Source organism: Vidua chalybeata, chromosome 8 (genome assembly GCF_026979565.1).
Source record: "Vidua chalybeata isolate OUT-0048 chromosome 8, bVidCha1 merged haplotype, whole genome shotgun sequence".
NCBI lineage: Eukaryota > Metazoa > Chordata > Aves > Passeriformes > Viduidae > Vidua > Vidua chalybeata.
This window is the reverse complement of record NC_071537.1, coordinates 15,248,599-15,378,035: the sequence shown is the minus strand read 5'-3', so window position 1 is coordinate 15,378,035 and position 129,437 is coordinate 15,248,599. Positions and strand designations below refer to the sequence as shown.

General features: G+C 35.8%; 1 protein-coding gene across 1 annotated transcript; it reads left to right on the top strand.

The window, feature by feature from the left end:
- The first annotated feature begins 11,371 nt into the window (after positions 1-11,371).
- Positions 11,372-94,246, top strand: DNTT (DNA nucleotidylexotransferase). Its single transcript, XM_053949502.1, has 11 exons — positions 11,372-11,571; positions 14,848-15,022; positions 21,547-21,672; positions 31,625-31,795; positions 33,083-33,154; positions 35,919-36,042; positions 37,152-37,284; positions 64,717-64,819; positions 71,429-71,692; positions 73,140-73,223; positions 94,160-94,246. Exons 1-11 carry the CDS (start codon positions 11,372-11,374, stop codon positions 94,244-94,246), a joined length of 1,539 nt encoding a protein of 512 aa, XP_053805477.1.
- Positions 94,247-129,437: the final 35,191 nt, after the last annotated feature.

Here is a 129,437-nt window from a genome sequence, read left to right as displayed (position 1 = left end):
TATTGCTAGATGTAACACTGGAATCTGGCTTTAAAAGTGATTAATTTCCATTTTATGGACAGTATTATCCGCTTACAAGTTTCAATTAAATTTATGAGATTAGGCTAGAAGAATTTATATTTAGAACAATCACATGAAGAAAGAAATTAAACCTCGATGGATAGAACTAAAGTTTATGTGAGGGGTCATAACGGTCATATGTGCAGTGAGACTGGATTTGTCATGTCTTAAAAAGGCATGTATCATATTCAGCCATTAAGCAAAATATTATGGTGTAATGTGCTCTCATGGATGGTACAGTAATAAGCAGTTGAATAGCAAGAAAATGTGCCTCTGGTTAGTCACTGTCCTGAATCTTTGTTGATATATGACTGCTGTCTCCAATAAAGTCTTATCAACTGAATGATAAATGTTTTCAACTTTGAGCATTTGACCTACCCAACACAGACAAAATGTTTTTAACATTCACAGAAGTGAAAAGTGTGTATGTGTGAATGCACCAGTATGCAAGTTAAAAGCACATTTCTTCTGCACCAGTTGTAAAGGGCACCACTCTTCCCCAGATCCTACTGAACACTTGTTTACTTATTTAGGCTTCTGAAAACCTTAGAAGAGTCTCTTATTGAAACACAAGTTTTTCCTTGCCATCTATTCAGGTTTCAGTCATACTAGCTGAAGCAGAAATAATCCAGAAGCTGGCTTTAAACCAGGAATAAAAATGAAATTATTTCTACTCAGTGTAGAAATCACAGCACTCATCTTGGTCCTCTTTTTCATGAAGTCTTCAAATAGATTTGTAAATTCATAGGTGTTAAGGTTGGAAATTACTAACAGTCATTATAGGGTGTGACCTTTTGCTTAACAGAAATTGATTTATGTAAGAAAACCTGCCTGGTTTATATCCTGTGACTGTGATTGAACTAAAGAATTTTTATTTTTCATAAAAATATTCAGTTTTGATAAGCAGTTTCTGATGTTTGAAAATTTGCCATCATCTGCATAGAAATTGATGAAGGTGAATGGATCACATTTGCTATGTGCTTCTGGTGAGAACTTGAATACATCAAGATAGCTGCATATTGCATCACATCAATCTAAAAATATCCAAGTCTGAGTATATCTCATTAGGGCTTGTCCTGATGTGTCAAAATATGACTATTAAAAACCAAGATCATCGTTAAAGGAATGCCTGCAACTTATTTAAACGAGAGCATATATTTAAAAAAAACCCAAACCATAGTCAACCCCCACCCCAAACACTGTTCAGTGCTGTTACCAAAATCTAAAAAAAAGCCAGAGATCCAACATATAAGATATTAAACAGATTGCTCTGGGTTTCATTTTGCTTTTGCTCATATAGGACTCAGTGTTTTCAGAACTTAGATAAACCAGTAAATGTCACTAGTGGAATAAGGTGACCTTTTTTTTTTTTTTTGTCTTTTTACTTCTCATTCAAAAATTATATTTTAAAATAAAAATAGCCCTAAATTTAAAAATAAAATAAGTAATTAGGACAATAACTATTTTGAAATTGTTTTATGTTTCCTGGCTTCACATCAAGTAAAACACATTATTCAAACAAAGCTGGATATGGGTTATTTTTGGATAATTGATACAAAGAGTTTGATTTTTGGTTGAATGAACACTTTTAATCATAGAGAAACATTTTGGTTTCATTTTATGGTTAGTCTCCTGCCTTTTCCAATCAAACAAGTATTCCTTTCAACAATTGTTCAGCAAATGAACCAAACCCACTTTGTTTACCTGCTCACACTCCTACTCCATTTGCTTCTCTGCATTCAGTATAAAGCACTTGTCCACATGAATTCACTAATTTGCCCAAGAACTATATTCACTTAGGGTCCTTGTATGATCACTTTACAGGATAAAGAGAAGACAAGAGATTAAATAGAAAATAAGGTGCAAAAACTGGGCTTAGAGTTCTGCAGAGGGAAATTATTTCTTGTATGACCACAAAACCAAGGCAGGTGGCTTCTTCTGAATCAGGTCTGACTCCAGTCTTTTGAACACTGTCAGCCCAAACACAGCTGTTGCCTCCCCACACCTAACACCCTTCTATGAGCAGGGAAGTTTCTTTACTTGTGCAGGAATCAATTGATCATAAACCCACTGGGTAATGTGGATTTACAATCCAAGCAATCCTGACCCCTGCTACTCTGACGTTGTCCATTTGCCTGGAATTGCTGGCCCTGTAGTACTTTTAGGCCATAGGATCCTATTGAATTCAATGCTTAGCACTAGTGAACTCAGAGCTCTAAAGATTTATCTTGTTAATTAATGTTCAAAAATGATTCCTTTTAGCTAAAATCTTAGCACAGTTTTCAGACCCTTGCTCACATCTGCGCTCAATCAATTTTCTCATTCCTAGGCTTAGTCTAAAAGAAGGCAAATGAGCTTTGTTACCTTTGAACCTAATGATTATCCTAGCCTAATTGTAAATATGGATATCTGTGTCACACAGTAGAAGAAGATTGAAAAGCAGTGATCTAAATGGAAGGTGGGTAAGTTTGGAGCTTCTAGTCACTTATAAAAATAAAAAGCCTGAAGAGCGCCAAGTGTGCTGCTTAAGCTTACACATGTGCCTATTTTGAAATGTGAGGAGGGAGTATTTACTACTTTTCAGGCATATTCAGCATGAATTGGGGTGCAAAATGACATATAGATGTTCAGGCGTGTCTGGTTTATTTGAGGTACTGAAGCAATCTTAACAAGGTTGAGTGTTTTTAATGTATCTGTTTAAATAGATGTCAATTAAATATGGTTTCTTGGGAAATACAGCAACAGGACAGAAATTCAGTCATTGTAAGGAAAAATAGTCTCAACATTGACAAGAAAAGAACCTGAGTCATTGTTTTGGTGCATTGCTAAAATCTTTCTTGCTTGCTCTGGAGATTATTGAGGAGGCTCTACAGCCTTTTTAAAAAATGAATAATAAAGTGATTTGCTCTACTATATATGAAATGCCCTCTGAACTGGATCTTCTAGCCTCAGTTTGCTCAGGCTTTGCAAGGGCAAAGTTTTTCAAATTTTTCTGGATGGTTTATGGAGTCAAGTGCAGCAGTCGACTTCTTTTGGCTCAGACATTTTGGAGAGAGGCTGAGTTGTAAGTTTTGATGTCAAATGTATGGCACTGTGACTGACAAGGTAGTAATAAATTGTAACTCCACCTGTTGTGTACTGTGTATTTAGTAGTTTCATTTTACAAGTTTCTTTTCCATTATTTTCCTAATGATTTTACCCAATGAATGTGCTGTATTCCTGTGCCAAGCTGTTTAACATGGCTTTGAGAACACATTATGGATGCAAATACATAAAGTAGAACTGGTCTGAAGAAGTTCTGCCAATCGTCTACTGCTTAGTCCTTTGAAAGAGTTTTCCTTAATTTCTGCCCCTCACCTTTACCCTTTGGTGTTGTGCTGCTGCTTGTTTACACTGGAATTTGTGCTGTAACCTGCTTGTGGGTAGTGCAGCTGTGGAGGTGACATGAGGTGATCCTGTTGTGGTTTGCTGTGAAGCAGAGGGAGCATGTGTGATGGCTTCCTATCATACCACAAAGGTTGCTGGGTTTGTGTTTTGTTGTCTCATGATTTTGACCAATAAACAGTGATGAGAATATGTCTAAATGGTTGCTAGAAGTGAAGAATATTACTTCCTCTAATACCTTCTCCATGAAATGCAAGTTCATTCCCTCTCAGAAATATCCACTCTTACAGTCTTATTTAGGTAGTTTCTTTAACCTCTCTTTGCCATTATTAATCAAAAAATATTTTTGCTTGGTTCCTTTCACCACTCTGTTTACAACCAAACAGTAACATCTCCTGAAAAGTTGATCTGCGCCTTTTTTTTCCCAGCCATCTAAGCTAAGCATAATTAACCACAATTGTGTGCCTTCTCTGTCCCCAGTCACCTGGTTGTCCCCCGTTCAACCATCTCTCCTTGTTTTTAACAGTTGTACAATGTATAGGATCAAGAAGACATTTTAACTACACAACCTGTATACAAGTGAAATAAGTAGCCAGGCATTCATTGAGTCTGTATAAAAAGAAAGGTATAGCATACATATAATTACTTGTGACATAGAACTTTCTGGATTTACTGAAGTATGAAAATATACATGGATTTTTCCCTCTGCAGGTTGTGCAATATGGCACATTTTGTACTTTATTAGATGCCTACACAAGATAATGGAATGTGAGATTTCCTGTAGATACAAACCCATACTCTTAGCAAAATAAAATTTTATCAATGTTAACTGCATGGTTCAGTGATTATGATACTTACATACATAACCCCCCCGCTTACAGTTCTTTAATTAAACTTGTGTGTAGTTTCTATATCATGTCCCATTTTGTTTATATAAAATGTAATTACTCAGAAGAGACATCTTAGATTACTTTCCCATACATTAAAAAGCATGACTACATCTTATATCATTCTTCTAGTAGTTCAGTAGAATTTAGTATCTTTCTCCAGACTTCTTGACATGATTTTGATATACATTCACTCACAGCTGTCAAAGCTGCAGTCTGGCTACATTGTTGTGGCTTCCTTGTTCTTTGAAGGTCATTGTACAGTAGCTGTGCATGTTATGTTGAGACATTCAGGTGTTCTGCGTGATGAGTCTGTAGAGCACAGACTGTTGGGTAAGGCCATAAGAGAGAAAAAGCGCTATTTTCCTCAGTGCCTCATGTAAGAAACTTGGTGGTTTGGCCTAAATATATACAGGAGATTATCTCCAAATTCTCCTCTTTTAGTCATTTGCTTTGGAGAGTGAAAGCTTGAGTGGTATGTTGGTGTGACTTCTCTGGTATTTGACACAAGCTTGCAGAAGAGCAGCCCAGAGTACCAGGAAATGAGCTGGCTGGTTTTTGAAAACATGTATGTACTTAATTTGTCAAAATATTATTTCTTCGCTATATAATAATTTTGGGATCTACTGGTACCCGCTGTCTATAACCACAGCACAGTCTTGGGATTTAGGCCTTTCTTTCCTCTAACTAGTCCTGATTTACATCTTTGTAAAATAACACAGTTGCACAAACAAATTTAGCCCCTATTTTGTTTTTCATGTTTGTATGGATGACATTTTGAATTCTAGTGCACTGCAAACCTCATAATGATCTGCCAACAGCAAAAGAAAGCTATGATATTGAATTGTGTCCTTAATAATGTCACAAAGTGCAAAGTGACTAAAAATAGCACGTGTTTTTAGTAAAATTTGAGTAAATTGCAACAGAGCAGCATTTTCAAATTGTTTACCTGCTTTATATCCTTCCTATTGTCGTGCTTCATAATACATAATAATAATCAGTTTAGCACAGGAGCAGAAAAAGCAGAACGATATAGGAAACCTTATGGGAAGAAAAACATTGAAGTTTTCCGTGAAATTCTTATTATGTTGTGTTCTTTTGATTTGTAACTTAAAAATTGAATTGCCAGCTTGATTAATAGTTATGCAATAGTATATTGAGTCTGACTTTTTACATAGAAGAAAATTAACTTCTGTTTCTTAAAACTGAATCCTCTCTGCAGCAGAAAACACAGGAAAGAGGGGTGAAGCTCATAACGTAACTACCTCAGTTAGGTGCAATTGTACTGTGTGTCTTTGAAAAGTATGAGAAATGTGTCAAAGCTTGTGATGGAATTTTCTAATAAGCAGGTGTGCAAGATAAAATAATGGCATGAGACTTGTACTGTCATCTAAAGAGTCAGATGACTCTAAGAGCTGCCTTTTCAAAAATGTTCTATGGACAGTGTTTGGTTTTTTTTTTATAGAGATTGACCAACACATGTTCACTGCTAAGTAAACATGCAGTGCTACACTGGGGGACAGTTTCTAGGGGTTAATGCAACTTTGAATTGATTTAGTAATATTGAGTTTTCTGCAGGATGAAACAATGGAAGCAAACCTTGAGATAGTCTGGAAAAAGAATGGCTCATAGCTTGGAGAAATATTTTTTTATGCAGTTGGAAATAAATTAGCCTTCTTTGTAGTTAAAGGTAGAGCCATCAAATCCACACTGCAAAATAAAAACTCTATTTTGTGATACTCGAGGCAGCTGCCAAATTATTAGGTGAAGTCAGTAAGAAATGGAAAGTATGCTTTTTGTGGAAACTGTGTCAAAAGCTGTTTTGTGTTAAAAAATTCCTGCTGCCTGATTCTAAATTTTTTTGCTATGAATTAATTACCCAGCTAGGTTACTTCTGCTGTAATTAGTTCTGCATTAGTGGAACATTGCACCTAAATAAATTAAAAAGGTGAGAATTCTGCTCCATCCCACTCTGCTTTTCAGCTTCCTTCAGTTCAAATTTCTAGCATTAAAAATAGGCTTCTAATTGATTTTTCCTTCACCTGCAAAATTCACAACACATCACTTGGATGAACATCTGTTTGGTTTTCTCTCTGTACATAACACAAAGATGTGTCTAATCCTCATCAGCAATTCCTTCAGCTTCTCTGATGCTGGCTCTGACTTTTTCCTGCAGCTTATTTCAGTGGAGGGTGCAGAAGGAGCTCTGTCAGGATTCACTGTGCTGTTAGGTATTAACCTGTTGCTTTTCCTCAATAGCCAGAACTGATAAAATTTATCTTGGTTTGACTTGCATAAGCTCTTAAGAAGGGGGCATTTTGTATAATATTCATAAGTTTTTCTTCCCTTTGCAACAACATTATCTATGGTACTTATTCTTACTTACTTCTCTCTTTTATATTAATTGGTCAGATTATCTCCTCAGCTTGATGGTGTGGGAACTTTCCTGTACTACTAAAAATTGAATGTATAGTTGAAAGCTTTCTGTGAATCATGGCAGTAGCCTTTTCCTAGTTTTCATTATTTTGGTTTAGGTAGATTTATCTTTATTAAATGCATCATGCTTTACTACCTGTAAATGTAGAAGGCATAAATCTCACACATGTTGTTTGTATGTTCTGTAATGTAAGGAGGTCTGGAAATGCTGCAGTGTCACTGCCAAGTGCATAAATTCTACCACCTAGTAACTATTACAACAACTAAATAAAAGAAGATAAATGAACAATTTAGATGTTTTATATGCAATGTCCTACTAGAGGAGTAGAAGAGGACATAAATATTCTTTATAGACAAAGAATTACAGGAGTTGTTATTAGAACAGTATTTTAATTTTATTATAATTTAATAGTGTTTATTTCTAGTCTTATATAATTATATAAGAAGTTTCTGAAATGTCCACAGAAACAATATTGAGTCATTGCTGAGATAAGTAATATTTACAGCTGCCTAAATTTAGACTGTACAACCTGGTTTGTGTAGCTCCTCATCTCTGGATGGTTGCTTGGTATTTCTTAGTTAATGGAAATGTCTTTAATACTATCAGTGAGATAAATGGGACCAGATAAGTAAATGCTGCTCAAAATCCAGGCAGATTTACCATTGTAAACTATGCTTGGAAGAGATGTGTAACTGTCAAAGGAGCTGCCTGGCCATGAATAGTGATGGGATTATGCAGATATGTCTCTGCTTGTTGCTAAAGGTTCACAAGGCTCTCATGAGACTAAGGAAAACCATTGATGTACCAGCACAAAAATCAAAGAATAGTCCAATAACAATCACAACAAGGAGAAGCAGCTACCATAGGCAGAGTAACTAAAAAGAACAATTGTAAACCTTGTTACTGAAGAGAGAGACTGAAGGATGAGTGAAAATAATAGTTTCCAGGGAATATAGGCATATTGATGTGAGTAGGAAACAGCTCCTGCAGGATTTGTCACCAATTACTTTTCCCCTATGCTGTAAGGGAGAACCCTATTGCTCTATTTAATTATTCAGAACTATAATATTGCTCTTCCCTAGTTTCTTCAGAAAGGGCACAGGAAAAAACCTAACCTTTCCAGAATACCTGTGTATGCAGTAAATTAAACAAGCTGTTAGCTCTTGGTATGATTTGAGAGATGTTGCCAAATAAATTCTTTTTATTCAGATTTTAATTTTTAATTAAGTACCCCCTCCCCCAAAAATACAACCAGCACTTTTGACCATATACATCAGAAATATTGTTCATTTGATGACAACAGCTGCAGAATTTTGTGTCCTCTCTAAGTAAACCTTATATGCCAAATAGCATCATACAGCCAAGTGAGCACATTCAAATCATACCATCATTTATTTAAGTTTTTTTAAATTCTTGGTCATATGGCTCCTTATGGATTTTATCACCTTTGATGGGAATAATTCAAGCACCTATAGCTCAGAACTGCCCCCTAAAAATATTCTAGTGGTTCAAAGAATAAAAATATCACAGAATCAATAAGGCTGGAAAATACCTCTAACACTGAGTCCCACCTTTGACTGAGCACCACCTTGTCAACCAGACATGGCACCAAGTGCCACATTCAGTCTTTCCTTGAACACCTCCAGGGATGGTGACTCCACCAGTTCCCCGTGCACTCATTCCTATGACTAATCACTCTTTCGGTGAAGAAATTCCTTCTAATGTCTAACCTGAATCTCCCCAGCTGCAGCTTGAGACTATAAAAAGGGATTTGGTGAATTCATTTTTAAATCAGGACAAACACCTGCTGTATGATTTTTAGACACCGAAAGATTGGTATAACAGGTATAAATGACAAAGGAAATGCTTAGCAGCCAAGAAAGCCAGAATTGAAGCAGAAGAGTAGTAATGGAACATCTAGACAAAAACAAATGTGAGAAGCATTAAAAAAATTCCATGAATTGTTTTATTGGAAAATACTGAATTACTGAAGAAAAATTACTAAATGAAAAAGCTAGGGAAAATTAATCACTGTGAAACAATACTGCATGAGATGCTGTTAAGCCTATGTGAAATATGAAAACATCCAATCACTTCTCTGATTTTTATTTTTGGTATTTGAGAGATGCTTTCTCTGAAGGTTAGCAGATTGTAGCTATGTATTAAAGGCAAATTTCACAATTCTCCTCATGTAAGCTACATGAATGGACAAGTACTATTTTAGAAAATATTTACAATGCAGCTCACATGACATCAGGGCACTGAAAGACTGACAATAATCAAAAATGTGCAGTGAAAACATGTGAATACTGAAATTCAGAGGGGCTGTACTTTGCAGCACTTTTCCTCTCAAAGAACCTCCCTTTGAAGTTGATCAGCACTCTGCTCCTCAGAGGAGTTTGGGATGCTGTTGCTGGCGCCCACATCACAAGTGATGAAAAATGTTTACTTAAATGGCCATCAGTATTTGTGTCGAATTCTTAATCTTTGCCTTTGATAGTGTTCAATAGTGATCCATAGTAAGAAAATAAAAATTTGTTCAGATTTCCCTCAAGGAATGTGAAATACTCTGAACTCCATGAGGCTGTGATGAGATGGAAAATTTCTGCAAGTTTCAGTGGTTTTAGGCCACAAATCATATATGGTGTCATGACTCAGGTAAAAAGTATACTTTTCCTCTGTCATGAATAAGAGACATGCTTTTTCTCTGTTGTATTTGCTTTCTCTCTAATGCATGTTCTACTTTCTGTAGTACTGTCAAAAATATTATGATATAATACTGTAGGAGAGTAAGTAATTCACTCATCTGGGATATGGAAATTCTGTTAATTTTAGAAGGTACATTTAATAAAATTGCATCATTGGCAAAGACTTTTTCACATTATACTGTGTTTATTAGAGAAAATCTCTTTGCATTAGGTTCAAAGCCAGAAATTGATTTCCAAAGGAGCCAAGTGCCTAGGTTGCTTAGATATTTTGAAAATCCCACTAGGTCTCTGTTTGCAGCTTTTTTGCACATAAATACCCTTGAAAATCTGGCTTAAGAGTTATAACAGTAACACAAAGGAATAAAAACTTGTTATTCAAGCCAGAAGGATTTTACTGGCACTGAGCATATTGATGTTACACTGGGGAAAATTGTATTTACATGTTTTAGAGCACTGAATTAATTATAACATAAAATAAAACTTTGTTTAACATGTGTAAAGAACCTGTTCTCCAATACATTATTCCACGTAGGGATTGAGATAAAGTATTTCACCAAGCCTAGGAAAGCTGTAAGCTATAAGGGAAGTGACCAGTGTTCAATGGTTGATTAGTAGTCTGGAAAAAAGACATGGAACAACCAAAACAGATTACTCAGCCTTAATGCCAGATCCATTTCTATTTTTTTATTTTTTGCTTCCTTGCTGCTTGCTTCTTTTGAATAAGCCTCTTAAAGTCAACTTGTCAATTTTCCAGTTCCTATGAAAATATTTCATATAATTTCAAAATAACCTTGAAATGATTTATTTTGACAATTTTAATGTTATAAATCCACAAGAGGAATAGATATTTTGGCTTCTGGGTTATCCCTAGGCAAGGGAAGAAATGGATCCAGTATAATCTATATACTGCACTATGTATATATTTTTTCATGGCCTCAGGAAGACTCCAGAGCTGAAAGCTCTGTATTAATTTTGGATGGTTAGTTTCTATTCTGATGAGAAGTATTTCTTTATATCTGCAATAATACAGTTGAAACAGCAAGAGCCATAGGGCTTAGAAAATGTCTGCAATACTTTTACAATTTAATCTTAAACTCAGGGCCATAATTGCAGGAAACAGGTTTTGATTAATTTTCCTGAAACTCAGCTGTATATCCATCTGTGATAAAATAACTGAAATTATAATTGATAGACCTGATTTAGGAATTTTTCCACCTTGCTTCCGCTCCTAAACATGAGCCATGAGAACTGTAACATATAACATTTCTAGTGTGTTGTGACGGACTGGTAGAATCCAAATTCTCTGCTGTGTTAAAAAAAAAAAATCCATCTTGATATGGGAATAGAGGTATTTACCACTGAAGTAGATTTGTGCTGAAGTAGATGCAGAGGCTGTAGGCCTGTTTTATTGTGCTCACCTTGCTCTAATAGAAATTCAGGGAGATCCAGAACTGGCTGGAACGTGACACTGACAAAAACGTTGGTGCAGTTCTGCGATGAGCAGTACCCCCTCGTCCAGATGAGGAACGTAAATGGCCTCCATAATCTGCTCTGCAGCTGTTTGGAGGTCACTGGGTGCAAAAAGGTGGAACTGAGCCATTCAATCAGCTGAAGGCCTGGTTGAAATTTTGAGATGATTTGACTGATCAATATTATTTGGATAGTCTTTGCAGGCAATGGCTGTTTTAAGGAATTAAATAATCTTCGCACCTGCCTGGAGTATTTCTGTTACAGAAGTCCCAGCTGGTAGAGAATGCTTGTGTAGCACCTGCTTTTGATTTCAGAGGGGAAACAAGAAAATTACTTCAATGGGTGGTGACATCAAATACAGTTGTTCCCTGGCAGAAAGCATGTTACCTCTATTTTACTAAGTGAAAGCACGTCTCCCTTGCATCATGGACAGGTTCAAAGCTCCAGCTGCTTCCCAGAGGAAGAGACAGAAAGGGTTGCATTCCCCAAAACCTTCCTGCAGTTATGAAATAAAGTTCAGTAACTTTGTCATTTTTATTATGCAGAGGAAGATGGGGATGACCAGAAGGATGTTTTTGATGGAACTGGGAAGAAGAAAAGGTTTCAGAGTAGAAAGTGAGCTAAGGTAGGAAAATATTTATATGTTTTGAAGTAACGTGTAGTAATGTTGTTTGAAACATTTAAATTCAATAAATACAGTCATACAAGTGACTGTGATTGAAGCATTTGCCTAGGTTTTTGGTGGATATACTTGGATCTTTCCATTCTGAATATGTTTCAGGAGTTCAGTGGATGTTCCTAGCATGTGGTTTATTTCTATTGTCTTCTGGACAGAGAGCAAGGAAAGCACAAAACTTAGCAAAATATCTATTTTTTCACTTTTAAAATGTCCATTTCTAATTTATCTTAAATCTGTCAATTTTCATGTGTCTGCATATAAATTGTGTCTTTAGCTTATCTGAATCACTCATTGTTTATTTCCCCTTTGAAGTCAGGTTAAGATTAATCTAAATTTAGTGGCCAATTTTGAAAATGAATGAAAGTTAGATGTACAGGAATGGAAACTGTGATGGGTTAAGGGGGGCATTTGTCTACATCATCTCTGGTATTATAGTATTTAACTTTTTTACCCTAATGTGAGTCTCAAAGTTATGGCTTATGCTTTGGTATAATCTGGAAGAGCACTGGAGAAAAATCTTAGGAGTAAAAATTCCATGGATGTGACATTTCAGTGTGAAAACACATTCCAGATTCAGGTTTGTCTGGTTTCAGCAAATCAACTCATTCTGAAGGAAGCCTTCCTCCAAACAGTTCTTTACAACAGTGCTGGTTATGTCATTATGCAGTTTTCCAAAAGCTCCATCATTCTATAGGTTCTCTGAAAAGCTGGAGGAAAACCAAGTATTGATCACGTCTCTGGATCTGCACTAAGAGAGACTGCAGCTGAGTCCTCCTATAAAGGTGGATTTCCACAGACTTCTTTTCAATCCCATCAACTTTGAAAGTCTGAGGAAGAAGTGAGGGTAAAATAATTTATAAAGCAAGATTGAAGCAGGTATTGAACAGAAGGAGGCAATTAGCATCTGATGCAAAACTAATTGAATTCTTGGGGAAAAAAAGAAATGAAGAGTTCCGTTCTGGATCCTACATTAATAATCTGTAGAGGACTGTGTAAATGCTTTATCTGAGCTGCTTTGACACATAGGTATTTATTGCCAGCATTTTAGACTTTCTGTAAATTTTATGAGGCAGCTGTTATGTTTAATTTCAGCTTAGCTGCTACTGGATAAAACAAAACTATTTAACTGTTGATTTTTGCTTTTGAAAATGCCACAGGAAATGCTAAATTTGTTATGTTCCGTGCCAAGAAAATAGCACAGCTGTACAGGTATGAGAGAAAACTGGAGCACAGCAGCTAAACTGCTGCTGTGAGCATAGTTATGGCAAAGTTCCCAGCTCTGCAGCTTGGTACAAATACATAACATATGAATATTTTATATGAAGTGAAATAAACCAGAGGAAGCAGAAGTTCTCTGTCTCTGTTTTTTTTTTTTTTTTAACTCAAGTATAAAGATGTGACAGTTTAATTAAGATAGGACCTAGCAGGGTTAAATAATAATAAACCCAACATTATTTCATGGAGATTCACTTAATCTGTGTTTGTAATCTTTTAGAAAAAAATAAATTGGGATTTATTCTTTTTCAATGGACTCTGCTCTACAAGTTCCACTACATATCATGACACACATTTCTGAAGTACATTTCTTTCAGTACCTTTAGTATAGTTCCAAAATACAATACGTTTATTGCATTGGAGAATTATTTGGTAACAGTTTTCTATGGAGCAATTCCAGTATTTGTCATTGTGATTTCACGACTTAATGAAATTGGTGATCACTCATTTGAATAAGGATCACAGAGATAGGCCAAAGGATTTTTTTTGGTTTTCTGGAAGGTAATTTGCTTTGAAGGGTTGTGCAGTCTGCCTTTAACAGCACACATCATGCTTTGAAGTCCATGCTAACCAGTAATTGCCACCAGTGGTGTCCTCTCTGCTTTGACAGGCTGATGGCTCCACTTCTCCAGGTGTTACAGAGGGCTGCAGAGCAATCTGTAAGGGCCTCCATTGGAAATTTACTGCATGTATGCAGAAGGCTCTCACCATCATGGGCACAGACTTTCAAATAGATGTGGCTGCCATTAAGAAAATTTATGTTCCAACTCCAGCTTTCCTTTTGTAAAAATAGTGTCAGATAGTGACACTGCCTGTTTGTGCCTTTCCTGCAAGGAGTTTAGGAATCTGTTGCCTGATAGAAATTAATGTTGGAATATATCTTCTAGATTCTTCATTTCCATCAACTTGTAGAACTTAAGTATGTTCTCCTTTCTCTCTTTTTTTTTTTTTTTTTTTTGTGTGAGTGACAGCACCCTCGTGGGATGCATAGGGAGCAGGAGTACTCAGAATCATTCAAAATTTCCTACCAAATCTGTGTTTTTCTAAACTTATTGAGAAACACCAGCAGGACAGATAGAAACTTACAGATCATCCTAAGTAAGCATGTAATCTTTTTTTGAAACACAGCTTTGTCCCTGTCCATTATTTTCCTGTGACGGGTACAGAAGTGTCTATTTTTAGTCTTTAAAAGGATCACCTTTTAATTAGGTGATCCTTTCCACTGTTGTTCTAGTACAACAACTGAAGTTTACTGCAATAACATTTGTGCTATTGTATTTTTAGGCAATGTACACCATTTAATGTATTGAATAAAAATTCAAGCTGTAAATTTTGTATTCACCAAACCATCAGTTTTGTTATACTGGCTTAGCAGCAAGGAAATGGTGTTTATATGGAGCATGTAGGTAATAAGATTTAATTAATGAACCATTGGCAATGCCATATGTAATGAACAGCTTCATACAAGTAAAGAAAACTTAAGTATACAGAAAGATATTACTAGCTGTAAAGTTTTAAATAATTATTATTAACTGACTTTAATGTTGCAAAGCTTTCACTCATTGATGAGGAATATTGGGAAGAGTCTGTCATGTATTGTCAAGTAACCTTTTAATTATGGTACTACTTGTGTAAGCTAAATATTTTCAGAATTGCAAAGAATGTGTATTAGGTTAGTGTCTATGGAAGGTAAATGATCCTTCAAGAAAGAAAATGCTGCACTTACAGGAGCTGTCAGACTATAGTCTTTCCTCAAGGCACAGTCAGTGACTAGAATAAATATATGATGATATGAAAACGTCAGTGCTTCCCACATCCTAAAGTACAGTATATACTACAATTGTCAGGAAGTGGATGGTAAGTAAATACAAAAATAACAGCTCTGTATTTATGTACTGTTGGATTCAGTGAAAAAGAAAAGAAATTTTTTTGTGTACTTCTTGACAGTGATTCCGTCACTCATATTGTGGCTGAGAACAACTCTTACCTGGAGGTGCTGGACTGGCTGAAAGGACAGGCTGTGGGTGACAGCTCTAGGTTTGAACTACTGGACATCTCCTGGTTTACAGCCTGCATGGAAGCAGGAAGACCTGTTGGTTCAGAAATGAAGTACCGTCTCATGGTAAGCCAGACCCTGCAGTGTGAGTACAGTGACATCCAAAATGAATGGCTGTGGTTTTATTGATTTTTTAACCTAGTATATATACCTGTGTTGTGTTATGATTTTTTTTTTCCCTGTGGAATTTGCATGAGTAATTCACACAGATTTAATGCAGTAGAAACACCTTCCATGCCTTCTTTATCAGTGTCTGGTAATGCTGAGTTACTGTGTCGTCACAGGGTACAAAGTGGTAAATACAGAATCACAGAATGGTTTGGGCTGGAAGGGACCTTAGAGATCATCCAGCTTCCACTGCCCTGCCATGGGCAGGGATACCTTCCACTAGATATCCACTAGGTTGCTCAAAGTCCATTCAGCCTGGCCTTGAACACTTCCAGGAATGGGGCAGCCACAGCTTCCCTGGATAACCTGTTCCAGTGCCGCAACACCCTCACAGAAAAGAATTTCTTCTATATAGCTGATTCAAATTTCCCCTCTGTCAGTGTAAAGCCATTACACCCTGTCTTATCACTGTGCCCTTGTAACAAGTTCTCTCTCCAGCTCTCTAGCAGCCCCTTAAATTACTGGAAGGCTGCTGTTAGGTCTTCCTGGAGCTTCAAGAGGCTTCAGTTCCTCTGCAATATCTATCAGTGTTCTGGTACTTGTGGTATTTGCTCAAATACATCAATACCATGGTAAATATCCCAGGGAGAGCAGTTCAATTGGCTGTTGATGGCATTCTTGGCCTCCTCAAAACAACGCAAAAATATTACAACTTTTGCTGTTGTAAGGTGATCAGCTAACAGCTGGGCCCTTGAAGGACCTGTGAAAAGAAGACTGATGTAGTCTGTGGACGTCTGTTTACAGACTTGGCACCATCAAGTAAAATTGTGCTGAGAAAAAAAAGTTTTATTATATTCTATTATCTCTCAATAGAAGCTGTAAGTCAGAGGATATTGAAAATGGCAGGCTGATGATTTGATGCATGGTGCTTGACCTTGAAGAAATGGATGATGATTTTTTCCTCTGATCTATATCTGACAAATTACCTACTAATTTCTCAGATTGGAGCATAGTGAGGAGCAGTGGTACTCAATACCTCAGCACAGCCTGTGAGTGATGGGGGTTGGGTGAGGATGCCAGGCATGCTGTGCCCAGCTTGTGCCACTGAGCCATGAAATAGGCCCAGCACTGCAGCTGGATGAAGCTGTCCCCTCGTTCTGCACCGCCCCAGCCTCGCAGTGATGGCTTTCATGTGCACCAGCAAAGAAATTCATTTTACATGTCAGGAGAACGACAAGTCTGATCTAAAGCTCTCTGAAGTAAAGTGAGGAGGGATTCCTGCTGATTCCTGAGGGTCTGGATTAGGCTCTGTGTGACCACACTGGGACCAGGGCATGATGTGCAGCATGTGCCCTCCTCTGAGGCACAGAATACCTGAATATTTAACAGCCACATTGCACTGTTTGCTGCTTCTTCATTTTGGTATTTAGATTATGAAGAATGATTCATAAATACCATCCTTTCCCAAGAAAAACTGTAACTCCTGATTATTTTTTTCCAGTCATATTGCATTTTCATTGCCAGAAAATGTTTTCCAGATTTTTACATACAAGAATCACTGTTTAATAACATTTTGGGCTGGGGGGGAGGGGGAAGTGAATACACCAGATGGAGCTGTCGCTCTCAGACTCAGCATGATTCCATGACAGAATGTGTGTTTATATTTGAAATCCCTCCAAGGATATATTTTTGCAATAAATTTATAATATTTTTCAATGAAAATGCTGCAGAGAGAATAGATGAAAGAAATTAGTACAAAAAGAAAAAATACAAAAGGAAGCCTTGTAACTACTGCTTTATTTTATCTTACAGGCCATAAAAATATAAATACAGGGAATGCAAAGAAGTTCTCTAAACAAGTAATGCATCAAAACGATGAACAAAATCCTGTGAACCTTCCTGAGAATTTCACATCAGCATTAAAAATAAAACAAACTACGTTTTATGTACATTTTTAATTTCAGCAATATGAGCAGACCTATAGATTCAGATAGCTCAGAAAATGTGCTTTCATAATTTTTTTTTCTTTTCAAAGCTAGAAACATCTTTGTCTTTCTCCAAAATTCTTCCAATTTTTTAAGGTCAATGAGAAGTTTTTTAAGTCAATGAAACTGCCTTGGTTTTATATAAAACTCCTTTTGGAATATTGGTGTAGCATAAATGTCTGAAAAATGTATAAGCACTGTCAGGAGATCATAATTATACTGTGAGACTGACTCTGCAAGTAAAAGCTTATGTTTTTATTGAAACATAAAGATTTCATGCTAATAAATATAGAGTACAATAAGGAAGCTAGTGACAGCCATGCTTGTATTTTTAAAGTTTATAAAACCAATCTTAATTATATAGTTGCTCTGAGGTAATAAACATTTTGTAAAGCAAACAAGGAGAAAAGAATTCTAGGCGTGTAGTGAATTTTAGAAAATTTTCTTGTAGTGTCACCATGCTAATTTTTTATCTGCCTTGAAAAATGAGGAAAGATTGAAGTAAAGGTTAATTTTCTTTTTAAGTACTAGACCGAACTCATACATAATGTAATTTAATTGGAATTTCGCTGAAGACAAATTTGGTTCGTTATGTCAGACTTGTAAAATGTGAAATGAAAGTGAATTAACAAACCTTGAACTCAAGCTAAGCTAGATCATTAGGGTTTTGAAGTAAAAGGAATGGATTGCAGTGGGGGAATGTTTTGGGTGAAATCTTGTCCCCATGTAGTTTTGTGGTCAAATTCCCATTAATATCAATAGCAGTAAGATTTCATCTTTCACATCCTACAGTAGGCTACTTGGAAGGTTAGTCTTCATTCAGGACATTTGCTTTATTGCACTAGTAAAAAGAAATGCCCTTCTTCATGCAAAACAAGGGGAATAAAGTCAGAGTTACAGATAATTAGCTAACATCCTAATTACAATTGCCAGTAAAGTACATCTTTCTGTGGTAGTGAATGATCCAAGAGATGCTCTGATGTCAGTGATTTATAGAAAATAAAAGGTTGGTTGACCAGATTTAAGATGGACAGAATTATTATTGATTTATTCAGTCACAGTTGATTTTTAGGGTTAGTAGCCATCATTTAGTTTAATAAGCTTTGGAAATATGGTAGCCAAATATCTGCTTTGAAAGGGAAGCAAAATATTTCTGTGGCAAAGGTCAGCCCTTGTGCAGAGACACTTTTCCTAGCACAAGCAGATGGGTATCATTGACAATAGCAGGACATGGACATTAATAGTTACACAAGGGCATTGCTAGAAAGTGCTGATATTTCCTGGGTTATGGAAGAGAAAGAGGCAGAGGGGAGGCGTTTGGAGGGGTAAAAAGAGAGGAAGAGATCCATAAGGGCTGCTGCACACTCAGCAGCCTTAAGAACTGTACTGTGACTGCATCTCTTCTGCCTTTTCCTCAGTCAGAACCCAGAAGTTGCTAGCTAATTAGGTTTGTTTGTTTGTTTGTTTTTTCCTAGACAGGAAAAGAGGTTTATTTATTTGAAGAAAGGATTTTTCTCCACATTAGGGAAAGAAAGTACCATCTTTTGATCCTTTGTCTTATCATGTGTCAGGAAACATATTTAACATTTTCTGGAGCATCTCACTCTGTTTCATTGCAAAAGAGAGAGGCTGTAAGTAATGGAAGAAATCCTTCATACTGACAGCCTGAGCTTCTCAGGAAATAAAAATGAAACTTATAAACTGTCTGCCTTCTCTTCATAAAATGCTGGCTATCAGAGGACTTTATTATTTGGTCAATGCTGCCTGGGCTTTACAGAGCTGCTGGCTGCTTGTCTCTGTGCACTTCATTCTCTGCTGCTTCATTTTCTCCCTGTTATTTCCCTATGTCATTTTACTTCTTGTGTGTTACAAAATAATTTGACAAAGAGCAAAGTAGTCACCCACAATATTAATTCTGCAACCAAGTCTGTCTGCTTTACAAATTGATGCTAGTGGGAAAGGCTGTTTCTCCTGCTTATGCCATGTGGAAAATGTCACTGTGAAAGAGTAGCAAGTGACATTCACTGCAGCCTGGATGTGGGGTAGAAACTCTGACTAGCTCTAGTGATTAAGTAGCCTACACATGGGGATATTTTTCTGTGGTTGCCCCTGTGCAGTGTACTGCAAATTAATTTTAATGTAGAGTTATCTAAAAAAAAAGCAAACAAGGAAATGTTAATGCTTATATTTTTCCATTTTTCTCTTGTCTTTAGTTCTTTCTTCCCAATAGTAGAAATTATTTTTGGTCTATTGAGTTTCCAGGATTCCTTGTTCTACACTGTAATTGCTATTGGTGGAAATTTAGGTTTGTCCTGTAATCTGTACAAACAATTTTTTCCCATCTAGTTTTCCCACCAAATATCAGTTTGAGCAGCATCAATTCTGCTCAAGTTCTGCTGCTGATAGATCATTTCTATAGTTCACATGCAGGCATCATAATATTCCCTGCAAATCAGACTGTAGTAATTATTGTTTGCCAGATGTTTTTGCTGTTAATTTCTATCCAAAATTTCTTCTTGTTGTTATATATAATCAAGTCCAGTTGACTAAATGCATAACACTTATTGATTAAGGAAAATTTTCAAATATCTCTTCTAAGGCAGGAATAAGTTGTTTATGTCCAGTCTATCACACTCTTAAATGCATAGATTTTCTGCATTAGTTTTGCCCTCTTCCACAGTACCAGCTGATGCTGCATGTAGGGCTCTTGTTCTCTGTGAGTCTGTGTCCTAGAGAAGGTAAAAGCTTATTATATATTCTATTCAGTAACATTCTGTTTGTTCACAGTCTTTGCAGCTGGCACTATAATTTCAAGCAGTATAGTAGCACTAATCAATCATAGTTTATATGATTTAAAATAAATTTTAAAATATAATTCATGAATGTCTGCAGAAGTGAACGAGTTGTGTTGCTGTCCTGACTGAAACCCATTTTGGTTATTCCCAAGACTGGTCTTACACATAAAATTGCTTTCTTCCTTTCAGGGTATGCTATGAAAACCACCACATAGTTCACTGCTCCCTCAGTTGTGCAAGCTAATACCTTTTGTGTGTGTGTGAATACTGTTATTCAACTATTTTGTATCAAATACAAAGGCAATTTAACATGAAATTATAATTGGGGTTGTGGTTATGAAGATATGCACATGCTTATAGGTTTGCTAGCCTTTGTGTCATTGGATACAGGGGAAAAAGGGCTCATCATTCCATTTTTGGTATGAAAATTTCTTTTATGTATTTTCATGACATTTTTTATTGTAATTGTTGAACCCTTTCCCTATGGCTTTTGGATATTGCAATGCAATAGGTTTTTGACACATCTGCCAGAAGTTTTCAAGCAAAAGGACCAAGACCAAGAAATATAGGAAAATGCTGATGGTACTTCATGTTTCTGAAGTATTTCAGATTTGGCACATCAAAGAAAGTGAAAGAATTGAAGGACTGGATATATAAAGCAGCAGAAAACCAGTGTGAGTTTGCCTTTTTCTAGGCGCTTCCTAGTCAGGTTATTCACAGGTTGAGGACTTGTGCTCAGGACTCTGTTGCCAATGGGGATATGGGTCCTGTCAATGGGCAGGACTCTGAATCCTGCCTTTTAAGAGAATTCCCATCTTTCAGGGGTGGGCTGCCCACAGACCTGTATGACCTTGGTCTATTTTGCATGGCGCAAAATTAGGTGAAAAGTGAATGAGCATGGAGGCAGCCTGGAGATTGGGAAATGCCCATTCAGGTCTTGGCATCTGGCTCCTTTTCCTTGCTTTGGTGAATGTGTAAAAATGATGTCTGGATTGGATCAGCATCTATGGGAATTGGCTAAGGGAGAAACCACATCACCAACTGGCTGTTGGGTGAATAAAGGACGGTGATTACTCTTCTGTAGCTGTTTATAAATGTTTCCTTCACTCTAAAATGACTCCAGAATAAAACATTTAGCTGAATGAATTAAATCCAAAATAAAAAGTTTTCTATCATTTTACCTGCAAGTGGGGAGAAAACTCGATTTCCAATTCATACAAAAATTTTTCCTCCACTACTGAATTAACTACAGACTGAAAAAGTCAATTGAACATTTGCCTTTGGTCTAATATCCCTAATCTTATATTGAATAATCTAGTGTTTTCTGGGAAAACTCTGTGTTTTAGAGCTTATCTGCTCTTAAAGTTTTGTAGTTTTTCAAAATTACTGCAGTAGTGGGAGTAGTAGAGACACACATCATTTAGAAAGACCTTTATTTTTTCTTAAATGGCAGTGCCATTGAAATCTCCCTGTAAGAACTTACTGCAGAAAATAAAGAATCCCAGTAATCACCAGATAAACTGTACTGTCAGTCCAGCCAATGTGAAATCACCTGTTTTTCATAGGAGGATGACAGGATCATTATTATTTTCTTGCCTGCTCTTCAAAGGTTTGTATTTTGGGCTCATGAAATGTACTTTTTTGTATTTTTAGGCTATTTGCCATGTGTGTCACTAACTCTTCTTTTTTTTACCCTTGTTAGGAGCAATCCCAGTCTCCTCCTCTGAATACACCTGAATTGGAAATGCCAGCATTTATTGCAACAAAAGTATCTCAGTATTCATGCCAGAGGAAGACAACTTTAAATAACTACAACAAGAAATTCACGGTAATATTTATTCTATCTATAAAATAAAAACTAGTATAATTAGAATAGTTACTATAATACTGCCTCAGTACTTGCTTTCTGTGGCATCCTCAGCAAATTCATGAGTAAACAGGCAGCATAACAACAATTTAAAAAGTTGTAAATCTGCCATACTTAAATTAAAATTGAGTGCAGGCTTAATTGCATCCTCTAAGTATTGCTGAAAGCTTAACACAGTGGATCTTTAAATACATTAATAGCTTGTAAACACATGAATTTTTAAAACAAATGATAGAATAACATTCCAAAAATGTTTTTTAGCCTTTCATCATAGTCTTAGTTGATGACCTGGAAGTATGATAAACAAAAGTTTGGTTTAGGTGAGTCTAAGGTTCTTCACAGTTGCTCTGCTGCCCAAGTTCAGTTCTTCAAAGTATGGTACTAAACTTCAGATTTTCACAACTGAGCAATTATGAAAACAGACTGCATGTTAATTACTTTAACATCACAAAACCCCCTTTGAATTATCTAGTTAAATAGAAATCTTGGAGACTGTTATATATCCTAGTTAATGACCAAATTGCACATTTCAGAGGGTATGAAGGGTCTGAGTCCTCTGGTCTAAATTCCTCTGGAGTTATTGTGCCTAATGGCTCTAAATACTCAGTGACCACTATTCAAAAGGAAACATTTCTCAGAGACTCTAACATAGTGCAGTCTAAATATATCTGGCATAGTTACATGCATATGTTTCAACTATAACACCAAACACTTCCTCATTTTTCTAAAGCTTTATTATGCATTTTGTTATTATATATAATTTTATGATTCTACTTTGTGTGTTCCTGTAAATACATACAAATATTTCAAGAAAATATTATTTGTAAGTTTCATATAAAAAGAATAGCAACAGATATCAGTTGTCAGTGAATATAAACCCTTTACAAGGTAAATACTAAAACCCCTGGGTATTCAGAACTAAAGATAAACCTACAAGGAACTCAAAAATGTCTTGATCTGGGAATGCACAGTTAAAAATTAAACAGCCTAAAATTTGGTTTGTAGTTATGCTTTGAAATAATCAGCAAGTACATCAAATATATGTTACTATTTGTGGTAGTCAAGTAGGTTAAACTGTTTGCTTATTTACAAAAAGTCCCTTTTTTGAGCAACATGATGGGAACTGAAGTTTGACCTTGAGGTTGAACTAGAGACCTCCTGAGATCCCTTCCAACCCCAATGTTACCAGCATTCCCAAAACTGCTTCTTTTGAAATGGCTGCATTTCCCTACCTCCTGCTAGAAAAACAAGGCTTTGACTGTAACCATTTAACCTCTTGAAAGCAGCAGTTCTTTTTCACTGTTTATAAATATCAAATACAAGCTGCTGCAGGGGAAAATGTCAGACCAAACACAGTATGACTGAAACATTATGTAAAATACCAAACTTCTTGGAGAAATGGGAAGTAAGTGTCTTAGTCCTTCCTGAAAACAGTAGAATGTGGGACCTGGTTCTTTGATGAATTTTCTATATTACAACATTTTGTCAGACATTCTAAAGGTAAAAAATTAAAAGCAATGTGATGGATAATGGCAAAGGAAAATGGTTGCTCGCAGAAGGCACAAAGTTGTTGATTTAATTGTCATTAGCATTTAGACCACATTTTTTGAGTGGTTTCTGTTATACCTGTGTTTCACAGAGGCAGTCCCTAAATTACTTCCAGGTTTATCAATGCAGTAGTCTTAATGTCAAAGTACAGCTTGTATTTGTTAAGTGAATTTAGCTGAACACATTAGAAGTGGGGCAGTTTGATGATGGGAGTACTGAGATTCCCTTCTGTTACCCTATGTATCAAACATTTCTGGGGAGGCACTGGGTTTTGTGGTAACAAAGGTGTCAGTTTTTCATCTTCAACGTGTTTTGGGAGTAACTTCTCAGAGTTGATGCTGTGTTTTGTTTCTGGAGCTGGAACTGGGCAAGTTTATATTACATGAGTCTGTCTAGAATCAGCATCTTGACAGTTGTAATGGAACTCCTCAGGGCTGCTGCTCTTACTCCTCACAGCCAAAGCTGGCAACGACAGCTGAAGGGTTGGGTGTTTATGGGCTGCCAGAACTGGCCCATGCCTTGGAGAACTGCCAGTTAGTCTGCCTAATGTCACAGGAGCCTGATTTTTAGATTTGCTGTTCTTTTGTTGGCCTTGTATTAATCCTCTAATTCATGTTCTCAAATGAAAGCATTCCAACAGATTTCTCAGTGCAAGCACTTAGCAAATGCACTGAAGCATTGGTGTAATTCACTTGTGCATGCTGTGGGCAGCCAACCATTAAATGACAGATTTTCCTTGGGTCAATACCATACATCCTGAAAACTGGGTCCAAACCATCTTGAGTTATATGTTGATGGTAGCATTTTGTTATAACAACCTCATTCTGTGAGTCAGGCTTGCAGATTTTCCGTTTTCTTTAGTTAGCTTGTCTTCTGATTGTGCCCATAACAGGGGTACAAACCTATTTGTTAATGCATTCTTTGAGAATTCTTGGATTCTTCCTTTTACTGGACTTTGCCAGTAAAAGGAAGAATCCAGTTGTATCCAGTTCCCGTTTCAAATAAGTAGGAGTTGTGTTTGAGGAAGTGTAGTAATTACATTGGAACGGTCACTAATAGGCAGCAATGTGGGCGCAGCACACACACATCCTGGTTTCTTGGGAGAGGCACTTTAGGGGACTTTTTTCCTGAAGAAATGGATAATTGGTGGTCCTTTTTAATCTTGAGTCCTGTTCTGCATATATTTCATCATGAAAGACTATTTTAAAAAAAGTAGCAGAGATCTTTGATGGCAGCTCATGAGGAAAAATGGTGATTTAATCTACTAGGTGCAATTTCTATGTTCAAATGTCTCATGTTTCCTGTCTGTTGTAATAACCAGAAAATAACTTGCAGAAAGTTACAACAAACCAGTTTTACACATGGAAGAAGCTACAGAAGGGTTGACATAAATTGCAGAAGTCAAGGTTTTGTTATTGCATTCAGTATGGGGCTAGTCCCAGTTAAATAATTTATGAGCTGTTGTGTAGTAAGGCTTGTGGTGTGAAGAATACACTAAGAATGTCAGATGCCAAGGAGTAGACAGCGGAACCATGGTTCAGTTGATGGGGTAGAGATGCAGCTGCTTCAGACTCAGTCTCTGTGCAGTCTTTGGGTCCCAGTGTCCCCTGGCCTTGGGGCAGGCAGTCTGGGAACCCCTCCCCTGGGCTTTGCTGACCTGGCTGGTCCAGGAATGCACCTGAACACATCACCCTACTCACAGGTGAGCTGTGGCTGCTCAGATGGGCAAAGCTACAAAACAAAAGAGCAGGTCCTTTGAGTAGAGTCTGTACCTTAGTAAGTTTCCTTTATGTTTGTCTTAAATATTAATGTTATTATGGAATATAATATTCCAATATTGTTCTCTGGCTTATTTGTAACTATCTTCCCTCTCCCACTAAAAATATGCACTTGGAGGCTGCATTGTATTCTCTTATGCTAAAATAAAAGGAGTCATTCTGCTGTGCCCAGGAGGGGTTGTTGGATTTGAATACTAATATCAGACTGCAATAAAATTCAGAAAGACATTCTTCTGTGAGGAACATACAATTTAGTTCTTACAGAAGAAACTAATTAAGTCAGAGGCAAATGGTTCTGTGATTCTGAGCCTTTTTGCTAATGCTACTGGATGTTACTTTTCTTTGGCTGTTACTCATGGTAATGAGAATGTGGATGTTTAGCACGGGAAAGATGCCTGGTTTCCTTTCCACTATGTTAGAGAAAAATAAAAAAGAAATATTTCTTTCTTCTTCTGTATCTACAGAAGAATGTATCAGTTATGCCAATGGCTCAGGCAGTTATTATTATTATTATTATTTCATTTTAAAATATACCTCAGAAGATCCTCAATTTTAGTTTTATAATGGACTTGGGAGCTGTGTAGTAGCAAACCACTAACTGGATGGATACTCTTAATAACATGTAGTGTCCCACTGACACAGCTTCCTTCAGTAAAAATTCTGCAGACTGCACCTCTGAATTATGATGTGAATGTGTGCAAAGTGTATACCTATTCAAAAGTAATTAATTGTTTAGTCTAAGGGGTAAATATGTATTCAAAATTTTAAGATAAATGGGAAGGTAAAATACAAAGTATAAATGCATCTTCACTCTTCAGCAGTTTAAATTTGTATGCTATAGCAAGTCTATGTTGCTTTCTTTGACCATATTTATGTATGTAATATATATTTTGTATTTTATATTTCTCATTACACAGTGTGTCTATTATGTAGGTCACTGTTATGTGATTAACACTCTAACTGCATTTCTGTGCTGTATCAGCAGACCTTTTTTCACATTTGTATTGTTTTGTTTTACATAATGTGGAATAATATGAAAGCTTCTCATGAATTCCTCTGTTTCAAGAAATGAACTTGTTATTGTTTGTTATTATGAGGAGCAACTGGAACTAATATATTTATTTCTTGTAATAGTGTTTATGCAGGGACCCTGAGATCATGCACATTATGCTTTTATTGTTACATTCTCAGCTCCTTTGTTTTTCTAGCTGATGTAAAATAACACGATAGAATCTTTAGATCTAGGAAAATGTTGGGCTTTTCAGTCCAGATACAAAACCAAAAAAATCAGACTGAACAAAAAGGGGTAATTTCATTTATTTGGAAGTCACTTTAGTCAATATTGCAGGTTGGCCTCAATTGTTTAATTCTTTTTGAAATAAGCACCTGGAGGTATTTATTTTCTCTCTTAACCTATACAAAGGTCATTCACATGTCAGTTATCTCCTCCTACCAAAATCCAAAACTGACATTTACAGTGGTGGAAGAGAGAGGAAAATTATTTGAATGAAAGCTGCATTATAAAACTTTGGTTGCTTTTGAATGGTCATCAAACACTGATGATGCTGATGTGATGAGAAGTAGGACCCGTCCTTTGGATTTTCAACCTACTAAATAAACAAGTGGAAAAGAGTGATTGAGAGGGAAAGCAAATTAACTCAAATTGTTGTTCTGAGTATAACAGTTTCTCAAACACATACCATGTAAGATTTTTGGGTTTTTTAGTCACAATTTGCTATATAGTTCTTTGGCAGATTGAATTTATTTGTACAACAGCATGTTACTATTTTTTAAATTTGTGCTGCAGTAGTGTTTGCAGACTCAAGTAATGCAGGGGCCTTTTTTATGAGAGATGCTGTACAAGCACATTGTGAAAACATTCAAGCCCTGACCTGTTCACAGTCCTAATAGAGAGTGAATGGGAGATGCCAAGAGAAACAATGGTAGGAGGTGTGGAGCAGCTTTCCAAGGTCTGGCAGCAAAGTTGAGAGTGTAGGCATGGCTGCAAGACAAGTGCCCTCTCCATGAAGCTGTAATAAATTCTTTACAAAGCAGAATAGATTTAAAGTATAGGGGTTTCTTTTGTGAACTATTTATGATTTCTGTTCCAGCAGAGTCTTAAACTGAGTTTATTAAAGACTGTTTTGCAAGTAGCAGTGGACCAGCTCTGGCGTTGTTGAGCAGGATAGTATGAAATAGCTCATGGGACCATTAATTTGATTTGCTTTTCTGCATGACTTGTACTCTGAGAATCATGCTGAATGTTATTGGGTCAGCTGTTCAGCAGACAGAAACTAGCATGGTCTTACTGATTATTATTTTATTTCTGAGAATCATTCTCATATATCAGTTGAGAATCTTGCACTTTTTGTTGGTTTCACATGAGTGATTTTGAGCATTCATAGCATTTTAGTCTGTGTTTTTAGCATATGTAAAGTGATTACTGGTAACTTTGTGTTGTTAACAATATTTTATCTTATTGGCTCTTAAATACCAGATATTAAATGAGAGTCAGAATTCTTCTCTACATCTGTCACCATTCTTATTTTTAACACAATTCAGCAAAATCTTAATGTTCTTTTGGATCTGACCCACTGGAATCTGGAAGTACATTTAAACCCGCATTTTTGCATACTCCAAGTCTCACCAACAAACATTCCACAATTTCAGAGACAGAAGTAAAATTTTCAATAACTGAAGAACTGAAATGTAGCCCAGCTCTGTTGCATATTTAATTAGAGCAGACCCTGCAGACTACTCTGAAGATAATGAAATTCTCATGTGCTGGAAATCTCTGGAAATTTAGTTTCCTTTTAAACTGGTACTTTTTAAACAGGTAATCTGAATATTCATCTGATTGATAAAGTGAAGGTGAGGTGCTTCAAGTAAGACATATAATAGTTTAGAATAAATGGTCAATAACTTTCCTTTTTGCATCATCATAAGCTGACTTCACCAGTGATCTATTAGATTGTAGATTTTTATTAAATAGTATTAGAGTTTTATACACTTTTCCCTCTAGAATATTACTCAATATGAACTATACTATTTGATAGACAGCAATTCCAGTTTCTGTCTTTTTTTAAAATAAAGAAATGTTTTATTGAAAAGAATGTTAAAAGTAGTTTTATGTTAAAAGACATCTGTAATTAGTTGCAGCATTTGCAGGCAATGTGGGGTTTTTTTTGCACAGAGAATAATGAATATTCAATACTCTTTAATTGTTTATTTTAAACAGCTTAATGAGCTTCACAAAGGCAGGAAAACACTGAAAAATGTAAACTAGAATCATAAAAATGCTTTGATTATATTTTCTCACTGACTATCAACAGCCTCTGAGTGAAATGCTTCACGTGTCTGTATTTTTCAATAGTGATGGTGGCACAGCTTTTCTGAGAACTGCCCTCCTGGCAGTGGGAAGGGACTGACACCTCTCTGCAGCAGGGCTGGTGCTGGGATATGCAGGCACAATTATCACAATGGCTGATTATTCAGTGTAGAACACTTCAGATGTGCATGTGAGAGGCTGCCTTTTGGGAGTGAGAAAAAACATCCCAGGACTTTTTGAGCACTCTAAAGAAGATGGCTTTGCCAGTCTCTGCCATTATTAACACATGCTGCTGAGCAGCTGCTTTTGGGAACCACTTTTCTGGCTATGTTTATCAGTATAGACTATTTAAACAAGAATGTATCAATTATATCTTTTTAGCTCTGCCTCTGATTAATGTTTTTAGTATTAACTGGAGTAAGAAATTTCTTGGCAAACACTGCTTTCTTGAATACTTATGTGTACAAATTATAAAGAAAGAAGAGGAAATCAAAAGTAATCTTAATTTTGTGACTTGAACTGTTAATCTCGCTTGAAGGAACAATTAGCATATTCTATTCCATAGTAAGAAAGAACCTTTGAAGCCAATAAAGAATAAAACGTGTAAGAACCTGGGAGAGCATCCAGAAAGCCCCACAGCTGAGGAAACATCTGAGTCCTGTTATCCCACTTGTAAAATATATTTCCCCAGTTGCTTTGCAGTACTGTCTGTGTTGTGTCTTTTCTTCCATATACAAACTGGGATGAATCCATGTTGCTCGTGACCTCAAACCGGTAGTTTCACCTTTTTCTGCATTAGTTCTCTTTCTAAATGGAAGCTATAATGTGCCTGTTATTCCAAAAAGTGTATAATTACTTACAACATAATCTATCAACTAAATAAAGATCTTAAATGTGGAAAAAAAAAAAAAAGGCAGTTGAATAAATCCAACAATTAGCTACTGCAAGAGGTTTAGAGACAGATGTTAGGAAGCTAAGGCTTGGGCATTATTTTTCTAATAGATTGGGGTTTGGTGTTTTTTTTTGTTTTTTTTTTTGGTTTTTTTTGTTGGTTTTTTTTTTTTTTTTTTTTTTTTTTTTTTTTTTGTTTGTTTGTTTGTTTTTTTCCCAAAGGAGCACTCTCTCTCCTCTTTTTGATTCCTTATACCCAAGGGGTAGTTGAATGTAAATGATAGTTGAAACTTCCAGATCAGGCTTATTGCTAAACAGCTGTCCTTCTCATGAGCTCTTCCATGAAATGTTATGAAAATGGAATTTCACAGCCCTTACTATTGCGTGTAGCTGGTAAATAAATATGCAGCTAAGGGAAGGATTCTTAGAGTGAGACAGACAACAGGTGACTGATTCTTAGGGAGACCAAGAAGTGAAGTTATACTGGTGATACAGAATAAAGAAAATTTTAGCAAGCCCTATTTTTATACACTTTAACATATTAGTGCAGCTAAAAAAAAAAAAAAAGGGAAATGAAGTGGTTTTTTTCATCTATGGTACTATTTTCTCCTAAGGAAATACTGTCAAAACAAGTGAGATCTCGTATTTTTGTTTTGTTAAGAGCAATGTTTTGCGAATTGTAGGGTAACAAAAGACAATGTTTTCTTGAAGATTTAAAGTAAAACCTTCAATTTGTTTCAATGAGACTATAATGTTTATTATCTAAACAAACGCACCGTGTCAGTCTAGTTTTATAGAACTGACCCAACAATGAAATGCAATATGTAAATAATCCACATTCATTGTGAATGGTTTGTTTAGTTTTAAGGAAATGTTCCATTTTAGTGATCTAAATGATGGTAGCTCAAGTAAAATCTCGTTGTTGTTTAAATGAGGCTGTATTCACTCAATGTAGGGTGATAGATGCTGTTTTCTATTCCATAGATATAATAAAGAGCTGGCTTCACTGGATTTGCTGTCATGTCAGTTAGTGGGGTTGGGACAGATTCACCTGGAGATATTACACACGTAGCATTTAGGATCTACAAGGCCTGCTGGTTTTTACTGGCCTTCATCTTCCAATATAAAGCACACAAAGGAAAATCTAAAATTATTTTTCTTTAAACTATATAAACTGTGTATTCATTACAAATGAAATTATATTTGAGACTAAACATGAACAGTGAGGGCAGGAAAGGGACACTTAATCTCTTTCCTTCCTACTTTCCACTGCAGTCATTGCTCTGGTAAGCCATTTGTTGTCTCTTGATTTTACTCACATCTATTCCAGAAACATTTCTGAGCAGGCACTTGGCCTACAGCTCTGGGAAGTGGTAATTGCAGGCAGATGCACACTGACAGCCACTTCTCTGGCTTCTAGGTAAATATTCTGAACAGTGGAATTCTCTTCTACTAGAAGAGAATTTCTGAAGAAAATCACTTAATTTTGCATTCTTGAAATTTTTTGAGGTTTGGGCAAGATTTCACTCAGAACTTGTTTTTCCAGCTGCTAATCAAATAAAAACCTTCCTAAGTTCTTAGGTTATTCACAAAATAATTTTGCAGCATTGGTTCCCTCTCAAAAGCTGATGCTCTACAGTGGCTAACAGCAACAAAATTCCTCTACATTGCTGTGTGGTCTGTTCCCTGCATTTAATTTCTAAAATTCTCTGCTATTAATAGAAATATTTTTTATATATTCTGGGAGAGAAACAGACCTCATGTGGATCATTTAGGAAAAAACCAACTACAGACATTCTTCAGGTATTTTTGAGTGCAATGTTAAATAAACCAAACCATGGATAGCTAAAGAGCCATAAAGAAAATGTGTTTCTATTTGTAAGGTTATACATCTGAAAAATGAAGAAAAGGAGAATTTGTTCCCTAAATTACCAAGTAGAAGTGTAGCTACATGTTCAAAAAGATGAAGATAGTTTCCAGGATTGCCACAGATTTCTATTTGGTTGTGTCTGAAAATGCAGACGGTACATGCTGATCTGCTGGATTAATTATGGTTGGGCATAATTCTAAAAATTATGGCACTATTTGACACTGATTTATAAGATCCACACAGAATACAGAAGACAAATCTCACGAAAAGTTTTCAAGCTTGGCTCTAAAATACCATTTTTATGATATCTGGAAAACTTCAAGTTGCTAGAAAATTGGTCTGCTTTTTTTTTTTAATGAACTCTATCTTTTCAATGTAATGTAAAGAATTCTTGAATTAGCATATAAAGTAACCTTTCTAAGGAGCATGCTGAATATTTTAAGCTATTATTAAATTTTAACTTTTTTTTTTTTTTTTCTCTACCTTCCCCTGTCCCAGGATGCCTTTGAGGTAATGGCTGAAAATTATGAGTTCAAAGAAAATGAAATATTCTGCCTGGAATTTTTAAGGGCAGCTTCTTTGCTGAAATCTCTTCCATTTTCAGTAACCAGTATGAAAGATATACAAGGGTTGCCCTGTGTGGGAGAACAAGTCAGAGATATCATTGAGGTAATGTACTTGTGAATTATCTGCCAATTGATTCTTTTACAGATCAGCATTTACAGGTCACAGAGAGGAGCACTGGTACCTCTATGTGTGTGTACAAACCTTCTGCATTTCCTGTAATAGCAATGTGTCATCTATGCCTCTAACACAGAAACAGGGAATGAAATTATTTTTGGAAACCTTTTGTCATAATACAAGGCTCTGCCATGGAACCCCCACTCTTAGGAATGAGGTGAACAAATACAAGGGAATAAATAAAACAGTATCAGCTTTGCATGTAATTTCTAAGGGCTCACGCTGATTTGGATGAAACAGATTAACTGTTAATAGTTTTGTTCATGTGACTTCTGCCCTTGGCAACATCACTTTACTCACCTGAATGCTTTATTAGAAATACTCTTTTTTGTGGAAGTGGTAAATATTTTAGTACTTTAATGTTAAATTTTACCTTGCTATGTTATAGAAAGTTATATATAGTTATAGCAGAGCCTTTTATCCAGGTGATGGATGAACTCTGCATTCTTACTGGAGCTTGGAGTATTCCCTGCCTTTTTCTTTAGTTCTTAGCCTTTTCAGGACCCACATCTCCGAGTGCTGCTGTTCCAGCAGGCAGCTGCTCAGGGGTCACTGCTGAGTGTTGTGCTTTGCTCTGATTCCTCATTTGCCCCAGTCCACCAGTTAAGAATGCAGCCTCTGGAGTGCTTTTAGTACCTTCTGTGTGGAGGCTGGGATTGCAATCATGATCCCAGAGAAAACAGGATGGTTTGTTGGGGTGATTTTCTTTGTTAGTTTTGTTTTTAATTTTTATCAGAAAGACTAAAACAAATGTACACTCCAGAAAAAAAATCGTATTTGTTCTTACAATAGTCTTACTTTTGAGAGTAGAAAACGCAACCAAATAATGAAATCTAATTTTCAGGACAAGTCGTTGATAGCTTGTAATAAATAACTGCTTTCTGGCTGTGACTTTATGAGTAAATAAGTACTGTGAAATATATTCCATGGTCCCAGTTTCTACTTCATCCTTGAGTAAATTTATGAGTAAGTAAGGACTGTGAAATTTATTCTGTGGTTCCAGTTTCTCCTTCATCCTTCAGTAATTTTCTTTCTTTAAAAGGGTTGCAGAATTTGATCCTAAGGGAATAAAACTACATGCTTGCTGGGGTTCTTTTATTGATTAATAAAGATTGATAAAACTTGATTTTAGATTATTTCACTAAACCTTATAATTGTAGTAAGATCTTAAAAATTATTTTTACTTTTTTATAAGTAATATTTTTCTTTGTTTAGGAGATTATTGAAGAAGGAGAGAGTTCTAGAGTTAAAGAAGTGTTAAATGATGAGCGATACAAGGCATTTAAGGTAATTCCTTTGAGTTTTGCTGCAGCTGTTTCAAATTTCCCTCCCTTTAGTAGAACTTGGACAAAGCCATCCATTTTATTATAAAAGGACCACCAATATCAAGTAAAAATAAAGATAGGTCTTGAAAAAAAGAAAGGTAAATCGAGAAACAGTAACAAGGAATAATGTGAAATATCTTTCTATTTTTAATTAATGTGATGTATACATAGTTGCTCTTAAGTAATGTAATGCAACTTACTCTTTGCTGTAGGTTTAATGTGATGTTGGTTTCATTTCTGCCTCTGCTGTTTATAATTTTAAAATGACTTCATTTTATTCTGGAATTAAGAAAATACCAGGTGAAGAAGATGACTCAGATCTATTGTAATTCTCTTTTGTGTGAGGCAGGAGGACTGGAGCTGTTTCTTCCCTAAATACATTGTAGATTCTTAGTCACACAACTTCATAGTTGCAGGGAATAAAAACCACATAAATATTGCAGTTCCCATTACTGAAATATTTATTGAATTCTCCATTGGAAACATGTAAGCTGAACAAACATTTTTAAAAATTTTATCTGCATTTTTGATCTCTATAAATACCTTCTGTCTTCAGAAAAATTAAAACAGAGTAAAACAAATGGGACTGTTTAATTCTCCCTGGCACCACTCACTTTTGCTTCAGCTATCCAAAGGCTCTTCCATTCTCTGACCTACAATACAGGTATGGAAAGGTATTCAGAGACAGCTGTGGATGCCATCTGTAGCAATATTCAAAAAGAGCTGTAGATTCACATGTATAGCAGGATTCAAGAAACAGACTTGCTTATTAATGCATGATTGCATTACAGCATGATTGAGGAACAGCTATTAAATCTTACACTTCAGGGTTTAAGAAAATCTCTTGGAGATTAGAATAAAACCTATCAGGACACAAATTATCTCAAATACACTTTATGCCTTGTTTCACATGCAAAATTAAAACAAACTTAGGTGGCTCTCTTCTTAGCTGAGCATGCATCTCAACATTTTGTCTAAATTAGTTGTAACCAGTTGTTCTCACCAATTTTTTATGAGATTCTAAGAAGAATCTCGTATTAGTGAATTCCTACATTTTACTGTTTAGCATAATCCTGGTACCTGCTGCTTCACTTATCATGACTTAAAAGATCACTGCTGGCCCCAGGACCGTGGTTATCAAATGACTGAATTAAATTATAGTCAATGTTTTAGGTGTAGGGACATGAACTGACAGGGTCAGTTTGCTTTCTTACAGAAGTGGGTGCTGCAGAGATTGAGTTTATGCAATTGGTTTCACCAGCTGAAAAGAAATGTGCTCCCTGTTACTTGTGCTGCACTGCTGGCAGCATCTCTAGCATCTAAAAGCATGTTAAATAACAATGATTCTAAGTATGGAGAGAAAACCCCACAATTTTGGTTTTTTCCCCCCTAAAAATTTGGGTGCATAGAATCCTTTTTCTTTAGTTCTTTGTCTCAGTGTTAATTAAGTCTCCTAGAATCATTTAAAACCCAGTAATAGACCCTTTTGAAAATATTTCAGCACTAGCAAAAACATTAAAAGATAACAATCTAAGTATTTAAAAAATCATATCCTTTTATAAGCACCTGTGATTTAGACAAGAATAGGTAATTTCACTTATTATATACAAAATGTACGGCAATTAATATTCAATATTAGCCATTATTTTAATTTTTCTCTTTTTTAATCTTAATTATTTCCAAGGAATTAATATCCACAAAAACACAAAATAAAGCAGGCTTGCTTTGGAATGCATGGAATTCAGAGGTTGTAGATTCAATGGAAAAGAGCAGTTACTCATGTCTTACACAACTACTCACTGAATTCCACAAAATTGCAAAGCAAGGTGGAGAGCTACAGTATTGACAAACTGAACATAAAGAACATGTTTTTGGGCAAGCATGAAAGTTTTCCCTCTTGCTTTCATACCAGAGCTCATCTGAGATAGTCATCCAGTGAATAATGCTTACAGTTTCTGCTTTACATCCTCTCATGGATATTAACTTAGTGAACAACATTATTTTGTCATAGATATGATATGACCACTCAAAAATTTATGGTGGACTGGTAGATTTTGGATTGTTTTAGGTTGTTTTTTTTGTGTGTCAGTTTTTTGGTTTGTTTGGGGATATGTGTGTGGGGTTTTGGTTTTTATTTTGAGCCTTTTCTTGATTGTTTGAGGTTTTTTTGTTGTTTTGGTTTTTTTGTTTGTTTTTGTTTGGTTTTGGGGATTTGTTTGTTTGCTTGGGTTTTTTTTTTTTCCTTTTTTTTTGTTTTGAGAGCTGGTAGTACATACAGCACAAAGCCATAATGTCAGTCAAATTATGGAGATAATCTTGTGACATCTCTTATTCCATCTGGTCAGTGTCAGGGAATTGATCTACCTAATGTTGCTGTTTGCATTTCTATTAAGAAACAGAGTAAAAATAGATTTTATACCGTTATTTCAAACCATAGTTAGAAGTGTAGATTTTAGTAAATTCCATAAAGGGGCAGGGACTACTGCTGTATTTTTGTTTAGAGTTCACGTTATTGAGAACTGTCCATGTATAAAAGCAGTTCTCTGTTCAATGTAGTCATGCAAACAAGGGAAGCTGAATTTTTATGTTTGTATCCCACTATTTATCTTCAGTGTAGGATTAACTCTGCCCATTGCTTTCCTTGAGAAACCTTATGGTTGCCTACTTATTATTAATTCAGTGCTCCTTTAGAAAACAGCACTGAAATGTTTTTCTATTGACCTTAGCAATTTACTTCAGTCTTTGGAGTGGGAGTGAAGACATCTGAGAAATGGTACAGAATGGGTTTGCGAACTGTGGAAGAGGTAAAAGCTGACAAGACCCTGAAGCTGTCAAAAATGCAGAAAGCAGGTAAGGTGAGGTGTCATAAAAACTTGTATCTCAGTGCTCTAAGAACTTGATAACAGAATCACAGGGGAAGGCAAAACTCATTTATACATCTGTTCTCTTGCTGCAGTCTTGTGAATACTGAATTATTAGGTGAAAATATTTGGACCAGCTGAGCTTCTATTTAAAAATGGTGTCATTCAAAACAAAGGAATATGCATATTTTTAAATTGCTTGCACAGGTACCAAATGAAATCTTCTATACACAAAACTATTAATGGTTCATTATTGCACAGGTTGTGAAAAAATTATGAAATTGGGAAAGCCCAGAACTACTTTTCAGAGGAGATCTGTCTCCCTCAAGGCAGCCCTACTTTACTGATAAATCTAGACTTGTAATAAAGTACTTATAATTTTTTTTCTACAATCCTAGGACATCTTAGCTTTAAAATGTTAAATATGGTCACATGAATAATGTTCCTTCTCCACAGATTTTGTGTGTATGCACTGTTTCCCTAAATGAATGAACTAATTTAAACAAAGAAATTAGTTACATTAAGGAAAACATATCCCATGATATGACATTAAAATAATATCCCTTTATTTTTGCATTAAATTTGTCACCTCAGACTCCTTTGGATCAGATTTCTTGTATTTGTACTCCTTTGTCCCTTTTTCTTTTACATGTCGTATTCAAATGTGAAGCAAGCTGCCATACTGGGTTCTTTCAACACAAGCTCTGTGATCAGAAATGAGATAGCTGGGATATTTCACCTACTTCTGAGCTGTGTACTTGTGCAGAACACCATAATTTTGGGAAGACTGCCTTTTGAAACAGTACATCCAAAAATGCCATTGATGGGAGCTAGTAGGGAAGTCAGAGTAATTTAGAAATAATCAAGTCCTAAGAAAGTGGAGCAATTATTGTAATTGCTGCGTTGACAGATCACATGACAAATTGTAATGACAAAAATATATATAAACTTCTAAGGACAAAGATGAAGGATGAAAGAGGCTGTCTCTGGCCTGTGATCCCTTGTACCCACACCACCTGTGATTTGGGCCTTGAATAATGCTGTGCATATTTTAATGTTTCTGTGGAGTGATCAACACTTTCCCCCTTTGATTTCCAGGGTTTCTCTACTATGAGGACCTTGTTAGCTGTGTGTCTAAGGCAGAAGCAGATGCAGTGAGCTTGATTGTCAAGAATACTGTGTGTACATTTCTACCAGATGCTTTAGTTACCATAACTGGTGGTTTCAGGAGGTGAGTGAAAAAAAATGAGGTCACTTGGCTGTTTTATGCAGGTGCATAAAAAAAAGATGTTTGTGTCTTGGAAAAAAATCAAAGAAGCTTTGTGGGAAAGTATCAGAGTTTGTTTTCAACATTGTTTTGTGGGTTTGTTTGTTGGTTTGTTTGTTTTTTTCAAACAGGCGAGCAGTTCTATGCCAGTCCCAGGTTCCTGTTTTTTGTTGCTGTAGATGGTTAATTTTACTGGATCTGAATTCCCTAGACTGAGATTATTGTAAGGTCATGCTTGAAGGAAAGATGCAACAGGCTTAAGGCGGTCTGGGTTTGTTTTTTTGGGGGGGCATGATTTAACAAGATCTTAGTCACATGAGTTTGAAATGTGCTGAGGCAGAGTTTGCACTGTTAGAAATATACTTAGAGTTAACAGCTACTAAAATGACTATAAAGCACTGACTAAATTAAATATATACTAACATCCTGTACAGATGGGATGATCTCAGAATTCCTTTCCTGGTTGATTTTTATTACAAATAATTTGGGTCTTCCCCTGAAAAACCAAACCCAAAGCTGCTGTTCAGAAAAATACATTTTTCAGCACTTACTTGAGAGCTTTCTTACAGCCACACAACACAGTACTGAGGCTGGGAATGGTCTTCAGGAGCTCTGCTTTCCCTGCTCTATTCTCAGTCTCCCATTATGTCCTCCTTGTTCTATACATTATGATCTTAAACCAAAAAATGTAGTCAGTGCTAGCTCTTGCTGCTGAATTTGATACTTTGTAAAAATTTGACTATATTTTAAATTCAAAAGTATCTTTCAAAGATATTTCTCGTAGAACTCAAAATACACAATTCTGTGACTCTCATGCACCTAAAACTGATATGAGAACAAAAGACAGAAGAATATTAATAAGTAATGTATCACCTGTGTGTTTTAATATTGTAAGCCTAGACTCAGTCCAGTACTAAATTAACATCTTATATAATTTATAATTTCTACAGTACAGTGATTGTGTTGAATATTTTTATCATCTTTGTCCCTTTTAATGATATTTATAATTATTCCTTGTATATCCCATATTTATTGTAGGAATATTAGTGGCCTCCAGCTACGTAATTTCTATAAATCTGTGTGGTCAATAAGAAGCATTAGGCTTAAATGGGAACCCTGACCAGAGGTTTAAGAGCAAGATGAAATTTTATGATCAAGACCTCAAGTGTCATCATTCTGCGAGTCTTTGTTTAAGAGACATGTGGTGTATCTCAAGAGAGTCTCTGTTTAAGGGAATCTTTCTTTAAGAGATTTTCCCCAATCAGTCAGAGATCTTGTGTTATTGGTAACTTGGATGTAACTGATTAACACATCTAGATGGGTCAGAGCCTTACAGGTTATTTACTGAAAAGTCCCAGTTTCTTCTAATATAATGTATTTGTGAGCTTTGTTGGTAGCATAGTTTGCAAAGTTTGAATCTCACAAATCAAATATAAGCCTTTTGTCTTGCTTATTATTGTGGGGAGATATGATAGTCATTCTCTTTTTTATTAAGAATAAACTTTGTATCTCTAAATGGGTGTATCAAGGCAGAAGAGAAATGATTTAAATATATATTGATGCCTACTAATGGGTAATTCTGTATATTAATTACATGCCTTTAACTGTACAAGAATATATTGAACTATAGGTTTCAATATATAGTCCTAAATGATATTTTACCAGCCCATGGAAAATAAATGCTGCATTGTAGGATTTGCAGATAGCTTGATGGATTGAGATACCTCTTTCAGGCACCTGTATTTTAATTGCTGAGTTGCAATAGGGTTGACTACATCTGTTGTTTTTTTGCCTGTTTCCTCTAGTGGAAATGCTCTTCAGCAAGAAGTTTGTGTAAGCTTAGTAGCTCACAGTTTTCAATTACCAAATTATTTTTGTTCCTTTCATCATTATATAACTATTTTAATAAAATAGGCGAGTTATATAATTTAAACAATTCCCTCATTTTACACCCTGTACACTGCTAATATAAGAGGGAAAATAGCTCACGATTGCTCTAAATGATATACTGATTCCCCAGGACCCAGATCTGCCTTGCTTTGTATTCCTGTTTCATAACTTGGAAAAAAATTAACAGCTGATTGTTCCAAATTTTTGATTGGAGAGTTGGAAGTCATGAGTCACATAACCCTTACTATGCAGGAGAAGGGGATGAATCAAAACAAGCAGAACTTCCATAGTGACCTGCAGCTATGGAGGTTAATTAGAGATGAAAGTGGAGATATGTTACATTCTTTTCCCCAAAGCTATTACGTACACACATGGATGGATATATTTATTGTATTACTAGATTTTTTTCCTTTAAATTCCTGAAATGTCAAGAAATCAGATGATGTAGAAATTCTTTAAATCAAAATTAAGAAGCATAGTATAAAGGTAAAGTAAGTAATAGGTTTTGTTCTGTTTTATTTCAAATCTCAGCAAACTTGTTAGCGGACTTTTCTTTGGATTGATTCATCTTTCACCTCTAGTCTTTTGTATGGCCTCTTTTTCTAGTCTTATAAAAAAAAATGAATCATGATGGCAACCCTTCATATCTTTCTAATTTGAAATAATTCAGGAGCAGAAATTAATAAATTAGTGAAATCTAGATAAATTTATCCCTCGTTGATTTCCTATAGGAACACTTGGCTAACTGCTCTAAAATATTCCTTGAGTTTCAGTGAGTATAGTTTCAATTGAGATGTTGGGAGAGTTTTCTTTTTCTTTTTGTTTGTCTTTCAACCTTTTCTAACACTTATCTGGGTCATTATGAAACAGAAATTGCAACACTGTAATGCATGGAAATACAGAAATAGAGCAATTGTAGTTATAAAATAAATCACGTCCACATGGTGTAGATTGTATTTCATTTTCTGTTCAGGTAAGGTGCCAGGGAGGGTGACTATAGAGAAGGAAGAATCAAAGATGCTGATAGTGCAATATAAATTATGCCATGGACAACATTATTAGAAAGCCAGAATTTGCCATGCAAAGTCTGTTTGAATTGGTGTAGTATTATTTTCAGTGCTCAGCCTTTCTTATTTTGAGATTTAAGCTAATGAGACAAATTCTGAGGTGGGGAATAGCACCTCATAAATTACACAAGACCCAGAGGGTGAAGTATCCCTTCTTACATTAACAGAGGCCCTGGGATGGCGAGAAGAAACCATTTATTCTAATAAGCAACATCCCTGATAAATAATGCACTTGTCCCAGCTATATCCAAGTCAGGAGTGTCGTTTAGGCTAATGTGTGTTATCACTTTTAAATGAGTTAAACTGTGGACATGACAACTTTTTTCCCATGGATATCAAAAGAGTAATTTTATTCCATGAACAGAATTAAGGACATTTCTGTAGTAATGCCATTATCTCATTTTGTGGATATCACTGCATGTTACAGAATATTTTATTCCTGTTAGCAGTATGTTAATGCCATTAATAGTAATATTAGCATTGTTGTAGGGTCATTAGTAATGACAAGTAGAAAAATAACTTCACGGTAAGTTTCATGGCAGTGAAACTGGAGGGGTTTTCCCTTTTTTCCTGTAGATCCATATTAATATATGGCTTCAGAGCAATTTCAAGAAAAGGTTGCCATGCACTGGACCGTTATAATATTCTATAAGATCCTGGGTTTTAGCTAACTTGATTTAGCTGCTGATACTTGGTTTTGCCCCATGATGTGATCTAAATTGAAGGTTTCATAAGAGCAGAAATACTTGGAGGAAACACTCCTAGGAAATACATATAGGAAATACATCCTATATGTAGTTTATGGTTTCAGTCTCTTTACTGGATGTTCATATGTCAATACATATACCCACAGCCTCCAAATTTGCCTGGAGAAGTTCAGAAGAGGATCTGGAATAAGAATTACATACAGTAATAAGAATATTTTATATATATATATATATATAAGAACTGCATTTTCAGAATGGTTTCCTGTGTGCCTTGTCCATATGGTTCACAAATTATTTACAAATTAGAGTTCAGTTTTATTGTGCTGCATGTAACACAATTGTGGTTAGCTCTGCAGCAGTAGAGCTGTTTCTTTATGATGTGAGAATGTGGTTGCCGTATCATCCACAGGCACTTATTTTTTTTGAAAATTATTTAGAGATCCTCTTAGTATTATGATTTCACTTCTCACTTTCTCAAATATTTACTTAGACACACTTGGCTTCTCCTACCTTAGCCTTTAGAGAAAGTGAAGTAGATTAAGGAGAAGCTTTGTTTTGGGTAATTTTTCATATTGCAGTTCTTAAGAAGCTGTTCAAGTGTCTTGGGCATTGCACCATGAAGAATAACTAGTGTATCTTGTCTTTTTTTTTTCTTTGTGGGAGGTTAATTTTTGCATGCTGTATCAGTCTTCAGGGAAGTTTTATTCCCAGTCTCTCTTATTGTTAATTCTGTCCTAACATGAACCTGAGTGTAGATCACTATCTCTTTGCTTGAATTTTATATTATCTTTTAGAAATGAGGATTTCATACTCTGTAACATTTGTAGATAAGAATTATTAATAGAAAAGCAATGAAGAGAGCAAAGGACAGGGTGACTGTGTTTGTCAGGCACCACTGCCATACTTTTGTATATTACAATGCAAAAAATTCTTTCCTGTGTGCAGTGACATTTCCTACAAGGTAAAGGAATGCATAAAGTAATGACATGGGATAGGATTCTGCTCTTTTCTCTTCTGTACCAAGAAAATAATTTAAAGATAGATCTTCTTTCAATCTTGGAGATCAGATGAAATAGCTGAGACAAAGAAACATTTTGAGAGATTATTTTACAGGTTCATGCAGTGATAAATAACCAAGGTTGTTGTGGCACTTCTGTTTCAGAAATAAGACTTCTATATGGCATGTGGAATCACATTTATCTAACTGTGCTGGCACATGCTCATAAAGGATAACTGTGAGATTGAATGTCTGAAGAATATTACGCTTTCCAAGCTTTGGAATATATGCAAGACTTTGTGGTTTATTTAATCGAGATTGTTGTGTGGTTTCTGGCTGAAGTTCTTGATAAATCACAGAACATCTGATCACAAGTTCTGATCCTGATAAAAAGCTCTATTTGACCTTTTGATACTGCATATTCCTAATAAGAGTATTCTTTTGGAGGCTGTAGATGTTCTGCAATGAGGTTAGAAGTCCTGACATAACACCAAATTTTTTTTAGGTTCTCAGAGCAAATGTATTTGAAGTGCCATTATACAAATTATTTTCTTTCTCTGCAGATCTAGGATTAAAATAGTGTTGGATTTACTTGCTAAATTAATAGAAGTAATTTTGCAGAAGATTCTTGCATTAAGTTTTTAGGCAAACTCCTAAGCAGAGATTGCTTCTTCTACTTATACTTTGTTGCTACAGTGTACCTTTGCATTTACACTGTTCTTAGGTACAGTTATTTCTATGCTTTTTTCTTTTTACTCTGAAACACAAACTGTGGTAAGAGAAGATATAAACTGTATCCAGGTACTCAAATCCAAATACTGTAATTCTGTAATTTCTGCTCACTTTTTTCTACTGCTGTTAAAAGAAGTAGATATTTTTAAATGCTGGTATTTAATTTTTTTCCAGGGAGAAATCTGCTATAAAGGAGCTGTGAGGCAAGCTGCTTGCTGAACATTCAAGCTGATATGGTAGTTTGTACACACTCAAATTTAAGCAGATCCTGGAATAATCTAGCAATTATTCCAGCAACAGACTGGAGAGGCTTCTTGGCTGTCATTCATGAGCACAGACTTTCTTCTGATAAACTGTAGCCAACTTTGGATGAGAGTTTTAACCTGGAGATGTTCTAACGTGATGTGACTGGTTTTAAAGCTTAGTAAAACAGCTTTGCCTTCCCAAACTCCCTAAGATTAGAAATGCTTGAACTTGAGGTATTGATATGCTGCAAGTAAAAATATTCTCAGGCAGGAGTTACAAGCACTGCAACTGTGAAAGAACAGGTTTCTGCTTTTAATTTTCTGTAATCCATTAAAAATTAAGTTGGGAAAGGAGAAAATCAAATTAATGGCTAGCCAAGTCAATTTAAAAGGTAATCTATTGGAGTAATTCAGATGCTTCCTTTTGTCATTAGAGCTTTGATTATTTTCCCAGTCATTTAATCTATTATTAGCCACAATGAATCATTAAGTAGAAACTGATGAATAAGGTATTTGGGAGTGATAGACAAAAAGAACTTTGTAAGAGCCCATCAGACTTAATAAAATTGAGCACATGGCAGAGCAGTCTTTCAAAAACTTGTTGATTCAAAGCTTTTACATGCCCTACACTACTTGACCCTTTCCTACTTTCACAGACTTTTAGCTCATTAGAAGGATGCTGTTTAGCTATGTACCTCTCTTATCTCTAGAGATAGTTCAAATGATGGGTCAAGCATGGAGCTGGAAATGGAGGTGGCTGATTTCTGCAAAACCAGATGTTTTGCACTCTGTATGTAGAAAACTCCCTGCCTTAGTCTTACAGCTTCTGTGATCTCCCTATACCTCTGGAATGCATTTGTAAGAGCCTCTACAGAGTTTAGCGTTTTCTGTTTCCTATCAAGTCTGATGGTGACTGCTCGTAAGTAATCCAGAGCAATACAAGTAATGTTAGAAAGCAAGACATGAAATCTCAGACTGTATTATTTTGGGATTGTTAAACAAAGTCTCTTGTTGGTGTTTTCTTTTCTTTTTAAGCTTAATTGGAAAAAATGAGACTGAAAAACAAAACTAGGGGTTTCTATTTCCTTGTCTGGCAGTCAGTCTGAAATTTTATTTATGATACATGATCAGATTTGTTACCATTTTAATCTAGACAAAATTTTCATTTGAAACTAATGAAAGTTTTTAAAGTTACTGCATTGATGGATGCTTTGTGCTATTAACAATATTTGTCATTACAGTGTATAAGGAATATTGAAGTGGCATTTTCAAACTGCAAAGGCAAACTTGTGGTGACAAAGCAGCATATTGCAGGTACACTACTAGAAGTAAGACAGGGCATTGTCCTAAGAATAGATTATTTTTTTCCACATCTTCATGTCATGTTCATTTGATAACCAAATGAATTGAAATGAAAAACAAAGTGAGCAATTACTAGAATAGAAGACAGTTTATATCTGAAGGAAGAACAGAATGACATCTAATAATGGTATTTGAACAATTTTTCTCCTTTTGCTTTTTTTTTCCTTATTTGCCCTGTAAGATCATTTTCAATAATTTTTTCTATGTAAGGGTCAGCCATTTGGCATGTCTAGATTTCTAAACTACATGAAAATGTTTTTAAAATGCTTTCCACTGCATAAAACCAAATGTTAATGGCTTCACTAAGTCAAATTAAATTTTAATGGCCATGGTTTAATTTTTCTTTCAGCCTATTCTCATCCTTTAAGCAGCATTAAATGTGATTCAGTTGTCTTCTAATATCACAGCTGACCTGAATAGCCTTTTCAATTAGATTTTTAGATGAAGCAGATCTGATACATTCTAAATAAATAAAGATCTCTTTTTATTGGTTAAATGCTGATATTCACAGCTCATTTAATCCTTTTATAGAGATGCAATGTCAAAAGAAGAACCTTTTTTTTTGTGCAATGCTAGTTATAATGTGCAGAGATGAGATAAAAAATTCACATCTTTGTTTTGTCAGTGAATGGAAATTAAGGAAGAGGAACTCAAAAAGATCTATTTAAGGCTTTAAGAAAGATGCATGACTGAGAAGTGATGAAAATTTTTTGACAAGAAGTCACACATTAAAAGCATTTTATGAAATGGTGTGAAGAATAGTCAGTTAACAATGCACATTCCCCTCAGAAATTTATTCTGACACCTTACAAATAATCTAATACCGAAACAGTAGATGTCCAATGTTTTTTAAATTGATTCAGTCTGTACTAATGTAAAATGTTTTAATTTAATATTTTCATGGATTTAGTGTTTACAACATAGTATGCCTTTTACATAGACAAAAAGTAATAGAAATTGTTAGAAATCTACCATGGCTTCACAAAAGCATCTTTGATGTTTCCATAATTCTATTTGATGTTAGTTCTCATTTTTGGATGACAGTGTCTCAAAACCTTCACTATGGAACAGAGACGACTCACCGTGATAAAACCTTCCCTGTGTATGAGTGCAGGCATGGGGAAAGGGCCTTCTGGGTTTACTGCTCAGTGTGGGACCCAAGAAAAGCCATCTGGGCCATGTGATGTGCAGAAAGCTGGGCTGAGTGGCTTGCACTGCCTGTGTTTCCTTTCCAGTGGCTTTGCTTATCGAAATGCAAGAGAATGGTGCTGTCATTAGCTAGAGTAGATTTCAGCACTGAGTTCAGTTTTGCCATTTTGGTAGCTTGTGTGAGTGTCAGATTATAGCTAACAGCTAACTTGCTTTCTCCTGATGTGAAGTCCCAGCTCTGAAACAAACACCAATCTCTCATGACGGCTGGCTCATTAGACCCACCTAAGTGGAAAGGAGCAGTGACAGCTGTCAGTACGAATTACAGTACTCCCAGCTCCAAACTGCAGTGGCTTCTGCAGTGCCACTTCTTAAGATAATATTCCATTAGAATTCCAAAAATGTAAAACTGATTTTGCATTATTTACACAATTTTCTGGACAAGTTTTGCTGAAGTGAATGTTTTGAAAAGTTATAAAAGGAGTATGATACAATTATTTATAGTCCTACTATATCAATGAAATGTACTTACTAATGCATATTCTACTGGCCATTCCCACTTTAAAAGGTTAGCAATAAAATTGTTGTGGTTTTTATTATGCTAGGTTAACTGAAAAGTATTCATTCATCATTTTAGAACAATGAGCATGTGCAGTGGTGATTACTATTTGCATTATGGAAATTAAACATGTAATTGCTAAGTTCTGGTATGACTTATCTTAAAAACAATGCTCTGGTGTTTTGGAAGGGGAAATGCTTTGCCCTTCTTTGAACACAATTCTTCCAATATACAAGTACATAATTTTCAATGAACATAAAACATGTATTAAATAAATTCAGAAAAGGTCTTTTGCACAGGCCACAGGCACTGTTGCTGAGACAGTCTGAATAGGACACCACATCATTAAAAAAAAGTCACATCGAGTCTGACTGCCCCAGGTATTATAACACATAATCTGGGGCTAAGGCAGGGAGGCAGGTTGCATGATACAGAGCATGTACTAAAATTGATTGATCAGTATAATTTAATAAGCTGGAAAACCTGCTTCCTGCATTAGCGTTGAACTGTTGCTCTTTGAATGTTCTGGTACTTTGGGAATAGATTAATATGATATGTCATGGGGGAATAAAAGCTCTTATGATTAAAGGGGAAGCTGTACAAATAATTGGTACCTAACATCAACATGTCCAGAGATGTATTCATAGACAGAAGGAGCTTCATTTTCAAACTCTGTAGAAAGAAGGACAAGCAGTTCTTTATGATAAAAACTTGTGCAAGATCAGTGATGGTAACTGTTGGACTTTCTGTAGTAGAGTCATGTTATTTGTGCTGCAGTGAATTTGAAGTGCATACAATAGGGCTCAAGCAGTTTGCCAGACTTGCTCTTTCTTGTGCTACTGATATTCATTCCCTAGGTATATTACATAGGGAAGATGATAAAGGGAGAATATGAATAAGTAAATTCCACTAATTTTTGAATTTTATTGTATGCTTTATAATGCATAAGACAGTATAAATTTTCTGAAGTTTTGATTAATTCTTTTTGGAATTTTATTTTAGTGGCTTTTCAGTGATATTTGGTTTGTTGTTTGTTTGGTTTGGATTTTCTTTATTACTATTGTTTGTTTTCTGTGAAAATTTTCAATTCTCAATGAAGAACTGTGCAGAAATGTAATTATTTTCCTGGTAGGGGCTATAATTCAAATGGTTTTTTTTTCTTTAGCAAAATGAATTTTCTAGTTAGAATTTCTCTCTCATGACTAACCTCAGCTATAGAATTTCCTATTGACGTGGTGTCATTTCATCTAAAGACAAGAGTATATGCAGCTGGAAGAGATAGGCAGAGGCAGAGAAATCTCTTTGAAGCATCACAATGCTTTTGCAAGATCACTGAAATATTTTGATTGAGGTTTTAGACAGCAAATTGAATTGACAACTTGTATTAAAACATTTCTGTCTCATTTATTTTCAACTGTCCACCTAAATCCTTTTGCTTTTTCTCATTTTCTTGGCCAGCTCTACTAAATCCTCACTGTGAATAATAGATTGAGTGATTAGAGAGAGAATAAACAATCAACTATAATTATCACTTGGAATTGGTTGCAAAACCAAATGTTTCAAGTCATTAGTGAGGGGTTTTAAAAAAATGTTTGTTTTTTTTGCCTTTTACATGGATATTATGGGGAGGCATCATATTTTGAAGTACTTCTCTGAAGAGTCACAATAATTGGAGTGTCTCTTATAGACATTTAACATGAATTCAGCTAATACCATGCACTGAATTCTGAAATGCTCAGCCAGTGAATTTAAGTGGATCAATTTTAATACTTAGGCCAAGAAGCATGCTCAAGTATAATATTTAAAATATACTACTTGTAAAGTATTTTCCATATATGGACAAGCACTAAGTATCTTACAAGTTGTCTCACAAATAAAGGGGTCTAAAATAAAATACATTCATGATAGTACATAAAACTGGTAAGTAAAAAAATCTTCTAAAAGTTATAGAGCATTAGGCACAAGGAGGACTATTAAGATAGTGGAATATACTAAGGGAAGGATGAAGTAGCAACGTTTTAAAAAGAGGAGATTTCAGATAAAGTAGTAAGATAAGAGAGAAACATAAAGTACAAGAGGTCAAATCAAAGCTATACATGGCTTTGATGAGATGGAGATGCCCAGTTTGATAGTTCTTTTCCTTACAGGTTATCTATAAAATAGCTTCATTGGGCTTCACCTGCCAAGAAGAGGATATCTTACAAAATCGAGGCCACTCAAGGTGGGAATGGAATGAAGACAGAATAATTGTCTTGGCAACACTAAGAGACATGCAGAAGAAAGTGACATTCTTTCTAAAGGAAAATCATCAGAACCCTGCATAAAGGGTAGTTGAAACGAAACTCTGGCACCAGTCTTAGACTAAGCAGTAGAGAAAGCTGTAAGGCAGCATTAATAGGCCGAGGATAGGGCTTGGCTATGATTAAGAAGCTTAATTAATGTGCTAAGAGAGAATAGTGCTAATAATGCTTAGCCAGCTTTCTGTTAGACATATCTAGGTGCACGTGGAAACAAGTGTCAATTTCTTGTTTTGTTGCACACAATGATACTTAAGCATCTCTTACCTATGGACTGCAGTGCCTTTGCCTAAGTGATTCGGGACAGAAATAGAAATTATTTAATTCATTTTGGTCTTTCTTGGATGTGTGTTGTTTTCTCTGAGAAGTTTCTGATGCCTCAAAGTTTTTGAGTGTATTTCTTAGTATTAACATGCTTTACTCATAAGTGTCTCAGGGCATCTGTGTCAGAGCTGACGTTGTTCTGAAAATTTTGCATTGTCTTAGTGAAGTTACTATGACAAACAATAGTGTTCAGTGGTTCACCATGTGAGAAAGAGGTTTTTCAGGCTCAGATGCATGTGGTTCAGCGACTGCAGAAGCAAATGCCTGATGTTTAGAGTCAAGGGATCAAAAATCAGTTTAAATTGTGCTATGTGTTGTACTTTGTAATTTTTTCCATGGTACCTGGCTTGAAAACAGGACATTTATAGCAGAATTTACTTATTGCTGATAGACTCTTTAGCAGGAGTCCAAGTTTATTGTAGACTGGTTAGTTGCTGTAAAGATAGTTGACAACACAAGTTAAGAATGATGTTTTCCTGTCAGATAATCATGAGAAAAGCTGCAAACATCAGTGACCTTCCTACTAGGGGATACAATTTGCAGATCCTTGTGAGCAAGAGTAGCCACAACATTTTAATTAAGTGTGATGTGATCTTGCTAGTGGTGTGGTGACATGAAAACAAGGAGGTAGCTGCTGGTTAAATTTTTTTTGTTACAATATGAGTCAGGATATTTTCTACATGTCAGATAACAGGAAAAGACTAAAAAGGTTTACAATAAATTGTGTATGAAAGACAAGAATTAAAAGATATAGTCAGAAATAGTCCTTTTAGCTGCTTTCAGTTTAGAAGTGGTGGAATATATTATGGATTGTTGCTCTACAGTGGGAGAGGTAGATGGAAATGTCTCAGGCAATCTTTTTGAAGAATGGAAAATCAGGATTAAATAGCAGCAAACCTAATTTGATAGATGTGATTATAATCATCTGCTATGAGAGCTGTTCTTTCATACCACTAGGGCCTATCTTGGAGAGCAAAAACCCAAACCCATTAAAGCCTTGTGGGTTACTTCTTCTCATATACATGCTTATAAACTCATGCTAGTTCATAAAATAATTACCTTATATGCTTTATCTTGTGCTACTGATCAAGGATGGCAGAATATTTTCCTTTTATCTTGGCATATCTTCAAGCTAGACACAGGTCTAGTGGATAAACCCAAGAAACTCACCTGATTAATTGGTCCTCTTGCAGTGATTAATGTGTCCAGCTGCACCTAATTTGTTTACCTTCATGATAGCATCACCATTGGATATGGATATGATATCTAATGGGGATGTTATATACTGGATAGAATATCCTTCTTTCATGCATTTGTATCACTACAATAAATGGTATTACACCCACATTTAGCCAATGTAGATTTGACCCTCACCATTCTTACCTTATAAATGAAACGTGAACAACCCATCCGTCTGCTCTCACTGAAAGGTCAGTGGGAGCTTGGACGCTGATTTCAGTTGAATCATGACAAAATAGGGGGTCACTTTCAACTGAGTGTTTGAGAAATTGAACTGGCTAGAAATGGTGACCCAGGGAATGCATCTTCACATTTCACCTGAATATTAAAAGATGTACCTATATTGAAGAGACCCTTGAAATGTCTCATTACCTGAGGTCACAAAACAGTGCAGGTTGAAAAAGTCAGGATTGTTTTCAGAAAGAAGTCAGGACAAGAAAACAAGAAATATGACATGACTGGTTCTTTGAAAGACTCTCTGAAAATATATGGCTAGAGCTTTATGACATCTGGATCAGGAAGAAGGGCACAGAGAGAACTCTAAAAAGCTACATTCTCAAACAGAGTATTTCGTTGCCATGGTTTGGGAATTAAGGAAGTTGGTTAGTAATAATCAGAGAAGTTTTCAATCTAGAATTAAATAGACTAAGTCAACTTCATGAGCTCCTTAGGCTGATGGAGAATCACATCTTGGAGCAGAGAAAGGAAATTTTGTAAAGGAAGGTAACAAGATTTCACAATGGAGGGATTTACTCAAGTTAGAAGTTAAATTTAATGACAGGCTTGTCCACACTTTGAAAGGCTTTTCTGGTATGCCTATACTTGTAGAATATATTGTCAGCCTTTCTCTGCGGAGATGCAGTGTTCCTTTGATAGTATACTTTAAATGATTTTCTCAAATGGAAAAACTATTTTGGCCCAAAGGGTGTAACTATTTCACCTTCAGGGAACTGCTGGCAAACAGTGTACATTCACACCACACAGCTGTCTTGGCAAGCCACTCATGTAAACCAAGTAGACAAGTTTTGAATTTCAGTTTCTTTCTCTGTAAAAGGCTAGTATTCTCAGTGTATCCCACAGATTAGGGGTAAAGTCTTCTTCCCTTAAACAAAATTAATAGATGACACAATCCAAATTAGGTATTGAAAGGGAACAATCTCATTTTCTCTGTGTTATGCTTCTGTAAGATTCCCTACCTACCTTACTTGCAGTAGGGGTAACTACTGCAAGTGCAGTTATTGAAAATGTATGTCAGTTCAATCCTGGAAAAATTCCACAGTTCACTCTAAAAATTTGAGTGAGCAATTTTCTTAAATCTAACCAGATTGTGCATGTGCTTGAACTTTAAACTGTGCATATTTTTTTCAGAAGTACTTAAGTAAAACTTGTTAGAAAGGCTAGACTCAAACTCACCATGTTGCAGCTGTCTGCTGGCAGCTACTCAAATGTTTAAATTGTATTATATCTCCTTTGATTGAATAGATTGATAAAATACCTGAAAGTAATCATAACTAAAGTAGAATTACACATATTGCCCCAAAATGCTGGAATTCAAAATTTGGCCTCTCATGTCTTTGTCATGAGAAGATGCTTGAACAATTACCTACACTCCTTGTCCATTACACCATCAGCTCAAACAGAAGTGGTAATCCTATTTCATGTTAGAGTTTCTCAGAGATGTCTTATTTCTGGTTGTCCTTTCCCCCCCCACTGTGGATGCAAGCAATCTATTTCTCAGTTCAAGGAATTTTAATAGAAAAACTGTCATGTTTATATAACTTCCAGTACAGCTGAGCAGGAAGCAAATAGAAACCTTTATTTTTATGGTAGGTTGATTCTACGGATTGTCCCATCACTGCCAAGTAAGTGAAACCCAGGCTGAACATATAATATCATTCAGGCATTCTGAAAAAGCCTGTTTCCTTCTTCACATTGTCTTTTAAATTGTTTAAAGAGAATGTTTTGATTTTTAGAAATGCGGAAGTAGACACGCATGAAAAATATCTTTTTGATGAAAGTTTCTGTGACAAAGGGATATGTTAAAGGAATAAGCCTTTTGAAACACTCAAGAGAATTAGTTAGAGAGAATTAAAATGGATGGGGTTTGAATTCATGTTTTCAATCTACTGCCAGAAAGCTTCAGGACAAATTGTTGCTATAAAGCTGATTGTTAATTTTGTTAAAGTATCAATATAGACAAAGAACTTTTAACTTCGTCTTTAAAATAAAATACTATATCTTAAATATAAGCTTATATATTTTTATGAGATTCTGAGTGAGTAAAATGGAAATGTAATTCTGAACCAAGCAATTTTGTCTTGGACAAAAGAAATCTAAACTAGTAAATGGAAACCACCTTAGTTGCAAGATAAATTTTTTTACCGATTGCAAAAAAAAAAGATGTGACAAGTAGTTTAATGAAAGCATTTTTAAAATAGACACCTTTCATAATTAATAATGCAGACTTTTATTTACTTATTTCAGTAAATAATTTGAATGTAGCTGAACTTTCTATTTTTTCTGCTGCATTATTAATGATGTCGAAGAGATCACTAGGTTACTTTTTTAGCAATATGTGTCTCACTTAGCTGAGGTTTTGGTTTGCACCACCTGAGATAGAAGCAAAAAACTGGAAAGCTTTCTGACTTCTAAATCTCAAATGTCAATGCATTGCAAGTATTCCATCCTACCTTTAGGTATTTCGAGTACATATATAATCTATAGCCAGCTCTGGCCAAATTTCTTCTCTGGCAGAAACCAGCAGAATGTGGACAATGCACCTGAATTGGTCTTGAAAAATATTAATAGCTATACATAAGGGATAATCCAGATCTGGAAGGATTCAGTGCTCTCCCAGTTTGTGGGAGCCTGTCCTGGAAAATGCCAGTCACCAATTACCTCCAAAGACAGAAATCCTAAAAACCTTAACTTCTCTTTCATCCTCACATATTAATTTATTTTTGGATAGAGGTAGAGGTAATTTTCTTTACCTTCCTTTCTTAGTGGTTGTTGTTATTTTGTTTATTTGGTTGGGGTTTTTTTGTTTGTTTGGGGTTTTTGGTTGGGTTTTTTGTTTGTTTGGGTTTTTGTGTTTTTTCTCCCTAAAGTACATCATACTCTCTAATAATTCACCTAAATTTCTAGCATCTGAGTACACTGATCACTTATTTGTATTCTTCAAAATTGGAGGGAGTTGATTTTCCTTGTCTCCCAGTTTGCATAATTCTAAAGCTGTCTTTAAAGATTTTAATTAGGCCAAAAGAAACTAGGTACTTCAGGATGTCTGAGCAGGTCTAGTCTGAGATGCCTCCTCTTATAAATAATAAAAACATATCTTCTCTCCAGTCAGGTCTGATTCCTCAGTACTTATTACATACTGGAATATGTTATTTTTTTCCTGCAGATTTCAGAATAATTAAAATCTGTAAAATTTCTGGTAACTAAGGATGCTGTACCACTGTCTTACAGGCTGTTTCTGAAGAGTGAGAAAGCTTGTTTCCATAGAATGTGCAGACAGAAGAGTTGATGTGTGCAAAACTATGTAGATGTTTTAAGACTAAATTCATCTGCATACCTCACATCTCAGCTGAATATATGAGATCCCAAATCCACATCAATACTTATTGGACTGTATGTCTCACTGTTGAAGTGGTTTTGTTTTGTCATTGATTGGCACTGGGCAAAATCTGTTTATGCAGGAAGTTTCTATGATGTCATTTGAAATGCTTGATTGAAATTAAGTGTAATTTAAAGGACTTGCCAAGACAGCAAAAGCAAAACTTCAGCAATGTATTTCATGACTTTAAATAAAACTGTGACAGATTGGTATGGTACATTTCATAAGCTTTAAAGCTTGAAATTACATGGCCAGCTTCCAGGTACAGTTGTTCTATTTATATGAAATTGAGACAGCACTTGCAGTGATTCAAAGCTTAAGCATAGTTCTGTTTTGCTTGGTGGAATAGTGAATTTACTCCAAATAGAGGATTCAGAGAGACTAAAGCTGTTAGCAACAAAAGTCATCTTGTGTGCAAGCCAAAAATGATAAATATTCAGCATCAGGGTATAATTGGTGACAGCCACGTTCAGGCATCAATGTCATGGAAGGAAGACAAATATGTTCTTCCCATAGAGGAGGAACTTCTTGTGTGAGTGACTGTGCACTGGAACAGATTGCCCAGAGAGGCTGTGGAGTCTCCCTCACAGGAGATATTCAAGAGCAGTCTGGAGGCAATTCTGTGCAAAGTGCTCCAGGATGACCCTGCCTGAGCAGGGAGGCTGGCCCAAATGACCCCCTGGGGTCCCTTCCAACCTGACCCACTCTGTGAAAGCCAGAGCACAACAGCACCTCCCAGGCTATTGCAGTTACAATCACTAGAGAGAGCGACATACTTTCTAAATAACAAGTAGCTGACTAAATTCTTACATTGGCCATTATCCTGTTTTGTTGTCTTAGTAGAAACCAGACTGCTTGAAGAAAGCTTAATGAATTATTTTAATAGTGTACAGTAAATTTGATTAAAAAACAATTTTGGAACTGTTTTTCACAGAAATTACTTTTTTCTTTCTAATAAATCTGAAGTTAAGGTTGGAGAGAAGTAGTTTCAGCATGTGAATAGCAGGTGGTCCTCCTCAAGGTAATACTTAAAAAATAGGTGAATCACTTTGTTTTTGATATTTTTGTTTATGATAGATTTTTTTTTTCAGTTCTTCAAATTTTGAGTTCCATTCAGATTTTCATGTTGTTCCATGACGATGGTTTTCTTAGATGCTAGTATATAAGAGAATGCTCACACAGTCTTATTTTAAACCAAATATGCTTTGAAATAACCATTTGGCTAAAGAAGGCAATATATAAACACATCAATATATAACACAATATAAACACACCAATATATAACACACAATATATAATTCACCATTAATTGTTTTCACAGGGCAGGGAAATATTTTCAGGGTTTTGCATAGAATATGTTTAACACATAGAATATGTTTAAATAATTTAAATAATTAAATAATTTAAATGCAAATAATCTAAGATTTTGAAGATCAGTGAATAGCTCTTCGTTTAGCTACACTGGTCATTTAAATTCCTCAGCTGAATAACTGATATTTGATCTTTTCCTTTCATTGCATTAAATTAAATACCTGTTAAAACAAAACTTATCATCATGACATGAAGAGGAGCACCTGAGTGTCTTGTACTCTGAGAAATGTCTGAGTTTCTTTTGGGTCATAAAAGATACAGTCAAGCATAGCATGACATACTTTGCTCTTTGAAAGTGCATTTAATGAGATGAGGTGAGTGCCATGCATTACTACCTTTTTTTGAGGCAATGTAGTCACTGAGGGTGAAATTACGTTTCAAGTAAATTTAAGTGCTGTTGCACAGATTTTTCACTGGTTCCTTTCACTTCAGTGATTTTTACCCTCAGAACAAAACTTGTAGAAATAACCAGTGATGTGGTCCCTTCTGCTGCAGCAGGTAATGCTCCTTTCTCCTGATGTGATACAAGAAGATCTTTTAAGTAATTACTTCTCTGCATTGTTAGGTCTCTCCCTAAAAGATTTCTTGAACAGAAGCTACCGATGCACAATACCAGCAATATCCTGCTGAATAAATGAGAAACCAAAATGCTTGTTTTGTGTATCCTCTATTAAAGCTGTATTCCCCTATGCTGTCTAGTAAGGTTTCTAATCCTAAAGGGAAAGGATTTTTCCCAATGCTGCTTCATGGCAGAGTTGGATTAACTTCAAAAATAAAATAAATAAGTTCCACAGCCATGGAAAATGGGTTATGCCTCCAGTGAATTAGAATTACTGTTACATTGGGCAAGAAAAATAGCATTTTAATAAAGTGTCCACCCTCAAGCACTTTTTCCAGAAAGATACCTGTGAATCTTTGCCAAATACTTACATATTTCAGCTGGGTTTATGTCGAATTACTTGGCTGGGTGAAGAAGCTGCTGTATGCTACCTTTGACAATTCAAATCTTTGTAGAAGCCTGATTTATAGCTGCCCAGGGGAACAGTTCTCAGTTTTCATTATGTTTTTATTTCAGAGACAGTATAATCTAAATAATTCTATTCTTAAATTAGTGGGAAAAGTAATTTTGCAGACAAAGCTATGACAGCAATTTTTTTTTACCCACAAATTCCCTCAAAATGAATCAGGGTAGTTCTCATAACTGTATGGTATCTTTTCAGTTAAATATATCATTGTATCAGTTTTAATTTTAATTGCCTTTGCTAGTGGCAGAATTTATTTCAGTTGATTTAATTAGATTATTGCTATTTTAGACATTATTCAGCATCCTATTAAACCGTCTTACAGATATTAGCTATACCCCAGAAGAGCACTGTAATGTACAATCAGGGAACAATTAACCCTCTAGGGGCAGGAATTCCAGAATTTCCTTTGATATTGAATAAAACCTCTCAGTCAGTTTGGATTTAGAATTCTGGAAATATTCAACCCAAAGTTTTTATCGGCTGGTGCAAACCAAGTGCAGTAGGGTGACTGAAAGGCTGGGCCTTGAACTCAAAGTCCAGCTATAAAATGTTAGCACAAGTATCTTCCCACACTGGCACTTTTCATCACCACAGGTGATTTTTTTATACCTTACCACCTATGTAGCATTAGAAAGAAGAGAATTAATTTTGACACTGACTGGGAGCCACTAGTGTCAAACTGCCTTCAAAGGCAATTAGGATCTAATTCAAATAACAGTCAGGAGAGCAGAAATTATCTGAAGCCCAAACCATATCTGTCTTCTACAGAGCCCTGATCAGATCTTGATTTACTGTTTTCCTCATTCCTTCAGGCATGCTACTTTATTTCTGAACAGCAGGTTCTGACTGTTGGCTTTCACTGAAATCAGGGTATAGATACTTGCAGTGTTAACATGGGGAGGAATCTTGGTTATTATTTGTAGTAACTTTGCTCAAAAATGTCTTGTCATTAGTTTTTGAATAAAGTAACCTGGTAATCTCTACAGCTTTTTCTTCCTGTTTACTGCCCTGTCCTGCAGTGGAAGGCTTTTCCCGAGTTTTTTGGAATCAGAGTGATCTATGACACTTAAAACTCCAAACTTTGGGAAGCATAGTATGGCTCCATGTGATAAATAGTATAGCTGAGCCTTCTGTCTAATTTACTGAACTATTAAATGGCATCTTGCTTTAGGCATCCTCATTGATTTTACATCTTTGTCATGTTTAAGGTGGAGATGAAGCACTGAGAGAACAAATGAAGCTGGTGCTAGAGTTTGGCATGTTTGAGAGCCCCTGGCTTATTCTGACTGAATGTTCCCTCTTCCCCTCTCCCTCAGCTGACATTGGGCACTGCACAATGCGAGTCAGGCTTGCCAACACTTACATTTTGTATTCTGCTGTCTCTGCTTTCTGTGTGTCTGTTTTTGGATTGTTAACTTTGGTTGAGCTGCTTTTGCACTTCAGTGAGCATTTATTTTCTTGCTACCTAGTCTATATGTATGTGAACTACCATGGCATTGACACTGTTGAATCTAAATGTTGTTTTGGAAATGTGGAGCTGACCTGAATATTAAGGAAAACTCCTGAGATAAAGATGGATGTGATTTGAAGAACAGCTTACATGTGGTGTACAGAGCTTAGCTGGACATTTATGCTAGCAATGGGCTGGTGCAGTATTATGCTGCTGCTTAGGCTGTTAATATTCTCTACAGTCAGAATTTGTCAGACCCTCTATTTGTCAGAATATGTAATTGAGAGTTGCTGAGGAAATAAAATAAATGTTACAGCATTTTCTTGTAATTTGGAAGACAATATTTCTGCCACAAACAAAATAACTTTCTAACTTCTTTTAACTATTACCCACTTCCTGTTGCAAATGAAATAACCATGTTGCAAACATAATAATTTTTTCCTTTTAACAAACTCCTTCAGCATGAAATCAGTGTTTCAGAAACCCTTGCACAGATCTGACTCTGCTAATTTCTTGTCAGTGTACTAATTGTATAAACAGCAAAGTTTCATGTCCTTCTGAGTCAATAATGGACTCTAGGTCCAGATTTCAGGTCTGAAAAAAGGTCGGGGGAGAAAATGTACTGGAATAATAAACTTGTGATTAAATTTGAATACGGTAAATTCTCTTTAGCCAAAATATTCAGGGAATTGTACTTATTGGTCTACTTTGTAGACCACTGCTTTTCTATTTTATTAAAACTCTAGTAACTTATATCTAAAGATGGGACACTATATAACAAGATTTTGAAAATCTGTGGTATCAGAGCCAAGAATTATTCTGTAACTATTTTGCAATTGGTAGAATTTTTCTTCTATCAAACATCCAGGATTTTACATTCTGTGTAATAGTTGTAGCACTGTCACACTCCAGTACTTCAAGCTTAAAGAATGCCTTTTCTCTTTATAAGGGGTTTATACAAAGAAAATATGTAGTTCTTCATAGTTTGACTGACAGTAACTCTGAATTATTTTAATAACTGGCTGTAAGAAATTGTCTGTCCCCTTTTCAACGTTTCAGCAAAGACTGCTTAATAAGCAAATCCACAGGCATGCAGACTACCTGGGATTTGGAATATAAATGTCTGTTCCTTTTCCTGAAAGGCGCATGTTGGTTGGAAATAGGTTGTAGAAGCAACTTAATCAGGACTACAGTTATTAGACAGAATTCCTGTGCCACTCCTATTTGGCCAAATTCAACTGATGTCAATAATTCTATGCTGCTGTTACAGTGGGAGTTAAATGAGACCCAGCACAGAGGATATGTCCCTAGAGTAAAAATATGGCATTGATGTCAGAACAGACAGAAAGAAATGTTTGCACTATGTGCACATTTGTGTGCATGTTCCATTAGAGCTGTAATTACATGTTTTACTGGGCATGCACACTAAGGCTACTAGGGTTCCCCCTCAGGAACATGCATTTTATGGTACTTATAAATAATTTGTTTGCTGTTTCTAAAATAAGTGATTCTGCTACTTATTCAAGTGTTCTCTCCGCTGCTCAAACAAAAGATCATTATGGTATGTCACAGTATTTTCATTTCTTCAGCTCTGTTTAACTTCTGCAACATTTAATTCTTTTTCCATTGCCACACAATCATCACTTCAGCAATTACATTTGTTCTTCTTAGATGTTTATCCTTATTACTCATCTCTATTCAAGAAAATATTCAAATGTCCTCACATATTTTCAAATCACTTGGGGGTGTCTGTCTAGAAGATGTCCTCCCTCCATTTTCCAAAAGAAGAATGCTGAGATGATGATGCTTAGTTTAACATATAATGAATTCCCATATTTCTTTCAACAAATAAAAGGCTTGTAATTTTTTTTTTATATCAACTTCCAGCATCTTAGCTTGGATCCAGCTTACTATACAAATGAATTTCAGCTGGATTGCTTTTAGTGTGAGCTCCCTGGAAGAAAGGGAGAGTTAAATCCTCTGATGTTCTGTGCAGACTCTCCACATGCTGTCTAAGGCCCACTCCATGTAGTACTGGTCTGAAATTAGTTTTACTGATTTTCCTAGCTTTCTCTATCAAAACACAACTACACAATAAAATGCCCAGGAAAGGGATAAATTAAACAATCTTTCCAGTTTGATGGTGAATATTGACTATATTCCTGATAGCAATTCCTGATGGACCGATTCTTTTTCAATTGTGTTTCAAAACCCAAAACACTTTTTCAAAAGTGTTTCCTGATAGCAATCACTCTCCATAACACATTTCAGATTTATGGGGTCTTTCTTTTTCATTGTATAGGCTGCAAATATGATGGTTTAAATATTGATTAGCATCTGAGTATTATCATAAATATAGTATTTCAGTAAATATGATCCAATTTCATCAAACAGGTTGGCTTGGAACATTAGCCAACACCTAGTATTTGAGAGTTCACATCTTCCTCCACAATTATTATTTTTCCACAGTTTTGACTGGAGTAAAAAGTTCAGTCACATAGAAAGAAGTTTGAAATGCCTATGCCAAATCTGTTTATGTTCACCATTATTTGTACCCACTTCATTGTGCTATATTTTTTGCTGTTAAGTGAGTGTATGATTTGAAGATTTATAATGTAATTCATTATATGCAATTAATTTGCCAAATTCCAGGAACCCCACAAAATTTATGCATCTTTAGTATTTATTATAGTTGATCAGACATTGGAAATTAGCACCTGTTACTTGTCAGTCTACCAATACATATTCTTAAATACATATGCTTGACTTTGTGCAAACAATTAATGTTTCTGATTATCTGTGGCAGTGTTCTTATGCGTAAAGTTTAGAATGCTTGTGTAAACACTGAAGTTTTTAACACACATAGGAATTACTTCAACAGTTTTAATTCTATCATGCCAACAAGAATTTTCTCTGATTAAGGAATAGATAGTATTTGCTTAGTAAATGTAGTCATGGCTATGCTGTGACAGTTACAACACAAAAAAATTCCTGAAACCAAACCAAAAATCACCAAAACAACAACAAACTTCAAAAATTATTTGGAAATTTTCCATCTGTGTTTTTTGAGATATAGAAATACCAGTTGTCCAGCTTGTCTCTAGTCCAGATTCTGAGACTGCAGAACCAGTAGGACACAGTCATCTCTGATGGCCTTTCAGAGCAGCTAGTGAAAATCTCTTTCTTCTTCTGAATATTAAATGATATTTTTCACAAAGAGAGTGTTGAAGTGCCCTTCCTAAGATGGTTTTGAGAATCAATTGAATTACACAATATGGCAGTTGTGAAGAAACTATATTTTAGACTGCTCTGGAAAGCATGGTACTAAATTGGATTCCTGGTCCAAAATTCCTAGTTGCCTTTCCATTTTTATTCCAAAGTCAGGCAAATTGTTTGTTATTTAGCTGACAGGGACAGACCTGAGGTAAATCGCTTAATTGGAGAACTGTTTTCACACAGAAGTGAAGTAAGAGATTGAGAAGGATTTGCAAAGACTATTATAATCTCACTCTGAATGAAGTGTGAATCTCTGAAACCAGGAAAATATGGTCTGTTAAGCAAAATGTCACAGGAACTCATTACCAGATAGTCTAAGTAACCAAAGACAGATCTAGTATAGTGTTTAGGGTTTTAAACTCAGAAGTCATTTTTCTCATCCAGCACTGAAGTTTTGTGAGTAGAAGGGAAATGTCAGTCCATCTTTCCTCAGCTAAAATAATTTGATCAGAATCGTCATTGATTTGCAATGGCTTTGCTATTATGTACTATTCCAGTATCACAAAATATTCTGCCCACATGCAACTATTAAATGTATAATCATGCAGGTGCTGCCATTGGAGATTGACAATATGATTATCCTTTGCCATACATTCATATCTTTAAATTTTAGTCATAATGGTAGTTGCATTTGATGACTTGAAATCTAATAACAGCAAGAAAGATAATTCCAACAACCTTAAAGGTAGTTAATTGACTACTAAGAAACATTTACCAGCTTTATACAAGTTTAGTCAGCCAAGAATTGAACACAATTAATAGTGCACTGTCCTTTATTATCTTTGGGCTTGAATAAATTATTAGAACAAAAGGTAAGCTGCAATTTCCATTCTTTAAGCTGGTGGTTTTATTATAGCTCCAACCCAGTGAAGATTTAGATTTAAATTTGAAGAGATTTAGATTTAAATTTGAAGAGAATCTTCTTTAAATTTGAAGAGAAGAAAAAGATGTAAGTGGATCTGAATAGGAAATTCAAAACTTGAATATTTTCCTGTTCAAAGCTTCAGAAAGCTGAACTCCCCAGCTCTGTTCATGATTACTTTTCTCCTGGGATATATCTATGCTCCTGGTTCACCAGAGCTTCAGCAATTCCAGGTATAATCAGATAATTTTCCAGATCCTGCTTATGCCCAGGTAGAATGTAGAAATGAGACAGGTTATATCTGTCATCTCATAGGAGGTCTAGAAAATAGACAAGTTCTGTGAAATTCTCATACATTTTATGGGGGTGTATGTTATTTTTACTAAAATGTCATTGCAGCTCTTTTGATTTTAAAAGAAGTACCCACACTTTTTATATAAAGTCTTTGTGATTAGAGTACATAAACTGTGGTGTGCCAGAATCAAATGCCTTCATCTCCCATCATTAATTAGTGTGCTAAAAGCACAAGCTCAGGTGGGTTTATACCCCCCTGATATATTAAATGGAAGATTTGTAGATATTTGTAGAGGGAGTGCAATGTAGCATACTGCCTAGGATGCCTTTCTAGTGAGGAAAACTCTTAAAACCCTGCTCCCTGTACCAAGCTCTGGCTCTGTGTTTTGTATTTAGCAGCCAGTGGATGACAGATAACTTGGCCCTTTTTGTAACCTTATGAGTACCCATGATTGTATGTTTCTATGTATGCACACACAAATACATATGGGTATGTTAGAAACCCTGCTCTGCTGAAATTATTGGCCACCTTCAGCTTCAATAGAATGATGATCTGAATCCATGTATTCCTTACTGCACCTTTTTGCATGATTTATAAGCTGTGAGCCATATATGTTATGCATCTTTTTAGTTTACTACATTGTTTTTCTATTTTAAGGAAAATAATACATTTTTCTAGGCTGAAATACACTGTTTGGTAAAGAGTGCTAGTTGCAATTAGGCTAAATGTCTCAGTAACAGCTTAACAATTTCAGTCAGAAATATATCCATTGTGAATTAGTCGAAAATGTAATTCTGACAATAACTAATGTTGTGTTATAGTTATAACTAATATGAGATTTAAACTCTCTAATTTCATCCAAAAAAACAAACAAAAAAAAGCCCCTGAGAGCATTTTTATAAATAGTCTCTGTCTTGGGAAATAGAGGGCCAATGAAGCACCTTGGATTTCCTGTGATTTTATGGCTTGATTGATGCAGGATTTTGTAGATGTTGTTGACTTAAAATATGTAGATGTTGAGGAAGCGTTGGGAATCAGGTCCCAATTCCATTGGCTTCAAATTTCTTCCCTTTATTTCTTTAAAAAGTAATTTAAAGCAAATATTCTTATGCCACTCTGTATCTCTAAGATAGGAATAGTAAATTCCTTCCCTTTGAAAAAATATTTTGAGACATGTTAGTAAAAAGTGCTATGTAAGAGCTTTGCATTATTACTGTAATTTTAGAGATAATGAATGGCATCCTACAAAATAACTCAGTGTTACATGGAATACTAAATATTTTCTAACTTCTTGAGTTTGAATTGCTGTTCAGTTTCTAAGCCTAGACTGATGCTTTGTTTGAAACCTCTTTGAAATAATTTCTACCTGTTTAAGCAATTTCAACTTTGCTGCAGACACAGCACAATAGTTGCATTATAGTGAGTATGACTGCTTGTCAAATGCAAACCCCAGACTTTCATCTCCTTACAACTTTGTGCTAATGCTGTTCAACTATCCATCAGTTAAATGACTTCCTGTCACACAAATGGCAGTTGACAAGTCTGCCTGTCAGTTCTGTTCCTACAAATTTCCAAGTTTAAGAAACCAGGTTCAGTTTTAAGCATTATTTTAAGAGAATAAATTATTTAATGAAATAAAAAAAAATATTTTTTTGGGTTTCACAGTTTTATTTTCATTGCTTGAACAGCAGTTCACAAGTTCTCTGAATACTTGACACAGTGTTGACTGAAACCCTCCTGAGCTATAACATCACGTACCCTTGTGAACACCAGCGAGAGCAGACTTTTCCCATAAACACATGAGAAACATTTGGAGACGTGCTGCACATAACAGTCACTACTCCAGATTTTGGGTGCTTACTCCACCAACTCCATAAAGGAGAATAATTCTCATTGCAGAAATCTCTCCTTTCCTCTGCTCATTTCTCCTTAGGCTGGAGTGATTAGTGGAGTGATTCCATTCAGTAAATGTGTCTGCAGTTCCTGTTGTACTACCGAGTCCAAAATTAAAACCTTGTATTGTTTCTGCAATGCTCAGATGAATTGTACTGTGATATAAATTTTCATGTGTTCTCAAACATTTTATAATTCTGAAGGGAAATGTTCAATAACATGCTTTTGCCTGTTTTCCAATAACAGCTAAGTCTTAATCAGATTTCAGTTTAACAACTTTGGAAATTAGATGAAAGGCAAGCTGAATGCTTAGACTTAAAGAGAGAAAAACAAAAGGTTATGACATAATTTTTCATTAAGAACATTTGCAATTAAATTTTGTGCACGCGGATTTAATTATGAAATCCTTAGTGCGTGTAATGAACAAGCTTTAGTCACATTAAGGATGAACTGTCCTCAAAAAAAAAAATCAATCTCCATCTCTGTAAAAAGCATTTTTATATTTAAAAAAAATGCAAAATAGTCAAAGGATTTATATCTGCTGTTAAAAGAAACAATAAAAATGTTCATAATCACAGTTTGTACATTAAAATGTGCATCAAAAGCAAAGAAGAATATTTCAATCTGTGGTAGTTTGATTGGCAAGTTTATCTGCAGTTACTGCACTGGATTCATAATATGTAACATTGTATTTTGATTATGCTTTTGTTTTTTTTAAATCCAAAGATGACTAAAATCTTCCTTTCTGGGACTTAAGGGGAAGAAAGAAAGAGATTTAGCATCTGCATATGGATCTGTAGTATCTAGTTGAAAAACAGAGGACATAGATCAAAAAGTTGTAATTATTATTTTATAAAGAACACTAATAGACCCCATAATAGAAATAAAAGATTCCATTTTGGTTATGTTTTAAGCAACATTGCTATCATTTTATTCTGCAAATTTTTTTAATAATGCAGCAAAAATACTCTCTTTGAAAACAGAGCAAAATTCAACAGAAACTTAACTCTTTTAGTGTCCTTGTTATTTATTCCTTCTAGGGGTAAGAATATTGGACATGACATAGATTTTTTGATCACCAATCCAGGACCAAGAGAAGATGATGAACTTCTGCATAAAGTTATTGACTCATGGAAAAAGCAGGTATGAACTAAAGAGCACTTGGCCAGAAGAGACATGTTCTAACTCCACTGAATTAAGCCTATATACTGCTTAAAGAATGTCATACTCCTTGTTACAGCTGACTGCAATATTTTGGAGCAGGATATTGCTCTATTTGGTTACTAACCATGGTGATCTAAGTGCATCCTCTAGCTCGGAATGCTAAAGTTGAAGGTTATAACAGAAGTGCACACACATTCTGTAATATCTTACCCTAAGAATATGCAGCTAGTCAGAGGTGAGAAATCAATCTAGTGTGAGAGCTTTGAGTATCGGAGAAAATTGTTCTTTCACTTTGAAAAAACTGTCTATTTATTTAATTTCTCCTTGAGGTGGGAGTAAGTTTTCCCAGGGGAAGCTGCTCCAGGGAGATCCAGCTTTAAGCATAGAAATACAGAAAAATTGTCACAGTTTTCCATGATGTCTGTGATCTTCAAGGTCTCTTCCAACCCAATCTGCTAGATGATTGTGTCATTTCTTAGAGGAATTGCTCATCTAAGGGATGGATTTTTGGTGATTTCTTTGGATTTTTTGGGTGTTTTTTTTTTGTTCCTTTTTTTTTTTTTTCCCTTTCTATTCAGCTTTTCAGTTTCCAGCAGCTTTAAAGTTGGAAGTGTCTCAGTTATAACAGGTAGCTAAAATATTCCTGGGTCAGAAAAATATAATATGTTGTGAAAAATAAACTTCTGTTTTTCTTCTACTTTCTAGCCAGGTGAGATATTTTTCAACGTTTAAAACCCACACTGTTCAAAGAAATGGAGTACATTTCAATAAGTAAAAGGCCAGCACCCTGAGGTGAATCATCAAATGCCTCACTGCTAAGGCAAGTCAGCTTTCAGTGCAGACAGCCTGCAGAGCGTGCTTTTGGATTGATTCTTGGGCCATGTACTTCAATTAATGTATAATGGGTTAACACATGAAACATTCAAAACATCCAACTACACAAAAGCTTATGTGACTGTCTGAAGTTATCTGTTTCAAGGTGGTCAAAATCTTTCAGCTGACTTTGATGGAAGGGCCTCAAGCTTGTTTTTTTCCTGGTAAAAGGCAACATTAGCTGAATTCCTCTTCTTCCAGTTGATTTTTGGTCTTTAAAGTATTAACAAACTATTATTAATTTTTTTGATTTTTCTCATTCCTCTGTGGAAGTAGATTGATAGCAGGTACTATTTAGACTACTCAATAGCAATGAAGTCATGGCAATTAGTGACGGCTGAGGAAATACTCCATTTTTTATCAATAATTTTATTATTAATGTATAGGTCCTTTCATGGTTATTATATTCCCTTTATTATGAGAAAAGTTGCCTTTCTTCTTAGAATGTGTCTTTTTACCTTACACACACTTGAATCTCTAGGAAACCAGGTATGGGTCCTCCCAAAATCATGTTTGTTATAATAGAGCAGAAGGGAAAAGTGACAACAGACCAAGGCTAGAGCCTGCTCTGAGTGCAGCCTTTCATTCCTTCTTTTCCACTTAGATTACTGAGAAAAATGGCTGTGATCTGAGAAGTCTGACAAATACTAAAGATTTCAGTTCACTTTGAGCTGCTTTCATTAAAAGGAATTGAAAGAAAATAAATTGAAAATGAATTGCTCTTTCTGATTTTCTTGTTAAGGGTGCTATTTGGCAGAAAGGAGTGCAGGCAGAGTATGGCAGTCAAGGGTGGCCAAGAATTTGATGAAAAGATTAGGATTCCTCTAGAAATCCCAGGATGCAGAACATGTCAGAAGCACAATGGTCATAGAAACCAAACCCAAAGAAGCTGGGTATAGTTTAAAGCTATGGACAATTATTTCCTGTGTTCTGTTTGTCCTCCAGATTTTTCATGGTTTATGCTACTAGTTGCACTACCGCTCTACTGTGGCATTTGTAATATACAGGCTTTCAGTGGCACTACTGAAAAACAAGCTGCCAGCAAAATCAAAATGCAAAAAAGACAGAGAGCATCTATACACCTCTTGCCTTTTTATTATCTTGGATTTATAAGGGAGAGGGGAGGACAGAAAAAACTCCAAATAAAGCACTTTTTTTTAACTTTTTGCAGTAGTCTGCAGTAGTCACAGCTTGCCACTTTTGTGCTGCTCCTTCTAAGCGCAAATTAAGTGATGTACATCACGGAGGTCATGATGTTGGCTTCCTTTTGGCAGCTCTGAGTGAAGGATTCCACAATGTTTAACTTCTAAATTATGGACCACAGCTTTAAATAGTTTAAAAGGCCTTTTTCTTATCTCAAAAGTTTGGTGTTACAAGATCCTTCCATTGAAAGCTGCTGAAAATGAAGTGGCTAGATCAGCACCATCATACTCTTTGATGCAGCATCACCAGGGATAAACGGCCTGAGGAACAGAGAATGCAAAGTCTTCAAAGTAGAGTGGCAAAATGGAAAAGCTGTGATGCAGTACACAGGTTATGGTCTTAATGGTTCCAAAAAAACCTCATAAAGAAAGCAAGAAATTACTTCTGTGGGTTAGAGCTTGAAAGTCTGTGGGCAAACAGGCTAAGCCATCTGTGTCGATGTAGCTCATTCACATACTGTGAAAAAATGCTTTCATTTTTTGCTGAAAACCTGTATAGCTATATTTAGCACTGTTCCTGTTATATATATACTTTCAGCAATGGAAGAGATACTGTTACTACAGGCACTCCTGCACTCTTCAGTTTTTCCCTTTATATTCATGTAAAGATAATGTTGCATTTTTCTTTTGGCTTTAGGAAAACAAGTGATGGAGATGCCTGCCTGAGCTTACCTATTTTAATATATTATTGGTCTGGTTTAAACTCTAGTATTCACCCTTGATGAGGTGATCAGGAAGGGGAAGGCTTGATGTCCCATTAAAGAGGATGGTGAGAAGCAAGTAATATTTCTTCTTTTGCTGGAAACCAATTTTTGGAAACAGGGTTCACAGCAAAGCTGCACATTCATTATTAAGTGACAGCTGGATTTTGCCAGCAACAAAATCTGTTTCTAAGACAAGACACAGAAATTATTAAGAAGCCAGAGGAAAGAACCTTTTGTTTCAGATGAAAGAGTGCATAAAGATGCAGAGCTCCTTTGGGAACACATATTGTCTCAGCTTTCTTTGTAATTCATTATAAATTTTTTTGGTTCATTCTGACTCAGACGAGGAAATTCTTACCTAAAATAGACTATTGCAAGGTGGTTAGAGCCCTGAACATGAGAGATCTTGGCCTAAATTTCTTTAGTGAGAGTACAGGGCTGACTCTGATTATCCTGCTTGTGAGGTTATTGTATAAAGTAAGCAGAAGTGCTCCATTTCCAGCTGTGTTCTAAGTGAAGATCTGGCATTTCTTAAGACGTGTGATCTTTCTGGGGTGTATTGTATAGCTGTGTGTGGGTGATGTAACTCCCCTATCTGTCTGTCTGTCTCTTTATCTTGCTCAGCAGTGCAAATGCTCATGGCATAGAGAGGTAAACACCTTCATTCATGGATTCCAGCGCTGATCTGTCCATTGCTGTCAAAGCCAGGCTGCTCCAGACATGCTCAGAAACAGATCATTCCAACACACAGGGAACTTCAAGATAAAAAAGGGACCAAGGCAGCTGCATGATTATGCAGCAGCTGCCAAGTTTTGCATTGCTGATCGAACCTTTGATGCCATTTTCTAGTGACTTCTTATCCTAAAAGGCCTGACTTTAAAAAAGGGTTCCTTTAGCTCTTCTACTTTATAGAATTCCAGCTGTCTCATCTAGGTTGAAATTTTTCCAAATTAACATGCTACATCTTATTTTGGATTAGATATAGCAATTTCACTGAAAAAAAAAAAAAAGAAATCCATTTTCACTTTATTAAACTATCTCAGAAGGAAATTTAGAGCAACAACATATACATTTCAGAAGAACATATTGGATTACATTTTCAGATGATATAAAATGATCCTACTTAGCCTTAGCAAAATTAATCCAGCTAGCAAAAATTATGAATAATGACAGCATGTAACACTAAATATAGAATAGGATTCCATTTAATTAAAAATGACTGAGAATGCTGGATACCATATTTGATTGATTTTTCAGTGATTGATTTAATGTTTTTCTGAAAAGTCATACTTTTCCTCAGTTTGAACTTGGATTTACTCCAATATCAATGCTATTGATGTGCCAGCACTCAGCATATTTAAGCAAAAGTGTGTGGTCATTCTAAAAATGGAAAATTGTTGAGGGTCTTAACATAACTAAAAAATACATTTAGTTTTGAGGGTGTTGTAAATTTGAGAAATTAAAATGCCCACACTTTAAAATGTGATTGTGTAAACAAGACCTACAGCACTTTATGGTGTACAGATCAATCTGAAATGTGCAAAGAACTGCAGATTCCCCGACTCAGAGGAATGAGAAGGATGCAGCTCTGCAGCTAGCAGTGGCCAGAACTTCACACAATCTTCATAGCTGACTGCCCCTTCAGGCAGTGCTTTTTCCAAGTGTACCTAAGTGCCATTTCACCTTTACTTTAAGGGGTGATGGTGATGTCCACTTCTAATTATACTAGGTTAATTGGAAACACTATCCCAATGCATATGACCTAGGCTTTGGCTCCTATTTAATGGTGAAACTCTGGCTTCTGGTATATACTATGTAGTGTCCCAAATCTCCAAGAGTAAAAAGAAAAACGAAGCAAAAGATGAGAAAGTGCTGCTAAGTAGCTAACTGATTTTTATAGAAAATGGGAAGAATATTGGTGCTTAATCAAAGCAGGAATTCATCAATTAATGGCCAATGATTAATGATATTAAATTATTTTTATTAGCATTAAAAGCAACAAAATAAACTTGAAGGGAGGATAGTTTCATCAAAATAAGCAGGAAAATAGGCAGTTATGCATTAACACTCAACAGCTGTTTTGAGTCTATATTTGGAAAGAGCAAGCATCAGTGCCTTGTGACATTGGGGTAAAATTAAGAAAAAATTGCTGTTTTAAAGATAGCTGTTACAGAGCACCTGCTAAATTTAAGCATTTTCAAATCAGCAGACTTGGAAACTAGTCATCCAAGAGAAGAAGCTACATAAGGAGTTTTCTCATATCAGTTTATAATAAATCTTCATAATCAGGAAAAATTCCAGACAAGTGAAAGAATGCCAATTCAAATAAAATAGTTATCATTAAAAAGGCTGGCTCATTGACCCATGAAAAGCCTGTAACTGATTTCCAGTAAAATAATGGGATTGTTAATTTGGAGCTATCATCAACAAAAAGCTGGAGGCTAAAAATGTAATAATACATATCAGTGTCTCTTCATGGAAATAATATCTTGTTAAGTGGTTTTGATATGCTTTTTTTGGGGGGGGGGCAGAATTATGGCTCTTAGTGATAAAAGTAACTTTATTACTGTAAAGTATTCTCTAAGGCATTTAAGATATTGTCATGTGAAGTTACCACACCTACATTAAATAAAAGAAATAATAAAAATCTGTTTTTTAATACTGAGGTATTCTTCAAAAAATCAGTTCATTGTTACCCGGGACATTAAGAGTCTTAGCTGGAGACCCTTCCTTCTGGTTTTGGCCCAGATCAGAGGGAAGGGGTGTGGCCAGACCCTAATATTATTCAATACCACTTTCTGTCATTGCCAGGGGTGAGGGAAAGAGACTTCCTCTCTTCCTAGAATAAGGATTTTCCTTCCAATGGGAGAAAGTGTGGTGGTTGAAATGGTCTGGTATTTTACATGTAAATCGTTTTTGTCTTACACCTTTTGTTATTAATAGTGCTGCCAGTTACTGTTTGTTGTCTTACCTCATTGCTGTTTTCAGGAAATTGTTCTTATCTCAGCCCAGGATCTTTGCCTTTTGGGTTTTCAGCTGGGGCGGGGGAGGGGGAAACAAGAGGAATGGTTTTAGCTGGGCTACTAAATGGGAGAATAGCTTTCTTAAACTACAACGCCATTGTCAAACAACTGACAGCCATCAAATAAAACCACTTCTACACGCTCTCAGTTCAACATTGCAATTTAAAAAAGGTTTTTAAATTGCTCCTCCCTAGTCCAGAGGAAGGAGGATGTGTAAATATTTGAGTGATTTCAAAGCAGAAACAAAAAAGTGATCCAAGGATCTAAAGAAATGGGCATTCCCTCTGAGCAAAAGACATCGGCAGGGATCTTCCATCTCTCTGGAGACTCCAGACCTTGTCACAAGAAAATCTCATGCAACAGATACAGTCCAAATGGAATCTTTCACTTTGGAATCTATCAGCAAAACTGTGCACTGGACTAATCATCTTTTTCTAGATGTCTGCCACATGGGAACACATCAGTCCTTACTCAGAAATTTCTGTTGACATTAACTAGAAAAAGGTTTAGGAGAAAAGGAGAGAGAGGAAGAATTGCAAATTCTATCTCTTTAGTACAGGGCAGGACCTCACTACAGTCAGATATCTACCAATGCAGATTTCCCTCAAATATTTTTCCAAAGTCGGAAGCTGTTACATGTCTCTCCTTAGCCCAGATTTGCCCTGGCACATTTCCTTGTTTACTGAAATTACATTTCACATGAATTTTTAAGACAACTGTCTAGAAACTCTGGAATGACAGTAAAACCAGTTCAGCAATTCAATGTGAACCATATCTTCTCTTTAGGGCTTACTCCTTTATTGTGATATCATTGAATCAACATTTGTAAAGGAACAGCTGCCAAGCAGAAAAGTTGATGCCATGGATCATTTTCAGAAATGTTTTGCAATTTTAAAATTATATCAGCCAAGAGTAGACAACAGCACTTGCAACACATCAGAAAAATTGGAAATGGCAGAAGTCAAAGACTGGAAGGCAATCCGTGTGGATCTGGTCATAACCCCCTTTGAGCAATATTCATATGCTCTGTTAGGTTGGACAGGCTCCAGGGTAAGTAACCACAACAGTACATCTTCTCTTAGCACTGCAAACACGTTTTTGTTGTTGCAGGACTATTCAGAGTTCATGGATTTAAAAAAAATATTCCTGATGTTCACGCATCACATTTCATGCTGTCATCCACCCCTGATCGTGGGTTGGAGCTGATGAATTCATCACTAACATTTATTGATGTCTCTCTGGGAGAGTTAAGTACTATTTTCCTTGTGGCTTAGTGTTTAGGTTTATGAACTGGAGAGCTAGGTTTTTGATCAGTTGTGTTGTCTTTTTACATCGTAATACTGTTAACAAGAAATTTAAATGGTTACTGAGTAGAAAGATGATTCGGAAAGCGTCACATAATTTTGCAGGAAATTAAACATTTGAGGAAGAGATATGTTGAATTGGAACTTAATTTGTTTTGTAGGAAATTGAAAACAATTTGACATCTTTTTGGATTAGATCAAATGTTTTGTTTCAGTTGCATTTTAATTGACTCCTTGAAGTTGTAAAAAACTGGAAAAAAATTAAAATTAGACATTAGTTTTGAGCCAGAATATAATATATTTTGATTTATGTTTTAATAAGAAAACTTGAAATGATAGCTACTTTCACAATAGGCACTAGTTAGCTGGCATAATATAAAATAGTACACTATTTTCAAAACATAAAATTCTACCTAATGCAAATCCAAAACTCAAATGATTAATTTCTCTCCAGACAGAATTATTTTTTAATCTGTTCTACATGCTTGCCTTCTGATGTTCATTTTTTAGGGAGTGTTTACATGGTACAATGGAGAGCTTCTGAGCCTGCTCTGAATTATCTTTTTGATGTGCTGGAAGCAGTACTGGTGCCTTGCCACTCTGTTCTACTCAGGTTAATTGGAAGCAGGATGGTTTAGACCAGGCAAAAATGTTGAAATTGATGTGTTCTCCTGCTGAGTTTGAGTTACTTCAGTCGCTTTTTTGAGATAACAAATTGTATTTTTTTGGACTTTGGATTAAGTTCTGCAGACTCTGGGGTCCTTTCTTATCCTGGAAGTGTTTGCCAACTTAAAAGCCCTTCTCTCAACTCTGTAGATAGGAGGCTACACTAAAAACACACAGTGTGAGGCCCTTTGGATGAGTAGGCAATGACTTCATTTTTCTCTGCCTCACTGAGCTCCTGCTCCCTGTTGGGCTAATTCACCTCAGACTGTGGGAGCCCACCACAGGTTTACTTTCTTGCACAGTGCCCAACTGCTGTCACAGTAACTGATGGCGATGATGGACGGATGCAAATGTTTGGATTCCTTGTCCAAACATTTCCCTTCAGATGATAGATTTTATCAGACTATATTCCTTTCATAGAGGTAATTTTTAGTCCTTCGTTTAATTATTTGGTTTGGTGTTAGAAGGTGCAAAGGATAACAATTTTGGTTTGTGCATGTGTTTGATATTTGCTCTGTCTTTGACAGCAATTCGGGCGTGATTTGCGGAGGTATGCTGCACATGAAAGGAAGATGATACTGGATAATCACGCACTATATGACAGGAGAAAGGTACTGTTTATTCTCAGAAATAAAGCTAATGTGTTTTTATTTCCAAGTGTGCATTTCCAGCTAACTTTTTATATTTAAGTATATAGAATATTTTAGCTTGATTATCCATTTGGTGGTAAAACAGTTCCACCTTCACATGATTTAGTTTCACTGGAACAGCCTGATTAAATCTGAACAAGTCTGAAAACCCCTTTTATTTTTTGGCAATTGTGAAGTAATTCCTGAAATGTAACAAGAAACACAAATTAGACATTTGTATTTGATAGGAACTGCGCAGCCTTCACAGAACTGAGAACAAGCCATCTGCAAGTATTTGAAAAAGGTATTTCCCTGTCCCTCTGTCTCAGAAGGAGAGATCATTTCTCTGTCCCCGGCACACTTTCAACTCATATTGGTCTGACATTGCAAAGGAAGAGGGGATATTGAGTGATACAGGCTCAGTTAGAAGGCTTGAGGAAGTTTTTGCAGGGTATGACACTGAGCGGGGATTAAGGATCATCCTGCTTTTAAAGCCCTGCATTCAGAAGTCTGTGTGGAGTTCTGTTTAGTCAGGCTTGGCAGCCTGGGGAGTAATTGATATAATTTCTGGTATAAAGGCTCTTGGCTGCAGTTATACTGATTTCTGCATTTATCTGGCTTAATGTTTGTATTTGTATTAGGCCATTTAAATAATAAGCAAAAATCAATCCTGAAGATGCTTATTGATGTCAATATAGGGAAAAGCAAAGTACTATGTCAAGATTTTACATTAATCTTTCCGATATATTCCTGATAGAATGGAGACTACTTTCAGCATCCCTGCTTACATGTAGTATTGTCTCATTGCTTCTTTCTAAGATGCTGGACTGATCTAAGCCATCACTCCATTTCAGCTGTCTCCATATATGCTCATCAGGTCCAGATGCTGCTATAGCATCCTCAGTTCACATGGAAACCTGGGGAAATTATCAGGCTAATTATCCATTTAGTCAGATATCCTGTCGCCAGCAATTGGCAATACTAGATGCGTCAGAAGAAAACATAAAATCAATAGTAGATAAATATGCTATCGTGTCTAAAGAGGATGTTTCTTCACAAACTCAGGGATGATGTCTGTGCATTCCTGCCTGTCCTTTATATTTTGAAAGTATTCAAAATATAAACTCTTTTTCTCACCATAATATGGTTGGTGTTATTATCTGCACATTAATATGTGCTCTGTTCAATAGCTTTTTGGGTGTAACAAAAAATGGCACTAGGGAAAACCAAACAATTTGTGGAATGCCAGTGTTATTTTTTGTATGCAGCAAAATTTGCCTGCTTGGTGTATGAGTATGTATCATTATATCTGCTGCTTTTACTCAGAGCCCTGAGGCTTCCAGAGATGCAAAACTGACACTGTTCTTTCATGAACAACATCAATCAGTATTATTTTTTTCTTGATTATGTTTAGGTTTTATAACTGATATACCATTAAAATCTTTCTGGGGGAAAAATAAAGTGAGATTCCATGTGTTTTTGACTGGATTAGCCAGGATGATTCACAGATAAATAATGAGTTTGTCTTCACAGTATCCTCTGGGAAGAAAGATGTTCTTGTCATCCCAAATTTTCAAGTAAAGAGCTGAGTCAGAGAAAGATTTAAAGTCTTAAACATCCATTGATTTCAAGGGCCCTGCATTTGCAGTGTCCAGCCTTAAGTTTCTCCTGTTGACTATCTGCCTTGGAAATTTGAAAAATACAAAGAAATGTGTATACCCATGTTGTGGTTCCCCAAATCATCAGCTGTAACTATAATTTAGTCTCCAGACCTTCTATATGTCTGAATCTCAACTTACATTTTTCCTCAATTCCTCAGATGTACTGCCCAAAACTAAAGGAATGGACCTAAAGAGAAGGCTGAGAAGCAAAACTCAGAAAATTTTCCTTATTCCTTATCATAAGGCAGGAGATCTTGACAAAGACAAAGAAGAAAAAACAGCAAACCAAAAACCAACCTGAAGGAAACCCAAAACACCCAGACCAAAATTCAGGGAAAATTTCAACTCTCTTGACCACAAGGTCCTCAATCTACGATTTCCATATGTCAGTTGAGGCACACTGTTGGGTCAGCTGTCCCTTTCAGGGAGGGACTTTGCCTTCTGTCTATCTGTATTGTCCCCCTTATCCCCCAATATCTAGGTCTGTCATTTCTCATTTAATTGCAAACACAGCTAGTTTGCTTCCAAATTCTGGGGTTTTTTTTTGCTATAAACCACAGATGCACTGCAGATTTCAAACACAAGAAGTTGTGTTAATATGTTGACACAGCAGAATATTGTTCTTGCTTCTGCTGCAGTCTCAGAAATAGCTAAATTACATTAGCTGACTTCTTCCACAAAGAAAGAAACTTCTAAGGCAGATATGCAATATGAAAAATTTCAGACCAGGCAGCACTGAATTTATAATCTGCTTAACACAGGCTCTTTTTTCAAGTAGAATTATTCTAACAAGAAAAAGGAGATGACTCTCTGGCAAGTATACGAATATTTATTAATATTTTGTTAAAATCAATTTTGTTAAATTCAGATATATTTTTAAATTAATTTTAACTTTACAATTTTGTATTAAGTTATTCCCACAAATGACAGTTTGACCAAAAACCTTCCATACTGCCACCCAGTGTGTACTAAGATCAGAAATGTGCAGGATACAGCAATGGCATCTGTCTGTGAAATTTGATGGCTCATAGTGGAAGAGGAGAGTTTCACAGCAAATTGTGTGGCTGCCAAGGTTGATTCATTTTTAGGGTCATCAGAGTAGTAAGCTTAAAATAAGTAATAAAAATAATCCATAATTTTACACAAGGGGACATATGCCCAAATTGTAAAATGTTTAGGGATGGTTTGTTGGTTATTTTTTTAGATTAAACTATGAAGAGTAGAGAATCTACTTTATTCTAATCTTAGTGCTTTTCTTTTAAAATTGTTTGACTTGTAGGGAACAATAAAAACATAGGTATTTTATCTGTACTGTCTCATAAAATTGAATTGGAACATGAACATTTGTATTTCATAAGTATATTTCTCTTTCTGAGAGGAAATCTTCCTTTCTTAAAGCTAAAAAAATCAGGAAGCAGATATCCCTCGTGCAAGCTGCTCAAGATCCCTCAACACAACCTTAATTAAGGTTAATTAGGCACCATATGTGAAAACTGAAACACATCTTTTCCATATTTCTATCCTGATCTGCTGAAGAGAGGTTGTCTTATGTCACTGGCTCTGTCCAGGCAGACAAATCTTCATGCACAACTCTAACAGTCACTGGGGTATTGACTGGGGTAGAATCTGGGAGATGAACCAAGTCCTTTTTGCTTCAATCTTTTTCTTTTATTAGTCTCTGTGTGTGTACAGAAAAAGGTATATGACGATCAGGAAGAGTCAAGCTATTCCTTGCTCGTGCAGAAGACCAAGTCCTTTCCTTAAAAACCACTCGCCTATTGTAATTTAAATTTTTTCAAGTCATTATAAGAAGTTAATAAACCATGCTATAGCAAATATTATTTGTTCTTATTTAATTTCTATTTGGTGGAATGTAACTGTACTTGTAAGAGAATGTAATTCATTACAAAAGAAAACAATTTCCTGATTTGCTCTACATTTCAATATATAATGCAGTATACTTTATTCTTCTATATTAATATTTATCAGCTGTTTGGCACAGATGCTGGCACTGTGGCCCACTGCTTGAAATGTGATGCATGTCACAGAATCCCAGATTCCAGCGTTCAAAGGGTTGCAGCAGGAGAGAGTCCTGCTTACTTTAAAGTATTTCCAAAGGGATTCTGCCAGGAATCCAGAGCATTAACACAGCAGTTAGGAATCAATTACATAGCTTTCCAGATGGGAACAAAAGGAAGAGAAATTTTCTCCAGGGACTTGTTACAAAGTTACACTGTGAAATTGTTCCTCAGCCTTGATTTTTTTTTTTTTCTATTGTGAATCTTTTTCATATATTTGTTGGTTTTGGAAGACAGTGTGCAATTATCAAACTAACGATTTTTTCAGTTCTGTAATAAGAAGGGTATTTTGTAGATCTTCCTTTCACAGGAAAATTGTGACAAAAAAATTGAAAATTTGCTACCAATTATCTCAGCCTCTTTTACATAAAAAGATGAGCGTATGTCCAAATCTGTGTGTCTGTAGAACTGTGTACTAAAGGTATGGAAATTAGCACTTGTATATACCAACCTGAGGTATGTAGTTCCTGTGATTTACACCAGCTGGAGGTCAAACCTTACTGATCCTCACTCCTACAGAGTACAGTTCACTGATCAGTCACGAGGAAGAAAGAGAAGTTGTACATCCCCATGTCTTATGGTAATATTGCTGCTACAAATGGCATGACTTTTTTATGAAGAGGCAAATAAAATTCTCATTGTAAAACCTTCCCTATTCATGACTGAACAGTATGCTCTCTAAGAAAAATAGAAATGGTTTTGCAAAAAAAAAAAAAAAAAAAACCAACAAAAAAAAAAAAAAAAAACAAAAAACAAAAAAAAAAAAACACCAAAAAAAGCCCAACCATTTTTCTGTGTGAAGCTTAAGTCAGGTCAGCTGAACAGTAGGGTCTTCCTTGGAAAAATTAAGGTCCTTAGTCTGTAAACCAGGACATCAACAGTTGTTTTGACACTCCTCTGTGTTGGACTATCCCTTAGCCCACAATAAAAGTTTTTGGGTACAATGTGCATTGTCTCTGGACTAGTGGTGTGCATACTTGCCAACATTGTTGGCAAGTCTTGACAACATCCTGACACCTTTTTACCTGGGTGAAATAGAGAGAGATCTAGTGGATCTAACTAAAGAAGATACAGCTCCAAAGTCTGTTTTATTTTTAAATACCTTTTAGATTAGTAATTCTCATATGACTATAGGAAGATGTAAGAAATGTGTGATTTACTTTTTCTTAGTGTTTCATTATCTTGAAAGTGACTTTTAAAGTGGCTGGCAAACCACAGGATTTCTATTCTTAAAGGAGCTGTCCTTGTGGTATTAATGAATGCCCCTTTTCCGTATCAGCAACCTGGAATAAGATTCAGGAGCTACAAAGGTTGTTGGTGGCTTTACCAACTCTGGTGCTCTTAGCTGGGGTAGAATATCTTTTCATGCAGAATGGTCCTGTGGAGAGTGTCCCGAGCTGGACTCTCTGTTAGTGGATTTTTGCTCTAGCTGGTAGAATGACAAGATTGCAGGCAGCCAAAGTGTCACATACCAGGTCAGATGTGTGATATCAGAGAGCACTATCAAGCAATTTCCAGGCTGTCATGTTCTCTGTTCTCTGAATGTTTTCTGATGTCTCTTGTAATCCTAATTTGACTTGTGAAAAGGCAGCATAAGAAGGAATTGTGACATTTAGCATGAAGTGATGATTGTGTGAGCTTGAGTGTCTACACATTGTTGTAATACAGGCTAAGGAAGGAGGCTGGTCCAGAGGTTTGACTTTCAGCTTGCAATTTGTGTCACTGTAGCCAAATTTTCTCTGTAGTTTTAAGCAGGACATTTAGCCTTCCTTGGTCTCACTTCCCATCACTAAAACCGAGTTCCCATGATGGAAACATGCAGTAATGGTAAGTAGTTAACCACTAAAGAAAAAGCTATTTCAGTTTAATGAAGAATTTTGATCACCCAGTGTTTTGTCTTTCTCTATAACTAGAAGAGAGAACAAAGGCTTACTGGAGAATTTTGATTATTCAAAGTTTGCTTTGAATAATCAGAGGGTAAGTCAAATATCGGCACTTTCTGCTAAAGAAATATCTTTCTGAATCTCTGCTTTGGAAACAAAATCGGACTGTTCCAAACCTCAAAAGCTCAGACAGCTCTTGGGGCTGCAAGCTCTGAGGCATTTGCTTGGCTGGCTGCTCCAGGCCCATGGAGCCAATGAGCTCTGGGGACCCTGGCTCTGAAGTACTTAAAATGACTTATTTGAACTCAGGCTCCCAGTAGCCTGTCAGGCAGGATATTTAGAAGATGTGCAAGCTGGCAGGAGCTCAAATAGGCTTAGTTGTTTTTTTTTTAAGTGCCTGGTAAACTAGACTCTATTGGATTGTGACTTTTTCAGGGCAATATTTTAATAATTACATAATTTTTATGGAACACCTGGGATAACTGAGTAGGAAAATTCCAACTAAGTAAAATTAATTAGTGTTTTGCTGATTAGGTCTGTTCAAAAGGCAATGTGATATTATTTTTGTATGACTATACATGTGTTAGGTAGAAATACTCTTCCCTAGAACTCTCTTTTCTCTGGAAATCCTGGGAAGTTGCATTCTAGTGCTTCTCAGCCAGCCAAAACCATATATCATCTTTTTCAGTACAGCTTGCTGTGAGGATATCCCAAACTTAACTACAGAGGATGCTTCTGAAAGATTTACTGTTCTGTGCAAAACCCAGCCTTACCACTTACATTGTGGATGAATATGACCTTTTAAAATGCAAGATTTATCAACCTTTTTCACTATTGCTTCCTAACTAAGCTTCCTTATCTGAATTAATTAAAAATTAGCACAATTTCCAAATACTTCAGAATCCATAGGAAAATAAACATATTTTTGTTTGTTTTTATATTTTGGCAACTATTTGGAAACTACTCCTTGGAGTTACAGTAAAGAATGAGGTTTAAAACTCCCTTGCTGTATATCACACAATTTCAGCTGCAGTGGGGTTCCCTATTGTGCTTTCCTTTCGTTCAGAATATATTTATTTTTCTTGGTGCTGTTTGCTGTTCAGCAGCTACTCAGAACCAGCTCTGCATAAAACAGGAACTAACTTCAACTGTTCCATGCTAGAAATTCTAGTGATATATTTCCTGAAATTGCTATCCTTTGGGCATGGAAAGGAGCATGGAGAGTTGAGCTGAAAGAGCAGTGGGATGGGGGTGGGCTGGATGCCTTAAACTGCTGCAGGTACTCTTCTCTATTCCTGTTTCATGTCAGGAGATTTCTAAGGATGGCATGTGGAACAGTTTCATGGCTGGACTGTGGCCGTGTAGAAAGTGTCTCTCTCCTGCATTTTATACACCACTCACCAATGGAAATTCTCAAACCAGGAGGCGAGATCGGAGGATTGAATATGTCTTGCAAATTCTGATTTATAACTTGTATAAACCCATATATTTTCACAATATTCAGAAAATCCCTTTCAAGTCCAATTATTACTTTATGCAGTTCATGGCAGCAAAAATAAGTGATGTACATAATTAGCATTGCTTATTTTTGTGAAAGAATAGATGGAGTTCTTGGGGTATAATAGATTAATTGAATTATTTGCATATGAATGTTCTTGCACTGACATTGCAGGTTTGTTTTTTTTTTTTGTAAGAGAAGGATCATGAGCTCAGTGTTATTTTGAAGAGTCACTGAGGCAGAAAGCAGTTATTAATTTTATGTCTTATGTAAATTTAACATGGGAAATAGGTCCCTTAATGTTTTCTATTAGAGAAATATTGAAAAAAATATGATACTATTCAGATGACTGATTGATGATTGATGACAATTTTGCATTTAAAAACCTTGTATGAATTTGAATGGCATGAAAAGTTATTTAGTTGTTGAATAACAAGAGAGGTGGTTTATATAACTGTTCTGAATAACAAACTCACAAGATGCTCTGAAAACTTCATAGTTGGACCCAGATTTTCAAGCCATTAATTGCTGTGAGTTGCACTGAATATAGTAAGATTCTGTGATCCCAGATTTTTAAGAGAAAGTTTACTTTTTCTTGGGCAACCATAATAAGCATGAAAGGGGAAATTTATCCTGGGATTTCTTTCACACTGTGAAGCTCACATGCACTCAATTGTCACCGTCAGTATTGCAGTGTCTTTTACCATTTGCCTGCAGAGTGAATTCCTATCTACAAAAAACCCGACTGACTCTTCAGGCAAGGCTTGTCCTGCCTGCCTTAGCACATACCTGTAAAGCCTAATGAAGGTGTGACTACAGCCCCAGTAAATGGCTATTTTATGGCAGCAATGCTCTGGTCAGCTGGCTTCAGGGTGTCTGAGTTCTGCTACTGCCCATGTTTTGCCCAAGTAGCTGCTTCACAGACAACCTCTGTGTTTGCAGCAGGCAGCCCATCCAGCCATGCCTGGCAACCTCCTTGAGATTCTAGCCTCCCTCATAATATTCTAATTTTTCTCTGGCTCAGTCTGCATCTGCGTTGTGACTTTTATTTTGAAACATGTCTTACTTGACAGTGACTATGCTGGTGCAAAAAGTCATGTTCATGTGCTCCTGTGGTGGCTTGGCTCAGAGGACAGAAACTGCTCTGAGGAAGCCAGACTGATGGCAGGTGGTTGGGCGGTGACCTGCCCTGCCAGAATTTTGTAAATATGTCTCCTAGTAAAAAAACAGCTTTGTTTTTCAAGCAGGTATTTTTTCCTTTCACTGCCCAACACATTACTTCTCAAAAACCTTTATCACCCGGGAGAGCTGTCTATGATTTTCTAACCTCATTTTATTACATAAAGTTGTGTAATATTCACAGTGTTTAATTGTGCATTCAGTAGTTCAGTCTCTAAGACAGTTTTTTGGTATCATCTGAGAAAATCTACTCCACACTACCTTTCATTGAAAAAGATGCCTGCAGAAGTTTACTTGCACAGTTAAAGAGACATTTTTTATGATTCTGAAAAACTGGAAGTTATAGTCTTATTTTGGCAGATGCTGCTCTAAAATTATAAAGTTATAATGGTGATATAATCAGCCTCGAGATGAATTAAACATGCTGCAGCTGCAGAGTTTGCTTTAGGCATCTGCAACAATGCCTGGATTAAAGCTACAGTAAAGATCCAAAATTTATAATATTGATTTCCACTGTGTTCTCTGCAACTACCTTAAAGGAAGTTGTAGGCTTGTGGGGCTTGGTCTCTTCTCCCAGGCAACAGTGACAGGACAAGAGGACACAGACTCAAGCTGCATCAGAGGAGGTTTAGACTGGACATCAGGAAGAATTTCTTCACAGAAAGGGTGATTGGGCATTAGAATGAGCTGCACAGGGAAGTCATGGAGTCACCATCCCTGGAGGTGTTTAAGGAAAGACTGGATGTGGCACTCAGTGCCGTGGTCTGGTTGACAAGGTGGTGTTGGGTCATAGATTAGACTTGAGGGTCTCAGAGATCTTTTCCAACCTAATCAGTTCTGTGATTCTAAGATTACTACAATTAAACACTGAGTGATTGTAAAGAGGTGCACCTACTTTCATTTATGTTTCAATTCTTCTCACTCTCACTCATTAAAGTGGAAATTGCATATATGATTTGGGTGATTTTTTTTTTTTCTTTTTGCACCTGGTCTATTTTTTAAAATTAAGAATTAAAATAATCTACTTTTCTTACTCCTTGGTAAGTTAAAAAATGATTATGCATTTTCTTATGTGCTTAAGTGTGCTTCTCCTTAGTGTTCTCTTAGCATTTTAAATGTTTTTCATACAGCATATGATTGGTCATTTTTACAAAGGTTGCATGTAATTCATATATATATTTAGCTAAACCTAATCTCTTTGCAATACCAAGCTGTACATCTAACACAAAGATAAAAGTACCTAATTGTCATTTCCTATGCTCGGTGTGTTTTTGGAGCAGTTCAGTGAAACCTGTATTGCTAATAAAAAGACATCTCTCAAAATGCATAAGTAGGTGCAGATCCTGAATATTTTGACTGTACCTTTTTACTCATTTTAATTTCTAGGGCAGTACAGAACCAATAATTTTCAATTGTTTTAATTCAATTATTCAATCAGTATGCTGGGTAAGTTATCAAATGGGTGGTAGGTTACTGAGCCGCATATTTTCAGTCAAAAGAAAAATGTAATTAATTTGAGAGGAAGATAGGTAGAGAGGAAACTGGAAAAGGAAGCAGCTGAGGACCAGAGAGGAAAATAGCATAGGAAGTGGGAGTTAGAAGGGGATTGTGGATGTACAAATTTGATAAATACATGCAGAGTGGCTGGAAAAAGCAATGGGGAATGGAAAGGGTAGATTTAATTAACAGCTCCATTGTGGAAAGGAATCTAGGTTGGTTGAAGAGACAACTGAAAAGGACCACAAAAATGGAATGGCAGGGAAGAGATATAAGTAGAAGTTTGATGGACTGAAAAATAAATTAAATTCATCAGGCTAATGCTCTAAGCTGGCAACAAGAAGTAGGTAAACATTCTCTGCCCCAAATAACCAAGTAAACCATGCATGCCTCACTTAACTCTGGATATGGTGTGAGAGGAGCCTAGAGCTACATTAGAAATCTGAGAGCAGACATCAAAAACTTAGCATAGGGGAGTAGCAAACACAGGGAGCTAGAAGAGATACACATTATAAAAGCTCAGTTTCCTAAGACTGATTGATCCCACATTGGTCTGTGACTCAAGATTGTGTCAGTGCTGTCAGCAAGTATTTGTTAGCCCTGTAGCACAGTACATTTCCTGCCTCGTGAACAAAGCCTAAGTACCTTACAGGATTTGAAGTAAGCAGCATTTCTTTGAAGAAATGAAGTCTCTATGCATAAACATAGGAAAATTGAATTAAGGTCAAAATTCAATCCATCACATTCTGGGATTTCTTAAATTGCATGTCTTTGATTTTGCAATCCCAATAAAGTTCTTCTGTAGCAGTTTGTTTATAGTAATCCCATATGAATTACTCACAACTGAGTTTCATAAAATCCAGGATTCTGCTTTCTTATCATTTCATTCACTCTTACAAAGCTTTATAAGGTAAAATGCAAAAAAAACCCCAACAGTATTTGACAAAGCTGCTGTAAATAGCACAGACTTAAAGTGAAGCGTGACTATAGCTAAAGTGAAAAAGGAAATAATCCCTGAGAATATTTTTAAGGACTTTCTGGTGGTACAGAGATTGTCAGAGAATTGCAGGGACAATAGATTTTTGATCTGTTTTTGTATGCAACAGTGTGCTACTTAACGTTAAAATTTTTGCCTGTGTTGTCAGATGGGAAGTTCCAAGTTTCCTTTCACTTTGTGTGCCCCAAACTAAAAACATTTTAGTCTGGAGGCCAATGTATTGTGGAATGTTTTTAATTTTTAAAATTGTAATGGGAGATTGGAATGCATAGCAATGTAGTGTTTTGCAACAAAGTAACCACAGATCTGTCATTTTAAACAGACAATAGTTCCATTTTATGTACAATATGGTCTTGTTTACAAACTAAATTTTAGCAAGTTCTGTTAAGTCAACAGATAATGTTTTTTAATATTTTATTTTTCAAACTGTCAGTACTTCACCACTGGTCTTTTTCTTTCTCCTTCATCGGAACTACTCGGAGTAAGTAGATTGCATGTAGAAAACATGAAGATATTTTGTTACACTATGTTATGATTTAGCTGGGTAAGTGCCTAGAATATTCTAATTCTAGCCTTATTATTCTATTTTACTTGATTAATTTACTTGTTACTGTTCAGAATTTAATATCAATAAACCTCTAATGAGAGCTAGAGATAAGTTTAAGAGAAACAGTCTAGTCTGGTATTTCTGATTAAAAGCACAGGACAAATCTAGTGGTAATATGAAATGAGAATTTATGATTATGGCTTCTATTACATTCAAAAATTATTCATGCCCAGAATTATTAGAATAAATTCCACTGCATTATTTTGCATCAGTACCATTACACATGATTTTGCCTGAGGGTATCAAGTCAATGGGTAGTGCTTGCAATACTGCTTTTTCAATCATGCTTTGTTATACTGTCATTTCAAAAAGTAATTCTTTTTCCCTCTGATTTATTTATCATCTTGTTTGTAGCTGGCTTAGGAACAGATTAGATTTTATTTTAAGGCAGGCATGCTGATGTGAATATTACTGCAGAAAATACCAGTTAAACCTTAAAATTACATATGGAGATAATATATTGTCAGAGAAACTTCAGGTTATTGCTACTGAAAACTGTTATGATACTGTCACATGAAAAATACACTGTGTCTGCAAATGTTGTGGGATATTATTATTGAATTTGTTGACATACTTCACATTTCTAGCACAATTAGTACTTCATTATTTATGGTTCTATAATTATAAATTTGTTTGTGGTGTTGATAGTCTCATTCATAAACATAGCTTAAAAAGTTAGTAAAACGTCTAATTACAAGTAAAGCAAAAATCACCAATAGCCAGTCTTAAAAACAAACCTCTTAAAAAAAAAACAAATAAAAAACATTGGGAAAAGCACAGAAGGAAAAACACTTGAAAGTTGCTAGTCATGTTGTTTAGGAAAGTCTTAGAAGACAGACTGTCAGATGTTATAACTATCCACAAAGTATGAACAATGCGTGCTGACCATAATGAAGCTAAATTCTGATGGGTAATTACTACACAGTTCCTTGGAGCTTGATTCTGTAATGTTTTTTTTGCATCAAGCAATGTTTCATGTTGAGAATGTTGTCTGATAGAGTTCTGGTGGAATGAGCTGCTATCCCTCTCAGGCTTGATAGCAATATGAATATCAGACCATGAAGAAGTTTCATTTTTCCACGGTACTTTCAGGCAGTGTTCATACTATGCAAGACAATCATTGAGTACAATTATTTGAAAGCTCTTACATAATGACAGGATTGTACACACTTTGTTATGGAAATTGCTTCACTTAGTCTTTTTTTTCTTCCTCCGTTTCCTCCCCACTCTCTCCATAAAATAATTTTGCTTGCTATAAAGGTTACTGAACACAGTGACTCTTGTTAGCACTTTGTCTACCTGATGATCAGCTGGAGATTTCAGAGAAGTAGCCACTATTTTACAGATCAGTGTTATGTTGTATTCCCATACTTTCACTGTCGATTGAAGGCACTCAACCTCCTCTCAGTCAGTGCACTGCAGGAATTGATGGATCTTCCATAAAGCTCTCTCTACAGTTGCTTTACAAAATTCCGTGTCTGTAGGTGGTGTAAAATTGCAAAGCTATTTGTTATGCTGAAGCTCAGGGCAGATTTATGTTTTCCACCAAAGATATACAACATTTATTCTTGTAAAGTTAGCAGTAGCATAGAGAAGGAAGTGAAAATTGCTGGCTTCCTGCTCAGTGCTTGCAGAGCCTGCTTTCATCTTGGTCATGGCAGGTCAGTAGAGAGGAGTGGAGTGGGTTGTGATGCTGAAGGTAAGGTTGCCTGGCACAGAATGGCAACCATCTCCTGAATGACAGCTGGAAATCCTGGTGCGTGGGCTGCACCTGGTTATGGATAGATCAAGGAGATGCACCTTCTTCTGTTAAAAAAAATGGAACCATAGTCCCTGTGGCTTAACATTGATATCACTTAATTCGGATATTGATGTCAATAATTTTTAAGTGTTGATGGTAGCTTTGGGCTCCTCTTAGTAATTTTAGTAAAAAATCTCCCTCTGTTACTGTATGTATTCATTTTTGACATATAGCATAAAAACCACAGCCCACTCTCCTGCTTAAGGTGATGCTCAGTGACTCAAGTTCCACATGGTATGGGTAGAAAATGGCATGGAGCTAGGTATTTAGGGAAGATTTTAAAGAAATGTACTTGGGAGAGGATAGCTTTCACTCACATTATTCGTATTATTATAAGTCATATAATAATAAACCAATTAATTATGCTGTCTTTAGGTTAGTAAACTCAAATATAGACAAAACCACATGCTAATTATGTCAGCAAAATGCTTATTTTCCTTGAGCTATTGTTATGAAGAGTTGTTATGTATTTTCTGATAGGTTTCCCCAGACCTTGTAGCTTATACTTTTTAGAGCTCCTATCTGCACTGGTTAACCAACAAATTCAGTCTGCAAAAAATCACTCCAGAAAGTGATTGCTTTTTGATAATGAGGAATGTGGGAATATAGTTTTGCAAGTAAACAACTTTTGAACAATGAGTAATTGAAACACTCAAAGTTTGTAACATCCCTTTTCTCCCTTCCTTGCAGCTGCTCCTTTTGCTGAGTCACTTTCCAGGCACTTGCCTGCACTTTCCTCTCAAAAACCCACTAACCCACTTATCCATTAAAATGAAGTAAAACCAGGTTAAGCTTTTTATTCAACCTGCTGCAAGGCCCTAACTAAGTCTTAACTAAGGCCCTAAAAGGTTTATCTAAGGTATTGTTCTATTCTAGGTGCCCTTGTTTGCTGTTTCACTGGCTGGTGGTTGGAGTAAATTTGTGTGGTTCTGTAAATTTTGGCTTGAGTAAAATGTTCTGAATTGTTATATCAGATATTTTAGTCTGAGTTTGCATCTACCTGAATTCAGAAATGTCTGAACTCAAATTCCACTGAAATTTTCTCTTCACTATTTTCTTCAATTTACCTCCCTCTCTTACTATGTGTATTGCACTCATTATCTATATGGAAGTTGCTGAACTGCAGAAGCTCATCAGCATGTTCAGCTGGGTAAGAACTGTTAGTATAGGAGGCCCATGAGGAGGTCATGTCAAGTCAATCATTCAATAACTCATCCATCCACTTTTGACTTTAGCATTTTTCTACCCTGCTGCTGACATCCTCCATTCTGTCCTCTCCTGTGTTTCTCTGTTTTTAAACTTATTTTTAAGAAATGTTAGTAACATCTACATATTTATGATTCCAGGATAAGCCTAATTGAATTTGATGGGGATCAAAGATATACACAATTCAGTGTTTATTCTGGGACTCGCAGTAACTTAATTGTCAATAAATAGAATGTCCAATTATTTGTGCCATGGAGTGAATTTGGATAATTTTTCATCAGTCAGTCTTTATAATCTGCTTACCTCTCTTCTGATTGACCTTTCTGGGAGAAGATGTAAATGTGAAGCTAAAACAAACATGTGTTCTGTTTGTCTTGTATTCTCTAGGGTTTTCCTGACTCAGTTGCTTTGACAGTGGTCCTTGTACTTGTCACATCCAAGGATTCTTAGACATCTGCATTCAACACATTCAATGGTTGGCTTTGGTACTCAAGTTTTTGTTTTAAAATTATGCTTCCCTTGCTAGGGGATGACTTTTTAATGACCTCTGTGTTTTCAAGTTTGCTTTTCATTGTGAGCTAATGGAGGTATTCAGGCTTGTGAGGCAGCTCAGGCTTCCCAGTGGAAAACAGCATTGAACTTATATAATTTCCTAAGGCTTGTTTGCTAAAGTTCACCAAAAATCCATGCAGCTCACTGTATTCAAATGGAAAAGCCTTTGGGATGTCTTTAATTTTGCACTGAGATCTTCCTTTTCTTCTCAGTGGATTTGTGTATTTTCAGTCATAGGATCTTTAACTCTCAAAAATAACAAGCAAATGCAATTATATAGGTAGAGAGCACTAGGCGGGTGCCTACACATTTTTAACTCTGCAAAATTTGACCAGTTGATGGAACAACATATTTTCTTCTTTCATTCTTTCATTCTTTCATTCTTTCATTCTTTCTTCCTTTCTTCCTTTCTTCCTTTCTTCCTTTCTTCCTTTCTTCCTTTCTTCCTTTCTTCCTTTCTTCCTTTCTTCCTTTCTTCCTTTCTTCCTTTCTTCCTTCCTTCCTTCCTTCCTTCCTTCCTTCCTTCCTTCCTTCCTTCCTTCCTTCCTTCCTTCCTTCCTTCCTTCCTTCCTTCCTTCCTTCCTTCCTTCCTTCCTTCCTTCCTTCCTTCCTTCCTTCCTTCCTTCCTTCCTTCCTTCCTTCCTTCCTTCCTTCCTTCCTTCCTTCCTTCCTTCCTTCCTTCCTTCCTTCCTTCCTTCCTTCCTTCCTTCCTTCCTTCCTTCCTTCCTTCCTTCCTTCCTTCCTTCCTTCCTTCCTTCCTTCCTTCCTTCCTTCCTTCCTTCCTTCCTTCCTTCCTTCCTTCCTTCCTTCCTTCCTTCCTTCCTTCCTTCCTTCCTTCCTTCCTTCCTTCCTTCCTTCCTTCCTTCCTTCCTTCCTTCCTTCCTTCCTTCCTTCCTTCCTTCCTTCCTTCCTTCCTTCCTTCCTTCCTTCCTTCCAGGCAGGCCTCATTTCTGTTTTTAAAGAATACTGTAGAGCAAGCCCCAAAACTTTCTTGCAATTCTGATCATACAATAAACAAAAATGTGACTACTTCAAGCTTCCAAATTTCTTTTTATTTCTTTTCTCCTCAGTATTTTGTGGATTAGAAGAAGTTGCTTGAGGCTATTGTCATGTATTACATTTAATATTCATATATCAAGAAAAAAATTTATGTACTACAGCTACTTGTTTAAAAATATTTTCACAATAGTTGCTATAGCATTCACAGAAATTCTCCCATAAAAGAGTTGGTTGTTTGCACCTATTCTAACTTGCTGGTTTTATTTCAGTATATGGTTATTTCAACATTTTCAGAGATGAGAATTAAGTTAATGCTCTACTCATTTATTGTCAGACCCTTGCACTGAACTTGATAAAATAGGACCACTGAGTACAGAAGATATCTGCAGTCAATCTAAGAATTGCAGGAAATGTTGAAACAAAAATACTCCAGTGCATTGTTTTGTGGATATGTGATTGTACAGACTTCCTTGATGCAGTGCTCAGACTGTCTCACAAGCTGAATATTTTTAGCTTGGTATGCAGGAGTTTAGGTGAAAATAATCCAAAAGTCATAAAATAATAAAATGTATACCCATACTGTCAGGCATACCTTATAAAAGGCTGATTTAGTAAACACAGCTTCTTCCTAAAGTTCCTGCAGTGCTGGTGTGACCTGTGTGCCCTGGTGGTGCATCAACACCTGAACTGGAGAACTGGCCCAGGGGCAGAGAACAGGTGGGTCAGGTAACACTCGGGTCAGGTAAGCACACACAACATTCCCACTGGCAATCATGTGGCAGACACAATGCATTACCTAAGTTTCTGCCTTCACAATTCTTTCTGTAAGCCCCTTTTGTTAATTATTTTTTCAAGAATACAAAAGCTGTTTGAGCAAATGGGATCAGAGAAAAAGGGAATTTAATTCAAGAGCTTTGTACTTTTAGTCTGATAAGCCATTGAGGTATATTCTATCAATTGTGGGTCTGACATTATGGTGCACTGCTTCACTGAATGCCATAGCCTTTCATATCTAAAGAAGCTGTTGCAAGGAATGTAAGCAGCATCATCTTTTCATTGTCCTAATTATCTTTAATTAAAACTCTTCAATTGACTTGACATAAGTGATGACTTGTGAAGATGTCACTAAAGTGACAAATACATGCGTAAGAAATTTAAGGTGCATTGTGGTATCTTTGACCATGGCTGATTAAGCAAGTCCTGTTGCTATCATCATTCATCTACAACTGACTTTACCCATAAATCTTATTTTTAGAACGGATTCTGTCCAAGAACAATGAACAATTAAGTTCCAAGTTTGCAAATGACAGTCTGTCCTTTTCTTTTCTGTTGTTCATTTATCATAGTCTTGCTTACGGCCACTGTGATAATTTGAGACGTAAAGTGATGGGAGTTTAGACTGCTTGGTATTTATCATTCAGGGTACTGGTAGAACTACAAAATTAGGTATGATCACATTGTTGTTATATCTCCACTTTAATAATTTTAAAAAGAAAAGGAAATATTAAGGTAATTAAACTGACGGGAATATGTGTCATATGTTAAGCAATATGAAAATCAGTGATTTTCAGATATCATTGATTTATGAACAAGTGATCACTGTCTTCTGAGAAGACAAAAACTAAATTTAAAATCCCTAAACATCTTGTGTAAGATTTTGCTATTTTAAAGCATGCAACATAATCCTGGACACAAAGTAAAAGTTAGAATAAATGCATATGTTAATGATATTCCAGGTGCTTGTCTAGAAGCAAAGTTTTATCAAAGAGTGTTTTGTAAATTGCTAAAAAGATACTGTTAGAAATAATCTCCATGCCCTTCCTCCCCTCCCTAATTTATTTTATGTAATAGTAGGTCAGGAGTCCAGGCAGACCTTAGTGTTCATGGTCCTTCAGGGTCTTTTGCAAAATGAAGGGATGTGCCTCATACACAATGTTATAATTTTCAAAAGGATAATGAAATCTGCTAGAGTATGACTGCATTTTCCTGAATTACAGCTGTGAAAAATATAAAAGTCAGGGCTCTGAAAAGAGTAGGAAAAATGGGATATGGAAGGAAATTACTTGGTCTTTAAGGGTGCAATTTGGCTGTGACTTATTCAAGAGCAAACGTTCAAATAGTTTATAAAGCAGAGTTATGCCAGTAATCAATTAGGAAACGTCATACTTAATTCTCGGTCTTCAGGTAACACCAAGGATTATAAGGATTTAAAGAAATAAATTAATCAAATTTTCACCACATGTCTCATCTTCAAAACAATGAATTTCACATGTACATACAAACCTGGAGTATTTCACTCTGCGGCAGATTCTGCTGGTTCAGAACCATCAAATCCCCTTTCATCAATGATAATATGTGATACTAACTTCTATTTTTAGGTACTTAAACTAATTTTCTAAGTTCATCTTCAGATGGGTTAAATATTAATGAAATGCTATAGTGACAGGCTAAGACATTCATAGTATTACTTAAGTGTAAGTATTAAGTGTAAAAGAATTTATTTTGATATTGGACAGCTGTTATTGCCAAGCAATTTGGTAAATAAACAGTTGGATATCACTCTGCTTGGAATACAATTAAATGTGTGCTCTTCAAGAAGGTTGTGCTGTTGGCTAATGCTGATTTAGATAACTAAAACTAGAATTCTGCTTTATTAAGTAATGGTTTTTTTTGCTGGATTCATCGTATTAAAATCTGATATGAAACCAAGTGACAGTAGAAGTATAACATACTTTGGCAATGATAGTTAGGATATCATAAAGCTGTGCTAGCTCTGTGCCTTCACTCTCTGCTTCTCTTTCAGTATTATTGATCATTAATGCCAAAATGAAATATAAGAGGTAGCAACTCATGTAAGAAAACATTTGGATGGCAATTGTTCTACATTAGGTGTAGTTAATGGTCATGTTTACAATCGCAAATGTAATATTTACATCCATTGAAATGACGGAATTGATTAAATGGGATAAGAGAAGAGTGTACCAGAAACTCCAGAGCATTATTTTTTTTTTATAAATTTGATTGATGTTGGTGGAGCATGTTTTGGATCTCCACAGTATTGGTAAGAAGATGAAATAAAATCACAACTAGGCAAGCAGTTCATTACTTCTCTTGGGGAAAAAGAAGAAAATCAAGAGAGAATGGTAGTGAATGCAATAATCAAATTTGCAGCACTGTATAAGCATAGATTGACATAGAAGGAAAATCATAGGGTATGATTAACATTAATAACACTTACATTGCTAAAGCAGTTGGCAGATATCAGCCAGAGATTCATTTAGAAACATTGCTTGTAGCTACTGAGAACGGTATTCAGCATCAAATACTTTGTATTAGAAATTTTCCCTGTCAAGCAAATGAAATGAGTTTAGCTTGCAGGAAAACATAAAGTGACAGAACAAAAGAAATGGAATGCAATTTAGGGTTCCAGAGATATGAAGAGCTTCTATTAAAGAGTGTCTGTAACATCTGTCTACAAGTGTAAGATTTTTTTTTTTTCTTGTTTTACTTTTGTTCTTTTTTTTTTCCCCCAGTAATGTAGGTGTATGGATTGCCCTCTTTTTCTTAATAGTACTAAAAGAAAACAAAAGAAATTACAAAAAAATCCCTAAAATTCTGTCATCTCAGGAGACACCTGAGGAACAAAATATCCTCAGTATTGTTATTCAATGGGCAGTTGTTGATGTCTTCTTTCCTTTTCTTTATCCTGTTCAATTTATATTTTCTACCATTTTTTCCTTCTTCTGTCTATGTGAAAAAGTTCAGTATTTGTGCTGTTCAGTGTTATTTGTAGGTTCCTTTCATTCCAGAATCTGACATTGGAACTTCCTATGAAAAAAAGGGATATTCTTTCTCTGTGCTTTATAAGCAATCTTTGCTATTGCAGAGACAACTTTAATCACTCAGGTCTCAGTTGTGAATCTCTGGTGCCAGAAGTTGTTCCACCATACCCTGGGTCTACACTGATCTAATCATGGGCTCCTCTCCTGACCCCTTCCCGTGGGTGTGCTGGACAGACAGCCCTCCTGGAGGCACTGCTCGGCAGCGACAGAGCAGAGCTGCAGGCACACATGTGGTAGTCACAGATTCTCCTTACTCAAAGGAATTTACCGGTGGGTTCTCCAGACAGCATCTCCTCTTTCACAGTAGAGAGCAAATCTAGAAACTCAGCCCTGAAGTTTTCACAACACCTGAGTTTGATTATTCAGAGTTGAACACTGATTTAGACTTCAAATGATTCAGGAATTGCTGAAATCTTGAAATATCTTTCTTGCTTCCAAACTCTACATTGTGAGGTTTTTACTGTTTTAATATTCACCTACCTTAGCAGCTGTTTTAATTATTATTCTGCTTTAGTGATGAAAGGAATGCATAAGGCTATGTACTTATTATATCAGCCATCATACAGCATGTAGGCTTGTGAGTGTTCCTGTGTAAAAATAATCTCCTGTATTATCAGAAGTGCAGGTATAAAAAACAAAACTGCATTTTACTGTAAAACATTCAGAAGGAGTGTGTGTAAAGAATAAAAAAGCTTGGCTTTTAAGTGATGCTCTAAATGCTTGGCTAGGGACAATTTGTGTCACCATCAAATCAGTTTGAATGCACTTACAGAGAACATTACTGTATTAATGTAAAAACGTTTATGATTTCATGAAGGAAGTCCTGCTATTGACCCTCATGGAAGGGAAACATAGGTTGGATTTGAGGGTCTTGAAAAAGTAAATCAAAACAAAGTTGAAAGCTAGTCATTAAAAGTGAAAACATCAAGCAGCATTAAAATTCTTTTTTAACTTGCTTTTGCATTTCAGGGTAGGCACACTGATGAAGACAGTGTATTCTGTAGAGGATACAATGGGTAGAACTGTCAAATATTAACTCCTTTGCAAGAGCAAAACATCAATTGAAATTTCTTTCTAACACCCTTATTGACTTTCCTTTAAATTTTTTTTTTTCACAGAGGATCTTTCTCAAAGCTGGAAGTGAGGAGGAAATCTTTGCACATCTTGGCTTGGATTATGTTGAACCATGGGAAAGGAATGCTTAAAATTATTTGCCAGTGTACATTCATCAGTTGACTGCAATGGACTTTCTGCCCACCTTGCAGTCTGGTATAGTTATATATACATATATAATAAGTATTTCTATGGCAACAAAAAAAATTAAATAAGTATTAGAAGCCACTTGCACTTGCTAATGTTCATAGAAGATAAGAGTTTAAGTTTTTCAAAATCTTTTCCAGTCCTTTCTGGTTTTGAATTTTCTATGTGGGAGTGATAAAACAGAGCTTGTTTTGTGGGGAAAACTTGGAACTGGTGAGATTTTTGCTTATGATAGGAATTTAATATTAGTATGAACAATACTTGTTTTTTAAAGTAGTCAGCTACAACAATACGTAAATAATTCAAAACATTTGAGCTGAGTCAAAACATTACTGAAATGTATGCTGGTCTTTAACTGAATTTCTTATGTATTTTGCTGAATCCATGTATAAAATGGCTCTGTATATAAGGCTTAATGACCTAGGCAGTAACTACTTTGCAGTCTCAGCAACTTGAGGCTTCAGCTGTAATATTTTCCCAGGTAGGACACCATTCTACAAAAACTATAAACAAGTTGATCATTCAGTGAGAGTTAAAAAACATTTCACAGGAAGGGATTTTGAAAGGAAAAGTGGAGTAACTCAGTAGCAGTCTTCAATTGTGTAGAAAAATGCTATAAATTTATAGTACTGATTTGGACTAAAGAGGAGTCAGGTTACGAGGTGTAATGGTCCTCAATGAGGAATTTGAATCATAATCTGCATGAAAACAATGTTTTTAAGTGTCAGGCTGGTTACTGCTCCAAGACAAAAGATTTTAGTTATCTGTGCTCAATTTAGATAGATGGAAATTTATTTATTAGTAAGTGTGAATGCATTGGAATGCAATTTTACTTGAACTGTTGGGCTATCGGCTACTCTAGAGTGGTATTCCCTGTCTTTAGTCAGAAATTCATATAGGATGTGAGAGGCTTTCTGATAAAAGCCCTATGAGATATTTTGGTCACAGAGAATGTCTAGGTAGCTCTTGTGACCGTAATGACAGTGAAGGATTTTTAATACATTTATCCTTTAATAAACAGGGGCATTCATTTAGAAAATGAAGCTATTTACTGATCATTCTTAATTTGGGAATCAAGGTGATTAAGAATACCAGGATTGGTCAAATAATTTTCTTCCTTAAAAATCTGGATTTTTTTTTCCTCTCTTGAGGCTGACTATACCTCTTGACATGATGAGGAAAGAATGGCGATGGCAGGGCTGTGCACAACAGTTATTACTGACAGTAAAGGCTTCCCATATTCAAACAGCATTTGTTACTAAAAAAAGGTATGCTTAATTTGTTACTCATTACTTTCAACTGGGGAATAGAATTTTAGAGGACTGCATTGTAAACAGGGTTTACAGTCAGGGTTGTAGAAAAATGTGTTCATGGCAGGAATTTGCTTTTTGCCTGTGTCAATAAAACCACCCTATTTGAGTGCAGATTTGCTAACTGAGCTGAAAATACAATGTTACTTCCTAAACTGCTCTAACTATAAAGCACTGGCATTGCTTCCTGCTTTATTGTGCTGATGTTTGAAGTAGCTTCTCTGTGTTTTGCATCAGGATGCTGACACTTAAGTAGCAGTGACATTTTTCAGTCCTAATGGAAGAAAACAAAAGCTATGTTATCTTGTCTGAATATTCTTTCCATTTGGCCAACATTTGTAACAAATTTTACATTCCAGTTGTGCTGTTTCTGCAAACTTCAAGACACACACAAAATATAAAATATTCTGAATTCCACATAAATAAATAACTCACAACTTGCGTGCCTATGCCTCACTTATAATTATGCCACCTGTGAGGGAAAAGAAACCAACACAAGTTCTGTCAGCTCCTCCAAGACTGCAAGAAATCAGCATATCACTTTATTCTTTATTTCCCTCAATTTTTCAGAACTTTATTTAATATACATATTACAGATTGCTCACTGAAATCAACTATTTTTAAAAAATATGGACCTGATAAATGAGGGGTTGTGTTAAAGAGAAGAACAGCCTAGATGACCATGAAGAAGATGGCTTCTCTTGTGCACACCCTCACTGGAGCAGCTGCTGCTGCAGTCACTATCACAGGTACCGTGTGCAGGATCATCCCTGATAGCACCTACCAAACCAGTCAGCCGAGACTGTAATTAGAAAAGATAAAAGTCATATAGGAGAGCTGGGATGGAACAGGTTAAAGGAAATGAAGCCTTTATCAGCTGAGCATATCTGGATCCATGTGCTAGTGAAAAGTCCCTCCAGTGTGATGGAACTGCTGGAGTCAGTGGTAGCCAAGAGTCTGAGCTCATGAAGGACAGGTGGGGCCTCAGGACCTGGAAAGGGCAAACATCTGTAAACAAGAGCAGACCAATTTGTAATAGGAGGAAGGGAAGAGAAAACTTCACATCAGTGCTCTTAATATCTCCTAAATTGCTTGAATGATTAATAGACTGTATTTTTAATGCACCTAGAAGAAAATAAAGTGATAAGTTATTGGTAATTTGTTCATCAGAAACAAATAATGTCAAACTAATTCAGCTGTAAAGTCCCTGAAGGCTATCTTTTTAAAATGTCTGTCCCTCCTCCCCTGCTTCTACACCAAAGCAATTTGGTAAGTAGTGAGTAGAGAAGGATCACTGGTTTAATAAGCATCTACATACATAACTCTCTAAGAATTACTAAGTAATTCTATCTCTGGGGAAAAAAGGGAAAAGTAAAAGGAAAGCCACTGTTATTTTTTATTTTCACGGTTTGAAATAATATGTGATTTGTCAAATAATCTCTTAAGGCAAAGGCAATGAAATGTATTTAATTTGGTGGGTAATAATGTAGTTAATGTCTAAAGGACTAATGTATTGAAGGAAAAGCTAATTCTATCTACACAGCTCTACAAAACTGCAAATCTGGGCAACCTAAACACTCATACAACTGAAGCCACATGGACTTTCTGCAAATAACTGGAAACCTAGAACTGCTGCTACATTGCATAAATAACCACCTTGCACAATGCCAGACAATAACTGGAAAAGGCTTTTCCCCATGAATGCTGTTCAAACCCCTTCAGAATACTTAGAAAGCTATTTATTGTCTCCTTCAATAAATGTATATTATAGGCAAACCATAAAATCTAACACTTTTTCAGTGGGTGCCTCCAAACAAATACTATTCCCAAATACCACTGGGGTGATGCTGGACTACACATCCCAAAAGCCCAGGTGCCTCAGGGAAATCACTTGGCTGATGAGAATCAATCCTACCTGCATGTGGTGGCTAACCATGGGGAGAGAAGAAGAGAGAACATGTGTTGGGTAAGTACAAAATCTCCCAGTTTTCTGTGTTTTAGTGCATAAAAACACTTACTGAAAACCAAGCTACTTTTTTTATGGTTGCAGATATTTGATTCCAGTTCCTTCATGACTGTGCAGCAAAAAATAATACTAAATGGCATATTTCCTTTTGTGTTTCATTCTTGCCAAAATCAACATGCTCATTCAAAGGGATTTTTGGAAATGGCAAGGTTCCCCAGACCCTTTCCCAACATTATGAGGTTTCAAGAGAACAATATTTATATGAAAGTAACTCAGATGAATTTTTATTAAATAAATAAAGCCTTTCTAGCAGGAATAGCATCATTTCATGTGTTTGCTGCTATATATACAAATACTATGTCCAAATTATTCTGTGTCTTCTATCAGCTTCAGTGTATTTTCCTCTTAAGGAAGCTATACATAAAGATATATTAGAAAATAGTAAGAAAGGTCTCAATTAAAAAAAAAAAAAAAGATTATTTCTTTGCTGGGGAAGTGCAGATTATATTCCAGAAACTTGTAGTTGCTACATTCAGGGGGAAAAAACCAAATAATAAAAAATCATATCCCAGCACTTCAAAAATAAAATAGTGGTATTTGTATTTTTCTAACCACTGAGAGAGATGATTTGGAATTTTCTTCACAGCTGGGTAGATCTAACTTCAAAACTGGAGCTTGAGGAGGTTATGTAATTGTGTGACTGGGTAGGAGTGTTTCTGCAGTTGGAAACTGTTGCTGATGATACAAGTCTGAAAGTGTTCCATTTTTAGTAGCCTAAGGATGGGTTGAAAGACCATTTGGGCCTGTGGCTTCCATGAGTGCATTCTATAAATCCCACACTTCAACATGTAATGTGGGGAAATTTTGTCTTTGCACTCCTCTGACACACGTAAGATCAAAATATATTGAGTGGATAGCTGGGATCTGCTGCTTCTGGTGATCCTGAAATCTTTTGGTTCTGCTGTAAACTGTATTATGATATATGAACTGGGTTTCTGTGTTTTAAACTAAACTAAGATATCAGAGACATAATTCCCATAATTTTGTCCTTATACAGTATGCTTTTAAATGTGTTAAAGGCTGCTAGAAAGTATACTTTGTGTTGGCGTTACATGAGTGGGAAGTGGTTGTTTTGGAAACCCTGACAGACTGGTTGCAGGGCTGGAGCTGTTGCAGGGCTCTTGACAAATGATTGATGATTTAATTTGAATCCTTCACAATACCAACACTCAAAAAGAAGCCAAATGCCAAAAATATCTGTTTCCTTTCAGACAAGATATCACAATCACAGCAGGAATATGGGTGTTTTTCTCCCATTAATCTCACTCCTTACCCCCAGTTAGGCTTGATTTCATGAGGGGACAAGGACACTCATCTGAAGGGCTCCACTGTCAGCCACAGAACAAGTGCTCTCCTACTCCCTGTTGAAAAGGCTCACGACCCCTTTCTTTTACTCACCTGAAGGACCCAGAGGTTCCCTTTGACCACATATGACCAGGACATTGGACATTGAAATTTCTATCAGATGCAAATAAAGGGGCCTAATGAAGTGTGTATTTTAAAATGTGCTGCAAGCCCCACTGGTACACATGCATATACAAGGAAAGATTTTCAAAACCACCCAAGTGAGAAAGAAACTGTAGATGGGTGGGCCCCTCCACTTTGAAATGTAGTGACAGATGGTTGCTAAGACAATCTACACTGGATGACAAATGACTATACGTTAAAGCTTTCGAAAGACAAAAAAAAAGCCTCCAAGAAGCTTTTGAACTGAAATTTAATGATCATACAAAATTACCAGCAAATCAGGAATTGCAAGCCTTTAAAAAGGAGGGCTGAGCAGAGAATAAACATTCTTCTAATGTAAGGGAGGAATGAACAGATATGAAGATTATCAGAGCTGTCAGTGATTAACTTAATATTGCAGTTATTCCAGTCCCTAGGAAGTCAAAAGAAGAACCTCAATGAGTTGTTTTAAATCCCCCAGAAGCAAACACTTCTTGTGCCAAATAAGGTGAGCACCTAAAAGTCCCTGAAAAACAAACTTTTATGCACAAGGTAGAACAAATTAACCACGGACAAATGGGAAAGAATAACAAAAATGAATAATGATGAACTCTAATGAATTACAAGTTTTAAGATAAGGTCATAATATTTGTAAAACAATAGGGGAGGTTCACCTGAGAGCTAAAGTATTAAATGAATAGAAGCATTAAATGAATAGAATTCGAGAAAAACAAATGACTTGTAGTATGAGAAACATCTATCTCAATGGTCTAGTTGTGAAAAACCATTACGGGTAATGATTTCTTGCTGTTGGGAAAGGGGAATAGTATCTTCAAAAGTATCCAGCTTGCAGAATCTGTAATCTCAGCAATTCCTTTTAAAAGAAGCAAAGAGGATTGACAGTTACTCTTATTGCAACAGGACAACTGTTCATTTTCCCTTTTTAGCTCTTCAAAAAGATCACAGAAACAGCCATATGATGTTGAGTGCTAGTTGTATTTTACTGCAAATAATTCATCTAAAAGCAGACAGAGACAACAATCTCAAATTATGCTGATATATCAATCATAGCATGCCACAGGGTTCTCTAAGGGAATAGAACTGTAAGCCTAAATTTCTTAGCATTTTATATGTGTGATTCATTTTCTTGCTGTTGTGTGGATTTCTGGTTGTAAAACAGACAGGTCACATTTTAACTTTTAATCCTCATACAAAGCTAATTAAGAAAGCATTATTACAAATTGCAGTGCCTCATCCAACCAAAGGTCTTTTCACTGCTATGTCCTTTCTTTGATCTGGGTTTTTTTCATAATTTGGACAGCACTTTCTTAGCCCCTAAGTGTTCAATTAAACATTTTAGGCATTTCTGTGCAAAACCAAGCAAACTTTGTAAGAAGAAATACTAAGGCACAAAACAGCAGCACAGTATTCAGCCACCAGACTTTGGCCTTCTGAATCAAGAGACCCATTTCAGCCACACTGATTTTAAACTGATGAGAACTTGTGCCCTCAAAGAAGGCTGGGCTTCTTTATGCCAGTGAAAGAACTGCTTTGTGCCTGCAATGTCTGCGTGGGATGAAACTCATGGAAGAAAAAAAGGTAATCTGACAATAAATAGGATTTTTAGTTGAATCAAGATAAACATGTAATCATAGTCAGAAAGTAAACAAATAGAGAATTCATGAATGTGAAAATTCACCTTGGATACTGTAAAAAGAGAATACTGTTGGGACCTGCACATATTATCTATTATATTCCTGTTAGGAAGTTACTTAGCAGGGCATTCCAGATACTTGTTTGTGACATTCTAGAAAATAATGGCAAAAATTATGTAAGTTGAGAATAAAATCCAAAATAATTTGGATTTTGTTTTTAAATTTAGCAGGACCATCATGATGCCCAAGGATAGTGAAGTTACTAAAATTATCTGGCTATATGTTGTTCAGGTTACAATTATTTCACTTTATTAATGCCTATGAGAACTTCATAAATTAAGCTTATCTAGTTTTTGGTTTTTTTTATAAATATTAGCTCACAGCTTAGAAAATTTGGAATTCTTGCAAAAGTAAAAATTATTTAACTTTAAAGTTTAATATTTTACAACCAAAACCAGAATAAGTATGCACAGATCAGACAAGGGTAATAAAAAATTGTTACCTTTCTGGGCCCTTTCTATTTATTCTTGGGGTTTTCTTTATAAATCCTACCTTTGAATAAGAAAAATCTTATCTTTTTGTGCAACTGAGAAATTTAGTTTTTTTGATTGTATTATCAAAAAAAATGATTTATACAGAGATGCTATGGTTATTAAAAATATCTTATCTAAACACAAAACTCAGTTTATGGAATGTATTAGTATTCACAACTGATAATGCAAATGTGAATTATATCACAGTACACTCAATATACCATCTGCTCCAGAAAGAAAAACATCTGTTGGTAAATGTAAACTGTGGAGCTTATGTGGTATGCAATATGTTCAGATACTGTATGGAATAAATAAATTGGACTTTGACAATCTATTATGTTAGAAGCATTCAACTACTTTCTTATCTTGAAAAGAGGAAAAGCTCAGCTGCAAGTATGTTTTGAGATGGTGGAGGAAATTATTGTGCCATGTCCCATCCAGATGGCTTTTGCTGAAGCCAGTCACTGACAGGCTGCTGCAATCATCATCAACAGTTATGAGATGCTTTAAACCAGCATGAGCATAGATGAATAAACTTCTCTACAGTAGAGGTTTCTGTGCTTGCATTTTCATGATGGTGATGACACTGCAATTTGTGACATTGTTGGAATTGGCTGTATTTTCTGGCTTGTAGGATGAAAATCATGTGCATGAAAAATGTATATTCACATGTATGAATGATAAAGAAGACTTTTGCATCTTTAAAAATATAGTCATAATCTTTTGTTGATGCTATTTTTAATTTTTAATGTGCTGCACTGATATAAAAATGGAAAATAGGCACTAGTTTTTGAGTTCTAAGGGCCATGATAGCTCTCATAAGATCTAAACTAAACTTTTAAAATCAAGCTCTTATAAAATCTAATGGGTTTTTTTTTTTTCTTGATTTAGAGTATCCTGTTTTCACATTCATTTGTTCAATACATTTTAAGCAATTAGACAAAGCAATTTCTTTTTTTTTTTACCCACAGCTGAGTGTGACAGCTGAAGCAGAGGTAAAATGGCACTGGGAAATGCATCCATATGTAATGTACTGTACTGCAGAAATTTCCTTGACAACTCTCCTTTCATTCTTTGTCAGCTCATGGAAAGCTCAAAGAGGTTTTCACATATTTAAAAAAAGTGCTGAGCATGCAGAAATGCATGTTTGGCCATATATCTAAAAAGTCAGAAAATTTGTTCAAAATGTCAGGATTTCTACTTCGGTTTAAACCTTTTCTTCTCGTCCACATTGTGAGAAGGAAATTATCATAATCAAGTCAAAATACCATTTGTGCTAGTGATAGCTTGCAGGTTCTGTTTGTTTAAGCATCTTTAAATGCAGTGTTTATTTGCAACGGAATATAAGCCCTCCTGTGGTGGCCACAGCATTGATGTTTCTCCATTGTGGAGTAACCCAAAGTAAAGGGAACCCTTGCTCAAGAAGATTTGGGCTTCTGTACTTCTTCTCTTCAAGAACATTCATTGTTGGTCTGCATTGCTTTAGCTTTTTACTCTGTGCTGTCCTTGCCTGCCATTGTTTCTTTTCTTCAGTTTTCCAGCGTGTTCTCATCCATTTTCAGGCTGCAGATAACAATGGAAGAACAAACATGTTTTAATCTTTGGATCAAACTCATCAGTCTACTGTTTTTTGTGGTGCTGCTAACACCTGTGGTACCCTTCAGTCCATGTATTCCATTAGCAGAGAGCTTTTTATCCTTAAGAATAGTAACTGACACGAGCCTCACAAATCTTTTTGATGTTAGCACGTTTAGTCACCTGCAACACAACTGAATGACCCAATGCAAAGTGAAAAATCTCTGCAAAAATAAGCACTAAAAAAGGGTAGATGTAGCAGCCCTTGGTGCAACATTGCAAAAAAATATCCCATGTGTCAACATTCAAAGCACTAAAAGGGATCAGTGCAGGGGCTAAGTGGCTTCTGTATGGTTTCTCCAGCTGTACTACCTATGCTGGAGTACCTTATTTTAACCCATTACCTGTGACATAAGTGAGCCATATATTTTGTCTTAGTAGACCTAGCTTTAAGTTCTTCTTCTGTCCATCTCTCTTAGGACTTGTGGTCTATTCTGTACCCTGTTTTTAAGGTATTGGTGTGAAGGTATTTTTTCAGGTCTCTGTACAACCAGAGATGAACTCGACTGTTGAATATGAATAGTTTAAAATATTCCAGAGAACACACAGGCAACAACATTTTTTTATGAGTTCTAATTTGTCAAAAGGAGTAGATTTCAAAATATGGACAGGTTCACAGCAGTCTTGCTGCAAGAAATAAAAGCACAGCCTAAGGTATCAATATCAAAATAATAAAAGAGCAGTCTGTCTTAGCAGAAATAAAGATCAGTTAACCGAATGGACCTAAGTTTTAATATTAATAACCAGATTGGCAGCTCTCTTCTCCTTTTCGTATTTGGACTGCATGTTAGATACAGGATTGCTTAGGTTCTAAAGAGAAAAATAACAGCTTAATAACCTTTGCCAGTAAAAATAACCTGCTTTCATCTTCTTGGTTGAATTTAGATGATAGGAAATATTACAACATGTCTGGTAGTGGAGACTGGACAAATGATCTAAGAACAATAAAAGTGCCTGAGGGATAGAAGGTGTTAAAGAAAGATAAGTGGAGTATCAGCATCCATGCAGGGACATGCAAATACTGCCAAAGACTTTGTCCTCTAAGTGCCAGCATAAAGATTAGAAGCAGTACTGGGCCAAGAATGGAATTCTCTGAGAGACATCAGAGCTAAGCATTATGCTTTGTAAGAAATTTAAAATCCCAGAACAGCCCAAGATCAGAAAGTGACCACTGGTCTCCAAAATACAGACAGACAAGAGTAATACAGGCAGTGTAGGAAAAAGCCAGTACTTTAAATCTCATTAGAGTCCCATGGTGCAGTGATGACTGAAAGAGCACAAAGAAATGCATAAAGAATTGGGAATATTTTGAAATGTATTTTTGCTGAGCCACATAATTCTGAAATAACTCTGGGTATATATAAAGGAAATATAGCCTTTGGGTAAAAAAGACAACTAATTGAAAGCTTGTAAAATATAGGAGTCTTTTTATTGATTGATTGATTGATTGATTGTCCTAACAGCAAATAAAAGCAAAATAGCACTCAGCACATTTGACAAAAATGTAAAAGGTATAAAAACGTTATCAGCAATAAAGTTCATAAATTATTAAGGCAACAGTTCATCCTGAGGGAACAAAAATAAAAGTGTAGCTATATGAACAGGATTTTTTTTTTAATACTACCTAATGTAAGTTGCACTCTGTAAACCTGGGACCTTCTTAGGTTTTTACACTTGGCAGGAAACACAGAAGTGTGTGTTGAATCGTAGGTGTTGGTGATGCTGTGGAGATGCCAAATACAACTCAGTCACTGGGAATCTGTAGAATATGTCAGAAATTTTGTTTGACAATCCTTAAAATGAAGGAGGAAATTATAAGAAAACAGACAAGGGAGTCAAATGCAAGGAGCAATGGGGATGTGAGTAGTGAGGCAATAATAGAATTCATAAAAAGTTGCACCTTCTGGGGTGAGAGGGGAGGTGCTGCTAATTGACAGGCCAAGATGAAGAGCTGTCTTTATATGTTTGACAAGAGTGGGAAATGGACATAGAAGAGCTGGAGAAATAAAGGTTTTTTAAAATAATGCTTTAATAAATAAGGCCTGAAGAGGGTAAGATGCTATAAAGCTAAATACAAACAAAAGTGTGAAGTTAGGCTTCTACAGAGTCAAAAGCAATGGCTGTCATTCTCCAGATCTCAAATCACCAAGCAGTCAACCTGTCTATTTTGCAAAGCTTCAACAGGCAAGATAGTGTGGGAGTTCTCTTCCAGTGTAGGATGAGATTTAGGTATGGTGCAGATTGCAATGTCAACTCTGATGTGATCACAAAAGTCCTTCTATTTTCTCAATCTGTTTCAAGATAAAAATGTCACATTGCAAAGTTGAAGTAGATCTAAGACTCGTAAGAACCCTCCATTGCAAAGACAAATGCAGCAGTTAAAATGGGATCAAAGGATTGATAAGCCTTATCCAATTGATAAGCCTTATGCAATTTACCTCTAGTTATGGAAGAGGATTTTCAAGTTACATTCTGCATTATTTATTGTGTGCATAAAACTTGATTCTCTAAGGTCTGCAAAGAGTTTTTTTACTAAAAAGACGTGGCAGCAGTTTCTGTTTCTTGGTATCATACCAACAGCGAACAGTAAAGTCATGAGTGCTGGCTACCTCCCTTGTTTTTTATTTAAGATTTTTTTTTTTTCAGAAGATCATGGTACTAATAAGGTGTTGGATATTTTAAATGTGAAAAATGACAGGTTGGTTACTTTTTCTTTGTACAACTTTTAAAGCTAAGAATGTAACATAAATAATACAGTATATAATTTTCAGCTGGTAAAGAAGCAGAACAGCATTTACCTCAGAACATCAATTCCTGTTTACCGAGATATGTTGGGGAAATGGCTATTGTGCTGAGACTATTACATACATCTACAAACTGTGTGTTTATTATAACCAGTAGTTAAAGTATTATGAGCTATTTGGCATTCTAGTTGTCACAGGAGATACCATGGCTTCTGGCTTTAAGAATGAAGTAGATGGTATTTCTAACATAGAGAGATGTCTCAGCTGGATGTTTTCAGCTGGAGCCCACAAGAGCCTTCCAGCTGTTTTTTCTTTCTTTTCTTCCATATTTTATATACTTGAAAATGATTCCTGTGCCTGCTTGGCTCCCTCAGACTCAATATGCATTAATAGGTGGGATTTATTAGCCATCTTTCTGGAGTGCATCTCCTGCAAGTTGAAATACAGTGAGTAGGAATAATCAGGAAGTTTGTTCCAAAAAGTCATTCCAGAGCTGGACTGCAACAGTAATGTACCCATGGTCTCAAAGGGTATCAGAAGATTTCTACATGTCAACTTTCTGTGTTTCCTTCTACTTAATGATTGTTATTGTTAAAACCTTTACAAAAATTATGTTATTTTTCAAGAAAACCTGGTACATCTGTAATTTTAGCATTGCTATGACATGAGAAATACTATGAGAAGCATGTTGAGGGTACAGCATAAAGACACCTGCTAGTCTTTGATCACTAGGTGGGTTGTACAAGAGGGACAGGAAAGGTTGCCAGCTGGAAAGATCCTGCTTCATTATAACCTATGAAGCTTCTGGGCTATTAATGAACAACCATTACATTGTACTGTCAGTGAAACAAATAGTAAGACTTGTTATTTATAGATCTTTTTATATACTGTGCTTAGGTATGCTGAAGATCATTTAAATGAATATGTGTGTCATCAGTATAATCCTAAAAATAACAAAATGAAAGGATTGGCATCTGCTGTTTTTGCTTGGGTTGTTTTGTTGTTTGCTTTTTCTTTCCTACAATACAAAGCAGAGCAAAAAACAAATCACTGCCAAGTGTATAAATATATGAGGACATATCTTTGTAAATATTTAAATAACTAGTAAAATAACCTTCCTAGATTTGTACAGTAAGTAGTAAAAACTACCAAGTATGATTTCAAATGTTCTGCTTCCTCAGTTCTATAATCAATGCAAAGATGTAATGGGCTTTATTTTAAAAGAGGATTCACCCAAGTGCATTGTGTTTGTTTTCATTGTTTGTAAGATGTTAAAAAATATTTGAAAGGAAAAGTATTGTTTTTGCAGATGTACCATGGGGATCTAAGTAAACATAGAAAAACTTCAGTACATTTTTTGACTTGGTAGCTAATAGTTTTTCCTGAAAATCAACATATTTCATATCCAGTGCTGCCTTTCTCTTTGACCAACACATTGATCAAAAACTCAGCATCTGCAATGATGCCTGAACTTTCCAAGGGTGTGGTTGCATCTTTTACAAGGTCACATATCACCAGACTGACCTAGAAACAAGTCAGTGGCTGAATTGCTGCCTAGTTTACTACCTTTTTTGATTTTCTGCTCCAGGAAGATATGATGCGTGTCCATCAGTGTTGCAGTGCCATGGGAATCTAAAATTGTGCAAAGACTGTCTCCTCTGTGATGCTGCTAGACTGTGTCAAGCAGTCAGGAGCTGTCCTAGCTTCCTGTACATGAGGAAATACCTCCTTTACAGCTATTTTACATCAGTTCTTAAACATACTTATTCCCTGGAAAGAATTCCTTAACCTGCTTTGAGTGGACTACACACAAACACAAAAAGACAAGCATACAGAAGCACAGGTGTGCTTCCAGATGAAGCCAGGGAGAAAGCTGTTGTATCTTAAACTACCATCAAACCTCTTTTACAAACACTTCCTGATAGAAACAAATAATACAAGTAAGACCTTCAGGGAGCATGAATGCAATATATAATGTAGGTTGTGTTGTACAGTGCTGAGAGAACAAAAACTATGAGCAGAGTCATAGGAAGATGGGTTGATGTTGTCTGCCCTTAGTTATTAGAGTCCTTAGTGAATTGCACGTAATTCTCTTTTTCAGTACTTTCCTTTGCTCCATGCTGATAAATGTCCATATATGAGCTTGGAACATGCCTAAAGCATAAGTAGTTACATATTAGGATATCATTTTCCTTCCTCTCAAAGTAGTGCTGGCTTCTCAGAGATGATTGTTCAGTCATCATTCCTTAGAGTATATTTAAATGAGCAATGACAATGTACCTTACAGCCACCCCCAATCTTCCATTCCATGTTCAAATTCCATTACAGTGAACTCTGGTGGAGTAAGACCCTGGAGAGAAATGTTTTTACAGTCTCATTACCATCTAGTGTATTAGACCACGGCAAAAACATAGCATAACGAAAAATATATCCTGTTCCACTGAATGATCACTTGGCATCAATGCTTATTTTAAAACTTTATCTCAGGCCTTTAAACTAAGCTTTCACCATCTGTTCTGCCTTCTAATTATACATGCAAAAAGAACATAATTCACAAGTGTATCATAAAAGTGGGTAATGTAATTGATTAAATGATACTGCTGCATGTATCTGTGTTTGGTTATTCAGTGCCTCTATTTTGCTTTCAGCTCATAAATCACTTTGAATACATTGTACAGTGACTTTTTCTTGGCAGACAGACAAGGATGTACTCTAACATTTGAGGGGAGGCAATGAACTGATGATAATGATGGATGGAAAGAGAATACCAGAGAGGTACAAATACTGTCAAACATCAAGTATTCATGCTCCAGTTCTTTGAAGGAGTTGGACCAACCTGCTTGCTTTCTTACATTACTTCAGAAAATGGGTACCTCTTTGGCAACTGTCTTATATTAAGTAAAGAGCCAGGAAGAAATTGCTTGCTTAAATGGCTACTGATATTCTGTGTATACCTTTTTGCATGATGCTCCTAGACGTGTGCATTGTTATGAATGGAAACTTTGGAACTTTGTTTTGCTTAGTCATCCAGGTGCTTATATTACTTTCAAAAATGCTACAATGCATTCCATTTCTATTATGTGCTAAATTTAAGTTACATGCCTAGGGCCTTAGGGAGTAAAAAAATGCCTGTATGTTAAAGCAGCTAGGAAAAAAAGAAAGCGCTACAAAAAAGAAAGAAAAATTAGCTGTAATTTATTGCCACAAATAGGAAACTTATGAGTTCACAGATTTCAAATAATAGTAAAACCTAAATAATAGTGTAGTATTTACAATACTTATTTTAGTTAAGACTTTTGAATTCTTAAAACTAGCAGATTTTAATGAATCCATAGAAAACTCTGGTTGGGAACTGACAACCTAGCAGAAGGTCTATTTTAATGAAAGTTTCCTTAGGCAAGTTGAAGTAGAAATTTCAAGTTCCTTCTACTAAACTAGCAAAACTTCCCTTCAGAGTCAACTGTCTGAAGATGTACTTAGTACCATCTGCACTTCCATTTCATTTTCAGTGTTTCTGCACTAAGTTTTCTACAGTAATCTACTTTATGTACATTTTGCTACACATAGTGTCCCATAAGTGCATACATAAACCACATTGCACAAGAATACATTTGCTTTGATGAAAGAAAATACTAATTATGAAATCTGTTTTGAAAGATGCTTAAAATCAAGTAAAAGAAAATTTCATTCTTTCATTGCTTTTAACATTTTATCCATTTAGCAGTGTCTCCATTTATGCTGTAGATTCTGTGATTTCCACCATATTTTAGCTGAACTCCCCTCTAAAAGCTCTTCTCTGTTGTTATCTTTGTCCCCTGACTTAAGCAAATAAAGAGAGAGAGTTTTTGTGACATTAAGAGATATTTAATCCAGTTTGTTACATCAGTAGTTTGGCCTCAATCTTCTTCCAAGGACTATAGTACACTCCCCAGCCATGTCTTGTCATGTCTTCTGCTCTTTCTCTAATGTCTTCTTCCCTCATTCTGACAGGTAATTTAGAAAGCCTGCCACATATCTTCCTTTCATCTGATTCAATGGGATGTGAATGGATTGAAAGATGGGATGTGGTGGAACAAAGCAATCCACAGTGTGTTTGAGTATTTTAATAAATATTTTAAAATATTTGTATTGACTTCACAAGGATTTCCTGAGTATTAGCAGTGTAATCCAGACAGAGCACTACCATGATTTTACCAGGAAACAATATGTTGTTATTTCCTCAAGAGATTTTTTTTTTACTATCAATAAATAATGCTTTCCCCTTGTACTACTATGTAAAATAGACATTTATGTTTAACATATGTTTGCTCAGAGGTAAAATAAATGTTTGATGGAGTGTTAAAAGCAAACATGAAAACTTAGAGAAGCTTAAAACCCCACTAAATTCCTAGATGGATAATAGCACAGTTACTTATAATCTTTGAGGATGTATTGCTCGAAGAACAGACAAAACAGGCAGGTATCAAACTTGGCATCTATATAAATCGATCAACTCCATAAACTATGGATGATACTTCATCTCAGAATGTATGGACATATGGAAAATCTCATTTCTTTTACAGAGCTGAGCTACAACACATGCAAGGAGATCAGAGGCCCAAGCACAGACTGTAAATGATAGGATTAAAGCTGTAGGACTTGAGCCAAAACCACCCTCATCAGTGGGACTTTTTATGCTGACTTACAGTGGACTGTTAACTGTTCCCTGAATTATTTATTCTGAAACCTGAATAGGTATTCCTTAGTTTATCCTGTTGATTATGAATGTAACTTCTGCAACAGGCCAGTCCTCTGGTATACCAGCACATTTTCACATTTTCACTTACTCAGCTTCACAAAATAAACTACTGTCTGAAAGCGGAAAAACAACTAATTTTACCAAGTTCAGAGCAGGTTGCTATATTGGAGTTTTGTTAAACTGAGTCAAATTGTTAAACCACTTACATTTGTTGTTAAAATGTTCATATTCTTCTAGAAGTCAATAACAAATGAGAAATTTTCTAGGAAAAAAAAAAAAAAAGAAGAAAGAAAAACCCTGTTTATTCCAGATGCAAATATCTCCAGTCTACACAAGTATAATCAAGATTTAATTTTATCCTCTTTTTCCAACTTCCCAAACCACCATTCTTTTTTCACATGCTCTGTATTCTACTGATCTACTGTGTTTCTCTCAATTTTTTAAAGGATTTATTTTATATTCCATTTTCATTCCTTTATATTGTCTCTTTTCTTTGATTTTTGAACTTCAGTGGAAAGTAATTATTTATACTAGAATCCAAGGTTAACTTTCAAAATCACATTGTCCTCTTAAGTTTAAAATTGGGAAAAATACAAAAAAAATCCTTATTATACTTAATCTTTAAAACTTAGGAGAATCAAGAAGGAAAGCTCTGAGGGTTCACTGCTTTTAAATAGAGATTAATTCTTCTCTAAAGCAATGATTTAATATGTCAGATCTTTTGAGTTTTTCTTTAATCAGGGATCAGGCTTTTTTACTTTCCAGCAACCACAGAGATACTGACTCAGCTTGACAATGTTTATTGTAGATGTTACTTAAGCTGTAATATGGTTTTGAGATATGAAGTGAGTTGCAGAAAGAATCTAAGAGGCTCTCAGATCAGCAACAAGAATTTTTCCACAAGATAACTGTAAGTCATCTGCAAAGTACAGCTCTTTGACCAGCTACCCAATTCACTTCTTCACATGCTAAAATTTAACTAGACTTTGCAGACTGATGGATTACAAAGCCAAAAGGGACTGTTTGGTTCATTCCCACTGACCTCCAGAATGGGCTGGAGACCTTTGCTGAATAAATCACTATTCCAAGGATTTTCAGTCAGGTGTCCACTGTTGCTGTTAAAATCTGGTGATGACTTGCAGCCAAAGTACCATTGACCCAGTGTTTCATAGCTACCCTGTTCAAATGTCTTCCTTATCTGAAGCCTTGTACCAGTTAAAACCAGTCCCTAAACTTATTCTGCTCCCAGGGTTCCACTCAGAGCTGTGCTGTGGCAGTGTCTCCGTGGGCTGTGCTGGCCTGATGGCAGCAGCAGGCACTGCTGGCTGAGCAGTGCAGGAGGCCAGACTGGCCCTGGTGCCTGGCACTGTGAGGAAATGGCTCGCTGTGCTCCAGGGGCCGCCTCACAGTCTGCTGCTACACATGCCTGCGTGCCATGACAGGAGCAGTCTCGGCAGAAGGTACTTTTCATCTTCCCCCGCCCCTCCCTGCCCTTAGAAACAAGGATTTTAGTATTGTCCTTCCTGCCTTGCAGTGCCAGGGCAAAGCTGGTGCCTTTACACCATTCAGCAGTGAGGGTGGTGTTGACATGGCCATGACTGAATCTCTGTCTGGACCTGGCCTGGCCATGGCTCTTCTTTGGAGATCATCAGCAGCAAAGTTGTGCCCATGTGCAGGAGCCAATGAAACCGAGCTCCCATTAAATACCTGTGTGGGGACACTGTGGTCTGGGTGGAGCCCAGGAAGGTTGTTGGCCATTGTAACTGTATTTTAGGATTTCTGATTACCTTTAATTAGTCAGCAACTTACACAGCTTTGTCCCTCAATAGGGAATGTAAGTCTACTTTGTAAGTGGCCTGTCAGTTAAATTTAACTGAGTACCTAAGGCATACAATGGTAGAAGTGATTCCATATAATAGACTGGCTGCTGGTGGACACACTTGCCATAGGTGCCAAAAGGAAGTGTAGACTAGCTATTAATACAAATACCCAAAAACTCAACTCCTCCATCTCCAAAACCATCTCCAATAAAGCCTCTGGTACCTTCACAACTGGGGAATGTTTTGAGTCACTAATCCATAACACTCCAGTCTTTCACATACATGGCTAGCAGTGCAGACATTTGGAAATCAAATAACATGCAATTCAAGTAGTAGAAGAAGCACACTGAGAGCTCCCTTTCTGGTTCTCCAAAATTAAAATTGAGACTGTGTTCTCTATGCCTTGATTCTGTCTTTAGAAGTAGTCATGCTCCTAATTAATTCTAAAGAGGCTTAATCTTTAGGCAGAAACAAGCTCTAAAAATGGAATGAACTGATCTCCAAAAATGAGAACATAGAAAACATTCTCAGGTAAAATGAAAAGAGAGTTGGTTTTGGTTCGTTGTTTCTGTTTTGTTTAACATAAGAAGTGAGTAATAGCATGGAGTTATTTACTTTGCATGCTTGTATATACCTGTACTTTGAGAAGTTTTAACATTAGGACATAAAATGGCCATGGTTAAAAGACCTGTGTCTATACTTGACTGTGATTAGCATTTGTACTCTGCAGCTGATGAGAAGACTCAGCTGCTGCTTAAAGTTCCGTGAGGGTCATGATGACCATTTTCTCAGGTTGATAATATATGAATAACCTTAGACTAATACTAATTAACTTTGTACAGTTTCTGCTGTAAATTATTTTCTGAGCCACTTAGGATTGCTCTCAGCCAGTTGCATACATGGCAAAAGGTTAATTGTTTGTGAAAGACAAAGAAAATGGCACCTCTGTGACTCCCAGTAGAAATTAAAGAAATAATGAAGTCTTTCCATGGGAATTCATTTACTTCACATGTGATGTACCAGCTGCAAAACTTGTAAAATATTCAAATATATATTTTCAAGAGCAGTGTTTGACTGCTCAGAGAGTACATTTATATAAAATATTGGCATGAATTTCTGCTTTGTTCAGAAGCCTGACTAGAAAAAGATTCAATAATTTAAATCTGTAATTTTTGAGAGGAGTTATATCATGGATACATACAAAATGCATGTATTTCCTATGCTGATCGAGGCATACTGGTTCAAATTACCCTACAGAGAGCAGGAGAATGTACTTATATACATGGCAGTCTCTATCAGACAGAGAGAGTTTGCATAATTATTGTGCCATGAAATATTTATGTGACATAATTACCAGAAAAGACGTGAATTGCCAGTTGCACCCAACAAATGGCAAAAGGAACTGCATGTGATGCCACACAATGATGTAGAACCTACTTAGATCTGATTTTTAATGCAGACTTTATGAAAACTTTTTCATTTATTTTAAGGCATTTGTAATATATTGTCTCTTCTGTTTCTGACTTCCTCTCTGAAAAAAATATTTATAGAGGTGTTGGCTGAAGAACTATGAACGAAAAATAAAAATTATTTCAAAAATTGTGTAAAATATTTTTGAAATTAAAGACATAATTGGGACCTTATCAAGAAATTATTTTTTCATTCTTCACTCAAGTTACTTTTCTTGTACTCAAGGAACTGTTGTTTCCTTCTCCCTCCTGTTACTGTTTGGGGTAATACTTCCTCCTCTATTTGGGCTTCTAGAGTTAATTGTGTAAACAGAGCTTAGATCAATCAGCTTTGATGAGTCTTATGTGTAAAGAGTTCATATGTGAAGAAAAGACAGGTTTTTGCAATTCAAGATTTTAGATACTTGTGGAATTTTGTTACTTGTGTATACTTATATATATTATTCTGTAAAAAGAAATAATGTCTGAAACATGTGAAACATAATAAAGAGTACAAAAAATAGTTTGGAACATGTATGGGGTAGGGAAACAAAAAGTTAGAAAATTAGCATGAGGGAAACCTGATGATCAAAGTAAGGTAGAAGAAAAAAGCTAGGTTTTGGTGGTAAAAATTATGCTGATGGTTTCATTTTGCATAGCTGAAATGATTGGGCAGGTTAAAACCTGGGTTTTGGGTAGATTTTAGGGTTTCTTTTACAAGAAAATGTCCTTTTACAAGAAAAATGACACTACTTTGATTTCTTGGTCATCAGTGTCTAATCATGTCCTGGGTGAAATGTCAACTTCAATGAATTCAGTGTTTTCTCATTCTGTTAAAGACAAGCCAGACTTCATTCTTGTACATGTTTGTTTCTTTACTAGTGCTGGTTAACCATGAGAAGGAAACAGCTGATAATGGAAAACCCATCTTGCTTTCTCCATAATTGCTATTTCCAGCCATGCTGGTTCTCTAAACTGGGAGTTGTGACATTTCCTTGTAGGATAGGCCAGAAGTTCCTCCCCTTACCAAGAGTGGCAGAAGCAGCAACATCCTTGGCCAGCAGAACTTCATTGCCTTGAAAGGTTCTTAGTAAGCGAGTAACATTTGAGTAGATGTTGTTATCACTGCTGTGCAGATAAAGAAAATTCAGTATAAAGCAGCATACTATATTAAAAAAACAAAACCCACACAGAACTTTTAAGCAGTTCTTCTACGGCTGGAAAGGAAAAATGAATCATTGTAAAAGTAGAGGCAGCAGAGAGAAGCTGCAAACCCAGTTATTTTTACTGAAAATTTGACAAGGAATCATGTCATACCAATTTGAACTGACAAAGGTATTATTTTCTGGGCAAAGTTTCATTTGAAAAACTGATTTAAAGTAATTCTGGAGAATCAAATGGAGAAAACCTTTAGGGTTACAGCTGTCTGATTACCTGGCTGTAACTTATACAAGAACCAGTCTGAAAGAGGGTTCACACCTTTAGGTGAACTGTTATTTTTTATCTTCTATTTGAAGCTCAGTAAATGAAAGTTTTAGTTCTAGGGGCTCTGAAGTATATTTCTGATGATATGGGAGAGCATAATCATTGCAGGAGAGCTGACTATTACCACTGAATGTTTAGAAAGAACAAAAGAAACTAAGAAATATTCTCTTCTCACAGAAAGTATATTTATCAGCTCCCTGAAGAGGGGGGTTGGAGTCCTTTACAGTTGGGATCTGTGGAGTCATACTGTAAAGAGGACAGTGTTTAGAGGATTAGTTTTGCTCCTATGTAAATAGGAAGGAAATTAAATTGTTGTTACAGTGAATAGTTATGATTGCAGAACAATTTTTTTGTAGTTCAAGTTGCATGCAGGAGACAAATTACAAAATTGATGGTGATTTCTTTTTACAGTTGAGACTGGCTGCAGATTTCCCCACAGCCTTCTGTTGAAGCATTCAGGTTACACAGAAACAGTGAATTTGGCAAGCTTACAGTACTTGGCCATTTTTTTTTTTTGCAAATGGTTTCAGTCATACAGTTGTTTTCCTGCCTTCTGCAGACAGGTCTGGCTCACATAGCACTGCTTGAAATTTGGTGTGTGAAAAATACTAAACTTTAGAGTAGAATAGAAACTGTGTGATGAGTATTTTGATTTTGGCATGTAATAGACACATTTTGGCAGTGTCTGTAATTGAATTAAAGGAAGAATGTTCACATAAACACTCAGGAAAAAAGTATAGAAATCTGCAAACCTGGGTGTGCAGCAATTCCTACAGTGAAGATAACTTCAGCAGAAACTGGAATAATAAAAAAAGATAAATAATTACAGTATTCAATTGTTATGAGTCTAAAAGATTAAGCAAATACATTAGTAAGAACATTTTGCTTTTTCAATTTTTTCTTCTTGACAAATTGATGACATTAAAGCTTTCAGCACTTTGTTTCATATTTAGCTCATGAAACTTTAGATCAGAAACATGAATCTAAAATATCTGCTTTCTTTTAAAATTTTAAAAATGTTCTGGCTTGAGTGGCTAGGATGCTTGGAGAAGGTGATTTTTCTGCACCTATTTAGATACTATTTTGTTCTTTTTTTTTACAATTATTATTAAACCATTGTTTCTTTTTTCAAAGAAAAAATTAGATTTAGAGAAGTCTGTGTAAATGTGCAGTCTTGAAGATTGTCCTTTTCTGTATTTTCACAGGTTAATTTCTATTGTAAGGTTTCTTTTTAAGGAGAATTCTAATACTAATGAGTAATGCATTGTAATTCTTCTATAAAAAAGAATAATAACTATTTCTTATCATGACAATGTAAAATTATTAGTCAAATGCTGCCATTTAAAAGATTCATAACCCTTATTTATAAATGCAGATTGAATAAAACATCAATAAAATTGTCACGGAAGAGAACAAAGAGGACATAATAACATTCTTCATTGCATTTGATTAATCTGCTTTCAATAAAATTTGTATTTTAGACTCAGTTCATGTTTAGACTTGGAATATTTTAAGCTGGAAATGTTATATTTTGGTGTATTCTGCTTTTTTTACATATGCCATGTAATTAGGAACACTGCTTAATATTTATTAGCACTTTTTAACACAAAGGATGATATTTTGTAAAAATACTCCTGCATTAAGATACACTTAAGACTGGCTTTCACAACTTAAAAGAAACAGGGACTCTATTTTCATCTGTTCCTCAATTTAAGAATCTAGAAATACTTAGAAAATCTTTCTGGTTTAGGGGCTGATGAGTCACTCTACCAAACATAATTTGAAATTTCTGTTGTAGAATATACTTCACTTTATTCTTAGCAGAATTCATTCTTTTATCTATATTTTGCTTATCAAAGAGAAGGGAGGATGTTTAGGTTTTCAATTTAACTAACCAGTTTACAATTACATTGTTACAATCATGAGTACAGCTGGGCCACTGCAGTGCATTGTGTTACAAAGAGCACACATAATCTGGTGGGTTGAAGGCGTACAAACATCAGTAATTTTAAAGGTGGTTTATATTGGTGTTGCCATGACATTTGTATTCATGTTTGAGACTATCTGCACAGCACGAGAGGTCACAGCCATCAAAGCATGGTGGTCTGTGTCAGGCTGAAGCAGTTCTGCTGGGGCCAGGATGAGGGGAGGGGACAGGAGCATTGTCTGTGTTGAGGTAAATGATCCATACACCACTGAAGGATATGGAACCAACCAGAAGAGCTGACCCTCTGCAAGGCTCTGGGCAAGGGGTGGTCTAGGAGATGAGGGGAAGGCACGTGGGAACAGTGATAAACTCACAGCTATTTGGCTAAAAGACCAACTCTGGTGGAAGCTTCCAGGGCTGTGATCACTTCAGGTGGGTAAGGAGATGAACTTCCCAATTATATAACTCTGAGTGAATTTAGCTCTCTATAGAAACCCTTCATGAGCTCACTCAGCCACTCCTATGCATTTGCCTAAAATGTTCTTCTAGTTTCAAGCAGTCAAAAAAAAAAAAATTCAGCAAATGTTTCTGTAGGTGTTTATACAGAAATATAACAAAGTTTTCAATGAAGATTTATGGTCTAATGGATCCATTTCTTTAGTCTCTAAAGAACTAATCTAATCCACTATAAATGTGATATTAGAATGAAAATTATGATTCTATTAGAATTAATTTGAGCATTAGAACACTGTATTTGGAAGCATTACAAAGTTCGTTTGTCAGATTAAATGAAATGAGATAGGCAAGTTTGCAGAAAGCACTCATTTAAGTAATGGAGTTGGTCAACTTCTGGAAATGTTTAAATACTTTCTTCTACGTTTTTTAGTCCAGCTCTCTTTCCTGTTTGGAGATTAAGCTGGACTTTACAGAGGCTGCAGGAATTAGTTAATATGTGCACTGGTGTGACTTGCATGTCCTGTTATTAATAAAAATACTGTTTTATGGGGGAAGAGAAATCCATTGTTGTTGTAAAGAGAATGTTTGATATGGCACACACACACTATTATTTCTTTCAAGAGCAGCTAGGAGAGACTTGATGCATCTTGGAAGTTGTATGACATGATTTATGCATACTTTTTTCTGAAATGTTTGGGCAATAATAAATATAATGTATTTGTAACTTTGAATACCCAAATAATGCTTTATTCATAAACAGAAATTTTATTCTAAAAGTCAAAGCTCACAAAAATTATATCAGCAAGTTCTCTCAATATTTGGAAATAATGTATGCGAAAAGTAGTTACAAGTAATCTGCTTTGCAGTTAGATGTGTAGCTATAAATTGGTTTGCAGTACAGTGAAGACTATTCATCTTCTCAACACATGACATATTCTATATTCTTGGTAAATATTTCATATTAAAAATCGGTAAATACTTCTACCATCGGCTGAAGTAGATGGGAGCATTTCTAAACGTGTTTCATTAGAGATATTTTGGTTTTTGAAATTTGCAGATATAAAATCTATATTGTTCATAGCTACTAGAGATTAAGCCTTCTCCCTGGAAATGGCAAATATAATGGCAGAAATCCCATGTTCATGGACGGATGTCTGAGTTTACTCTCTTAGTATTTTTAGTATTCTTCCTGTAATACCAGGGATAGCAGAGTGTTACTGACTTTATTAGTGTCAAAGCAGTACAGTTTGCCAGTGAACATGCTGAGAAAATCACAGCTTTGATAATGAAAGCTGGAAAGACAAATGCTGCAATTTTCCGTAACACATTTATGGTTTGTATGCGGCTAGAGATTTTCACGCATTACAGTTTTTGTAAGTGCTTCTCATGTGCCTCTAACATATTTTTGTTAGTGTTCCATATTCTAAGCTTAACATAAGCAGGATAATCCTAAACAGTCGTGGTTGTGTCTCTACATATAAGAATATAGCTACACAGAATATTTCATATTCTGCCTATCATTGGATATTCTGTATATAGTATATCATTCTGTACCACAGTATATTAATTATAAATTATCTGGAAAATATGATCCTTGACTTTTTTCTGTATAATCCCATGGCTCTTCTAAAGAGGTTAGAACAGTAAGGTTGGCAATGTGTTATAATACTTCACAGTCGTCCATCAACTTAAAATCTAATGGGTTGAAATGTATTTGAATTCACAACCACATTTGAGCATCCTAACTGCTGGGACACCTCTTTCATGAGGTTTCATTTCTAATGGCAGAAATCAGTTGTCATCTAATTTTAGGCTATGCTCAAAATAAAGCTGAATGTTAGATTTTTATTTCTGACTTGTAAAGAACAAATGATAGGAGTGAGCTTTGATCTGCAGAATGGAATTCTTACATGTCTCTGTTTCATGATGTCTGCAATTCACAATACATTTCTCTTACCTACACATTTTCTTTTTTAATTTATCTGTGTTTACAGACTGTTATGAAGAAAGCAAGCAAGAACAGCTCTGACATATGCTTTAGGTTTTCTGCTACTTTGGTGTGGTAGAGAACTGCTTATTTGCTGCAAGACTGGGTTATCAGTTGATTGGCCACAACCAGAGAGGCCACACAAGTATGGTTTCTAGAACACATCTACAGGAGGAAGTTCATAGTACTAAGCAGACCTGAAAAATTCTAAAGGCCAGGGATAAGAGACTATTTGTACCTGGGAAAGAGGCTGAGGTAAAAATGGCATGTTAGCCAAAACCCATTTCTTTCTGGCTGACCAAAGGCAGGGAAAAAAGTATTTGAAGCAGTTTCTAAACAGTTTGCTCTTCTATATCTTTGCTACTTGATCACCAGTTATCCACTACCACCATCTCTAGCTTGTTCTTGTAACTGAAATAATCAGTTGATAGTGAAAGTCTGCAATGTATATAAATATACTTGACTTCTTAAAACTGCATTTAAACATATGTTTATAATTTAATAAAATTTATATCTGATTTTTTTTTTGTTCATATATTCGGTGACCCCTTTTATCTGTATTATTCACTCAGAGCAGTTACTACAGTGAAAGCTACTATGGATGGAAAAGTTTATGCTTACACAGGGCTCAAATTTAGTTGTGTATGTTAAATAGTCATTCCTTCCTGCCTCTGAACCAAGAGCAAAATGGGAATTGGGTTTTCTTGTGATGTTTTTGCTTTTTTTTCCCCCCCTGTAATTAGTAATATATTCACTGATGATATAAAATATTTTTTATAAACAAACCTGATCTTTCCAAGAATTTTTCCTACTATCTCTTTATAATTTTTCACATAAAAGCAAACAATTTACACAGGCCACTGAAGAAATATTTGGCTCAACCAAGCTAGGATTAGAATCTACTGGTGGCATTGTTTAACAAAAGTATTCAGGAACATGAGCAATAGGGAGATATTATTTCCAAGTTCAAGATCTATGAAGCAATCATCTTTGTGCACTTTATCTGAATAATTTTCTGCTGGAGAGCATATTTTCCCTGTATTAAAGTAGAAACTGCTTATCTTAGTGGTGAGCAAAGTCTGTGCCTCAAATACGAATGCGTAAGTAAACTGACTTCTGAGGAATGCTTCTTTGTGCTCATAGCAAAGCTGAGTTCTTGGAGGAATACAGCCAGTTGAAGCTTGTGAAGGGTAGTGTTCTGAAACCATTTTTTCCTATTCATTTACAGTGCAGATGGTACAAGCATTTATTCTAAAGAGAATGCATTGTTAGAATAGTCTAGACACACTATGATCAAGGGACCACAAATGGAAACAATTTGGTGTTGAAAACTTTTTATCTGATTACAGGGATAATGACTTGACAATCAACCTGGCAATTTTGTATGATTAGAAAAGTAATGTTCATGTTGATTTCTCATCATGTTTCCAAATAGAAACAGATTTCTGCCACATATCACAGACCATTTTTCTCATAGATGAATCTCTAAGTTTCAATCAACACTTTCAGCTATTCCACACACGGAACTGTGCTGTTGTTTTGACAGGCAAAGACACATCAAAATCTTGTATTAGTCACTTTCCACACTACTGAGTCTATATGAAGGCCTTGGAAAAATGAAAACAGAAAATAATATTAAATTTTTTAAGGTTTTGGTTGACATAAAATCTGACATTTATGTAAAAATAGACTCTTTAGAGAGGATCTTCCTGTTGGACTAAATATGTTTATTTATTTGAGCGCCTATCTAATTTTGAATCTTTTATTTCCTGCACACTTTGCTTGTTCTCCTTAATATAAAGCAAATGTATTTCCTATGGTATTGATCAGTATTACCACAAGAAGTTATCAGAGCTTCCTCAGGAATACTATATCCCTCACTGTTGGATTTCATTGTTAGGTGTTCACAACCTTCAAGTGATTGAGGAAGGATATAGTTCATTCTTGTTCTTATTTAGTTAAAACTGTGCACTTAATGGTTTTACTTTCATTCCCTGTTTCTCCTGCTTATATTTTTCCTTAATGTTTTACTTAGTTCTGTAGAAAGGAAAGGAAAAAACTCACAGGAAAGAGCCTGGAACAGGTGGAGTTGGCAACCACTCCTAACACTGCTTAAGAAGATGTAACATTGTGGAAGTAAAAGATATTGAATCAGTGTTAAGAAACCCCATAAATTGGAAAGAAAATTGGGTTCAACCAAATAGCATTTATCAAATAAAAATGGAGGAGAATTCAGGGGAATACAAACAATAAATTGATTCACTCAAGTTATTTTTAACTCTGAATTTTTTGTGGTACTCGGACCCTCTGCTTCTGCTTTCCCTGTGCCCATAAATTTGTTGGTCACCAGTATGTAACATTGCCCATTTTGGCCACTGCCTGAACTTGCCTGTGAAATGAATCAATAACTCATGTCCTCTTTGTTTCAGCTGTGTTCACACCCAAAGCTTGTTATTCTCATCTTCTCAGTTTTTCTCTCCTGATAGAAGGAAGCTGTTCGATTTTGTGTGTGTACATCTATGATGTTCCAGGCTCTGTCTAAACACTGTTTTCTGCTTAGGGTCATTTTGTCTACAATCTTCCAATACCACGGAAGCCAGGAGGACTCATTGAGTAATTTAGTGCAATATGGCACAAAACCATTTCATTTTATCTACTTATTTTTAACCTCATAGTTTGAAGCAATCGATTTCTGTGTTTTGAAAACTAAATTGTTCCATGCCCATGCTTGAAAAAAGCATTAATTGCAGGAATAATGTTTGATCTGAATTACACATGTCACCAAGAATGAGGCTGCCATTTGAACATTTGTCTGTCAACTCTGGTAATTCAAAATGCATTTGAATTTCTAAATGCTGACAAAGGATTGTAGACAATATACAGTAATGGGAAAAATTTATCACTAAAATTAAGTTGTAAAGCACTGGGCTGATTTTCAGATAGTTCTGACAGTCCTTGGGAAATTATGATTACAGCATGATTAGTCATTCAGATATTTCAGTACAGCTCCTTTGTCTAATCATAGTTCATCAAAGACAACAAAGATGGTGAAGGGTCTGGAGCGGATGAAGGAGTTGGGGATGTTTACCCTGGCAAAAAGGAGGCTCAGGGAAGATCTTATTGCCCTCTACAACTACCTGAAAGGAGGTTGTAGTGAGGTAGGAATCAGTCCCTCCCCAATTAACCAGACATGGGACAAGAGGAAACTACCTCAGGTTGTGCCAGGGGAAATTTAGATTGAATGTTGGAAAAGATTTCTTCACCAAAAGGATTGTCAAACATTTGAATAATATGCCCAGGGAAGTAGTTGAGTCGTCATCCCTGAAGGGGATTATATTTAAAATACATGTGGATATGGCGCTTAGAGCAATTGTTTATTGTTGGATGTTGGACTTGGCGGTGCTGGGTTAACTGCTGGATTCATGATTAAGAGGACTTTTCCAACCTAATGATTCTATGCTTCTATGATTCTACATATTTGGAGCTAGATGGCACAATTTTGGACTCTTATGATCATCTCCCTCCGAACTACTGGCATGAAGAGGCCAACACTCCTCTTTTTGATACAGAAAGGTTATTATATCTTTTCCATCAAACTATAATAGAATGCTGATCGCCTGCCTTCTACCAATGAGAATTTTCAGATTTAGAACCTTTCAAAAGCTTGTTTTTCATTGTGAGAAGGAGTAAATTGGAAAGGAAGTGACAAGTTTTTTTCTTCCACAATTATAAATCTTAAGTTTGTAAAGATAGGTTGTCCAGTTAGAGTTCTTGTGCCAGGACCTTTTTTCTGGTAGTGCTAATAACGGTAGGGCTGTGTAGATTGATATTAAGAGTGGTGAGAGCTAAAGCTTAGCACAAGACCTAAGAAATAAGAACAATGGTTTGAACGGTATTTTAACACTACAGAGATCATGCCTAGTTAAAAATATTGCCAACAGAACCCTTAAGGATGAAAAGAATCCACTGCTCACAGTTTGAGAGACTCTGATCAAAGAAATTGTGTGATCGCTCAATCCCGAATGGAGACATCATCTCTCAGTAATAAATCTTTGCTTGTGGCAAATATGGTAAGCTGAGTTTGCTAAGAAATTGTTTTAAAATTCTTTAACCATTGCAAACTGGAGCAAATAATCTTCAAGACCCAGCTTGTCCTTGAAGTGTGTACTTAGCTTGCATTACCTGCCTATGTAGCCACTTAGAAAACTCTGGTAGAATGCTTTCAGTATGAAGGTGAAAGAGAACATTTCTCTGTTTCACATGTTTGCTAATCCTTATGCAAGGATAGATGGAAACCAACTTGTAGACTACTAGTATGCATGTCAACATTTTCTTAGAATCTTGTACATATTTGTTATTAATTCCAGTCTTTCTGTTTTGCATATTTTCTTCCTAACAATATATTTCTTCTTTTCATGGTCACTTATCCTTGCTTGAAAGCAAGTTCCCTTTTGCATAAGAATGGGAATGTCTATATGGGAATGACTGTCAGGCTGTTAGGCTGGGTTTTTATTATTCATCCTTTATTTTGTTCCACCCACTACTTTTAAAAGCTCTTTGAATGGTGACTAAGAAAATGGAACAACTTGTCAGTACCTTTAAGTTAGACATGTGGAACTCTGCCTCTCTATTGAAAAAAATCCAAAACCAAACAAAACCCAAACAGATGTGTGTGTACAAGATGAAAATGGCTAAAAATCATTACTAGGTTTAAATTCACAAGATTATTTTAATAGGAAAAAAATTCAGTCTCTTTTTCCTTTAATTTTATTCACGTCTTGGAAATAATTATACAGCTTTAGGCTGTCTATGCTGAATTGAGACTGAAGTGAAAACCATGTATTCTTTTTCTGTCTTCTGAAAAATGATAATTTTACCATTGTTAGAATCAATCTTCTTTCAAAGATATAATGACATGTTTTTGTCTTATCTATCCTTAAAATATTAAATCTTTTATATGAATTGGTTGACAATTTTTGAAGGATAACCTTTTCAACATCATAAAAAAAATGGAAGTGGTGAAGGATTTAGATTCAAAATGCTTTACCAGTGCACTAATAATTTGATGAGATCTGCTATCATTTTTCTAAAATGGCATTAGATTAAATCTTATTCATCCAGCAAATTCTTTTGAAGAGTCTCACCTTTAGAAGCTGATGACACAAACCAGCTTGAAAATGTGATTGTGGTATTTGAAATGCCCTCTCACTAGAGTAAATTTACTTATGATTTATGAAGAATATTTTGTGTGTTTCTTTACAAGTTTTGTTACCTTAGTATTAATATTTTAAAGCTAAACTTACAAGGACATAGATAGTTACTGCTCCACAGTAAGATCTTGTTTCTGGTAACTTAGCACATTTTTCTCCAGGCATTCATGTCAGCAGCACACAACCATGATGTGAGAGGAAATTGCTTCCAACGCCTCTAAAATTGCTTGCTTGGCTTGAATTAATCTTAATCGAATTTCTGTCTGAGATGTTTAAAAGCTTACAGAATCTCATCCTTTGAGCACAGCTTTGCTAATTTGATTCTACATTCCAAAGTGACAAGAAATTTTGAGACCTGCAGGGCTGCTGTTGCTGATAATGTTTCTTTGCAGGTGGTGTGAACCACACTGTTCATTAATGTGACATACCTTTATAATGAATGTCCTCAAATAATAGTAGGGAAAACAATGAACCTATTTAACTGTGTTGTCCCCTGTCTTAAGTACCAAATGTAAATTCAGCTTTGAGAAAGAAAAACTAAGTAAATCAAGTGTATTATATTTCAGATACTTACATTGGGAAGAAAGACAAATTATTAACCTTAAAAATGTGATTTTTTTTTTTTAATCCAAACCCCAGAATATTACCACAGTAGAGAAAAAACAGAAGGGGCAAAGGTGTAACCAAAATTTTCTAAAGATCACTTGCTGACATCATTAGAGTCAGTCTACAATAGAGTAATTCTAAAGTATTTAGTTCTACTGGCCACAATGTGACTGCTACCTTTAAACTTATTTGTAAATAGGAAGGATGATCACATTGTCTGAAATATAATGGTAATTTCAATTTTAAGGATAATAAAAATAAATATTTTCTTAGAATCCCTGCTTCAGTTCATGTTGCCTTTTGCTCAATGTGGTGGGGTTCCAGGCTGGTCTAGTCTCTTCTCTGAAGGAAATCAAGTACCATTTTTAGAGCTGTTATCTTGTGATGTCTGTAGTAGCAGTTTGGTCTGACTGACACTGCTCTGGAACAGGAGCTGAAAGACCCTTTTTTGCAAAATTCTGAGCTGTGAACCAGCTGAGACTGTGTGGTTCTTTGTCTGCTTGTGCTCCTCAAGCACCATCCACTGCTGCCTCCATGAAGGCAATGACAGCAGGCCAGCGAGCATCACCTGGGGACGCCTTGGGGACTGGCAGGACACTTCCACTCCAGCTGCAATGAGATAAGCCATCCTTGTTCTTTCACTAGTTGTGTTTCACTGCACTATTCTCTGCATGCTCTCAGCCTTCTACTTTTGTTATTCACTCTACAACTCCTGTAGCATGGCCTGGGGAGTGAAAGGAGTGAGTTTTGTCACTTCTTTCTCCTCTGTGCAGATAATTAGGAGCTGTGATGAGATGTGAGAATTGCTTCCAAGTTATTCTGAAATACATAAATAAACATTTGCAATATTAAAAATTTAAATCTTATTGGCTATAATTGTAAATGGAGGAAAAAATGCTTCTTTGAACCTATTACTAATCTCTTTAAAATTGAAATCTCTGGAAGCAGAATTAAAATGTAAGATATTGAAAACCCGTTTGGATTGTATGCTGCTGAAAAGTTCAGCCCAATTATTGGAATTCTACTGCTTTGTATACAAATTAAGAGGCCTGTATAAATACAAACTTACATCTGTGGTACTCAAGAACATGAGGAAAACACAGCCTGAATAATTATGAATTATTATTAAGTCAGACTTTAATTTGCCAGAATTGTAGAAAATTGTCTGCACCTTACAGAACTTTTTCACAGAGATTTGCAGGGATGCTGTGTAGGGTTAACTCATTTTCCAAACAAATACTGTGTTAGCCCAGCAGCACTAGCTCACTTGTTTTTCAGAATTGTCTTTATTTCTTGCTATGATGCAGTGGTGAGTTGGGCCATGACAAATAGCATTGCTTCCTGCTGTTGTGAAAAGGGACTCTGAAGCTCCTTATGTTCCTTTAAAGCTGACAGACCCAATTTCTACTACTTTTTTTAAAGAGGTCTGGATTTTGTAATATTGTGTATTTAGCTCTGAGTGCTCTGTTTAGCTGTGTCTCAACCTTTTCATAAATCTGGAATTTCTTTCAACTCTTCAAAATTCAAAAAAGAGCTGCTGCCAGTTTGTTTTATACAATGGCTTCATCCATGTCATGCATCTCAACCAGTGTTCTTTATTTTTCTCTTTTTTTCCCATCTTCTATCAATATTTACTATATATTACTTCCAGAAGTACACTGACACTGCTACTTGTTCACCTGATGATTATACATCTAATGGTCCAAGAGTACTGCCAAGAGTTGTGAGTAAATTTCTACTGACCTGCTGAATTTGACTGACAAGCTTATGGTATTATGTGTTGTCTTGCATTTACTGTAGAATTTTATTCAGGCCAGTTGTCCACCACATTTTCCATATTTCCCAGGGCTATAGTCAGCTCATTTATTTTCCCACTCTGTTTGCTAGTGGCAAAAGGAGCAGGCTAATCTCTTCTCACTTTACAGTCCTTTTCTCCTCTTATGTAGTACTGGTACTTTCACTACCTGTATCAAAAATAGTAGGGAAGAAAACATAAAAAGAATCTGATCAGTGCTGGCTGGAATTTTTCAGATATTATAAATGGTGCTATCACCCAATGATCTAAAGCCTGCACTGACACAAATATCAAGTGGAAGCAGTCCACACCTCCTCTTGCAGAGGTGCACCACTGGGAAGCTTCCAGAAATTGTATTGTCCCTCTTGGGAGACAGTGTAACTACAGTGTGCTCCCTGTATTAGTCATGAGGCTGCCTTTAAAATGCAGTCCATCATCTACCTAGAGATCCCACAGAGAACACAGTTCAGAGTAAAGTATTTGTTTTAAGACTGGGTGAAGTTGCAGAAATATTCAAAATACATTTTTCAGTCAGGGGACTGTTTTCATGCTGTCACCCCTTTGGGTCCTAGAGGGTATTTTCACACTTGATGATAGTAGTAGTAAAGTCTAAGTCTGCTGTAACTTAGAATTATGCAAAAACTTGGGTTGTGACGTATATTGAAGGTGACCTAGACCCACCCCAGAACAAAGCAGGGCTAAATTACAAGTCAGGTTACATTGCACAGTCACTTATCTGGTTGAGTTTAGAATATCTCCAGGAACTGGAATTCTACAACTTTTCTTGGAAACTTTACAGTGCTTAAAGATAGATAGATAGATAGATAGATAGATAGATAGATAGATAGATAGAGTAAAAATAGAGAGAGATAGATATAGATAGAGAGATAGAGTAGATATAGATGGAGAGATAGAGACAGATCTAGATAGAGAAATAGAGTGCATAGAGATAGATAGATATAGATACATAGATATTGCCTCCTGTCCTTACACTGTGTATCTCTGAGGAGAGCTTGTTTCAGTCCTACCTGCACCTCTCCTTAACATATTGGAAGGCAACAACGGTATTCTCCTTTAGCCTTTTCTTCTTCACACTGTAAAACCTCAGTTCTCCAAAGCTCTCCTCCCTAGCCCTTTTTGATTCCTTCTGTGCATTTACTCATATCAAGAGAAGTCAGAAAAATGAAACAGAATCAGTCTGTATTTGCTTGATCTAGTATGAGAGTTACGCAACTCTGCTGTACTGGTTTTTTTTCTGATTCTGAGTGTATGTGAGGTAGAAAGCTCTAAAATGACTCATGACCTACCTGGGGATAAACTCTAGTCTTCTGGCTACTGACTGAAGTTTTCTGACAGATGAGCTATGGAGTCTAGGTTTTAATGTCAAATTTTAATGCCAGGTTATCCATTTGGTGGAATGTTATTTTTTTTTTTTTTAATTTTGCAGCAAGGATTTATCATTAAAATTGAGCAACTATGATGTCATTCTTACCTTTGGATATCTGGGCTGAAGAGTGTCAGAACTGCAAAGGATGAACCTCTCATCTCCTCCCCTGCTGGCTGTGCAGTAGCCAAAGTACTCTGTGTTTCTGCCTTTAGGAAAGAGAGATGCATCATTTCTTGAAAAGGAAAAGACAGTAACTGTAGGAACTTTCTCATAGTTGCTCTTCAAACTGTAAGCAAGTTCTTTTACTATTGCTGACTTAGTCTTATTTTTCATGGTTCTCCAGTTCTGTTCTGAGGAAGATTCTGAATGATTCCCTGTCTGTAATCCAGACATGATTATGATAGCTGTGTATCACTGGTCTTCACAGGGTCTAAAAATTATGTAGGACCTAGGTACCATTAGACATAGTATGTTCCCTTGAGGTTTCATTCTCACTGAATGTTTTTCCACATTTTCATACATTTTGGTCGGTATTAACTGTTTGACAGATGGAATACCTCATCTGTATCAGATCTTAATTTCAGATAAGTGATGTATGTGAGCTCTTTGTTGTGTTTACTTTAGTGTCTCACAGTAGTTTCACCATGCAATGGTTTCTGCTTCAAAGGATTCACTATTTACAGGTTTGTTTTTACATGCAAGGTTCCACTTTTGCCCTTGCACTCAACTAAAGTACTTGGCCAATTTAATTTCGGTTTTGAACCTTTGTGTTTGTACTTGTTTAAATATGATTTTTTCACTCTCTCACTATCCAGTAGTGGTTAAATGTATATAGTACAGAGTGTGTAGAAGGAGAACAATACCCTAAAAGTGAATATTTCTACAATTTATAAGACATGAGTTTAAAGGCAAAAGGCAGTTTGCTGCC

Bases quoted from the DNA above. Each gene is read 5' to 3' on its own strand.
- DNTT (XM_053949502.1), top strand. From the start codon at position 11,372: ATGGACAGGTTCAAAGCTCCAGCTGCTTCCCAGAGGAAGAGACAGAAA. The intron at 11,572-14,847 runs GTAGGAAAATAT...ACTTCTTGACAG, and splicing joins AGAGTAGAAAGTGAGCTAAG to TGATTCCGTCACTCATATTG. The intron at 33,155-35,918 runs GTAATTCCTTTG...TATTGACCTTAG, and splicing joins AGCGATACAAGGCATTTAAG to CAATTTACTTCAGTCTTTGG.